Below are 121896 nucleotides of genomic sequence, written 5' to 3' on the forward strand. Positions count from 1 at the left end.
AGTTTGAAACCTAGACATTAGTGAATTTTATTATTTAATTTTAATTTGAGATTTAGAAGATTGAATTTTATTATTACAGGAGAGAGATAGACAATATGCTTAATATTTATTTATTTAATTTTTAATAAAAGAATCTGATCATTTTAAAAAAAAAGAGAAACAGACACGGTGCTGGAAAGTGAAAAAACGAATAAGGAACCAAAGTTGCAAAACTGGGACCAACGACAGATGCAAACGGTGAAGGGGGCGAGAAACGTGATCTGAGTCGTCCGGCCATGCCTGTAAGACCCGGCTTAGGGCCCACTATTTAAATAAAAATATTTAATCTTATTCCATGAATTGTTTGTGTTATATATGATATACTTTCTTTATATGAGCAATTATTTCGTAGAGGTAATATTAAGTCCCGATAATGTCTGGAAGTCGATGTATGTGACATTATGAGTGTTTTGACTGTAATATTTCTAGTGTTCTGTGACGACGACTTTTTAGGTCAAAAACATCCCGAAAGCGGCGATGAGTTGGCGAATCGCGTCGGGGAGGACGATTTTGTGGGCCACACCTTATAGGAAGGTGTTGGGAATAATTCTAAGAATATTTCATGAAGGAATATTCCTTTCTTTTATTTTTGAGGGTTTTATTGAAACAAAATGTATTTAATTATTTTTAACTTGTGGTTTATTTAAAAAATTAATTCTGAGAATATATTTGAGGTATTATGGAGGTGATGCACGAAATTTTAGAGTCAAATTTATTGATAACGTTTTTGAATTCAAAATTGGAGGTTTTATGGTGCAATAAGAGGGGAATATGGTAGTTAATGCACTTAATCACACATCATTTGACTTGGTTTTGTGTTAAGTAAAATTCTTGAAAATAAATATGACCTAGAGGTGTAGTAATCCCTAATTCCCTATCACTAGAGAAAATAGGTATCGAAGGAGATCAGCCCGGCACTTCGTCTTTACAAAAAAAAAGGAGTAATTAACTGAATTTTTTTGCAAGAGATATGGATGGTGAGGATGGAAGATTTTTTTTTTTTTCCCACTTAATTAGGTCAAATTAGGGTTAATGGTGAAGGGTGTGAATTAAGGAGATTTGTCTCCTTGACTCTATTTATTGCAAGGTCTTGGATTTAAATCTTTGAATTCTTTAAGGGCCTTTTCATAAATAAAAACTTCGGAATTAAAGTCTTGAGGACCTATATTTGGAATGATAACATTAAGGTTTTAAATTCAATTTAATTGAGGATTAAAGCATGAGTTTAAAGGGATTTTGGACAAGAAAATAAATTGCAAAGAGGCCCTTGGTTTGACCAAGCTTTGGCCGAATTTTTCAAGTGTTTGGGAGGGAAAATGGCATTCAATTCTCTCTTCAATGCTTTGTCTCCAAACTTCTAGTATAAATACAGTGCTTAGGCATGAGCATTTCATACACTTGATCTTCATTTTATTTTTGTTGCTTAGTTTTATTCTTTGATTAGAGGATACTCGGGTCATTCTCATTATCCTCTATGGTCGCAGTAAATACTAATTTTGCACATCCAGAAGAGAATGATCATTTGATCTAATAATCAAGGAAAAGTTTGTGAAAATAGTGTTTTATTTAAAGTGTTCTTCAAATGTTCTTATGATGTTCTTCCATATTCATAGCAAAATTATTAGAAAGAGCCTTTGATCTTAAAAGCATTTGCGTCTATGCAAAAATTATGTTTTTCTTCGAATGTTCTTACGATCTTCAAGCAAAAACCTTTAGAAATAAAGCTTTGATCTTGTAAAGGAAAATAGTTTTGAACTTCAAGGTTTTTTTTTGTGGGGGGGGGGGGGATTTCGTGATCAATAAGGGCATGGTTTTATGATCGATATGATTGTCTGATAAGTAACGTTACTCTATATGTTTGTTGGTAGGACATTTCCAAGTTTAGACCTAGCTTCAAGGAGCAACCGAGACTTTTAAGAAAGCGTACCTTCGAGGGAAGGGCACTTCAGCTACGGTCTAGAATTCTTGTGATTGTATGACTCAACATAAAAGGTTTATCGCAGCGACAATTTTCGCTGCGAAAATCTGTAAGTTGTTGGGAAAAGTACTTTTCGCAGCGACAAAAATGTCGTTGCATGTCGTCACGAATAGTCCCAATGCGAAAAGTTTTGCAACGATATTTGTGGTCGCTGCCATTTGTTTATGTTTTCGCAACGACTATTGTCGCTGCAATAGAAAAACTTTATTGATGCTATAAACTATTTGTTGGAACCACTTATGTCGCTGCTATATTGAACATGTCTTAGCAACTAAAGTCGCTGCAAAAAGGTTTTTTTCCTTAACAAATCAAGTTGTTGCGAAAAGTAATTTTTCTCAACAAATAAAGTCATTGCAAAAAGTATTTTTCTCAACAAATAAAGTCGTTATATAACATATTTTTCTCAACGACTAAAGTTGTTGCTATAAGAAATATTTTCCCAACAATTAAATCGTCGCATTGACTCACTTTTCTCAACCAACAAAATTGTTGTCATAAGTTATATTTATAAATAACCTGAGTTGTGGCGATATGATACTATTTGACAACTATTATTAGTGTTATTAGTAATATTAAATTTTATTTTAATGAAAATATTTTAAAAATTAATATTAATCACACCTGCTAATTTCATTAACCAAACTATTCAAATTGTTAATACAAAAAGTACTAACAAAGTATAGTTCCATAAGATAAATAACATTTACATAGCTTAATGAGTCATAAAAGACATAGATAAATAACATTTACATAGCCTATATATAATCTAAAAATAACCACAACATCAACTTCTTGTCTAAAATTGTTGAGCATGTCATCTTAAAGTTGTTGAAATACCACCAATTGACCTGCAATTAATACAATCAAATTGTATTTTAGAAAAAAAAAATGATAATACAATCAAACAAGTGGGAATAAAACAGAATCAGCTAACAACAGAACAAGCCACACAACCAGCCCCTCTTACAGGACCTAAATAGCATAATCCATTTCTAGTTTATAAAGAAAAGCTACAGTCCATTTTTAAAGCCATATGCAACTAACAGAACATAATCACAAGGCACGAAGTACAACACTATAGCATGTACAAAACGTGATAACCAAACAAATTGACATATGTAAAGCAAGAAGATAGTGCAGTCTTGAAAGCTTCACAAGCTGAGGAGCACTATATGAGAGGGCATGTCTACAGTATAGAGCAAACTAGAAAAAATATGCAGCAAGGAGTAGGAACAACAACTGAATTAAACACCAAGTCATGATATTGAGGGGTGAACTCCAGCAAAGGCAAGATTTTGTCCACCCCCTCCTTTGCTAAAAGGTCCGCCAAAGAATTAGGAAATTTGACATAATTTAATACTTTTTTTTAGAATCAAAAGGATATGTTGATAGAGAAGGGATGTTACCCCCAACAGATATCAGTACAGCAAATAGAAAAATAAAATAAAAGGGGGGTAACAATCCCCAATCCCAAAGCAAAGAAGAAAGCTACAGGTTAATTAAAGAAGCTAAAACAAAAGCAGGCAAAACAATAAGTAGGGCAACACACATATAAGGCGAGAAGCTTGATAGAGAAAACTCAAACTCTATCCTAGATAGAAGCAAAACCAAACTCATGAACCACGCCATAAAAACAAACAGAGCTTGGGCAGAACCTAGAAGACACAAAATAGAAATGCATACTTTTTTTAGACGACAAAATGCATGCTAGAACTTAGGAAAAGTAATTATAACTTACATGTGCGCAACCCTGTTCTCAGTAGTTTCAACCTCATGAAGATTGTCCAGCCTATTAAATATTCAAAACATCAACTTATAAAAAGTTCAACATTGCAAAATAGTAGAACTTAGAAAATAAATTTAGTAACTCATCATAATGTTGTATACTTAAATGATATTCTTACTTACCGAGCGGAATCTAAAACAGAAGGCTGCCATCCTTTCCTCAAGTTTCTTTTCCATTCTTTCCTCAAGTTGCTTTTCTACTTTTTCTTCAAATTGTTTTTCCCTTTCTTCAAGTTGTCTTTGACTATCTTCAATGGGCGCAGCCATTTCTTCTCTCTTGCTACGCTCTTCTTGAAGTTGAGTCTCAACTTCTACTAGTTTCATTTCCATGCCCTGACGCTTTTCTCGCTCGCTCACTAATTGTCCATGTAAAGCTGCAGTAGATTTTCCTTTAGTTGCTTGAATTCCAGCACCAAGACCATGACAATAAAATGAGCGTTCCCCTAAAACTGATTTAAAAGCACCATTGATAATTGGATCTTTCTCAGCCTCCTCATCTGCTTGTTCTAACATCTTCATGGAAGTTTCTTGAACCTTCATCTATTAAAGATAAAAAGTAAAACCATAGTATAATTAAAAGATTAAAAAATGAAATTGATGAGATTGAACTTACAATGCATCTACAACATGCACACTTGCTAAAAGAAAACATCACACATGAAACTAGTCATAATAAGAATTTATATAATAAATCATATAAATAGGGTCTTACATGAACTTCCCTAGAAGCCTCATTTACCCATTCTCCATTGTTGTTTGTATGAGTCATTCTCCATAAATCTTGATAATTGGGCTCCTTTTGAGTTTCAGGATCTCTCTGAATTTTTTTTCATAGCCATAGAGAATAATCACTATAAATTATTAATTCAATGAGCAACTTATATTCAAACAGTTTAGTGTTTTTGGTATTACTTGTTTTGACTTGAAATGACTTCCTTCCACATCTATGGTTGATAACTTGTTTTGATTTATTTGCTTTGTTCCTGGCACTCATTTCCTGAAAAAAATACAAGTATAATTATTGTAGTAACTTTTTTTTAGATGAGAGACGTAGAAGTGTTATACGTTAAAGAAAACTCTATATCGGAGTCCAAATTAGGCATAATAAAGTTTTTGAGTTAACTTATAAGGCTAAATTAAAAGCTAGCTAAAAGAATCCAAAATTATTCCAAAATAAATTTCTATTTGAGATTCCCTCGTGACAGTAGTATCGGGTGAAGAAGATATGTATGTACTTTTGCCATGCTTTTTTTTGGGAAAAAAAAGGCTTGTTAGAGTAGGAAATCAATCATGCACAATTCACAAAAGAAGCTTACATGCCAACAAGTAAAAAAAAAAACACAAATGTATTCCATAGATGAATCAGCTATTATTTTAAAGCAACTAGATGAACATCCCATGAAAATATCATGGACAAATTAACCATGTATTTTTACAGATTCTGAAAAATCAAAACACTGAACAGGAGATAGTAAAAAGATTCTGGCCAACACAGGCAACACGGTTCAAGTGTCCAAAACAAAATTAAAAAAAATGTAGGAGAGGTCTTGTTTTGTGTGTTACTCTATAATGGGAGGTGTGCATCAAATGACATTGTTGATTATGGAGTTAGTCAGCAAAACGACGCCTTTCCAGCACCATCACCATTATTGTAGTAATTAAATTTTATTCATATTTAGTTTATGTATATTTGCAATAAATATGATACCAACATACCTTATAGGTAGGACTTGAAAACTTATCTACCAAGTGCTCCCAATCTTCCTCACTAATCTCATCAGGCTTATGTTCCAAAGCCATCTCATTTATTTCATACTTTTTAAAGTGTTCATGAAGTTTACCTTTATGGCTTCCATAAAGTCTTTTTGCTGTATTAAGAATAATCTCTTTGTTATGCTCTGTTTGATCAATATCAAAAGTATCCTGCACCCAACAATTACTTGAAATATATTGTAAGTATTGTATAAACACAAAAGAAAACAGAAAAACAATATATTAAATAATGATATTTACAAAAACTTGTTATAGTATATGATCTTTTACCGTGTTAGGAACTTTTTTCCACCCTTTGACATTAAAAGGAGCCTTTTTTTTTACAAGCACATAAATTTTAGTAACAAAATCTGGAGCTCCTGGTCCAACCGCCACCATCTTGTCAAGAGGAATACAAAGGGGCAATTTTCCAGTAGCACTCTTCATTTTCTTTTTTGTAACACTTGTTCCAGTTGTTTTTCCTCTTCCAGCTTTTTTTGTTCTTGAACCCTCTATTGAATTTTCACAAATAATGGGGAAAGAAAGTTATCACTAACATAATATAAGAGTTTAAGATAAGAACATAAAAAAATATTATAATGAAAATAAAATTAAAATAAAAAAACTTTGAAGAAAAGAAAATTATAGTACCTCCTTGTTGTTGACTCATAGTAGCATTTCAAGAATTTGGATGTGTTGAATCCATTACCTGAGTTGGGGGTGCCATTTCTAAATAAAAGAAAAATATGCATATTAAATAAGTGAACTAAAAAGCAAACCTACTTGGGCATTAAAACGACTAGGGGCAAAGAGCAAGTCACATATAACCAACAAATCAAAGAAGAGAGACCACCCAATGCAAAGACTACATAAAAGTCAATGAATCATTTTTATTTTTATTTTTGACAACAGAATTTTTTTATTGATTTGGAGTAATAGATTGGAAAAACCCTCCCACATAAGTTAAACCATTTACAACTCAACAATCAACTCAAGCAGTACCCACTCAAAATCATACCATAGTCCAACCCCAATGACATGCATATATCTCACTTTTTAAGAGTGACCAGAAGGAGGCTGTGAGAGTTGTAGAATTAGCTCAATTAATTTGTTGATGTTTAGCTATAACCTCTTTTCTCTTTATGCGTAGGTTTGTTCGCGATATGGGTACAAGGAGGGTGTCCCCAAAATTATATGCTAGGCACTCCCTTCCATGACAATTCCCTTTACAAAGGTTTATTTCCACTTTCTTTTCAGATTGGGTTTACCCTCTCAGGTGTTGTGTCTCTGGTCTGTTTTGATGGAGAGGAACGAGTCGCTAGTATTTCATATGTTTGATGACTGGAAGCGCGCGTTCGGGATGACAAACTTGTATTTGAAATCCCAATTAGTTGTTTTCACTAGTGTGAACACCTAATTTTGTCCTACCTTAATAACATTAATTTAATATAGCGTATATATCCAAAATATATCAAAATTAACACCCAAAATTATGATAATAATATTTAATTAAATAATTTCAAATTTTAATATTAATTAATTAAATAAATCTGAAAAAAAAAAAAAAAATACTAAAATCAAAATTAGATGACTCTAGAGAATGATTAAAGGTCAAGCATTTATTCTTTTACAAGAATAGTTGGGACGAGTATGCTATGGATTCTCAAACAACAAACAAGCAAGGGTCAACTTCTAATAGACACATGTCATAAGTAGGGTATACTACCCTATCAATCATAAGTCCTTCATTAAGCTAAAATTCACAAATAAGGGGAACTAGATATCAAGTTCTAAGATTCACAAGTATAGGGAACTATCTTATAGTCTAAGTTTAGTTAGTCAATGTTCGTGCAGATGCATGCAGACGCTTCAGATATCCATTCAGCCGATCCCTCATGGAAATGCAGGATAAACACGACTCCACAATTGGGGTTGGCCCTCACCAACGCACCGCTGTTCCTCAGCTCCACGATTGGGGTTGGCCCTCACAAACGCATTGTCGTGTCATGTTCGTCCTTGTTCAGGTCCATCCCCTGAATGTCACCAGTGACTAGCCCAATCCAGGTCAGCTGGCCACAGATGCATGTCATGAAAGTCATTTATCATCACTAGGCCCTAAGCCTTTCATGTTCATCTCTTGAACATAATCTCGTAACAGAAATATAACTTGCATGCATGTCATAAAAATAGCTAGCACCATAATCATATAAGCATATTCATAATAACAAGCTATCATTTAATACATCAATGATCATATATCATCCCTAACATATACAATCATTGATAATCCTACCATCATGTTCATTCTAACAATCGTAGCAGGCATATTCTATGCCGAGGCCAAAGTGCCCTTACTAACATATTCATCTAGCATAAGGTCCTTAACATTTACAAGAGATGAGTTAATTCGCAGCGACTTTTTTGCAACAACATGTTAATTGTTACAAAAAGTAGGTATATGGCAACAACATTTTCATTTTGTTGGCAAAAGTAATTTTTTTCCCGACAACACTAAAGTCGTTGCGAAAAATGCACTTATCCCAGCAACTTTAGTTGTCGTTGGGAAATAACATATTATTCGCAGCGACTTTTTCGCAACAACATTTTAATTGTTACTAAAAGTAGGTATATGGCAGCAACATTTTCATTTTGTTGGCAAAAGTAAATTTTCTCCCGTCAAACTAAAGTCGTTGCGAAAAATGCACTTGTCCCAGCAACTTTTGTTGTCGTTGGGAAATAACATATTATTCGCAACGACTTTTTCGTAGCAACATTTTAATTGTTCCTAAAAATAGGTATATGGAAGCAACATTTTCATGTGGTTGGCAAAAGTATTTTTTCCCCGACAATACAAATGTCGATACGAAAAATGCACTTGTCCAAACAACTTTAGTTGTCGTTGGGAAATAATATATTATTCACAGCGACTTTTTCACAACAACTATTATAGTCGCTGCGAAAAGGTGCACATATATGCCAACAAATTCGTTAGTTGCTGGGAAAATATGTTTTTCCCAACGATAACTGTTGTCGCTGCAAAAGGATATGCGAAAATAAAAATTGAGTTTTGTTATTTATTTGCATTAAAAAATTCTATTTAATATCAAATTTGAATTCAAAATATGAATATCATAATTTATTTGGTGTGAACATCTTATTTTACCTTACCTTTTTTCTTTTATTTTATTGTTAATTTATTAATTCTAAAACTCAAAAAATCAAAATTCGAAAATAATAAAATAGAAAATGTAAAAAAAAGTAAAATTATGAAATAATTTAAAAATCAGAAAGCTAAAAAATATGATTAAAAATAATAATTACTGTGCCCGTATGATAGCTCAAGTGGTAGGAGTTGGAGGACATATGAGTTGGGTAGGGGGAGATCTCGGGATCAAATCCTGACAGGCGCAGTTTATCTTTCCGATGTAACAAAAAAAATTATTAGAAAATAATAAAATATTCTAAAAAATAATAATCGGATTAAAATTTGATAATTAACTGAATCTTGATAGATCTAGATAAATTTGATCGTGTTTCACCTAAAATTTAAAAATAAATCAAATTTTATCTGAAAATTTGAAAATAAATTAAAATCTTATCATTTCTAACCAAACCTAGGAGAATGATTATAAATAAATGAGCATTGATGGTGAAAAGACACATTCAGTGGAAGAGCAAATTGATCATCACTTATGAGAGTTGGGGTTCCATCTTTGAACCTCAATTCAAAAGAGTGTGAGAGCAACTAAGGGTAAGACAGTGAGAAATAGCTACCGAAGTTATCCGCTATTCAGAAGCTTCAAAGAAGATTGTTTGTTGTGTTTCAACCAAGTAAGCACGCATGCTCTCTTTATTTTTGTTTTGTGCTGTGAATTGATGTCATAAATTATAAATGCATATGATTTCGTGTCATTATCATTATAATTTTAAATTGATTTGTATGCTTCCAAATTTAATGCAGTCTAAATTTAAACTAGATTAATATATTTAAATTATCTCCTATTTATTTGTTTTTTTAAGTTAGGCATTAATTAGGTTATTTGATAAAAAAATAAAATAAGGGTAAATTAAAAACAAAATAAAGGGTAAATTACTAATTTTGTGGGTCCTGTAAAAGGGGGGGGGGGGGTTACAAACCAGAAAACAAAGAGAAACAAACACTATTTTTTTAGATAAGCCTTTAAAAAATATAAGACATGTATAAATTTTGAAAAAAAAGAAGTATAAATTTATTTTAAAAAGAAAAAGTCACGTGAGACTTCATTAGAAAATAAGGTTTTTATTCTGGTACAACATTAGAAAATAAGATAAGCCTTTAGATTTTATTTTGGATTTTAGATAAGCCTTTAGATGAATAAGATAGGCTAACTTTAAGATATAACAAACACTATTTTTTTTATAAAAAATAGCACTAAAAATAATACTAAAAAATAACAAAGAGAAACAAACACTATTTTTTTAGATAAGCCTTTAAAAATATAAGATAAGTATAAATTTTGAAAAAGGAGTATAAATTTATTTTAAAAAGAAAAAGTCACGTGAGACTTCATTAGAAAATAAGTTTTTTTTTTTGGTACAACATTAGAAAATAAGAAAAGCCTTTAGATTTTATTTGGGATTTTAGATAAGCCTTTAGATTATAAGATAGGCTAATTTTAAGATATAACAAACACTATTTTTTTTAATAAAAAATAGCACTAAAAATAATACTAAAAAAATCATAGACCACGTTTGCTGGTCTTTATCTTTGTCCCTTTATTTGGTATTGGTAATCCTATATTATAGTATAATTTTAGTTTTTACTTGTGTGTATTTTAGATTCTGTTACTCTTAACTCTATCTCTTGTAGTTATTTTTTATTGTTTATTTGATCTTACTTGTGAGAGTGTGTTCCCAAGACTATTTGTATCAGTATATATATTTCTTCTTTAAAAAAAATAATAAAACATTTAAGAAATAAAAAAACACAAAAAAATATATATCATACTCCTATAATAACATATTAACATATTATTTTGAAGTTAAGTTCATATACGAAACCCTAATTTCTCACTGTAACAAAAAAAAATTGTTATAATTTTCTTTATAATATGCCTAATCCATTTTATTAACAAATACAACACATATTTTCTCTTAAATTTGTAGATACTGGGATCATGGATAAGCAGAATAGGAGATGGATAAAACTTAAGGACAGAACTTTGCCAGAGTACTTGAAAGGAATTGATGATTTTTTAAATTTTGCTTTCTTTGGATCGAAACCGAAAAGGTTCATCAGGTGCCCATGCTCTAAATGCAATAATTTTAATTATAAATCAAGAGATTATGTGATGCATGATTTACTAAAATGGGGATTTGAACCAAGTTATGTGCGTTGGGAGTATCATGGCGAAAGCTTAAGTGATGCATCATCTGATAATGACGCTGGCAACGATTGCGATGTTGATCTTGAAACAAGTGATAATGCTCAAACTCAATCCATGCTTCATGACATGCATCAATCACTTAACATGGATAGAGGTAATGTGTTTGATAATCCTGGGCCTAGCAGTATGAATGAGGAGCCTAATAAGGATGCTAAAAGGTTTTATGGATTGTTGAAAGATGCTGAGCAAAAACTTTATCTGGTTGTAAAAAATTCTCCAAATTATCTTTTATTATGCGCCTTTTTCAAATGACGTGTGTTTATGGATGGAGCAATAATTCATTTGATTCACTAATAAAACTACTCGTTGAAGCTTTACCTGAAGGAAATGTTCTTCCCAACCCTATGTATGAGATCCATAAGACTATTAGAGATCTTGGACTTGATTATGTCAAGATAGATGCTTGTGTCAATGATTGCATTCTGTTTAGAGGAGAAGAATATGAAAATCTGGATAAATGTCCAAAATGTGGGGAAAGTAGGTGGCAAGAAAAGAAGAAGAAGAATGTTGTCCCCAATAAGGTAGTTCGATACTTCCTTATAAAACCAAGACTACAAAGATTATTTATGTCAAAACAAATTGCAGATGATATGAAATGGCATAAGAATAAAAGAGTTGATGATGGAGTTATGAGGCACCCGGCTGACTCATTAGCATGGAAACGTTTTGATGATAACCATGAACTTTTTGCTTCAGATCCTCGTAATGTAAGACTTGGCTTAGCATCTGATGGTTTCAACTCGTTTGGTATTATGAGCACCAACTATAGTGTGTGGCCAGTTGTTTTAATTCCTTATAACTTGCCTCCTTGGTTGTGCATGAAACAGCCAAATTTCATTTTAACTTTGCTTATTCCTGGCCCAAAAGGTCTTGGGATAGATATTGATGTTTATCTTCAACCGCTAATTGATGACTTAAAAGATTTGTGGGATGAAGGTATTGAAACTTATGATGCATCATCGAGACAAAATTTTCAATTGCATGCAGCCTTATTGTGGACAATCAATGACTTTCCGGCTTATGCCATATCGGGATGGAGTACTAAAGGAAAACTAGCTTGCCCTTGTTGTCATTCAGAAACCAGCTCTTGTCGTTTGAAATATGGTCACAAGCAATGCTACATGGGCCATCGTAGATTCTTACCTACTCAACACCCTTGGCGTATGAAAAAGAGCCCTTTTGATAACACACGAGAGTTAAGGATTGCACTTGAACCAGTAACTGGAGATCAAGTGATTGCACAACTGGAGAGTCTTGAGCTGCTGCCATTTGGAAAAGCTACAAGGAAAAGAAAAAGAATTGCAAACGTAAATCATAATTGGAAGAAGAAAAGTATCTTTTTTGAATTACCTTATTGGAGAACAAATTTATTGAGGCATAACATAGATATGATGCATGTGGAGAAAAATATTTGTGAAAGTGTTATTGGGACGTTGTTGGATCTAGAAGGCAAAACAAAAGATACAATAAAGTCTAGATTAGATTTGCAACGTATGGGACTCAAGAAGCAACTTCATCCTATAAAGGTTGGGGATAAATATATGATTCCACCAGCACGTTACACGATGTCAAAGGAAGAAAAGATTAATTTTTTCGTATCTTGAAGGATGTGAGGTTTCCTGATGCATATGCCTCAAATATAGGTCGTTGCGTAAATATAAATGAACTCAAGATTCCAGGACTTAAAAGTCATGATTATCATGTTATACTTGAGAGACTTCTTCCCCTTGCCATAAGAGGATTGCTTCCCAAGGATGCTTGTGATCCTTTGATTGAGTTGTCTTTATTCTTTGGTGATTTATGCTCTAAAGAGTTAGAATTAAATGAGCTAGATCCTTTACATAATCAAATTGTAGTGACACTTTGTAAGCTGGAGCGCATCTTCCCACCGTCATTTTTTAATGTTATGGTTCATCTATCAATTCATTTGGCAAATGAAGCAAAAACTGGAGGTCCTGTTCAATATAGATGGATGTATCCTATTGAAAGGTTAGTTTAAATATTTTTGATATATAAATCCAAATATTTTAATTCTCAAATTTTATATGTAATTTTTTTTTGTTTATGGTTAGATTTTTGCGCGTTCTAAAGAGTTATGCGCGCAACAAAGCACGACCAGAAGGTTCCATAGCAGAAGGCTATGTGTCTGAAGAGTGTATGACATTTTGTGCTCGATATTTGACCGACATGGATTCTAGATAAAATCGGCCAGATAGATATATGGACTATGCAAGTAATGAATCTGTTGGTTTGTCAGTGTTCAAAAACAATGGTCGATCTATTGGAGGAGGTTAGTGGGAATGTATAAACTCTTATGAACTTCAACAAGCTCATTTTTACATATTACAAAATTCTGAAGAAGTCAGACCTTGGATTGAGTAAGTGTCATCAGTCTAACTTTTATTCTTATTAGTAGCGACTATAATATATCTGAATTTCTAATTATTGTATATTCATAACAATTTTCAGAGAGCACATGGCAAAGATAAAAAATGAAAGTCATAGAAATATAGAAAAGAGGCACAAGGAGCAATTCCCCAAATGGTTTGAAAATGAGGTAATAAGATGGATGTTTAACTTATACCTAAAGTTGTCGATAGAATTTTATATACTGTGATAATCATTTATATTTAGTTTTATATGGTATGATGGTTTTAACAAAACTTAAATGTAGGTTTTGCGATTACAACAATTGGGTGATGAGAGGATTAGTAAACAACTAGAAATATTATCAAAAGGGCCGGACTTTCGAGTGTTCAACCATAAAGGATACATTCTAAATGGCTTCAAGTTTCGTACAAAAGATGCTGAGAAACACCTAAAAACCCAAAACAGTGGTGTGATAGTGAAAGGGGATGAGTTAACCGGACATGTTGATTTTTATGGTGTGGTTAGAAAGATCACTGAAATAAGATATTTGAATAGCAACTTTGCTATACTATTTGAATGTGATTGGTTTGAGGCTCCTTCCGAAGGCCGAAATCAGGGCATGGGATATAGGAGAGATGAATATGGATTTATTAGTATAGAAATGACAAAGTTATATTACAAAAGTGACCCATATATCTTGGCCTCTCAAGCTGGTTTGGTTTATTATGTAAAATACAATGACAAGGAAAATTGGTATACGGTTGTTAAAGTCAAGCCAAGACATGTCTTTAACTTGCCAAATGTTGAAGTTGACGATGACTTGGAAGCATATCAACTAAATGAGTTGGGTGATACACATGGACAACTGAAAACACCATTAGTAAACCAAGATGAAGTTGTTTTAAATGAGGATGATGATGCACCATTAGTAAATCAAGACGATGAGGTTTTAAATAGGCATGATGTTGCAGGTCTATGCTTGGATGAAAGTATTATTGACAAGGAAGAAGAACAAAAAGAATTGGATGATGCAAGTGACTCAGATAGTGAGGAAGAAGAATCTCATGCAAGCGAATATGATTTGTCTGAGAAAGAAGATTCTGACACGGAATAAAAGATACATTTTGGCCCTGAATTTTTTATTAGTTTTTGGTAAAGTTTAGAAGAAATATGTAAAATACATATTTTTTATATTTTGTTGAATTTTAACACAAGTATTTATCCTTATAATTTCACATTAAATAGTGTCTGAGTTAACTAATTAATTTTAATCTTGACATATTTATTTTTTACTTTTATTGACGTAAAATCCCTTTTTTCTCCGGTCAAAATCCGCGGAGACTGCGAGATCTCTATTTTGTCTCCGGGTGGGCTGGTTATGGCTTTGATATTCAGATTTGGGAGGTTGATGATGATTGGTTTTCATTGTACGCTACCACCATTTCTGATTGAGATTTCAATGTACCGCCTTTATTTTCAAAGTACACCTTTATACGTGAATTAATTTGATCTCAAAATTTATATCAGAATAACTCACCATTTTGAAATCGCAAAAAAAAAATTTGATAAACATAAAAAATTCATAAATGATTTCAAAATTTATGAAGATTAGAAAAAAAAATACAATTAGATAAATGATTTTAATCTACATCAACAATTGAAACTACTTTTCTATACCCAAGAGGGGTTGTTCAGTTGGCAACGCAGGTTGAGTGTGTGGGAAAAACTTTCAGGTTCGATCCCCACGCAATACACTATGGAGAGGGATGATGAACCTTAACAATGACTAAATCTCAAATTTAGTGACATCTAAAGTGTGATCGGGTACCGAATGTTTATAAAAAAAACTACTTTTTTATGCTATCTTTTACGTTAGTCTTTTGTATTATTTGAAACAACCATATAATTTATTTTGTATTTGAATAGTAAATGCAATTGAAAAAAAAATCAGTTTAAAGATTTTATTATATTTTATTAACAAATCTATCAATTACTTGATTAACAACTATTATACTATTTTCAATAAACTTTATAAAGCATTTAATTTTATTTTTTATTTTTAAATTTATTTTCTTTTGAAATTATATCTATCAGTAACAAATTTTTTAAATTCTATTTATCAGCAACAGATTTGAAATTCGTTCAAAAAAAAGCAACAAATTTGAAATTCAAGCTTTTATGAAATTTCTAGAAGAAAATATTTACTAATTTTTTTGGTGCTACTTTTTAGCGCTCAATTTTTTACTTTCCCATATTTGAGAAACTGTCTACAAGCACTAAACACGTATCTCATCATCTCCCTCATCGTGAATGAGTTTTTTTTTCCCTGGTTATGTTCAGAAGTTTTAAAATCACTCATATCATGAAGGAGTTTCTCTTATTTCTCATACCAGCTCTTTGTTCCTAATCTCCCCATCACTGCGTGGTTGTTTCTGAACGAAAGGGTTTTCTTTTGAAGCTGTGTTGCAAGCTATAGACTCTGTGTCTCCACAACAATAGAGGTCAGTAATTTTTAATTGTATGCTTTTGGGTGGCTATGTTCTGTTTGCGGTTTCTCTTATCCTGCGCCAACCTGCCCTATCTTGTTTGTTGTTCGCCTTTGTGTTCCTAGATTATATGCCTAATATGTTTCATCAGTCATATGGAAAAGTACATGGATTTGTCATTTCTTTTTAATTGAAGAGAGCCACGAATTTGTGAGTGGGAACTGGGATGAAAGAAGGTGAGAAAGGAGATGGAGAGACATAGATTGTAAGAGGAATTTTGATTTATGCTTCTCCCACTCTAAAAGCAGGTTTCTTTGCAGAGGTGCATTTTGTGGTGTTAAGTTTGTTGGACATTGAGCTGTGAGGTGGGTTGCGTGGGGGTTTTTTACTAGTGTTGCACAAGTGTTTTTTTCTGGTTTGGCTGGGTATGCTCTAATGTTGTTTTTTTCATGAATTTTAATGGGATTTTGGTTTTTTTTTTTATCAACAAAAGAAGCTGTATAATAATGTGGGTGTACTCCCAAACCATATACAAGTAGAAGCTACATAAAGAAAATAGACAAGAACGAAAATCTTGAGCTAGAGCCACTAATAAGAGACCTGCACTTTCTAATAGCCTCACAACTAAGTGACCAAGTGCACACAGTTCCTAACAAGGCTAATGGCCGGCAAAATATGTACAGACTAGTAACTTTAGGAAAATAAATATCCTAACATTGCTGCTGCCAGGCCAGACACAGCACGCAATTGAACCTGCACACCTGCAAAATCTAACTATCTCAAAGCAAAAATTTCAGTTGCAGCAGTACACAAATCCCTGCAGCCACAAAATCACGCTGTCTTCAATCAAGAAATCAGAAACTCTCCGGACATATTCTTGGCTAAGAGACCCATTCACAAACTGAGTAAGTGAATCTCTTATTTCTCAACCTTAACCAGTTCCAAGCTCGCAATCACTACTAAAAAAAGGAATCAGCAACGGACAAATTCCGTCACAGAGTGTTTAAAATTCTGTCACAAAGCATGTTAGTGATGGTTTTACTGACAGAATATTAACAATAACAAAAAGTCTCGTTGCTAATCAGTTGTGACGAAATTTATGGTTCGTAACAAATTAGTGACAAAAATTATCCGTAACTAATAATAAAATTCCGTTAGTAACTAAAAAGCTAAGGTGTGGTTGGAAGTTGGAACTATCCGTAACTAATTAGTGACGAAAATTATCCGTAACTAATAATAAATTTCCGTTAGTAAAAAGCTAAGGTGTGGTTGGAACTATCCGTAACTAATTAGTGACGGATAAATTTCGTATAAACAGTGACGGTCTAATCCGTCACTAATATTGACGAAATTTATCCGTCACTAATTCCGTTTTGTTATTGTTAATATTCTGTCAGTATATCCGTCACTAACATGCTTTGTGACGGAATTTGTCCGTCACTGATTCCGTTTTTTTAGTAGTGAAAGGAAACCTCCACTAATTAACACAGAAAGGGAAGCACAAAGGAAATTTCTTTATATAGCTAGTTTCCTCCCATCATTGAAGGTGATGCTAAAAAATTAAGCGTCTTTGATAACCCAGACCGCACACGATGGCGGGGAATGAATAGGCCTTGGAAACTTGTGAACAAATTAAATCTCATTGATATTCTTCGTATGGAGGTTCATTGTAGGGAAATCAATTTGTCATATTTTAGAGACAATATTTGATGTTTTAGCAAAGCTTACTTAGCTTGAAGTACAGATTTCATTATATCCCTACTCGAAAGCTGCAATAAATAATTGAATAAGTGAAGCTTGTTTTTGTGTCAAAAGAAATGAATTTTGTGATTGTTCGAAAAAAGTATTTCTTTTTCATTATTTTGTATGGTACCCTATAGAAGAAGTTTATTTATGCGATGTATTCTCATTGCTAAAGTTGGTGTTGTAAATGAATAGGCTTAATCGTGATGAAATCACTTTCCTTAAAGTATTTCAAGCACTCTCTGAATTCGTTTTAGAGTTTGGATGCAAGAATACCCAGGATAATCAGCCTTGCTTCGAGTTTGCACAAGACTAATGAAAACTCGAAATGTAAGCGAAGTGGTTTTCTGAAAAACAGAGAATATGATTGTGTATATTGAATTCTGAATATGCACTGTATTTATAGGCAAAAACAGAACAATGTATAAGGTTGCGACCCTTCATAAATTGTATCTGTTACCAACAGATGTGTCTGTTACCACCAGATATGTCTGTTATCAATAGTTGCAAAAATCCGAATTCAAAAACGAGCAAAACAAACGGACGTTACGGTAACCGCGTTGCCGTCGCCGTCGATGCGTCGTGCTAAAGTGCCTCAAGTGTCGTGCAGTCTACAAGCCGCCACTAGCGCCTCTACGCCCACGCAGGTGTCGACACCGGCGAGGGTTGGTGTGAGTGGAACATGTGACATAAAAGTTTGGGACCACCAAACTATGCACATGTGGCACTATATCCTCTCTTTGTCCCTTTGTTGAATGGTTGACATTTAATGATATATAAATGCTTTGAAAAGTTGCTCCACTTTCTATGTGGGACTTCATTCAAATCCATTCAATGCAACACATTTGTCATTTTGGAACACTATGTAATTATTACTCCTTGAGTAAATATTACAACAATCCCCCACTTGTTACATAAATGACAATGCCTATTCCAGAAATAGAAACACCTGAGTGTTAATACAGTTTAGTATCTTTCGATTTGAACTAAACCTTAGTAAATATTGTGCAGAGTATAATCGGAATGTTAGGTAGTTGTGCTTTGAACCTATATTCCTAATGATCATACCGGCATAAAAAATACACACACTCGTTTGTGATCCTTCACCTACATTTTCCTCGCCTAGCACTTTTTATGGCCATGTGCTTTCCTGTTTTTTCGTGAATTTTTATGAGAGAAACTCCAACTCTCATTTGAGACGGCACCATCTCGAAATTCATATAGGTGAAGTTCATATCATATGTGATTTTCGCAAAACCACATATTTCGATCATGAAGTTCATTATTAATACTCAACCCTCAATATCTAATAGTCAACATTGTTGCTTAATGTTGCATTGTCATCCAAATCAACGATTTGTTGTTACTCATTGAATCTTAGGTTAAGGTTTTCTTAACTTCAGATTGGGTTGCTACCATTGTTGGAACTCTTACTCAAGGAGTTTTAATCTCATACCTCTCGAGGTATTCTTTACTAAGTCTCTGGCCAGTGGCTTAGTAAAAGGATCTGCTAGATTATAGCTTGTTCGTATATAAGTCAGTGAGATAATTCCATTTTTAATCATCTTTCTCACGAGAGAATGTCTCAGACCTATGTGTCTAGATTTCCCATTATATACTTCACTGTATGCTCTGGCTAGGGTGGCTTGGCTATCACAATGTATCAACACTTTTGAAACATTTTCTTTAGCCAATGGAATTTCCAATAGGAGATCTCTTAGCCATTCAGCTTCATGTCCTGCAGAAGCTAGAGCCACGAATTCTGATTCCATGGTGGAGAGGGTAATACACGTCTGTTTCTTGCTCTTCCAAGAAATTGCCCCTCCAGCCAATGTGAATATCCATCCAGTGGTGGATTTATGATCTCCAGCACTCGATATCCAACTAGCATCGGTATATCCTTCTGTTGGAACATGTTGCCATGCATTTTGTCAAAACAACCGATTGTCGAAGCAGATGCCGTGGCATCTGATCTCGTGAGGCTAGGACATCAGTCCTCAGCTTGTGTTTCTGTTATGGGCCTTCTGAAGATTTGTTGAAGATTTGTTAAAGATATGTTTTGAGTTACTTAAGGAGCAAGTAACGGGTTCAGAAGGGTTTTAGCTGTTGGGTTGTTATTTGTTGAAACAATCTTTGTTAAAAGATTGGTTTCTATCATTACTTGTGCAATAAGAAACCGAATCTTTCAAGATTGCGTTTTCAAATTGCTGTTATTGGAATCTGTTTCTTCAGCCCGTGCTTACTTAAAAATCCCATGCTACCGCTGCTGAAGGCTATAAAAGGATGAAGACCTAAAACGTGAGGGGAACCGAAGCTGATAGAGAGAGATCGTGTGTTTTAGGATTTGTTATTGTGCTTCGTTCTTTGTTATTTGTGAATCCTCTTTGCTCACTGATTCTATAAAGCAAAGAAGGGTTCTGTGTTGTTTGATCACATTCAAACTCTGATTGTTTATTGTGTTTACCAATCACTGTGGCAGTGATTGAGAGAAAGTGAGAGGGGCTCTCATACTTAGGTTGAGATTCTAAGTAGAAATACACTGGGTAGATTAGGAAGTGAACTATGAACTGAGGTGTTCATGAGTGTCTGTAATTCCTGAATCTTGAGATAGTGGATTTCCTTTCTTTGGGTGCAAACCCTCCAGACGTAGGTGAAAGTTTTCACTGAACTGGGTTAACAATTGCTGTGTGTTATTGTTTCAGTTGTTAAGTTTGTTTTACTGTTAAGTAGTTGTCGAACCTCTTGTCTCAGCATCGTGCAGGACGATTGTATCAGAGGGAACCTGAATTTACAATTGGCATCAGAGCAGGCACCCTGTTCTGGTTGGGTGAGCTCCAGGGAGTTTTATTCAAGTTCTCATGGATAACAAGGAGGGAGGATCAGTCAATAGGCCACCCATTCTGGATGGTACTAACTATGACTACTGGAAGGTTCGCATGACAGCCTTTCTCAAGTCAATTGACAACAAGACTTGGAAAGCTATTGTCAAGGGTTGGAAGCACCCCACTAAGGCTGAGGTTGAAGGCACCTCTACTACTGTTGTGGAAAAACCTGAAGAAGAATGGACCAGTGTTGAAGATGAAGCTGCTCTTGGAAATTCAAAGGCTCTAAATGCTATCTTTAATGGAGTTGACAAGAATATGTTTAGGCTGATCAATACTTGTACTGTGGCAAAGGATGCTTGGGAAATTCTGAAAACTGCACATGAAGGAACTACTCGAGTAAGGATGTCAAGGCTTCAGATGCTTACTACTCAGTTTGAAAATTTGATGATGACTGAAGAAGAGACTATTTCAGAATTTCACATGCGTGTCCGTGACTTGTCTAATGCTTCATTTGCTTTGGGAGAGCCTATGTCAGATGAGAAGCTTGTAAGGAAGATCTTGAGATCTCTTCCTCAGAAGTTTGCTATGAAAGTCACTGCAATTGAGGAGGCTCAAGACATTGAGAACATGAAGGTTGATGAACTTATTGGCTCTTTGCAGACATTTGAGTTGAAACTGAGTGGAAAATCTGAGAAGAAGAATAAGAGTATTGCTTTTGTGTCAAACACTGATGAAGGTGATGATGAAGATTGTGAGGGTGAGAATCTGTCTGAGGCTCTGGCCATGCTAGCAAGAAAATTCAACAGAGCATTGAGAAAGATTGATAAAAGAACCAGGCCTAATGTCCAGGACATGAAGTTCGATAACAAACCCAAATTTTCTAATTCACAGAGGAAGACCAAAGAAGAAGAAAAATCTGCTCAGAATAAAGGAGTGCAGTGTCATGAATGTGAAGGATATGGTCACATCAGATCTGAATGCGCCACTTATCTAAAGAAGCAGAAGAAAGGTATGATGGTAACTTGGTCAGATGAAGACACTGAAGATGAGGAGGAGATATCTGCAAACAAAGTCAATGCTTTCTTTGGAACCGTCTATGAGTCTGATACAAGTGATGAGGACATTACAGATGAGGAACTGGCTGAGACTTACAAGCTGCTACACATCAAGTGGGAAGAAGCATGTAAACTTGTGAGAGAAAAGCAAAGTGAGATAGAACAACTTGTCTCTCAGAATGAAAGGCTGAAAGAACTCAGCACAAAGCTGGAGGAAGATCTGGAGGAATGGCAAAGTAAGTTTAATAATGCTGATGTTATGGAAAAGGCTAATCTAGTGTTGATTAATGCAGGACTTCAAGAGGAAGTGGCAACTCTGACAAGAAAGCTTGAAGCTACTCACAAATCTGTTAGAATGTTGAACAGTGGTTCTGATATGCTTGATGAAATTCTAAAGGAAACTAGCAAGCAAGGAGGGAGTTTGAAGGGAATTGGCTTTGACTATAGAACTGAAAACAAAGAAAATCAGAAAGGTTCAAAGAAATTTGTGTCTGCTGCAAAACAAACTGAATTCAAGAAGCCTAGAAATTATCAGTTGTCAGATTCATTGCCCCGACATGTACCTTTGCATGTGAAACCCCGACTTAAGCTTGATAAAACTGTACCTTGGAGGTGTCACTACTGTGGTAAGAATGGTCATATAAAGCCCTACTGTTACAGGTTATATGGTTATCCTCAGATGCACGATAAAAAGCCTGTTCAAATGAGGAAGCAATGGAAGCCCAAGGGTGAAGTCAGATGTCAGGTAGCCTACACGTCTTTCAGAGCATCATCAAAGGAAGATTGGTATTTTGATAGTGGTTGTTCAAAGCACATGACAGGAAACAAGAGCTTCTTGCAAGACATCAGAAGTCACTCCACTAACTATGTTACTTTTGGAGATGGCGCTAAAGGAAAGATCAAGGGAGTAGGAAATCTCGTTAGCACAGAATCTCCCAACTTGAACAATGTGTTACTTGTAAATGGTTTAACAGCCAACTTAATCAGCATAAGTCAACTGTGTGATCAAGGATATGATGTGAAGTTCAATAAGATAGAATGTGTTGCACTGATGAGGAGAGAGTTGTGATGAGAGGAGTCAGATCAAAAGACAACTGTTATATGTGGACATCAGAAGATAAAGCTCATGTTTCCAGATGTTTGTTAACTAAAGAAGATGAGGTGAATGTATGGCATCAAAGACTAGGACATCTCAACTACAGGAGCATGCAAAAGATTCTTGCAGATGAAGCAATAAGGGGATTGCCCAATTTGACCTTAGGAGAAGGAAAGCTATGTGGAGAATGTCAGATTGGTAAGCAAACCAAGGTGCCACACAAGATGCTCCAGCATCAAACCACGACAAAGGTTATGGAATTGCTTCACATGGATCTCATGGGTCCCATGCAGGTTGAAAGCTTGGGAGGAAAAAGGTATGTGTTTGTCTGTGTAGATGACTTTTCAAGGTATACATGGGTTGAATTTATGAGAGAAAAATCAGAGACTTTTGAAATATTCAAGAATCTATGTATGAGACTTCATAATGAGAAGGACTGTGTGATTGTGAGAATCAGAAGTGATCATGGAAGGGGATTTGAAAATTCAAAATTCTTGGAGTTCTGTGGAACAGAAGGTATTAGCCATGAATTTTCTGCCCCCATCACTCCACAGCAGAATGGAATAGTTGAAAGGAAGAATAGAACTCTCCAGGAATCAGCTAGAGTAATGTTACATGCTAAGAAGATTCCACACCAGTTCTGGGCTGAAGCTATGAGTACTGCCTGTTACATACATAATAGAGTCACCATCAGGGCAGGGACATCCTCCACACAGTATGAGCTATGGAAAGGTAGAAAACCGTCTGTAAAATACTTTCACATATTTGGAAGTAAATGTTATATTCTTGCAGATCGTGATCCTAAGAGGAAGCTTGATCCTAGAAGTGATGAAGGAATTTTCATGGGGTATTCTATGAACAGCAAAGCTTATAGAGTTTTTAACTCTCGCACAAGGACCATGATGAAATCTGTGAATGTGGCTGTGGATGATGAACCAAGCAAGAAGGAAGAAGCAGTTCTGAATGAAAATGATGATGGTGCTGATGTTCCAGCCGATGCTCCAGCAATCACCCTCGACAATGAGTCAGAAGCAAGTGCTGATGAAAGAGAAGACAAAGATATCACATCAAACAAAGCTCCATCAATCAGGGTTCAGAAGAATCATCCTCAAGAAAACATTATTGGTAATCTTCAAGAAGGGGTGACTACCAGATCCAGAAGTATAATTGCTCACAGTTGTTTCATCTCCAAGATAGAACCCAAGAATATTAATGAAGCTCTCACTGATGAATACTGGATAAATGCTATGCAAGAAGAGCTAGAGCAGTTCAGGAGAAATGAAGTGTGGGAGTTAGTGCCTAGACCTGAAGAAGTAAACATCATTGGCACTAAGTGGATCTTCAAGAACAAATCAGATGAAACTGGAACAGTCACAAGGAATAAAGCAAGGCTTGTTGCTCAAGGATATACTCAGATAGAAGGAGTTGATTTTGATGAGACCTTTGCTCCAGTAGCTAGACTGGAATCTATAAGACTCTTGTTAGGTGTTGCTTGTCTCTTGAAGTTCAGACTTTATCAGATGGATGTGAAGAGTGCTTTTCTGAATGGCTATTTGAATGAAGAAGTCTATGTTGAACAACCTAAAGGATTTACAGATCCGCATCATCCAGATCATGTGTACAAGTTGAGGAAGGCCTTGTATGGTCTGAAGCAAGCACCTAGGGCTTGGTATGAAAGGTTAACTGAATTTCTTGTAAGCAATAGTTACAGCAAGGGTGGAATTGATAAAACTCTGTTTGTGAAGAATGACAAGGGTAAGCTCATGATAGCACAGATTTATGTGGATGACATTGTCTTTGGAGGAATGTCGAACTCAATGGTGGAGCATTTCGTCCGACAAATGAAATCTGAATTTGAGATGAGCCTAGTTGGTGAATTGAATTATTTTCTAGGACTACAAGTCACACAAATGGAGGATTCTATGTTCATATCACAGAGCAAGTATGCTAAAGGGTTAGTCAAGAAGTTTGGGCTTGAAAAGGCTGGTCACAAGAGAACTCCTGCTGCTACACACATCAAACTCTCCAAGGATGAACAGGGGGAAGATGTTGATCAAAGTCTCTATAGAAGCATGATTGGAAGCTTATTGTATCTTACTGCTAGCAGACCAGATATCACCTTTGCAGTTGGCGTATGTGCAAGATATCAAGCAGCTCCTAAGGCTAGTCATCTGCTACAAGTCAAGAGAATTATCAAGTACATCAATGGGACGAGTGACTATGGTATTCTCTATACTCATGATACAAATTCTTCCTTAGTTGGTTTCTGTGATGCAGATTGGGCAGGTAGTGCAGATGATAGAAAAAGCACATCTGGTGGATGTTTCTTTCTAGGGAATAATCTGATCTCATGGTTTAGCAAGAAGCAGAATTGTGTCTCATTGTCTACAGCTGAAGCAGAGTATATTGCAGCCGGAAGTAGTTGTACTCAACTCATGTGGATGAAGCAAATGTTGAAAGAGTATGATGTTGAACAGGATGTCATGACATTGTACTGCGACAATCTCAGTGCAATCAATATTTCCAAGAATCCCATACAACATAGCAGGACCAAGCATATTGACATTAGACATCATTTCATTAGAGATCTGGTGGAGGATAAAATTGTCAACTTGGAGCATGTTACAACTGACAAGCAATTGACTGATATTTTCACAAAACCCCTTGATGCACTTACTTTTGAAAAATTAAGAGGAAATCTAGGGATTTGCCTATTTGATGCATAGCAATTAGCGTGTCCTTGTGTGTTAACAGCTAGTTTATTTTTGTTCATCATTAACTGCCGTTGTGACATCAGCAGAGAGAAGGTTACTTCATGGTTCACTTATCCTATAACTACCTTCAACGGTCAAATTGTGTTCTCTCAACCGCTTGTGCATCTATCTTTTTCAAGGCTTATCATCATTCATCTGAAATTTGTGTTCATTAGTCTGTACTTTGTTTGTATTTCCTCTCGATTCGACATGTCTCAAAGTTCAGGGAAGAAGGAATCTGTCAAGGCCAAGATTGAAAGAACTGCTAAAGGAGTCAAGTGTATGGGTTTAAAGAGTGATCCTTCTCAACCGTCTTCTGTGTCCAAGAAAGCCTCCAAGAAGATGCGATCAAGAAACCCAACTTGTAAGGTCTACAAATCACAGGTCAAGAATAGCAAAGCCCCACATGTTCCTATTCTTGAGGATGTTCCTGACGAAGAGGGAGTCAATGATGAAGTTTCTCCAGTGAAATCGCCCCCTGATGTTGTGGCTGATGTTGAGGAAACTGGGTCTAAGGAACGTTCTGCTCAAGAAACTCCTGGAAAGGATTCCACTTCTCATGAAAATTCAGGCGATGCTACCACGCCTAATATCTCTGTTTCATCCTTTTCGAAGGATGCTGATCCAGCCTTTGTTCAGAACATCTCTGATGATGCTTCTGATGATGTTCCTCTGACTGAGACTTTTGCTGATAGTGTTGCTGCGAGAATGAAGAAGAAAAGAAGGATTTCTTCTCCTTAAATCACTCCTACTCCATCAAAGAAATCCAGACAGGCCAGTGTGAAGAGTAAGGGAAAGCAAAAGGAAGCAAAGGCTCCCACTGAGAAGAAGCAGAGGAAGATTCCAGTTGAAGTTGAAGACTCTGAGTCAGATGTTGAAGTCGGTGTCCAAGACATTCGATCTTCTGAGAAAAAGAAGTTCTCTGGTAAGCGTATTCCTCAGAATGTTCCTGCTGTTCCTATTGATAGAGTGTCTTTCCACTTAGAAGAGAATGTTCAGAAGTGGAAGTTTGTTTGCAAACGGAGAATGGCCAAGGAAAGGGATGTTGGTTCTGATGTTTTTGAATGCAGAGATGTTATTGCACTTATTGAGAAAGCAGGCCTGATGAAGACTATACAGGATGTTGGAAGGTGCTATGAGAAGCTTGTGAGAGAGTTCTTGGTGAATCTCTCTGTTGATGTGGGACTACCTGATAGTGCGGAGTTCAGAAAAGTCTATGTACGGGCTGAATGTGTATTGTTTTCACCTGCTGTGATCAATCAAGCACTTGGAAGAAGTGCTATTGAATTTGTTGATGCAGAAGTGTCCATGGATGATGTTGCCAAGGAGCTTACTGCCGGTCTTGTGAAGAAGTGGCCCAGCAAGAAGTTGTTGTCTACTGGAAATCTGAGTGTGAAGTATGCTATTCTTAACCGGATTGGTGCTGTGAATTGGGTTCCTACTCAACATACTTCTAGTGTTTCTGCAACGCTTGCCAAATTGATCTATAGGATTGGCAAGTCTATTGCTTTTGACTTTGGGACTTTTGTGTTTGAACAGACTTTGAAGCATGCTGATACTTGTGCTGTGAAGCTGCCTGTTACATTTCCTTCGCTTCTGACTGAGATCATTCTGAAGCAACATCCTCAGATTCTCAGGGCTGATGATGTGGCTATGTCTCGTGGCGTTCCCATCACTTTGGATCAACGTTTGTTTATGGAGCCACATATTCTAGACATTGCCTTACCAACTAGCAGAACATCTGCTCCTCCTGTGACTGAATCTGGCACAAAGGCCATCATTGCTGAACTACTGGCGGTTTCCAAGGCTTTGCAGGAGACAATCAGGGTGAGCACTGCCAGGAAGCTCAAAGTTGATGCGTTGCTACTCAAGCTTCAAGAAGAAGAACGTCAAGATGGTGAGCAAAGTGCTGCTGCTACAGCTGCTCCGACTGTGAGTAATGAAGAGGAGGAAGGATCTGAAGAGTATGCAGAGGAAAGTGCAGAAGGATCGGGAAAGGACTTCAGTTCTGAAGGCTAGTTCGTTTTGTTTTTGATGTATTCGTGCACCCTTTGCAAATTTGTGCTAAAAAGGGGGAGTAGTATGTGTTTTCAGTAGTATGTGTTTAAGTGAAGATCTATGTTCAGATGTTCGGATAAGTGTGTGAACAGTGTTTTCAGATGTTTTCAGCTGTTTTGATGTTTCAGAAGTTGTTTATGTTCAGAAGCTTGTGTTTCAGAAGTTGTTTATGTTCAGAAGCTTGTGTTTCAGAAGTTGTTTATGTTCAGAAGTTAGTGGTTTAGAAGTTGGTTCTGTTCAGATGTTCGCAGATCAGAAGTTTGTTTTGGTTCAGATGTTTATGTTCTCAGAAGTTAGGTGAAGTTGCTTCTGTTTCTACTGTGCTATGTGTGTTCTGATAGTGTTAGCTCTGGTCTGAAGACAAGTTTCAAGACGATGGCTATGTTTGTTTTCTGAAATGTTACTTCTGATGAGCAGTATTTTCTTCTGATGAGCAGTATTTCTGATGGTGCTTCTGATGAGCAGTATTTCTGTTAGTTGTTCTTCTGGGTATGTGCTGCCAGCTTCTGATGGTAGTATTTCTGATACGATGATGTTCAAGCTGATCTATTTTGAAGACATCATGTGCTAAGGCTGATTGTACTTCTGGTTGTGTGTTTGTGCTGCTAAAGTGTTTTGTTCCAACTATGTCTTCTGAAGTATGATAGTTGGTTGTGTAGATGCGTTTGTTTGAGGGGGAGCTCTGACTAAGGGGGAGAGTTATTTCTCTAATTCTTATCCTCTCTGATTGTGAGTTGTTTTAGACAAAATTTGACAAAGGGGGAGATTGTTGGAACATGTTGCCATGCATTTTGTCAAAACAACCGATTGTCGAAGCAGATGCCGTGGCATCTGATCTCGTGAGGCTAGGACATCAGTCCTCAGCTTGTGTTTCTGTTATGGGCCTTCTGAAGATTTGTTGAAGATTTGTTAAAGATATGTTTTGAGTTACTTAAGGAGCAAGTAACGGGTTCAGAAGGGTTTTAGCTGTTGGGTTGTTATTTGTTGAAACAATCTTTGTTAAAAGATTGGTTTCTATCATTACTTGTGCAATAAGAAACCGAATCTTTCAAGATTGCGTTTTCAAATTGCTGTTATTGGAATCTGTTTCTTCAGCCCGTGCTAACTTAAAAAGCCCATGCTACCGCTGCTGAAGGCTATAAAAGGATGAAGACCTAAAACGTGAGGGGAACCGAAGCTGATAGAGAGAGATCGTGTGTTTTAGGATTTGTTATTGTGCTTCGTTCTTTGTTATTTGTGAATCCTCTTTGCTCACTGATTCTATAAAGCAAAGAAGGGTTCTGTGTTGTTTGATCACATTCAAACTCTGATTGTTTATTGTGATTACCAATCACTGTGGCAGTGATTGAGAGAAAGTGAGAGGGGCTCTCATACTTAGGTTGAGATTCTAAGTAGAAATACACTGGGTAGATTAGGAAGTGAACTATGAACTGAGGTGTTCATGAGTGTCTGTAATTCCTGAATCTTGAGATAGTGGATTTCCTTTCTTTGGGTGCAAACCCTCCAGACGTAGGTGAAAGTTTTCACTGAACTGGGTTAACAATTGTTGTGTGTTATTGTTTCAGTTGTTAAGTTTGTTTTACTGTTAAGTAGTTGTCGAACCTCTTGTCTCAGCATCGTGCAGGACGATTGTATCAGAGGGAACCTGAATTTACAATTGGCATCAGAGCAGGCACCCTGTTCTGGTTGGGTGAGCTCCAGGGAGTTTTATTCAAGTTCTCATGGATAACAAGGAGGGAGGATCAGTCAATAGGCCACCCATTCTGGATGGTACTAACTATGACTACTGGAAGGTTCGCATGACAGCCTTTCTCAAGTCAATTGACAACAAGACTTGGAAAGCTATTGTCAAGGGTTGGAAGCACCCCACTAAGGCTGAGGTTGAAGGCACCTCTACTACTGTTGTGGAAAAACCTGAAGAAGAATGGACCAGTGTTGAAAAACCTGAAATGGTATCAACTTGTCCAAGATCTTTCATCTTGAAAGAGGACTTCAGAAAATCCTTTGTTTCTAGGATTCCATCCATGGTATTGCTCATGATCAACATATCATCCACATAAAGACAAAGAAATATTGCAGTATCGTTCTGCACCTTTGTGTATAGACATTTGTCGCAAGAATTTGGAATGAATCCATTTGAAATTATGACCGAGTCAAATTTCTGATGCCATTGTTTTGGCGCCTGTTTTAGACCATATAGAGATTTTACTAGTTTGCACACTTTCTGTTCATTTCCAGGAAGTATGTAACCCTCTGGTTGTTCCATGTAAATTTCCTCATCTAGATCTCCATTTAAAAATGCAGTTTTAACATCCATCTGATGTACTGCAAGATCATTTATTGAGGCTAATGCAAACAATACTCTAATTGTGGTTGTTCTTGCAACTGGTGCATATGTGTCAAAGTAATCAATACCTTCTTTTTGTCTAAATCCTTTGGCTACTAGTCTAGCCTTATAGGTATTTAATGTTCCATCAGTATGAAACTTTTTTCTAAACACCCATTTGCATCCAATAGGTCTTGAACCTTTTGGAAGATCAACTAGTTCCTAGGTTTGATTAGACAAGATTGAATCCATTTCATCTCGGATTGCATCTTTCCAAAAAGAGGAATCCCTTGAAGCCATGGCTTCCTTATACGTTTTAGGATCATCCTCTAATTGTAGAATAATAGGAATTTTATGCACATCATTCTTACAATTACCTTCAACAAGGTAAAAGGAAATGAGTTGAGAATCGATTTCATCTGAACCTAAGTTTTTAGTCTTTCGAATTCTCTTACTTTTTCTAGGTTCAGGTTGTATTTCTACAACTTTTTGAGAATCTATATCTCGAGATTCCTCATTAGCGTGCGTTTCATAGTCTTTATTCTTTGTTATAAGATTTTCAAAGAATTCTACATCTTTGGATTCGACTATGACATTAGACTCAAGATTTAGAAGTCTATATGCCTTACTGTTTGTGGCATATCCGATGAACGCACATCTAATTCCACGGGGACCCAATTTTGTTCTCTTTGGATCCATATTTTTGTAATATGCTACGCACCCCCACACTCTAAAATAACCGATATTGGGTGATCTACCCTTCCATATTTCGTATGGAGATATTCCGGTCATTTTAAGGGGTATCCGGTTCATAATATGACATGCGGATAAAAGTGTCTCGCTCCATAAATTAAATGATAATTCAGAATGCATTAGCATGCAGTTTATCATTTCTTGATAGGTTTGATTCTTTCTTTCAGCGAGACCATTTTGTTGTGGTGTACGCGGTGCAGAACATTCATGTATAATGCCATGTTCTTCACAAAAAGAATCGAATTTTGTAGAGAAATATTCTCCACCCCTATCACTTCTTAAAACTTTGATAGTTTTATTTAATTGATTTTCTACTTCTGCTTTGTATGATTTAAAGGCACTGAAAGCATCATCTTTATGCTTCAATAGGTAAGCATGAGTGTACGTAGAACAATCGTCTATGAATGTTATGAAATATCTATTTCCCCAACGGGTTAGCATGCCATTAAATTCACATAAGTCAGAATGTACAAGATCAAGTAAATTAGATTTTCTTTCAACACTTTTGAATGGTTTCTTGATCATTTTAGATTTAACACATATTTCGCATTTTTCAAAATCATGAATGTTACATGAGATTAATTTGGATTTAATTAGTCTATTCATAGTACTAATACCAATATGTGCTAATCTAGAATGCGATAAGGAAACAGAATCAATCATATAAGCAGAATTGGAAACTTTATTAATAATGTTGTCAATAGTACATAATTTGATCATTCCCTCAGCGAAATATCCTTTTCCTACAAATACCCCATTCCGGGTTAATATAAGTTTCCCAGATTCATACACAGATTTGATTCCTGGTTTTCCCAACAAGTCCCCACTAACAAGGTTCCTACTCATCTCTGGAACATGCAGCACATTAACAAGAGTAACTTTCTTTCCGGAAGTGAAATTGAGTTCGACAGTTCCAGTTCCGACAACCTTTGATCGAACTTCATTTCCCATCTGCACTTCTTGATCATCAGTCGATTCAGAGTAAGTCTTGAACGATGCTTTGTCATATGATACATGAACAGAGGCACATGTATCATACCACCACCCTGGGACTTTACCCTTTACAGCCATAACTTGGCTTACAGTAGCGATTATTTCATCATCAACTTGGACAACATTCACTTCCTTTTTATCCTTGTTTTGTCTGCAGTTTCTAGCTAAGTGGCCAGGCTTTCCGCAAACATAGCATCCACCCTTTGGACCTTTTGTTCCATTGTTGTTTTTGAACTTATTATGTTCTTTCCTTGGTCCGAGATGTTGATGTTTGCCATCATATTTTTTCTTGCCTTTTGCAGTCACAACATTTGCCTTAGAGAAACCAGAAGACCCAGCCTTGTCTCTGACCTTCGATTCCTCCTCGATTCGAAGGTGTTTCTGAATTTTCTCCAATGAGAAGTCTTCAGAATTGTGCAGCAGTTTCTTCCTGTAACCATTCCAGGAAGGTGGCAATTTTGCAATGATTGCACCAACTTGAAAGGCTTTAGGGATGTCTATTTTTACTGCATTTATCTTATTTACGAGAACCTGTAACTCGGGCACTTGTTGCAGAATAGGTTTTGTATCCAACATTTTGAAATCGAAATATTTAGATATTAAGAACTTTTTAGTACCTTCTTCCTCAGCCTTGAATTTGAATTCCAATGCTTTCCATATTTCCACTGCAGACTGAGTATCTGTGTACAGATCATAGAGGCGGTCAGAGAGAGTGTTCAGAATATGTCCACGGCATAGCAACTCATCCTCTCTGCGCTTCTTTCTTTCGGTCTTAAGTTCATCAGAATCATCATCTTTTGGTTCAGCAATTGGTGTTAGATCAGGGTCTAACACATAATATATCTTCAGTGCAGTCATGAGAAAAATCATCTTGTCTTGCCAACGAGTGAAATTCGTTCCATCGAAGCGATCAAGTTTGACAAGATCCTGGTTCATGACTTTGATACTGGAGACAGAAGCATCAGTAGCCATTTGAATATACTTTATGATTGTTGTAAATGAATAGGCTTGATCGTGATGAAATCACTTTCCTTAAAGTATTTCAAGCACTCTCTGAATTCGTCTTAGAGTTTGGATGCAAGAATACTCAGGATAATCAGCCTTACTTCGAGTTTGCACAAGACTAATGAAAACTCGAAATGTAAGCGAAGTGGTTTTCTGAAAATAAGAGGATATGATCGTGCTAAAGTGCCTCAAGTGTCGTGCCATCTACAAGCCGCCACTAGCGCCTCTACGCCCACGCAGGTGTCGACACCGGCGAGGGTTGGTGTGAGTGGAACATGTGACATAAAAGTTTGGGACCACCAAACTATGCACATGTGGCACTATATCCTCTCTTTGTCCCTTTGTTGAATGTTGACATTTAATAATATATAAATGCTTTGAAAAGTTGCTCCACTTTTTATGTGGGACTTCATTCAAATCCATTCAATGCAACACATTTGTCATTTTAGAACACTATGTAATTATTACTCGTTAAGTAAATATTTCAACAGTTGGAACTCTCACTTTATATAATAGTTTAGAGACCAATTAAAATTTGATATGATGTAAACAAAATTCTACAGCAATGTCGTTATTCTCATTAAAGGCACGCATTGACTCAGTGGTTTATTTACGCGGTAAGTAACTTGCAAAGAAATTTCCTAGTATTGACCAAAGAAAAGTGATGCAAGTTATGTATAGTAATTGTCAAAGACATGGACAGCACTAAAATTCAACCTAAAAAAATGCTTCAATAGCAAGCAACCGCGTCCACCAAGTTTGGATTATAAATTAATTAGCATGCATGTTTTTTTGTATATTGTGAAGTGCACTAGAGAGAGTACTCATGGCTTCTAAGAGATGTTCACTTATGATTTTGGCGGTTCTGTTTATTTGTGTGTTGAGCTTTTCTACTAATGTTGCAATATCTGCAAGGATCAATAATATTGGTGCTGCTTCTGAACTTCATGCAGGTAATTAATAAAGTCAATCTCTACCCCCTCACTCCCTCGCGGTGAGGCGTATCATGTCACAAAGAGTGTGTATATACGTGTGCATATATACACATTTCTGCAGTAAAACTATGATTTAGCTAACCACCACTATAAATATTAATGGCGATTTTTACTAAATCATATGTCGATGAAATTTATTTTCTTAGGTGAAAAGGGAAGAATAATTTTTTTTTTTTTGAACTTAGGGAGGAATAAATTATTAGTTAGTTAACAATGAATATAGATTCAAAATAATGAAACATACGTGTCATTTAAGAAAAGGCACATGATTTATTGTTTTAATTTTAACTATTTTTTACTAATTTTGATTATTCATCATGATTTATCATAACCCTCACATCAAGTCTCACTTATATATATCCTCTGTTAATTTTGGTAGGTTCAGATGAAATGGGTCATGGTAGGAGACTCGTCGATCGATCTCCATGTGATAATCCGGATCGACCTCGGCCGACATCAACTGATGATCCACGCTGCCACAATTATTAATTTATGATCTATATATAAAGTTGTATTGCAATTGAAAGGATCATGAAGTTCAGAAAATAAATAAAAAGGAATTAAGACATTAATGAAATACTTTTTTCGTAATTCTTTTTAACTTGCTTTACTCCATAATGTTATCCTAGTATATTTTTTTGCTCTTGACCAAGGTATCTCACAGCTGACAGCTGTGAGACTAATCCCTCGCCCTACAGTCAGCGTACTAAGCGTTAGGGGGTTGACCAAGGAGTTTTTTCTATTCGCAGGAGTTGAGATCCTAGTATATATTTATGCGTATGAAAACGTAATTAATAAAAAAGTAAGATGTGTGACAGTACTTTTTATGTTTCACTTTTCCTTTAAAATACATCAATTACAAAATTACACACATCATTTTGTAATTATAAAACCTGCTTGTAATTACAAAATTACAATTGGGATAAAAAATTGTATATCCAGATTGAAGTAGAAGCAGAAGATGCTTGTGATAATCAACAGACTTACAGGAGAAGAACGAGAAGATAAGACTCGAAGTTCGTCATAGCCCGATGAGCGATTGACGGGAAACACCACCGGTTCTTCTTCTTGAGCTTTACATCGTTTTAACTATTTATTTCTCTATGAAGTTAATAAAGCAGAAGAAGGACAGGGCGGTGAGCCTGAATTCAAATTTTGCAAACTAATTAACAAACCCTAGCATGAATAAGGAAAACGAATTGATGAGCAAGAATAGGTAGCAAACGTTAAATTCGTGTTCTGATTTCTAGAAAAGGTTTTGAAATGGACTTGCGATCCAGATCTGGTGTTGCCAAAATTGCAAGAAATGGAATTTAAGAGAAAGAGCAAAAAATGTTAGTGTTGTGGGAAATGAATTGGTGTTTGACCTAATAATAAGAGATCCAAAATTGTTGACCATGTGAGAGGGAAGAATTTAGCGACAAAATTTTTAGGGAGAGAATTATCCCGTCGTAAATTCCTTCACAAGTTTAAAAAATCAACTTTATTGTAAAGATGTATTTGTCGCTATGGCGATAGATTTAGCATAGAGGTGGTTGAAATCCGTCGCAAATAGAGACTATAGGTCATTTTATGAAAAAGTTGTATTTTACAAATCTGTGACGCTGTTTGCGACTAAAATATTCCCTCATTAATATACCCATTGCTAATTCTCTCTTAATTCAACAGTTTCCGTCAAATATTTTGGGATGAACTTGAACTAATTTCTCTCTCCTACATGACTAAAATTACCCCATATTGGTAAATTACTTTTAAAGTACTTTTTTGGTAAATAACTTTATATTTTACATAATGTTTGTTTAAAAACTATATTTTCATCATCCAACCCATCAATTTTTTTTTAAAGATAAAAATATAATAATATAATATCAAAAGGCTTCAGAGCAAAACGCTTAAGCACGCAATACAAACCAACCAACTCCGGTGACAATACAAAGGTCGCGAACATCGCAAAAAGAAACAAGAAACCCGAAAACAAACCCAAAGACCGAGCCAAACAAAATCCTATCAAAAGAAAACCCAAGACAGAAAGAAAGGAAAAGCCAGAAAGAGCCAAAAGGAAAACAGGACAAAGCAAAACAACCCAAAAGCCCTACGCCTTGCAAAAAACCACGAAAATCACATTAAAAGACCAGCCAAACCCAACAAAAAGAACCTGCTAAGAAACTCCATAAAGCCTTGGATTTGGGATACTTTTGCGGCGCATTTTAAAGTGAAAATCACAAGAAATATTGCGGGAAATTTCCTGCAATTTCCAGAAATCGCAGCAAGCAATTATCCACGAAGGTATTAGCTGGGTATTGAAAATTCGCAAAATATTTCGCAGGAAATGGTCCAATTTCTAGTAGTGATATCCCCAAAAAATAATTTTACTTAGGCCCCAAAAAGAATAAAATTAGTTACTAACTATTGATAAATGTTAAACAACCAAAGTATAAAAAAATTAGAATTATTTATTTCCTAAATATTAGTCAACTAAGAAAATGAAGTTAGACCAATACATCATCTTTTTTTAAATTAACTAATAATATCATTTTTTTTTACATAAAAAAGTATCTAATCTTATTTAAAAAATAACAAATCTTTCATATAAAAAATTATAAAATTCATATTTCCCAAAAAGAAAATTAAGTTTCACCACTATTTGAGTCATAATATTAATCATCTTCAACAACACTGCCGTTAGAAAATTAAGAGATTCCTTCTCTCAAAAAAGAGTATTAATTTTCCCTTAATCTTCACCACTATTTGAGTCAGAATATTATAGAATTTTGTTGACAATCCCCGTAAAGGTTGCTACTTGTCAACAATATTACAAGATAGATTGAATGTATTAGGTATTTTATCTATTGAAAGTGAAATGTTAGAATTGTTTGATTATAAAACTTTGATAAATGATTTTGCAACTAAAAAGGCTCGAAAGTTAATATAAAAATTAATATTTTATGTTAAGTTTTTTAAAAAAAATCTCTAAAAAAGACTCATTTAACATTTTCGTCTAAGACCCCAAAATGTCTGTACCTGACGAGACATAAACTAGGCATCATCGTTTTGGTGTTTACGTGAAGTTGAAATTTTCAATTCCATGATTCTCCTTTTGGATGGAATACTCTAAACTTTTCAACATTAAGGATGCACCATGCAACTCTAAGCTTTTCAGACACCATGCTAATTTGGTGACAAGTCCTATTAATCTATTGAATTATATTTTTTTGGGTTGATGAAATTATAAATCCAATTCTTTAATTCAACTTCTATTCATAGTTTATCTCTTGATTTATTTATTTATGACTTACATTTTGAATTGAAAAATTTGTACTAAGCTTTTCTTTTGGTAGAGAGTACACTAACTTTATATCTACTATTGCTTACATATGAATTTTGGCGCGGGTTTTTCTACAAATCTTTCAGCCAAATTTACCTTTAGATTGGGAATTTACCTACAATTTTGTTGTGCCGACTTATCTTTAATTTAGCATGCAATTTTTTTAATAAAATATTGTAGAAAATATGCAAGAAGTAATAGAAAACTTAGTAGAAATGCATCATTTTAAAAACCATTTTTGAATTAATTATACTAAAAATTAAGTTATATACATTTTTTCAAAAAAAACCCGTGCATTGCATGAGCTACTTACTAGTTTGTAGGAGATGTGTCAAAAAAAGGTTGAGAATAGAGCAAAGCTTACAATTAATCATACTGGTGGCTCTAAAAACTTAAGAGATTGCGAGCAGAGATAATAAGTACTAATTTTAATATACAGTAAAATTTGTTATTCAAACTATGTTGTACGTATATTTGACATTTAAAAATATGATTATGATCAAAATATGAGTGAAACGGGGTAGTCGGAGAGCAGGGGAACTTTGTACATTTCAACACATACAAAATCTTATGGCACATATGCCAACGAAGAGGCTCAAGCTATTTGTGTGAGTAATCTGTACAGTGACTTTTTCTTGGAATGCCTTATATTTAATTTTGACTGTTTGTGTGAGTGATTTGTTCTCTGATTGATATCTTAACTCAAATCATATAGGAGAAAATCACTGATATAGAGAGTTAAGGAACTGCTCCTAAAGAAATCTCACGCGTTGGCTCTCTTGGGCTAGCTTTGGAAAAAAAAAAAAAACATTATGGGCGGGAATTAGTGAGAATTAGAGTTTTTTAAATATACAGTTGTGTGACGTTAGTTTAGTAGTGAGAATTAGCGGCTTTTCACTTTCTTTAGATTAATAGGTGTTGGTCATCTAAAGACTACTTACTAATACTAAGTACATAATTCAAAAGCATTTAATTTCAATAAAACTATGATATATAAAACTTGTGTTAGGCATTAGTGAGAATAGTGGCTATTATTTGTTCTAATTTCCTTGTATGTGTATATACAGGATATTCACTTTAGATCAATAGATGTTGGTTAATACTACTTACACTAGATTTCAATAAATATATTATATATAACTTTTTTTGGTGAATATAATATATAAAACTTGTGTTAGGTTTTAGACCAAAAATCAGCTTTAGAGTGAGAATTTGTGGGCCAAAAATATATATAGAACGGAAAAAAAAAGAAATGGAAGGCAACGCTAGTTTTTAATTATCAAAATCCATAAAAAAAAAAAAAAACAAACAACCGCCGCTAGTCGATGATTAGAATGCCCATTCAAAAAATAGGTTTCGCCTCGGTTTCGGTTGTAACCGACGCTAGTCCTTTATAACGAATCTAGCGGCAGTTGTTCTGGTGGTTACCTTCTGCCGCCGCTAGTTTACTTTGTGGCGCCTTGGGTAACCGCCGCTAATCCATTTAACGGCGGTTGTAACCGACGCTAAATGAGGAAATCAACCGACGTCAAACCAGCGAATATTTGTAGTGGCTTGTGTTGCAATTGAAAGGATCATGAAGATCAGAAAATAAATAAAAAGGAAATCATTAAGTAGTTCAAGCCTCAAGGCTTGATTAGAGGAGTGTAAGGCCATAAGGAGGTGTTATTAGTATTACAACATGTAACAATAACATATGAAGAGTCCGGTTATGTTCTGGTTTCAGTTTTCAATAAGTGCATGTGTTAAGGGAGAAATAAATACTTTTTTGTTTCCATTCAAAAGTAATTGTAAGACCCGGATTTGCAGAACTGGTTTAACTGTTTACTTTTCCGACTCACGCGTAGGATCAGTGTAAGCGTGACAGGAGTTCGCCGTTTGAGAAAGTTTAATGAAGAAGAAAGTTTAGGAATTGCTTGAGGATAGTATCATAGTCGTTTTAGGAGTTAGTGCGAGTCGTCTGCACACCCACCTTATGGCGAGAGTATCCAGAATCTAATTCCGCTTTTAAAGCAACGTTTAAGTGAAATTTCAAATCCTTGGAAAAATAAGAAGTTCTCCTTATTTTTCCTTCGACCAGTGTTTCATTTCGGAACTCTGGACTGCACGATAGGTTTCAATTCTCGGAAGTCTGACGACGCTAAATTCTTTTCTTTAAAAACCCTATATTCAATCACTGAATGAAGACTTTTTCTATTCGGAGCTTCTAACGAAGTTTCCATCCGCGCTGCCAGATTTCTTTCGACGTTTCCAATCTTTCTTCAGAACGAAGTTTTGTCGTCCGACCTTCACAGCAAAAAGTAGTTTTTCGGGGCAAATTAACTTACACCGCTTTTGGATCCTTTTTCCCTAATTCTAGAGACTTGTTTTGAGTTCTGGAATTCTGTCGCCAGAATTTTGCTTAGAATTCACCGTTGAACGTGCTGCAAAAATCGGAATCGCGAAATATTCTTTTTCCCGCGATTTCACCTTCCTATAAATAGTGAAAAATCAAAATATCTCACCACAACTTCCATTAGAGGCCGCGGGTTTGAGGGAGCAAGGAGGAGAGAAGAACTTCGCCGATTCTTGACCGATCTTCGAGCTGTTTGTCCCTACTTCACGGCATCGAGGTAACTTGCTTGATTCTTACCTCTGATTATTCTTTTTACCGCGTTACTTTATCTCTTTCTGAGCTCAAAGTTTTGAGCTTTTCGTAAAACTATCCGTTTTCCCGATTTTTCTTTTGGTATACCTTCTATACTTGCCCAACAACCTAGAACACTCGCCGTTGTTCGCCGATTTCGATCGAGTTGTCAAAGATCTGAAAAACTGCTTAAAACCCTTTTGTGCACATATTGAAACTTTAATGTCGAAAAGCCACAATCCGACTTAGTGTCTTTAGGATTAGTTGCTACAAATGTCGTTAGGAACATCGCCATCAAATTTGTTTTCCGAAGTTTTAACTTTGAGTTTTTGAGCTCTAATTTTGGACCAAAATGCCCCTAACTAGTCGTAATTCGATCCGATTGTCCGAAAATTTTTCCGACAAATTTTTTACCCTAGTTTTACCCTAAAACTACCTAGGAATTAAATTAGATTGAAGAAAAAGCGCTGGAACCCTTTTTCTCTTAGGGCCGAGAGCATGTTTAGTGTGGGGGGGGTTCGTTTTGCGATAACTCGTCCTCTCGTGCTCGATTGTTGTACTCTGAAGCTTCAATGCTTTGTCTATCGTTAATTAGCTGTATTGTGATCGAGCTAATCGATTTTGTTTGGATTTCTGCTTTGTTTTCTCTGAGGTTCAATTGAAGGAACTTTGGGTTTTACGGAGCAACTGTGTGAGGAGAACCTAAACCAAGAGGCTGGAACAACTCGAGGTTAGGGAAAATTACCTATTAGCTAAGACTGCATGATAGGCGTCGATAAATTCGACTTATGTACTACTTTGATATTGATTATGATGATGAATTATTGTTATGTTGTTTTCCATGACTTATGACATTGATGTGTTATTTAATTGTGCGTTTTGACGCGGATTTGGAGTGAAGAATCACTGAGCTGATTACTTTTGATCTTTCGGGTTGGAGAAACAACCCTAGGCAAGTCCAAACATGAGGTTTGAGACCTAGCCATTCGTTTGTATACTTAGACTTTCCCCGGGATTTACATTTGGTGGGTTTTTTGAAAACTTAGAATTAATAGAATTTTGAAAACTAGAGACCTTAGAGAATTTAGTATTCAAGAACTAAACTCATAACCTGACTAATTCAATTCGAAATATTTTTATTAACGAATAAACCATAGGGAATCTAAATGGGAAAATGATTACGAAAGACGGGGAAAAGTCGACTTTGTCGTGAGTTCTTGAGAATTGCTGGACACCACGGGGGTGAGCCACGGTGACGAGAGGGAGTCACCGAGTACTTTGGTACTCTTGTTATTGGAGTTTATGTCGTAGGGTCGGCATTAAACTCTTGAGTTTTGAATGTGAGAATTAAGCTAAACACCTGCGTTGTGAGGACGATTCGATGATTGGCTAACGATATTGCATCATGCATACATTCGAGGTTTGTACGATCGCAAGATTGGGCCTCGGTGAAGTTGGGACGGCTTCACGAAGGTTGGGAAGGCCTTCATCGAAGAACACATGGATGTATCTTCGGCATAGCGGGCAGAGTGGCACGACCTAGGGTGGTTGGGGTTGATCCGACTATGCATGGGTTTGTAAGTGACACCCGAGCGGAAATGATTAAACACTATGCCGGTGTTAGGACTGAATCGATGGTGCCCATCCCACTTGAACTATCCGGATCATATTGAATTGCATTTCACGCATACATTCACCCTGACTGGAATTGTATGCTGTTTGAATTATTGAAGCATTGTTAGAGCCGATAACATGCTAGGGTTATTTTTATATATATATATATATATATATATATATATATATATACATAAACATATATATATCTATACCCCAATCACATGTTGAGTGTATAATTACTTTATTCCGTGAGTTGACCCTAGCGTCTTGGCTTTGGTTTCATGTTTGTGTTTGGACGGTCGGCCTACTGCCAGATGTCGATGGCGGACTGGTTTTCAATGGTCTCTCCCTCGGGAGGGATCAGGTTTGAGTTGGTGGACCTTCATGCCCCCACCGCTTGGGTGATCGATGTTGTGGATCATCGGGCGACGTACCGGGGAAGGGTCATGGAGGACCGGACAGACGAGCGTGGACGTCTGACGAGGGGAGTTCTACGACGCATGGAGCTGAGCTTTGACTTGCCTCCTTCAGTTCGTTGTGGACCAGGTACTGGTCGAGGACCACCTGCACCACCTCCGACTTCATCCGATGACGAGGACCCATCCGAGATCGAGGCTGATGTTAATGCACCTGTCGCACCACCTCCTTCTACTGCTGTCAATCCTACCGACGTTGCGTCGTCCTCGAGGCTCGTGGAGCCGAAGAGAGAGCATGTTGTTCCATCTGCCTCTCGTCGTTTTCCGTTTACTCCACCGCGCGGCTACCGTGTGGAACCCCTGGTTCGTGTGGTGGAGGAGGATGTCCTTACTGAGGAGGTAGATGTTGAGATGGGCTCGACTAGGGTTGTACGCAGGACAGTTAGGAGGGAGGTCGTGGACTTGGACACTGAGATGATCACGGTGGATTCCGACTCTGACTCCGACACCGACGTGAACAGCTACTCGCCGAGCGACGAGGGAGAGGAGGAGGAGCTATGAGCGGTACTGGGAGGGTAGGTTTAGGCAGGCGTCATATTTTGTGTAGAGCTCTGATTCGTCTTACTTTTGGGACAGGGTAGGTTCCCAATGCATGGCTTTTTGTGTGGTTCTCTTGCTGAGAATCACAGAGAGTCTGTCGGACTATAGGGGTCTTTGTTTAGGCCATTTTGGGGCCGACTTTCTCTTGGAGGATTGTACTTAAAACTTTCTTACTTACACTACTAGTTCTGTACATATTTGCCTACGGGCACACTACTTTGGAGTCACTGCGAGTGCGCGTGACGTTGACGTGCAGTTGAGGCTGTACCTGTATATGTTTGTACATCGGTTAGTTTAGTTGCTGGGTTATGTCTTTACTTTCTATCACTTTAATTTAAAGGAATCAAACGAAAAAAATACATGTTTTTCCGTGTAAAGTTAATTTTTGAGTTACTTAAGTGACACCCGGAAATCGGGGTGTTACAGTAAGGATGAGCAAGTTAAAAAAGGTTGAATTTGTATATTCAAGATGCAAAAACTGTTGGAATTGAATTTTACATATTATAAATAACTCTTCAGTATTCTATGATTTCATATACAAATTATGTTCTACACGCGTTTGATTTCATCACATAAGTTCTTATATCCACAGTTCGTTATTAAGAAGATCAACAACTTTCCATTTCAATCATCAATTTCTTGAGTGATTAGAAGAGAAAGTTGAAATATGCTTAGAAAATTAAATAGATAATACAATATTATAGTTCTATGAACGTTCAAATATGCAACCACGTGCCTTCAATTTATTTTGTTTCGAAGCCCAAAGTCCTTAAAGAATAAGATGGTGTATGTTCTCCTAAGGGATTTCGAACTTGAGTAAGGATCCTAAAAAATAGTAATTATCTCTCCACACCTCATTTTTTAGGTATGTAGATAGAAAGAAAAAAGTGAGTAAATAAAGATGTGATAGGTGATTTAATTATTAGAGAAGAGAGAAATGTGTAGAAAATATTGGTGGAAAATGTGGAAAGATGTGTATAAATCATAACCTCTAAAAAATTGAAACGGATAAATCCTCTTCCCTGCGACCCTTAATTGGTTCTGAAATCAGGGGTGGCGTGGTTCCTAGTGCCCTTGTCTCTGGTGCAGCGGATGTTGTGGGGGGCTCCTCCCCTACTATGGCCTGCGGTGGTGGTGGCGTTGTTTTGGCAGCAGCGGAGAAGTCGATGATGATGCAGTGACGGAAGAGAGGAAGACCAAGGGAAGCCCTTGGTGCATGTATGCATTTGGTCCCAGGAGTTGCTGCTGAGGAGGTTGCTGAGATTCCGATGGTCCAGGTTTGGTCTGAAGAAGGCTCGCCACTGATTCTTCCTGAAGCTCGTGGTGTTGTTGGGGCTTTGACGAGAGTACGTAGGGATTTTTTGATTGCCAAACAGGCCGGAATTGTCATCATTGGGTCAGAGGAAGAAGCCATTCAAAGCTTCGCCTATAATCTTATTGCTACCCATCCAAGGCTTTATGGAGTTTCTTAGCAGGTTCTTTTTGTTGGGTTTGGCTGGTCTTTTAATGTGATTTTCGTGGTTTTTTGCAAGGCGTAGGGCTTTTGCAAGACAGAAAGAAAGGAAAAGCCAGAAAGAGCCAAAAGGAAAACAGGACAAAGCAAAACAACCCAAAAGCCCTACGTCTTGCAAAAAACCACGAAAATCACATTAAAAGACCAGCCAAACCCAACAAAAAGAACCTGCTAAGAAACTCCATAGGCTTTGGGCTACTTTTCAGACAAGAGACAATTTGGCAATTTGTTGTTGACGGCTTAAACTTTTCCTCGTTGGTCAGCGTGCCTTTTGCTAAAGCAAACTTGTCTTCATGTGATTCAGTTTGAATGAAACTCAAGTGGTTGTCATTTGATTTGAATGTGAGACAGCCGGTTGAAATTAAACTAAAGCTTTGGCGCTCAAAATATTTCTTGATATGTCTGACTGATGACGTGGCATTGAACGGTTAGAGTCTTCAAACTAGGGTACTTTAGAAGCAGAGTTATTTTATGAGGAAAATATCCTTTTAAGAATTGATAGAACGTTGAAGCGTGTGACATATAACCAAGTTTCTCCTGAAATAGAGAGCGTTATCAGTAGTTAAATTTTCAATGAAACTTCTACTATAAAATTGTTATGATCAAAATAAGATTTTAAAACGTTATGATGCGTTTGAACTTAACAATATAATCATCTTGCTTGGCATGGGCCTAGCCCATTATTCCAATAAACAAAAAAAAAACAAAGGAAACCTTAAACCGGTCAAAATCGCCAACCGGTCGGTCTTCACCAATTCACCCGGTTTGATGCCGGTTCACCAGATTCTCTTACGGTTCTTTTCCCAGACGATTTTGTAGGTGTTTTGGACCGGTCAGGGGTCCGGCGAACCGGCCGCTCCGGTTTGATTTTGATAATCGTAGATATCATATACACGGTTAGATTTTAGAACCACCTCTAACTAATAGTGAATATAAATTTAGAACTATGTAAAGAATAGATAGATACGATAAGTTTTTCTTAACTGTTTCAAAAAGTTTTTCTTTACGTATAGGAAAGAATTCAATGCTAATAATAACAGTGTAATTATTTGAGACAAATATTTAAAAATAACTATATCCATAAATTTAAATATGAAATTACACATTCATTTGATAACGTGAAATTCACATGTCAACAATAGTAATTTTTGTCTTTACGTATAGCAAATAATTCAATGTTAATAATATCAGTTTATTTGGGAAAAATATTTAAGAATAACTATATCTATATATTTAAAATTCATTTAATAACGTGAAATTCACATGTCAACATTGGTAATTTCTTATACAATTATACATATTAATTAAGTTTCTAATTTTTACGCTAATATACAAATTTGTTTCATAAGAAAAAGAATGATATTTGTTCTTATCTTCAACCAATTACCAACCTTACAAATTGATTAAATTAAGACAAAATTTTCCATGGAAAACTTGTTTAACATTTTAAAAAAAAAAACTTGTTTATGAGTTCTTTGAAATAAAGATAAAGACATATGACAAATATGAAAGATGCTTTTCTGCATTTTTCCCGGCGTGCGAACTTGTGTCTTCATGCGCTTGTTCTACCGTTTCACCGAAGATCGGGATCTCACAAGGGAAATCAAACTAGAAGAATCCGAAGCCATTCTCGCAATATTCTTCTCTTACAACCCTTGAACAGCAGAGGCAAACCCAAAAAGAGTGAAAAGATGAAAGATAAGGTGTTGAAAGCTGAAGAGAAACAAGATTTTATCAGCAAGCTTCTAGATGAAATCTTGAGCATCATAATTTCTTCCCTTCATGTTGATGAAGCTGTTAGATGCAATGTTCTCTCTAAGAGATAGGAAGGTATGTGGAAACTAGCTCCACACATGGAATTTGATGTAAAGCGCATGATCAAGCCATTATCCCAGCTTCTTCATTCAAGAAAACCTCACAAATTACCTTGTTTCACTCCTGATCCATCCAAGAACAAACAAGTCTCAAGGTATGGTCTTAATATACTCCTGTTGATGTCTCATCACTCTGGTGACATATCTAGTTGTCGTTTCGTGCACTTCAGAAAGAGTATTTTGTTTGGGGAAGTGGAGGCTTGGGTTAAGTTTCTGGTTAAAAACAAGGTAGGGTTTACAAATCTGAGCCTTCAATGTGAACCTGATCACTCTGGAGAAATTGCAGAAAAAAGTTTCTCCAGAGATGAAATTTGTAAACCTGATTTCTCACCTGGGTTGTTTAGTAGTTTGTGCTCACTTGAATTGGTTAATTACACAATTGATTCTTGGGCTGCATTTGAGGGCTGCATCAACCTCAAGAATCTTAAATTGGAGAGGATTTACTTGGATGACATAACCCTAAGTGGGATTTTAGAAGCATGTAAAGGATTGGAGAATTTTAGTTTGGCTGAGTCCACTGGGTTTCAGACCCTCATCATTGTGAAATCAAGCCTTAGAGTTTTACAACTCCATGCTTTATGTTTGGATGAGGTAGAAATAAATTGCCCCAATCTTGAAGTGCTAGAGCTTGATTCTGTAAAATGTCCACTGAAGGATTTAATTATTAATTCTCCAAGCCTGAGGACTTTTCATTGTTACTGCTACTCCATTTTTGCAAGACTTCTTCCTATTAATGAAGGTAGATCTGTTCTAAAAACCCATGAGATTCTTGCACACTGCAGCAGTTCTCTTTCGGTAAGTTCCCCTAACTTCTACTTTTTCATGCCAACATTTGCATATATCAATCTCGATTACAAGTTTAGGTGTTTTAAAACGTGTACAATAAATTCTAGTCTGGATTGAACATGTTTGGGTTTCTACTGGTAGGATTGATTTATGCTATTAAACTGGTTTTTATACTAATTTTCTCTTCTTCCTTGTTCCGTAGGAATCTCCAAATGGTAATTTTAATTTCCTTCAAAATTTGTCAAACATGTCAATTGATTTGAATTTGAACAACATAAGTGAAGTCATGGATCTATCTTTGGTCTTGAGATTATGTACCAATTTACAAACACTGGAAATTGCTCTGCCGGTATGTCATGTTCTCTTTGATTTAAAATTTTATCTCAATGTTTCACTGTAAATGAATATCTAACACAAAGTTCTACTTTACAGGATTTGACTCCTAAAAACTCTGATAATGGTAGCTCTGATGATTGTGCAACACCATACCCTATATCGATGCTTTTGAAGTCGTGCCATTGTATTCATAAGATGCTGAAGTCTGTGTACATAAGAGGGTTTAGAGGCAAAGAATATGAAATGGAATTTGTGAAGTATATAATAACAAGAGCAACCATGATGAAAAAGATTAACATAGAATCAAAGAACTCAAATAGAGAGGCTGAAAGTTTGCTATCACTTCCCAAAGCTTCCCGCAATCTCTGCATCAATTCGAAGATCAATGGCAATCCTATGAAATAGTTTGTTGATGAATATCAAAATAGGCTATATATGTACACAATTATCAAGTTTATCTATCATGTACATTAATGTCTAAATTGTGAGCACTGTTATGCATGTGAAATATGTTGTCAACTACTTGAAGGATCTTGCTTAGCTTAACGTATGTAAAATATGTAGTCAACTACTCGAAGGATTATTCTTGCTCAGCTTTTCTTGAAACGTTAATGTATGGCTGGGTTGAATGTATGTTAAATTCACTTCTAGATTTGGGTGATTGATCTATTGTATATTGTTGTGATTACTGTTTTATGCGACGATTTATTTTTTGTTATTTTTTTTACAACTATTTTTATTGTTATAAGGTGTATTACAGCTGATAGATAATTAGACTTTTTACGCATTACCCACTTAATGTGAGTTGCAAACTGTGAAAATACATTGAAAAAACCAAACCAATTTTTTTTATTTTATTGTTGCCACAAAAATTTAATTTGATTGTGCAGTTACACTCTTATATTTTTATAACAATTAATTTTTATAAATTTCTTCTTAATAGGCTGGTCTTCTATATCTATATACTAGATATAAAATTTGTGCGTTGCACGGGTGTTTTTACAATTTTATCAACATTATATAAAATTTATTATAGTTTAAATAAAAATATTATGTATATATTAAATATTTTTTACTTATAAATTATAATAAAATAAAAATAATTGTGTTAAAACATTTCATTATGAGTATTAGAGTTTTCTTTGTTTAAATAATGAATACTATTTAAATTTAATAATTTACATTGAAATAATTTTAACAATTTAAAGATGTATTTATTTAAACATACAATAAATTATAAAGTGCATTTCAAATATTTTAAATCAATTAATAAGTTTTAATATCATCAAATAAATTATATCAACATTTTCTTATACTTTTTATCAACAATTAATTAAATTTCACTTTGATAATTACAATAAATTTTAATTTTAATATTCTAAAATATTATTTAGTAAATTAATTATTTTTTAATTTTAGCCTTCTTAATTATTTTTCTCTGTTACACTTAAGTTGATCTTTTTTACTAATATATAATAGATCAAAATTTATAATTCAAGAAATTTCTGAAAAAAAATACCCACACGTCATACTTATTTGACATCCAAGTCATATTTAATAATTTTAATTTTATAAATATTTTTTTAAATGATTTATTAATAAATTATTGCGGCACTTTTTTATTTTAAAACTATTTGCTAATTTTTTATTAATAAAATTAATTAATTTTAATTATAAATAATTTTTCCATACAAAAATATTATTTAATAAAAGTTTATTCTAAATATAATTTTGTGTATACTTTATTCACTTTTTAATGTATATAAAAAGATTATTCTAAAAGACTTAAATAATTACAATATATTAGTTTTTTATGTATGTAAAATTAGTTTATAAAACAACACGAAACAACATTATAATCTATATTAACAACACATGTAACTATTAAAAAATTCTAAGTATATCATTATGAAAAGCATTTAATCATTGACTATTTCTGAAATTTCATATATTTATTTTATATAAAATATATTACTCTATATGAATTTAACTTTTTTCTCAACTTGAGGTCAATAATTAATATTTTAACTACATATGTTTAAATTTTTTTCCACATTCTATTTAGCTTTTACTTAAATGTATAGAAAATTTTATAATTAATATATAAATAATTATAAAAATGAAGATAAAGAAGTTTATAAATGTATTATTTAATGTTGGTAGTTGAATAGTTTTTGACATTACAATTTATTCAGTTTTAATTTTATTACTTAATATATTTATTGCAAATGAAATTCTTTATTTTTCATGTATTTTAATGTAGAGGTAGGAATGACTTGATGTATTTAATGCAAAAAACTCAAGTCTCCTTTACATATATATATATATATAGATTTTTTTTCTTTAGAACAAAAAGATTGTATTGATAATTAAAATGAAACATGAGAATAATCCTCTCATGTAGATGGAGAACAAGAACTTTCCTCCTGTAACCAAAAAAAAAAAGATTAACAACAAGTCAAGAATAATAAACACTTGTACTATTTTTTATGTCCAAAGCAACTCATGAGAGAACCTAATTAAAACCCAACCAGAAGCCAACCTCCAAAATTACATAATTGTGTACATATATAGCCTATTACATACTGGACTGGGCGGGACATAAAGAAGATTATGTCCCGCCCAAAATGAACAATAAGCCTTTGAAGATAGCCATGGCGGGAAAGGCGACACGACGAGCTTCATTGCCCTCCCTTAGATGATGGGTCCACAAGCCAGCTGGAAGATTCCTTTGGATTTGTCTTATATGTACAGGGATTTGGGCCCTGATTGTCAGGCCCAAATATAGGAAAGATCCATGTCATGACCACCCCCTCTATAAAAGGGGAGGTCATCCACTTGTACGAAACCAACTTTTCAGCATTAATGAGAATATTCCTTTTATGGTAGTTTTGCTATTTTAGTGCTCTGCTAGGGTTTACTTTTTGTCTTTCTCTTACATAAGCTTGCCCTAATACAGAACATTGGCGCCGTCTGTGGCTCTGACTTAGCTCTTCCGGTGACAGAAGGAGAAATTGCGAGCCATGGAGACTCGTTCATGCGGCGTGGGTCGACGCGATCATCGCCGGCGCGGTGGTGGTCGACACGGCGGTCGCGGCGGCGGACGAAACAACAACCGTCCCGTACTGGACGAGCAAGAGCAGGAAGCTTCCTCGGAGGGGGTCCACTCAGTGGCGCCGTCGCCAGCGTCATTGGTGAATGCAGCTCCGGGAAGACCTTCAGATCTGATCGCTAAATCAGATCCAGGTGTTCGGCGGCGTTCAACGCCGCCTGAATATGTAAACTTGGAAGATCTTAAAACCACTGCTCCACGGAGAGCGCAAGAGGCAGTGACAGGTATCACGCCTGCGGCTTTACAACAAATGTTAGATACCTTACAGAAGGTGCAGTCCCAAAACGAGCAGTTGCAAGCCCAAGTTGAGTATCTCACTCAGCGGCAGGATTTTAAGCAAGAACAACGCCTGGAGGCGGAGGATGTAGTTGAATTCCAACCTTTTGTTCCAGCCATCACTAGGGTGGACATTCCAAAGCACCTGCAAACCATGGCATTAGACGCCTTTTCGGGCGAATCTGATCCTATGGAGCATCTTAGATATTTCAATACCAAAATGGTGATCGGCGGGGCGACGGATGCGATAAAATGTCGATTATTGCCTTCCACGTTCAAGGGCATGGCGATGCAGTGGTTCATTCGACAACCGCCCTTCTCCACTGATAATTTCACTGATCTGTCCACTAAGTTTCTGACTCAATTTTCCGCCAATAAAACCACAAAAGCAACAATGTTTGATCTTATCAGCATACATCAGCAACCAGGCGAGAAATTAAAAACCTACATGGCACGCTTCAGCAAGATGGCGGTGCAGTTGGAGGATGAAAATCCAGATGTCTGTTTGGCGTCATTCAAAAATGGCCTTCGGGCGGGAGATTTGAATAGAGACTTAACAAGGCGACCGGCGAAGGATATGATGGATCTTCGCGCTCGTGTTCAAGAGTTCATATTGATCGAGCAAGATGATCAGAAGAAACAAGAAAGAGAGGAAGGACGCAAGCAGTCTCAATCTGGCGGTGTTTCACAGGACAAATCCAAGGCGGGGAAGGAAACCAGGATAGCGCAAACCCCCCGTGTACCAAGACCGGGACCATACCAAAACTCTAAACCTGGCTTTCAAAATACATGGCACAGAAATTCACAAGGTCCCACTGCTGCCACAGCTAGTCAGCCTGGTGCTTCGCCAACGCCAGTCCCACTTACTAAGTTGAATGCACCCTTAAGTACCATTTTAAGGGCAGTTGGGCAGACCAACGTTGTGCAGTACCCACCACCCCCACGGCGGCCGCCAGCTAACGTGGACACCAATAGGTGGTGCGAGTACCACAAGGCGTTGGGGCATACGACAGATAATTGTTGGAATTTAAGGCGGGAAATTGATAGTTTGATTAAAGCTGGCCATTTGGCAAACTTTGTTAAAGACACAGCAACGCCGGAGGTAGCTAAGATCACTCAGGGGGACAAAGGCAAAGGTAAAGAGATAGTTGAAGAGTTGGGCGATCCTGTTGGGGAATGCTCATCTATTGCAGGAGGATTTGGCGGGGGTGCAATTTCAAGTAAGGCTAGAAAACGCTACGTGGCGGCAGTACACTCAGTACAGGAGTCGAACGAAGGCGAGTGTTGGGTGAATCATTCCCCTATTATATTTCCCCTCAGGATTTCGCGCATGTAATTCCTCATGACAACGATCCAATTGTGGTGACAATCAGGGTTAACAATTATGTGAGAAAGAAAGTATTCTTAGACCAGGGATCTTCGGCGGATATCATCTATGGAGACGCCTTTGATCGCCTGGGACTAAAGGAATCAGATTTGAAACCATACAGGGGAACTTTGGTGGGATTCACAGGGGACCGTGTCAGTGTGCGGGGATACGTCGAAATTCCGGCTGCCTTTGGAGAAGGAGAGTTTGTCAAGAAATTTCAAGTAAAGTACTTAGTATTGGCGTGTAAAGCCAATTACAATGTACTCTTGGGGCGAGACACCCTCAACAAGGTCTGCGCGGTCATCTCAACTGCTCATTTAACTGTTAAATATCCCGCCTGCAACGGGAAGGTCGGGATATTGCGTGTAGACCAGAATGCAGCAAGGGAATGCTATTTGAAAAGCGTGGCGCTCTATGGGCGAAAGGCCGCCAAGGAGAGCCATCGAATTACAGAAATCTTCCCACAAGAAGGATTTAGCTTGGACCCAAGAGATGATGCTGATGATTTTCGCCCACAACCTCTGGAAGAAACCAAGCAGGTGCAAGTCAAGGACAAGTTTCTAAAGATTGGCAGTGGTTTGACAACAGAACAAGAGGACAGACTAATCACCCTTCTGGGTGATAATCTAGATCTCTTCGCATGGACCATCAATGATGTACCAGGGATTGATCCCAAGGTGATCACTCACAAACTAGCCATACGACCAGGGGCGACCCCAGTCATCCAACCAAGGCGAAGAATGAGTGAAGAAAAGAACAAGGCTGTACAATTAGAGACTGAAAAGTTAATCAAGGCTCGCTTCATCCGTGAGGTACAGTACCCAACGTGGCTCGCCAATGTTGTGATGGTCAAGAAGGCCAATGGGAAATGGCGGATGTGTACGGACTACACAAGCTTGAACAAAGTGTGTCCCAAAGATTCGTACCCACTTCCCAATGTTGATAAGCTTGTGGATGGAGCTTCAGGGAATGAACTTTTAAGTCTCATGGACGCTTATTCGGGCTATAATCAGATTATGATGCATCCCTCGGATGAGGAAAGTACAGCATTTATGACTAATCAGGCGAACTATTGTTACAAGACAATGCCTTTTGGTTTGAAGAATGCAGGAGCTACGTACCAACGGCTCATGGACAAAAATTTTTCAAAACAAGTAGGCAGGAATATGGAGGTGTATGTGGACGACATGATCGTAAAGTCCGCCAGGGCTAGTGATCATGAGGGCGATCTCAAAGAAGCGTTTACTCAGTTAAGAACATATCAAATGAAGTTGAATCCTGAGAAGTGTTCTTTTGGGATCCATGGAGGAAAGTTCATGGGATTTATGTTAACATCAAGAGGAATAGAAGTGAACCCTGATAAGGGAAGGGCGATCTTGGAGATGAAAAGCCCAACAAGTGTAAAGGAGGTTCAGCGTTTGACAGGGCGAATGGCCGCCTTGTCACGTTTCTTGCCAATGGCGGGTGACAAAGCGGCCCCGTTCTTCACATGTTTAAAAAAGAATTCAAAGTTTCAATGGACAGAGGAATGCGAACAAGCTTTTACCAAATTGAAAGACACATTGGCCACATTACCAGTACTCTCCAAGCCAACACCAGGCGTTCCATTAGTGCTCTATTTAGCGGTTACTGACAAGGCGGTAAGTACGGTGTTGCTCCAGGAAGAAGGAAAAAAACAGAAAGTTATATATTTTGTGAGCCATACTTTACAGGGGGCAGAATTGCGGTACCAAAAAATTGAAAAGGCGGCTTTGGCGATTCTGAAAACTGCAAGGCGCCTCAGACCTTACTTCCAAAGTTTCCAAGTCAAAGTTAAAACTGATGTTCCCTTAAGGCAAGTACTTCAGAAGCCTGATTTATCAGGGCGATTGGTTAGCTGGTCAGTTGAGCTATCAGAATATGACATACAATATGAGCCAGGGGGCCAAGTCACAGTCCAGAGTTTAATTGACTTTGTGGCGGAATTAACACCCACTGAAGGAGAGAAGACTCAAGGAGAATGGGTCCTGTCTGTGGATGGATCCTCTAATAACACTGGAAGTGGGGCGGGAATAACAATTGAAAGTCCAGATAAAATGATCATTGAACAGTCTCTCAAGTTCGAGTTCAAGGCGAGCAATAATCAATCTGAGTACGAGGCTCTGATTGCCGGCTTAAGGTTGGCCATTGAGCTGGGAGTCCAGAAGTTATTTATCAAAGGAGATTCGCAGTTAGTGGTTAAACAAGTGAAAGGCGAGTACCAGGTGAAGGATCCACAACTGTCCAAATATTTGGAAGTGGTGCGCAGATTGATGATGGAGGTCAAAGAAATCAAAATAGAACATGTCCCGAGGGGACAAAATGAGAGGGCTGATGTGTTGGCGAAGTTGGCAAGCACAGGGAGATTGGGCAACTACCAAACAGTCATTCAAGAAACCCTGCCTCGCCCGAGCATTGATTTGGTAGAAATAAAGTTGAAAGCTGTAAAGTCAGTCAGTGAGGGCGAGCTACCTTGGATGGAATCGATTAAGACCTTCTTAGAGAATCCACCAAAGGAGGATGATTTGAACACGAGAACAAAACGCAGGGAAGCCAGTTTCTACACACTGGTGGATGGTGAGTTGTATCGGCGGGGAATCATGTCTCCTATGCTTAAATGTGTCGATACCAAGGACGCCCTCGGAATAATGGCGGAAGTCCACGAAGGTGTGTGTTCTAGTCATATCGGCGGGCGATCCTTGGCAATAAAAGTGATAAGAGCAGGATTCTATTGGCCAACCATGAAGAAGGATTGTTTGGAGTATGTTAAGAAGTGTGAAAAATGTCAAGTCTTTTCTGATTTGCACAAGGCTCCACCAGAAGAATTAACAACCATGATGGCGCCTTGGCCGTTCGCCATGTGGGGGACTGATATCTTAGGACCATTCCCTGTAGCGAAGGCACAAATGAAGTACATCATCGTGGCGGTTGATTACTTCACTAAGTGGATAGAAGCCGAGGCGGTGGCGACTATCACAGCCGCCAAGGTCAGGAACTTCCTGTGGCGAAGGATTGTTTGTAGATTTGGGGTCCCCATGGCGTTAGTAATGGATAATGGAACCCAATTCACAAGTAGTGTTACCCAGGAATTTTGTGCAGAAATGGGAATCGAGATGCGATTTGCCTCTGTAGAACATCCACAAACCAACGGGCAGGCTGAGTCGGCTAACAAGGTTATCCTGAAAGGTTTAAAAAAGAAACTGGATGAAGCAAAAGGGCTTTGGGCGGAGGAACTACCAGGCGTTCTTTGGGCATACAACACCACGGAACAGTCAAGCACAAAGGAAACCCCGTATCGTCTAACTTATGGAACTGACGCCATGCTCCCAGTGGAAATTGAAAACCAAAGTTGGCGAGTGGCTCGGTTTAATGAAAATGACAACGGAGAAAACTTAATAGCAAATCTAATCATGCTGCCTGAGGAACAACGAGAGGCTCACATAAGAAATGAGGCGGGAAAAGTGAAGGTGGCAAGAAAGTTCTCAACGAAAGTAGTGCCAAGAAAAATGAGGGTAGGAGACTTAGTGCTCCGAAAAAATACAATACCCGATAAACACAACAAACTTTCACCCAACTGGGGCGGGCCTTACAGGATTATAGGCGACGTTGGAGGAGGAGCTTATAAGTTGGAACAACTAAGCGGTCAAAAGGTTCCACGAACATGGAACGCCTCTCATCTAAAGCAGTATTTTAGTTAATAGAAACAACAAATGTAAATGAAGTCGCACTCTTTTTCCCTTTCTTTGGAAAGGTTTTTAATGAGGCGACATTTGTAATGAAGGGACAATTGTTCCCATACGAAAGAAAATTAATGAAGAGATCATTTCAACAGAATCGCATATATTTTTTAATTTATATTACGAGTTCATGCAATGAAAATCGTATCAAGGTATGCAATACCGCGAGTAAACCTTTCGGAATAAGAGAGTATCGCCTTCAAAAGTTAAAAGCCTTGGCAATTCTAGTGGCCACTAGAAACCAAGCCTCGTCGAAAAATCGGCTAAGGTATGTAAACCAAAGTAACAACGAAAGTTGGAAACAATTAAAACAACGAATGAACTTAAGATGATATCCATTTAAAGTAGAGAAAAGGGGGCGACGCCCATACATGATTGGGAATGAAAATAAAAGACAGGGCAATGCCCAAAGAAAAATTTCAACTTCATAAAATAAAAACAAATTCAAGCCAGGTTCTCGTTGTTGGCGTTGTTGCCCTGGCTTGTCCCAGCTTGAGGATCTTCCTTCTCTTGATCCTCATTCCTGTGCTGCTCATTCCCATCCTCGCCATCTTCTTCAGGCTCACTCTCATCATCGAATTGGGGAAGGAGGTCGAGGCTAATGTCATCATCACCAACTACTTGACCATCCTTGATCTCCTTCAGCCACCCAATGCGGGAAAGATCAAAGCCCGGCTCAACCACACTGATCTGCTCTTTGGCCGCCAGAAAGCCTTGAGCATATTGGAGAGAAGCACGCCCTATGATGGAAGCATTCAGGCGATCATATTTCTTTTCCAACTTCTGATATTTGGCTTGAACGGCAGTGTGCTTATCATTTATGGCTTCTTTAAGAGACTTGGTCTTTTGAAGAAGCAGGTCCGAAGCAGCCAAGTCTTCAGTTAACTTAGCACACTTCTCCTCAGCAGATTTCAGCTTTTTGTTGGCAGTCTCAGCATCAGTTTTAGCCCGCTCATAGGCTGTCTTGTAATCAGCTGCCTTCTTCTCAAAACGGTTCTTGGCTGAGATCAACTCCTTCACGCACTGAGTCATTCCCGCCACAGTACTGGCGGCAGAAAGCGCGTTATGGATCGCCATGGAAGCAATGTTGGGGGGACCTTGACCGGAAATGTCCTTGTGAATCCGGTTGTCAAAAGTACGGGTCATGAATTCCAGCCCATTGAAGTGAGGATCCGACAAGTTCAGCAAGGGGGGAGGAGCCTCGCCACCAATGGCTGAACTAGGGCCAGCCTGGCCAAATGGAGTTGATGGGCGGTTGATCAGCGCGCTTGGATCTTGTTGAGGGGGCGGGACATTGTCATGTCCCTTCTTTTTCTCAGCTGGATGACTTTTTGGATCGAGAGTCGATTGGTGGAGAGGCTTACCACCAGCAGTACCTGAAGTTTTTTGACGTTTAGGGTCCCTGACGTTGTCAGAACCCGAAGTACCTTCATTCTTCTTCTTCTGCTCACTTTTTGGAAAATAAGAAGTGTCGCCGAATCCAAGTTTTGGGGAAACTAATAAGTTTCTGAGTACGTTGGTACTCTTCGCTCGATGAGCAGTTTGTGGTTTGGCTATCTAGAGGATAAGTCGGGGAACTATAAGTTTCCAAGTACATTGGTACTCATTCGCTCTTTGAGCAGTTTATTTAGCCATCCAAAGGATGAGCCGGGAAGCTTCACTGAGGCGTGAGACTTCGTGAGAGCATGGAACTTCACTAAAGCGTGAGACTTCGTGAAAGTGTGCAAATTCACTGAAACGTGAGACTTCGTGAAAGCAGAAACTTCACTGAGACGGGAGACCTCATGGAGACGGGAACCTTTGCTGAAGCCGGAGACTTTGCGGAGGCGTGAAACTTCACTGAAGCGTGAGACTTCGTGAAGGTGTTAAACTTCATTGAACCGGGAGACTTCATGAAGGCGCGAAACTTCACTGAAGCGTGAGACTTCGTGAATGCGTGAAACTTCACTGAAGCGTGAGACTTCATGAATGTGTGAGATTTCACTAAAGCGTTAGACTTCGTGAAGAGAAGTAGGAACATGCTAAATATGTTAGGTATAAGTTGTTTCTCTGTTCTGTTCTTGCATAATTAAGCACTATGTTCTGGATCTGGACTGGTAGTACACTTTGAACTAAACTAAAATGAAAGCTCTTTTGAAAACCCTCTAGGATTATTACTATTCAGACTTTTGATCATCTCCGCAGCGGAGGCGTTGAAGGCAGTAAGTCCCTGCGTGGCAGTAAGTCTATATTGGCCATACTACGGACATGATTTTAAGTTCTGAATATTTTTAATGTCCTTGTTTAGTTTCTTTTTGTGGTGGCTTAAGTCTGATCCAGATCTATACTGCTCAACTATTAAGAACAACACAGAACATAACTTATATTTCTAATTTATTTATCTGTTTCTATAGAACCAGGTGATGGCGATGATACTTACGGGTGAGGAAGATTTGTCTTTTATGATGCTTCGCTCTTTTTCCTCCAAGCTTTCTTTCAAATCTTCCCAACCCTCTTCTTCTTCTATCGATCATCTTCATCAATCCAATCAATTATCCAAATCTGTCTTCAAAGAAGAAATTCATTTTGAAGATATCAATCAAGATCTCGACAACTGGGAAATCCCTAAAATCTCTCATGCTGAGATCTACAAACCAAACGGATCCTTTTTCAAACGATCAGATTTCAATATCAAAACCGTTGAGCAAACCTACAAGCTCAGATCTGATAATGAAGAAATCCATCTGCTTTCTGAGAAAAGCGTCAAAGATCATATCAGCAAGAACTTCAACTATCTTCATATAGGTAGTGTTCAAGTTGGTCTCAAACCCCTAACTAGGAAGTCTCTAGACATTTCTGTTCTTCTTCTTTGTCTTAGGGATATTAGACATAATCAATTCCATGACTCCCTCTTAGGAACGGTTGAAACCAGCCTGAGCAATGGACCAATCTTTTTCAACTGTTTCCTTGATCTAACTGTCAGCCTGGAAGACAAAAATATCCTTGATGTTCTCTTCCTAAATATCAAGCTTCACGGCCTTGATATGAAAGAAGATTCCATTCCAATCTCTTTGATCTACAGGGTTCAATACAAGGTAATGAACTCTATCAAATCTTATTTCTTGCGAACCAATTGTGAGAAATCTGGAGAAACTACCCTCTTCCTCACAGATTATGATAAGGCCAATGTTATTGTGCCCAAAACCATCCAATGGAGTGATACCACCCTTCCAGAGAAATGGTCTTTGGAAAAGGCTACTCCAGCCCAACCTGTTGAAACTCCTGAGTTTCGTGAAATCGTCCAACACCAATCTGGCCAAGTAGATCTCATCTTTGATAGGAGAAATTCTTTCTCTATCCCTAGATCTATTAGGACATCCTCTGATTTCCAATCTGCCATGTCCAGAAGATCTTTTTCTATGACTAGAAGGAACCAACCCGAGTCTAGTGCTCGACCTTCCCTCTCTCATGACGGAACTACTATCCATTTGGCTGGATATGTCAATACCACTCCTGTCAAGACTACCTATGACAAGGGTGATGAAGATCATCAATCCACCTTATCTCCAACGTATTCTTCTCTAGAAACCCCTGGAGAGACTTCTGATTTCATTGGAGCTATCACTACTGAATTTGTCATCAACAAAGAAAGTATCAAAGCAGATTTCTATTCTGATCGATGGACTAAGCAAAGAAAATGGTTCTTTGCAAAGTATCAGGGTGAAAAGAGAAAGAAGATCCAAGAAAAATTCTACGGGTTCCTTGAAAAAACCCAGCAAAACATCTTCTTTTTTGAATGGTTTCAAGATTATGCCAACAAGAATTGGAAATCTTACCCCTTCCAAATTGACATGATTAAATGGCAGCATAAGGATGGAAAAGAAACCCTTTCTAACCTGCCACCTAAAACTCCTTTCCTTCTTAAAGGAGCTCAATCTACACCTGTCCTAGCTTCTCCCTTCGAGACTAGGAAAGAAGAAGGTGATGTCACTGGTAAAGACATCAAAGACCTCATGGAACAATCCAATTATACCAATAAGTATCTTCAAATTCTTGGAGAATCCCAAGTGCAGGATTCCTCTTCCAGGAAAGGAAAAGAAAAGGTCAAGATTGAACCTTCCTCTTCTAATCTTGATATCCCTAAAGGATGTCAACTTGAAAAACCTCTTTTCAAACCTTTTCAAATCAGTAGTCGTTCCAGACACTCGGCTCAAACTCTTCGAGCAAAAAAGGAATCTGACAATGAGCTCCTCCAAAAGGTGGTAGAGCAACTTCAGCTTCTCAAACAAGTTATTCCTGAGACTCCGGAACCTCCTGAGACTCCGGAAGCAGTTTCTAATCCCACAATTACTGCTCCTCCTCCTCCAAAAACTCGTACTTCTACTCGTAATACCTCTACTTCTTTAAATAATATTGAAGATGGTAAGGTTGAGTCTGATTCTGATATTCAATCTATGAAGTCTGACGTTCAATCTATCAAAAGTATTCCTGTCAATACTGTCATTCACAATTCTAAGAATCAGTGGAGAAAAGAAACCAAGCTCTACTATCCTAGAGCTACTGCTCCTGATCTTCTTTTAGAAGAATCTTCAAATTTCAAAAGCTTCAGTGCCAACAATGTCTATGAATGGAATATTGATGGTGAAAACGAGTATGGCATCACCAAAATCCTCCAAAATATGACTATGGTAGCCACTACCTATGTTACCGCCAACAATTGTCCTGAATCTCTTATCGTTGAAGTCTTGGTTGCTGGTTTCTGTGGCCAGCTCAAAGGTTGGTGGGATAATTATCTCACTCAAGACGAGAAGGATCAGATCTTAACTACTGTCAAGACTGATGAAGAAGGTAATCCTATCATGGAAGATGGCAAATTCATCTCTGATGCCGTCAACTCCTTAATCTTCACCATAGCCCAACATTTTGTTGGAGATCCTTCCCTCATCAAGGACAGATCTGGTGATCTTTTGTCCAATCTTAAGTGCAAATCTTTGGGTGATTTCAGGTGGTATAAAGATACCTTCCTGACCAGGGTTTACACCCGTGAAGACAGCCAACAAGCCTTCTGGAAAGAGAAATTCCTGGCCGGTCTTCCTAAATCTTTTGGCGACAAAGTTCGTGAGAAACTTAGAAGCCAAAATCCGGGGGGAGAGATCCCATATCACACCCTTAGTTATGGACAGCTCATAGCTATCATTCAAAGAGTTGCTCTCAAAATCTGTCAGGATGACAAAATCCAACAGCAACTCACTAAGGAGAAGTCTTAGAATCGCAGGGATTTGGGTACTTTCTGCGAACAATTTGGAATTCAAGGTTGTCCCAAGAAACCTAAACCCAGAAAGCAAGATCCTCCTCCCAAACAACAATGGAGAAAGAGATCTAGCAGGAATGATCATAGGAAACCCAAGCCTAGATCAAAACCCCAATCTTCGCAAATTCCAAAGAACCCTCCTGAGACTAGACCCTCTCAAGGAAAAGATATTACCTGCTACAACTGCGGCAAGCCGGGCCATATTAGCAGGTATTGGACTCAAAAGGAGAATCTCTGAGCTTCATCTTGAACCTGAGATTGAAGACAAGATCAACAATCTTCTCATTCAAACTTCTGATGAAGAAGAATCTAATCCTTCGGATTCTTAGGTCTCTGAAGACCTAAATCAAATTCAGAATGATGATTCTCAATCATCATCTTCCGTCAATACCTTGTCTATCAACACTTTGACCAATGAACAAGATCTTCTCTTCAGGGCCATTAATTCTATCCCTGATCCAGAGGAAAAGAAAATCTATTTGGAACGCCTCAGATCTACTCTTGAAGATAGGCCTCCCAAAAGTCCTATAACCACCAATAAATTCAATCTTAGAGATACTTTCAAGCGTCTTGAGAAATCTACGGTCAAGCCCGTCACTATTCAAGACCTTCAATTTGAAGTCAATTCCCTCAAGACTGAGGTCAAAAGTCTCAAGCAAATCCAAAAAAGTCAGCAACTTATTTTGGAGAAACTGACTAAAAATTATAAGGAAGATGATTCTTCTATACCTGATTCCAATCCTGCTCCTAACGACAATTGCGAGGACTTTCTGGAAAATATTAACCAGGTCATCATTCAGAAATTCTTCATTCATGTCAAAATCCTCATAGGAGATTTTATTCTCGAAATCCCTGCCCTCTTTGACACAGGGGCAGATTCCAGTTGTATCTCGGAGGGACTCATTCCCACCAGATATTTTGAGAAAACAACTGAGAAGCTCAGCGCTGCTGAAGGATCTAGACTAAAGATCAAGTATAAAATCCCCTCAGCTATCATCAAAAATGGTAGTCTTGAAATCGAAACTCCATTTCTGTTAGTCAGAAATTTGAGTCAAAAAAATCATTATAGGGACCCCTTTCATTAAGAAACTCTTCCCCTATAATACTGATGAAGACGGCATCACTGTTCAGCATCTTGGACAACCTATCTTGTTCAAATTCTCTGAACCTCCCATAGATAAGACTTTGAACGTCATATCCTACAAGGAGAAGCAGATCAACTTCCTCAAGGAAGAAATCTCTTACAGAACCATTGAGGATCAATTGCAACAACCTTCTGTTAAATCAAGGATTGAGAATATTTTGGAAAATATTCAATCCAGCATCTGTTCTGATCTACCCAACGCTTTTTGGGAAAGGAAGAGCCATATGGTGGAACTTCCTTATGAAAAAGAATTTTCAGACAAACAGATTCCAACCAAGGCTAGGCCTATTCAAATGAATGAAGAACTTCTTCATTTCTGCCAAAAAGAAATTGATGATCTTCTGAAGAAGAAACTAATCCGCAGAAGTAAGAGTCCTTGGTCCTGTGCAGCGTTCTATGTCAACAAACAAGCTGAGATAGAACGTGGAACCCCTAGGTTAATCATCAACTACAAACCTCTCAATCAAGCTCTTTGTTGGATTAGATATCCTATTCCCAACAAGAAAGATCTTCTAGCCAGACTGCATGACGCTAAGATCTTTTCAAAATTCGACATGAAATCTGGATTCTGGCAAATCCAATTGCAAGAGAAGGATAGGTATAAAACTGCTTTTACTGTTCCTTTTGGGCAGTATGAGTGGAACGTTATGCCTTTTGGGCTAAAGAATGCCCCATCTGAATTCCAAAGGATTATGAAAGAAATCTTCAATCCTTATTCCAAATTCACTATTGTCTATATTGATGATGTCCTAATCTTTTCCCAAACTTTAGATCAGCATTTCAAACATCTCAATACGTTCATCTCTGTTATCAAAAGGAATGGCTTGGCTGTATCCAAGACAAAGGTCAGTTTGTTCTAAACTAAAATCAGATTCCTTGGTCACAACATCCACCAAGGAACCATCATTCCTATCAATAGAGCCATCGAGTTCACTGATAAATTCCCTGATCAAATCATTGACAAAACCCAACTACAAAGATTCCTGGGTTGTCTCAATTATGTTGCAGACTTCTGTCCTCAACTCAGTACCATAATAAAACCCCTTCATGATAGGCTCAAGAAGGATCCTCCACCTTGGTCCGATATTCATACCAATGTGGTCAAACAAATCAAACTTCGTGTCAAGAATCTCCCTTGTCTTTATCTCCCTAATCCTCAAGCTTTCAAAATTATTGAAACTGATGCCTCTGATATTGGCTTTGGTGGTATTTTGAAACAAAAGGTTTTTAACAAGGAACAAATTATTGCTTTTACTTCAAAACATTGGAATCCTGCTCAGCAGAATTATTCTACTGTCAAAAAAGAAGTTTTAGCTATCGTTTTATCTATTTCAAAATTTCAATCTGATTTGATTAATCAAAAATTCTTGGTCCGTGTGGACTGCAAATCTGCGAAAGAAATCTTACAAAAAGATGTCAAAAACTTAGCTTCAAAACATATCTTTGCCAGATGGCAAGCTATTTTAAGTGTTTTTGACTTTGATATTTGTAAGACCCAAGTTTTTAAGTTTAGGAGGAGTAAATAAAATTCCTATTCACGATTAGATTTGATGGATCGTGAAGGGAAACCTGAACAAGAGTTTATGGAATGGAATAAATTTATGAAGGAGAAAGTTCAGGAAAAGTCTAAGTATTATATCAAAATCGATAGAAGTTATAGCACGACTAACATTCGCTTTAACCTAGGTCAAGAACGCTAGTAAATAGCTAATTTACTCTTTAAGGCACGATGGAAACTAATTCCAAAAATCTTCAGAGAAATGTTAGAACTTCTCTTATTCGTCTATAAACGAGCGTTTCGATATGGAACCCTGGAATGTACGAACGACAAATTCCAATACTCGGAAGTTTGCCGAAACCGAAACCCTGATAGTTCAGAAACCCTAGAATCAACGGACGATGAAGACTTTTTCTGTTCGGAGCTTCAAACGAAGATTCCACACGCGTAGACCCATTTCTTTCGATGATTCCAATCTTTCTTCAGAAGGAAGTTTCTTCATCCGACGTCAAACGCAAAAAGTAGTTTTGCGGCATATTTCAACCCATACTACGTTCAAGCTATTTTCTCACTTAAATGAACCAGGAACAAGTATCGACATTTTATAGAGAGATACTTAACTCTGATGCATAATATGACAACTTCATATTTATTCTGATCGTCTCACAAATATTATTTAGCTCAGTTTTTACTCATTTCTTTGTCCATGGATCATTTTAATTTGCTCAAAGTGATCCAAACTTATATTTCATTATTTCATAGAGTCTCTCATAATTTTTGGTATAGTAATATATCAACTCTATATTTTTCTCTTAACTTTGTGAGCTAAATTCTTCAGTGTCTAAATCAATTCGTACCGGTTTTATAAATATCTTCCCTAAATATCTAATAATCCATCCTCATCCTCTGTGACTCACGTTCACTCCCTCCTTTTCTTTCATTTGTCACGTTTCTTTCTTTCTCTTGCAGCAGACCATAATCTTTCTTTCTTATTCTTCTTCTTCTCTATTTCTATATATATATATCTTACCACTTGTTGCAACTCACGTTCTCTCTCTCAGAAGCATCACCACCAGACTTCAATATTTATTCATTTCCTTTCTTTTTATTTCTTTTGCTGCAGCTCCCCAATTCTTTCCACTTATTCTTCCTCTCTTTTCTTTCCCCTGGGCAGCATAAAAAAACGCACATCATGGTCCCTTTTCCTCCCTCACGTGATTCCACTCTTGTGCAGCACCATCATCTTCATCTTCCAATTTTATGGTAAAACTTCTTCTGTTTTCTTTGATCATCTTTTTAGTCAATTAAATTTACCCTTTTAGTTTCCACACTTAGTATCTTCATTAAAGTTATGACTATGGAAAGGATCTAGTGAACCATGGTTTTTATTTCCAAAAAGGTTGAGTTCTTGTCTTTGTAAAATTTTCAATTAGAGTTTTTCCAAAGTGCTTTTACAAATGTTATTCCCCATCACCGGATCTATGGATTTCACCGATTAGTTTTCTAAAAAGTTGTTTTTTTGAGTTAAGTGATTTTGAGATTTTAATGATTTTAGTTTAAGCCTTGATTATTTATTTTTTAAAATGTAAAAGAAATGGCTTTGGAAGTGATTTTAGGAAAAAGGAAAATTTATACATGGTTATGTAGATGTGGCCGAGCCTATGGCATGTGTTTTGGGTTTGGAAAATCAATTCTGAAACTTGTTTTTGTTTAGTGAAAATCATAAGTTAAGTTTATGGACTAAAAGTTTATTGTGGGAAAACTTTAGGATTAAAGCACAAGAGGCTGAGAAGTTTTGGGTTAAACTGGAGTTTTAAAAGTCTTGGGGGTTGTTTGATAAATTTATAAAAGATTGAGGGTTGAAAAAGAACTTACTTTTATGTGAGGACCTTTTCGTGATTATGTGCTTATCAAGGGACTAGGGTTGAATTATTTAAAAGTTGAGGAGTTGTTTGCGAAATGTGTTTTTTTTAAGGACCTTTCTTTAAAACTCACAAATATTTTATCTTTGGACTTTAGTCCTTGAAACATAAAGTTTGTGCATTTAGCCTAAGTGAGCTAGAAAGATTGGCTAAGGTTTAGTATGTGAACTTGTGAAGGGTACGAAGGACGAAAACGCCTTGCGACGAAGCTAAAGAATAGAAGGAAGCGAGCCGACGCGGAAAACAAAGATGTGATAGGATTGGAGTTGCAGTTTAGGAAGAAAATTGGCTAAGGTAAGGGCAACTTACCTTACTAGCTAATGCTTTAGGTGTCGACGCATTCGACTTGATTTACTGTTTATGCACTTGTTTGTGTATGATTGGGAAAATGTTTTCTGAGGCTTCGGCTGACAATGTAGATGATGCATCTACTACTATGTTTTTGAGATTGACTTACATGCTATGTGCTATGTGGGTAATCTAGGATGTGTGGGGCATGATTTATATGCTAAGTGCTACGTGTTTATTCTGAGATGCATTGATATATGACATGATTGATGACTGTGATGATTTAACTATGCTTTGCACTAGAAACTGAGATTCTGAATGGTGAGGATAGCGGGCAGGTCATGCCGATTTTATTTTGAGAGTTTTGAGAAAGTTCGATAAGACTAAAAGGATATTATTTTGAAAAGAAAACTCATAAGACATTAAACAACCTCTAAATCTTTAAGTAATGGCGTTAAACTCAAAAGGAAGCTTAGGATGAAGATCTTAGTTTTGGAAAGCGAGAAGTGTCGTCGGATCCTAAGTGTTGAGAATGTTAAGAGGTTTTGAGTAGGTTGATACTCTTTGCTCGTCGAGCAGTTTGTTAGCCATCCAAGGGATGAGCCGAGAAGCTTCACTGAGGCGTGAGACCTTGTGAATGCGGGATACTCCACTGAGGCGTGAGACCTTGTGGAAAGCATGGAACTCCACTGAGGCGTGAGACCTTGTGAGAGCATGAAACTTCACTGAAGCGTGAGACTTCGTGAGAGCATTGATGACCCGAAGAGTCATCGTGAGTGGTTGCACTCATTTTATGATTATTGTATTTTGTCGCAGAATCGACTTTTACCTTAGGGTAAGCTTTTAGAGACATTAATTTACCTAGAACACGTGGCGACGTGTCGAGTGAGGTCGGAATCGTTGTTTAGCTAACCATATTGCACCCATGCATACACGCGATGAAGTGCCAAGTGGAGTACTTCGGTATAGCAGGAAGCAACGATCAGCCGTGTAGAGTTGAATCGGTCCTGACTATACCTGGCACAACAGGAGGTAACGATCATCCATGTAGAGTTGTATCGTGCCTGTTGATGTTCGGCATAGCAAGCAGAAATGGTCAAACCATGTAGAGTTTGTACCGTCTTGACTATAGCCAAAGGTGATAAGCGACGCCCGAGCAGAAATGGTTAAACACGAGGCTAGTGTTACGACCGTCTCCAGGTGCCCAGCCTATAAGTGGCAATACCTTTGGTTTGTCCCGTCGCCAAGCAGAGTGACGTCGTTGATTTGTTCCGTCGCCAAGCAGAGTGACGTTGTTGTTTTGTTCCGTCGCCAAGCAGAGTGACGTTGTTGGTTTGTTCCGTCGCCAAGCAGAGTGACGTTATTCGGGTACAGTTTATGCCTTCGGGTACAGTTTATGCCTTCGGGTACAGTTTATGCCTTCAGGTACAGTTTATGCCTTCGGGTACAGTTTATACCTTCGGGTACAGTTTATACCTTCGGGTAATTCGGACATCGACGGGGGATATGATCGACCGTGAGGTTAGGATCGACCTGTTGATTGTCGGGCATAGCGGAGGGAAAAGTCGACCCGCAGGGTTAGGACTGATCCGGCTATGTCAAGGTTGTAAGTGACACTCGGGGGTTATGGTCGACACAATGCCAGTGTTAGGACCGACTCAAACGTGCCCAGCCTATTCTTTCTGGAACCGTCGAGAGTGACGTTGCATTGACATATCATGCACTCTAATTGTATCGTTATGTGTTTTGATGAGTTGATGTTGATAAACATCGTTATGTGTTTTGATGAGTAGATGTTGATAGATATCGTTATGTGCTTTGATGATGGAATTGTACTAGAGTGTTGATAACATGCTATGTTTAAAACTTAGGGTAGACAATGCAGAACTTATATGTATATATATAACATATATATCTATACCCCTTATACTTTACCTGTTGTCTTGTATTCTCTATACTATATTCCGTAAGTTGACCCTTGCGCGTGCTACCTGTGTTTGGGGGGCTATGTATGCCCTTTTTGTCAGATGTCGTCGATGGATTCTTTCGTGATTCTTCGTCATTCGGGGAAGACCCGGAGCGAAATGACTACTACTGAGCCTTTGACGTGGACCCGGACTTCATGCATGACCAGAGGGGAGTCGATGATGGAAGTATGGGGGATGGGTGATTAGGGTCTATTAAGGTTGGGTGTTAGTGTCCTAGCTCTGACTTATTCTTATTTTTGAGGGCTTGTGTTGCTGACACTTGACCTAACATTTTGGGATTGTACATTTTGCCTACGGGCGTTACACTTTTCTACTTTCCGTCATTGGAGGTTACTCATGACGAGGTCGCTATTTACAGCGGGGGATGCTATATATATTGTATATTAGTTCTGTTGCCTTTCGCATTTGGGTTTTATTTAATTCAGTCTTGTCTTAGTTATTATCAAAAAAAAAAAAATATTTACGTTTTTCCGCATTAAGTTTACTTTTGGTTACTAAAGTGACTCCACCGAAATCGGGGTGTTACATTGTGGTATCAGAGCTTGTCGAGTCTTTCGGGAGTTGTTGGGGAATAGGTCTTCTGTGCTAGGTTGTGTGACTCTGCAAGGAGTGAAAATTGATTGTCTGCAAGCGATTTTTCGCTTAAAAATTGATTGAAGTTATTGCTTACTCATATTGTATAGTGATGCCAGAGACTATCTTGTGATGAGTACTAATTGTTTTTTTGAGCTTTGACCTTATAGTTATTACACCTATTAAGACTTTATTTAACTGTTGCTCGTGTTTAAACTATAGAAGTACACGAGGTTTAGGATAACGCACTAAGCCTAGAAAGTAGTCTTCCCCGATGCGTTTAAAAGGAAGCTAGAAGCTGAAGAATGAATCTCATAGAGATTCCTTATGGATAGTATACGTATGATGTTGAGGGCGTGTAGTTCCGTAGCGGAATCGTTGAGGATGTGATATCAGGATATTTGTGACTACTGGATGATAGGAACTCATTGACTGTTCCAGTGGGTTTTTCTAGATTTCCACCTTCGATGTATTAGGCCTGATCAACTTAATATTGAGGGGGTGATATTCGGAATCACAACTGGCGATGGACTTTGATAGAAGGATGTGTAAGATGAATTTGAATTAGATCGAAGATTAGTCGAGTTTGGAAGTAAAAGTTCGCGTTAAGTATTAGTTTTCTTGCGAAGGAGTTATAGTTTTAAGAAATGGATATTCATTTAAGAAGTATTGAAGAATTAAAGGATATTAGAGGTCCAAACTTAGTGAAGGCTTAGATTTTAGATCAATCGCTTTGATCACGAACGTGTGAGACATGAAGTCTTGTCAAGTTTTGATCGAAAGACTAAGTATTGGAATGATTGGAGGATGATCAAATTACCGAAAGGGAAGTGTTCGTATCAAGATGAATACTTGAGGTATAGTTATGATTGGATCTTCTAGAGGATAAGCCTCGATTTATGCGAAGTGTTAGGGATTTCAATAAGTCTAAATTGGTTTGAGTGAGGAAGGTTTTGAGGACGAAGACGACAATAATGGATTGTTAGATAGTAAGAGGGTGATTAGCTTATGAGTGGTTGATGAATTTATGATTAAGGGAATCAGTCTTGTTCTGTACGAGGTAATAAGACTCAAGTCGAGTTTTAAATTTGAATGGTGACTAAGTAGAAGATTGATTTCATGGTGCGAATGAGGATAATTACGAAGTTGGAAGTGACGTTAATGGACTAGTAGATTCCAAGGCAATAGTTCGTCTAGGAGTTATCAAGCGATCGAGTTGAGTTTTGGATCATGAGTGCTTTAGTGAAAGTTATTGGAACAAAGACACGGACGATGCTATATGGGAGTTAGAGGAAAAGATCAAGGAATAATATCCGGAGCTTTTTACTGAACCCTAAGTTTCGAGGACGAAACTTTCTTTTTGGAGGGTAGTAATGTAAGACCCAAGTTTTTAAGTTTAGGAGGAGTAAATAAAATTCCTATTCACGATTAGATTTGATGGATCGTGAAGGGAAACCTGAACAAGAGTTTATGGAATGGAATAAATTTATGAAGGAGAAAGTTCAGGAAAAGTCTAAGTATTATATCAAAATCGATAGAAGTTATAGCACGACTAACATTCGCTTTAACCTAGGTCAAGAACGCTAGTAAATAGCTAATTTACTCTTTAAGGCACGATGGAAACTAATTCCAAAAATCTTCAGAGAAATGTTAGAACTTCTCTTATTCGTCTATAAACGAGCGTTTCGATATGGAACCCTGGAATGTACGAACGACAAATTCCAATACTCGGAAGTTTGCCGAAACCGAAACCCTGATAGTTCAGAAACCCTAGAATCAACGGACGATGAAGACTTTTTCTGTTCGGAGCTTCAAACGAAGATTCCACACGCGTAGACCCATTTCTTTCGATGATTCCAATCTTTCTTCAGAAGGAAGTTTCTTCATCCGACGTCAAACGCAAAAAGTAGTTTTGCGGCATATTTCAACCCATACTACGTTCAAGCTATTTTCTCACTTAAATGAACCAGGAACAAGTATCGACATTTTATAGAGAGATACTTAACTCTGATGCATAATATGACAACTTCATATTTATTCTGATCGTCTCACAAATATTATTTAGCTCAGTTTTTACTCATTTCTTTGTCCATGGATCATTTTAATTTGCTCAAAGTGATCCAAACTTATATTTCATTATTTCATAGAGTCTCTCATAATTTTTGGTATAGTAATATATCAACTCTATATTTTTCTCTTAACTTTGTGAGCTAAATTCTTCAGTGTCTAAATCAATTCGTACCGGTTTTATAAATATCTTCCCTAAATATCTAATAATCCATCCTCATCCTCTGTGACTCACGTTCACTCCCTCCTTTTCTTTCATTTGTCACGTTTCTTTCTTTCTCTTGCAGCAGACCATAATCTTTCTTTCTTATTCTTCTTCTTCTCTATTTCTATATATATATATCTTACCACTTGTTGCAACTCACGTTCTCTCTCTCAGAAGCATCACCACCAGACTTCAATATTTATTCATTTCCTTTCTTTTTATTTCTTTTGCTGCAGCTCCCCAATTCTTTCCACTTATTCTTCCTCTCTTTTCTTTCCCCTGGGCAGCATAAAAAAACGCACATCATGGTCCCTTTTCCTCCCTCACGTGATTCCACTCTTGTGCAGCACCATCATCTTCATCTTCCAATTTTATGGTAAAACTTCTTCTGTTTTCTTTGATCATCTTTTTAGTCAATTAAATTTACCCTTTTAGTTTCCACACTTAGTATCTTCATTAAAGTTATGACTATGGAAAGGATCTAGTGAACCATGGTTTTTATTTCCAAAAAGGTTGAGTTCTTGTCTTTGTAAAATTTTCAATTAGAGTTTTTCCAAAGTGCTTTTACAAATGTTATTCCCCATCACCGGATCTATGGATTTCACCGATTAGTTTTCTAAAAAGTTGTTTTTTTGAGTTAAGTGATTTTGAGATTTTAATGATTTTAGTTTAAGCCTTGATTATTTATTTTTTAAAATGTAAAAGAAATGGCTTTGGAAGTGATTTTAGGAAAAAGGAAAATTTATACATGGTTATGTAGATGTGGCCGAGCCTATGGCATGTGTTTTGGGTTTGGAAAATCAATTCTGAAACTTGTTTTTGTTTAGTGAAAATCATAAGTTAAGTTTATGGACTAAAAGTTTATTGTGGGAAAACTTTAGGATTAAAGCACAAGAGGCTGAGAAGTTTTGGGTTAAACTGGAGTTTTAAAAGTCTTGGGGGTTGTTTGATAAATTTATAAAAGATTGAGGGTTGAAAAAGAACTTACTTTTATGTGAGGACCTTTTCGTGATTATGTGCTTATCAAGGGACTAGGGTTGAATTATTTAAAAGTTGAGGAGTTGTTTGCGAAATGTGTTTTTTTTAAGGACCTTTCTTTAAAACTCACAAATATTTTATCTTTGGACTTTAGTCCTTGAAACATAAAGTTTGTGCATTTAGCCTAAGTGAGCTAGAAAGATTGGCTAAGGTTTAGTATGTGAACTTGTGAAGGGTACGAAGGACGAAAACGCCTTGCGACGAAGCTAAAGAATAGAAGGAAGCGAGCCGACGCGGAAAACAAAGATGTGATAGGATTGGAGTTGCAGTTTAGGAAGAAAATTGGCTAAGGTAAGGGCAACTTACCTTACTAGCTAATGCTTTAGGTGTCGACGCATTCGACTTGATTTACTGTTTATGCACTTGTTTGTGTATGATTGGGAAAATGTTTTCTGAGGCTTCGGCTGACAATGTAGATGATGCATCTACTACTATGTTTTTGAGATTGACTTACATGCTATGTGCTATGTGGGTAATCTAGGATGTGTGGGGCATGATTTATATGCTAAGTGCTACGTGTTTATTCTGAGATGCATTGATATATGACATGATTGATGACTGTGATGATTTAACTATGCTTTGCACTAGAAACTGAGATTCTGAATGGTGAGGATAGCGGGCAGGTCATGCCGATTTTATTTTGAGAGTTTTGAGAAAGTTCGATAAGACTAAAAGGATATTATTTTGAAAAGAAAACTCATAAGACATTAAACAACCTCTAAATCTTTAAGTAATGGCGTTAAACTCAAAAGGAAGCTTAGGATGAAGATCTTAGTTTTGGAAAGCGAGAAGTGTCGTCGGATCCTAAGTGTTGAGAATGTTAAGAGGTTTTGAGTAGGTTGATACTCTTTGCTCGTCGAGCAGTTTGTTAGCCATCCAAGGGATGAGCCGAGAAGCTTCACTGAGGCGTGAGACCTTGTGAATGCGGGATACTCCACTGAGGCGTGAGACCTTGTGGAAAGCATGGAACTCCACTGAGGCGTGAGACCTTGTGAGAGCATGAAACTTCACTGAAGCGTGAGACTTCGTGAGAGCATTGATGACCCGAAGAGTCATCGTGAGTGGTTGCACTCATTTTATGATTATTGTATTTTGTCGCAGAATCGACTTTTACCTTAGGGTAAGCTTTTAGAGACATTAATTTACCTAGAACACGTGGCGACGTGTCGAGTGAGGTCGGAATCGTTGTTTAGCTAACCATATTGCACCCATGCATACACGCGATGAAGTGCCAAGTGGAGTACTTCGGTATAGCAGGAAGCAACGATCAGCCGTGTAGAGTTGAATCGGTCCTGACTATACCTGGCACAACAGGAGGTAACGATCATCCATGTAGAGTTGTATCGTGCCTGTTGATGTTCGGCATAGCAAGCAGAAATGGTCAAACCATGTAGAGTTTGTACCGTCTTGACTATAGCCAAAGGTGATAAGCGACGCCCGAGCAGAAATGGTTAAACACGAGGCTAGTGTTACGACCGTCTCCAGGTGCCCAGCCTATAAGTGGCAATACCTTTGGTTTGTCCCGTCGCCAAGCAGAGTGACGTCGTTGATTTGTTCCGTCGCCAAGCAGAGTGACGTTGTTGTTTTGTTCCGTCGCCAAGCAGAGTGACGTTGTTGGTTTGTTCCGTCGCCAAGCAGAGTGACGTTATTCGGGTACAGTTTATGCCTTCGGGTACAGTTTATGCCTTCGGGTACAGTTTATGCCTTCAGGTACAGTTTATGCCTTCGGGTACAGTTTATACCTTCGGGTACAGTTTATACCTTCGGGTAATTCGGACATCGACGGGGGATATGATCGACCGTGAGGTTAGGATCGACCTGTTGATTGTCGGGCATAGCGGAGGGAAAAGTCGACCCGCAGGGTTAGGACTGATCCGGCTATGTCAAGGTTGTAAGTGACACTCGGGGGTTATGGTCGACACAATGCCAGTGTTAGGACCGACTCAAACGTGCCCAGCCTATTCTTTCTGGAACCGTCGAGAGTGACGTTGCATTGACATATCATGCACTCTAATTGTATCGTTATGTGTTTTGATGAGTTGATGTTGATAAACATCGTTATGTGTTTTGATGAGTAGATGTTGATAGATATCGTTATGTGCTTTGATGATGGAATTGTACTAGAGTGTTGATAACATGCTATGTTTAAAACTTAGGGTAGACAATGCAGAACTTATATGTATATATATAACATATATATCTATACCCCTTATACTTTACCTGTTGTCTTGTATTCTCTATACTATATTCCGTAAGTTGACCCTTGCGCGTGCTACCTGTGTTTGGGGGGCTATGTATGCCCTTTTTGTCAGATGTCGTCGATGGATTCTTTCGTGATTCTTCGTCATTCGGGGAAGACCCGGAGCGAAATGACTACTACTGAGCCTTTGACGTGGACCCGGACTTCATGCATGACCAGAGGGGAGTCGATGATGGAAGTATGGGGGATGGGTGATTAGGGTCTATTAAGGTTGGGTGTTAGTGTCCTAGCTCTGACTTATTCTTATTTTTGAGGGCTTGTGTTGCTGACACTTGACCTAACATTTTGGGATTGTACATTTTGCCTACGGGCGTTACACTTTTCTACTTTCCGTCATTGGAGGTTACTCATGACGAGGTCGCTATTTACAGCGGGGGATGCTATATATATTGTATATTAGTTCTGTTGCCTTTCGCATTTGGGTTTTATTTAATTCAGTCTTGTCTTAGTTATTATCAAAAAAAAAAAAATATTTACGTTTTTCCGCATTAAGTTTACTTTTGGTTACTAAAGTGACTCCACCGAAATCGGGGTGTTACAATATTGAATATATAAAAGGATCTAACAATTCTCTCCCTGATTTCCTCACTCGTGAATATTTGCAGGGAAGATCATAAGATGTCCTCCAGAGGAGGATCCTCCTCCTCCCGAGGAAGAGGAAGAAACAAAGAAAAGAGAAAAGGTATTATAATCTCTGACTCTTTAATCTTATCTGGGCCCACTGCCCATCAATCTGGACCCACTGTCCAAAAATCTGAGCCCACTGCTCAAAACCAATCTCCCCAACCAAAACAAACCAAAGCAGATTATGCTTTATCAATTCCAACTCTCCTTGCCTTCAAACAAGCAGGCCTGGATAATGTTCCTCAGGGACTCATCAATTTACCAAATAAATCTTGGGCCAACATCGCTGATAAAGATGATGACCTAGATCTCCAATCCCTCCAATCTTTTATTGAAAGAACAAAAAGCTTAGCAACTCATGATGGGAAAAAACCCGTGGTTGTTACCCAATCTAGCCCAGTTGCCCAATCTAACCCAAATTCGGAATATTTGACCAAAACTGTTTCCAAATTCCAAACCTTAATTGAACCAGAATGGTGGGACCATTCGGGAGGGAACCTCGCCAATAAAATTGGTACTAAACTTTTCCCTGGTCATCTTGATCCAATCCACCCAAACAAAACCCAGAGATTCTATGAGTTTATCTTGGTTGATACAAACAGTGTGGATATCAAGCATTTTAGGGATAAAAATGACAACTCCCTAATTACCCACTCCACACTCCAAATTCTCCGTGTCCTTCGTCCCACTGACTTTGGACCCAATCCAAACACCTACAGAAAATTTTCCCAGAATTTTGACCCTATAGATTTTAATTATTGGGATTACATCAAAGCTTGGGAATTTACAATCCTTGGCTTGCAAAACAAAAATTTCAAGCATTCTTGGCTCATTTACTTCAAATGGACCAACAAATATTCTTTTCCAATTTGGTTCCATTCCTGGTGGAGCTTCTTTGGTCCAACTACTGAAATCTTTCCCCCTGAAGTTCTGGAGGGATACAATCTTTTCCTTAAACATTGGAACAAAGAGTTTAACAATTATCCTGATTGTTTAAACTTTTATACAATCTTTTCCCTTTCTTGGGTATTCTCTTGGAGGTATGGTCTTAAAACCAAACCCCAACCAATTCTCAACAAACATGCCCTTATCAAGTGGTGGAAGGCTTTTGACGCTTCCAAAGCTCACAAGGATAAAGTAATTCAATGGTTCAAAAGCAACCAGAAATATCTCAAACATGCAAGTCCGCAAACCAGCCTCTTGCTAAATCAAAAGGCCCACATCACAGCGGCCCTTGCAGGAGCGTCTACAGAAGAAGACCTGCTGAGAAATCTTCAATCTGCTCTTCAATTGTTGAAAGAGCCAATCGAGCAGGCCTCATCCTCAAAGGCCCCTCAGCACAAAATCTCAGAGCAATCCTCCTTTGGGTCTGATTATGCCCAGACTACAGAATCAGATGATGATGACTTCTGCTAAAGTTTGTCGTTTTGTAATCATTTGATTTTTGTAATAATTTACTTCAATTATTGTAAATCCACTGTAGCAACAGTAGAACTTTTTACTGTAGCAAATAGTACCCGTCAAATAGTACCGTTTACCGGAACTATTCAACCGGAACTATTCAAACAGTGTCCAATCTTTTCTTTAAATAGGCTTGCTCGGAACCTTGTTAGGCAGAGTTTGGTAAGAGCTTAGATAGAGAGTTTAGAGAGATAAACACTAGAGAGAGAACCTCTTGTAAGTTCTCCTTCAGTTTTTCTTTCTTCAATCTTTCAATTCTGTAAAAGTTTTCCCTCAGTTTTTAATCTATCTATGTAATATATTTCCGTTCATGGAAGGCTGAGCCTCCTGTTTTAATTCCTGTCTTTTAATTTCTGCAATTTAATTTCCTGCAAGAAGCCCCTCTGTGGTGGCGTCCTACTTCTCTTTTTAATCCTCTTCTTCTCATCCCCCTCCTTCTACTTCCGACCCCCTCATTCTTCACATGTTGCTTGTATTATTTATCATATTCTGTGAGTTGACCCTCGCGCCTTGGCTTTGTGTTTATGTTTGTGTCTGGGCGGTCGGCCTGCTACCAAACGTTCAACAGTTGATTCGTGATGATTCGTCGTTCGAGGAGGACCCGGAGCGAAATGACTACGACTGAGTCTTCGACGTGGACCCGGACTTCATACAAGATCAGATGAGGGTCGATGTTAGGGGTGTAGTATATCGGGTGTCGCTGTCATAGAAGCGCCGCAAAAGTCAAAGGACATTTCCTGTGATATTTTCTGCAATTCTCACTTCTAAATGTGCGGCAAAAGTCGCACGAAATGGCAGAAAAAAATTCACAAGTAAGAACATTTACAGTAGTAAATTCGCAGGAAATTTCTAGAGCTAGATTTTGCGTTGAGATGACCTTTTTATTAATGATTTTCTATATTCACAAGGAATTAATAGAGACAATTTCTTAAATGCATGCAAATCTATTCAATAGACAATTTTTTAAAATTGAAACATAAGCAAACAAGTGTGGAAAAATAGGGTACATATAAATGGGGTAGTATTTAAGACTTAAAAGCAAAGCAAAATATTAAATGTTATAAAAATTAAATGTCCAAATATCTAATACTTAAAAGCAAAGAAAATGAGTAACATATTAAAATGAGGTATAATGATCATCTTCATCTTCATCTTCATCTTCATCTTCATCTTCATCTTCATCTTCATCTTCATCTTCATCTTCATGGGTATGTTGAGGTGATTAACAAGTGAAAGCTCCACTAGACTTATCATCAATCACATGGATTCCTTGTTAATATGCAGCAGAGCAACACAATTAGGATAGAACAAAATCATCTAACTTCAAACTTCAAAGGGATATGTAGGGACACCATATCACTAAAAACACCACATCCAAAACTCCTTATCTTACAAGGGGGACTCAAATTATAAGTAAAAGAAAAGAAAATATTTGATTTAGACGTGACAAAGCTATAACAAAACATGCAACAAACTAATTAGAATACACTGACCCATGAAGATAAAGGCACAAAAGATAAGAAAAAACATACAAGGGAATAGTAAGCAATCTCACTTCTGTCAACTCCTTTTATAGTTCAACCATTGCAGTTTCTTTTGCTTGAATCAAAGCTTTCAAAGCTCTGGATTCAGCTGTTTCAACAACTAGCTGCTAAGATACTCAGGACTGAGCTTTGTAGCACAGCTAAAGTTCCACTTCCAGACTCTACTTTCTCTTTCCATTAAGAACCTTTCAAGCACAAAATACAACATTAAACTCAGAAAGCCCAGGGTAAGGTGGAAATGTGTAAGAATCCCTAAAGTGAAAATGATCATAGAAAAATTACAAGTCTTCTTCTACATACTCACCTAAGTTGAAAAAGCTACAAGCTAGAGCTAATTCAAAACTGGACCTATTCACTTTAAGTTGAAGCAGATAGGAGTGGACAAAATACCATAACTGATAAAAAAGACAACAACAAAACAGAGCTAATTCTCTCACCAGTCAGCGGTATTCCAAGTGCAGTTAACATGAAACTAATCAAAAGAGCTAGAGTAACATAAAAAACCACTCACTTCTTATCAACGAAGAGCTTGAGATGTTCCAAGTATTCACTAAAAGATAATTGAAGTTATATGTGACTCTTTTGGCCCAAAGATATCCCACGGGTTCTATTAGGAAACAAATAAAAAGAAAAAAAAAACTGTTATCACAGTCTAAGAATTCGGAGAGGAAAATGATTAGTGTGTTTCTCTTAGATCTGTAATACAAGGTGCAGCTATTATATACAGTCTGCATGCTTACATTTAGTTAGTAACTATATCAAACATAACTAAGTGACTTATCTAAGTAACAATTATGCTAACTCACTATTGAAACATCTTTGCATGCATACATTGAGTTCTTTTAAATGTGAGTGTCATTGATCTCCCAAAATGAAGAAATTAATAGCAAATCAGAAGCTTGAATCCTGGAATCATAAAATAATACAGTAATTACCTTGGTGATTTCCCTAAATGAAGAACCCACCTTTATAGTGCCCCTCAAAACTGAGACTACCATTCAAAACACTCTCTCTAAGTAGACCACCAATTAAGCAACAAAATTCTCAGAACATACAACCCCACCAATGTTCCTGAAGAATAAAAGTATAGTACATGTAAGCTTACTCAATGTAACTACTGACACAAGCAAAATATTGACATAAAAATGTATGGGTTCCTACATGTAAAAGAACTATCACAAGCACCATAATTTCATATGAAAAAAGTAGCAGTTTGTTTTTAAATCACATAGTTTCTATCAAATTGATATCAGAGAACCTACTGCCAGGAGCTGAATGGTATCAACAAGGATAAAAGGATAAGATAGGCATTGTGCTGAAAGGATGATGCAATTAATATAAAAAGAAGAAGAAGAGAGAATAAAAAGAAGAACATACTCTTGAATTTCAAGCAAACAAAATCTTTCCCAAAGCGGTGCAATTAAGCTCCTTCCCAGGGTAAAATCTGAAAATCCCACAAGCAAAAATAAGAAGAATGAGAGAATGAACTAAGTTAACCAAAAACTTAAGAAAATGGCACTCTTAATTACAGTCTTGAACATGTTTAGTAATATTCTGGACTCAAAGTGGTTTGTATCAAATGGTGAAGGCACAAATCAGGTCAATATGGTATATATAGTGCAAGTAGAAAAATGGCGATGATGAAAGTGGCACAATGAATATAACATTTCCATTCTACTAATAATGTAGAAGGCATCAAGTCCAACATACAATATCACATGTAACAGAAATATCACATACAATTCATCCTAACAACATCTGTTTGAAACACAGATAGACAAGTAGCACATGAGAGCTTGGAAACTTATTAAAAATCTGTATCATATTTACAAATCATAACAAAAATTAAGACATACATTTCAGGTATACAGCTACCGTATGTACATATACATATGACTTTGTAATTTACTTACTAATCAGACGAGTGATATACATAAGAAGATGAACTCAACTTAAATAGAAAATAATAAAGAAAGGTTCTCTAACCAATCCCCAATTTTCTGCATTAATTAGAATGAACACACTAACTAGGAACCAAACTTAAATTAATATTTTGATGGTCATCCCCTCCCTCTAACTTTTGGCTCGACACAATCAACATTGATGAGATAGCAAAAAAGAGCATCCAAAGAATGGAGGAAATTTATTGCAGCGTTTTACCGAATCACAGGGACACAATCAAAATCCAGATTCAATTTTCTTAAAATGCATAGAGATAACTACAAAAGATGCATACTAGAGCAAGAACAAAGATATTTGAATGAGAGAGAAGTTACCTTGGTGATTTTGAATTTTTTGAAGACATCTTGAAGGACCTTGTAGTTCTGAATCATCTCGTACTCGTTCTTGGCATCAAGGTTCAGCGAGTGGAAGAAATGGTTTCAGAGGGATATGAGGGGAAAAAGCGAGGTCGCGGTGGGTCTTTGGTGGATATATTCTCTAATTGCCGTTGCAGATGAATTATTACCGACTAGTTTCTAACTAAAACAAATCTTTTAATTTTGTGATTAAATTAGCGACGATAACATTATTGCTGCTACTAAAATGTTGCTAAAGGAAATTTTTCCTGTAGTGATTGCTTTGAACAAGAACCATATCAGCTTTGGAACCCTGATAGCATTCAATTACAACAGAAGTATCTACACAGTGTCTAGCTCATGCTTTCGTTTTCTGTCATATATAAACTATCATCAAGAAGATAATTGAAAAAAAAAAACAAAACAAAAAGACAGTCAATGACAAGAGTAGTTTTCATTTTCAATGGTCAACAACTATATGATATCAATTAATCAACAATGATAGTTGCAAAATAAACTACAAGCATCCAAAAAGTTATACCACTAGTCCACTACCACACACAAAGGCCAACAAAATGATCCTAGTCTGCTCCTCAATCAAGTTAAAATTTAAACCAGACTATTTTGCATACTGCTAAAAGTTAAACAGCTCGACTATCCAATAGCTACAAAATAAATTACAGAGGATATAAGAAGCTATTGCTATACCACACACAATCCTAATTGTTTGATGATTTGTTCGCCTCCAAAATCAACCTAGTCTGCTCCTCAATCAGTTGAGCACGCTTAGCAAACAGCTCCAGCTCCGCAACCTCTATCTTCTTCCACCTTCCCGCCAACTCAGCCCTCTTAGATGCTCCAATCAACTCCAATCCCTTCTTCACCACATCTTCATTCAGTTTCACACCCATATTCTCATAACCAATCATTAAACTCCTCAAAAGTACATCACTGTCCACCCCTTGCTCGGAGTTTGGCTTTTCTTCTGCTGCTGCAGTGTTAGTGGATTTGGATTTGGATGTGGATTTAGCTTTGACTTTGGGTTTGGCTTCAGGACTCCCCCATATAATCTTGCATAAATCAAAGTGGTCTTTGTGGAAATAGGTTCCATCAACATGATTCAGAAACTTGTACTTGAGCCTCCGAACCTTCTGCATGAGATGCTTGGTGTTAGAATTCACTTGAAGCGAATCCTTCATGAAATCGTAAAATGCATCACCGTACTTCAACGGGTCATTCCCTGTTTTCGAAATGAACTCAGCAAGGCCCTTCAGAATGGCCGTCTCATCCTCAACACTCCACACTCTCAGAAACCGCTTCTTGGCGTCAGCGTCGACGGTGTCGACAACGACAGCCTTGTTCTTCTTGTTCGTGGCCCGTTCGGCGTCAGCATTGTTCTCGGCAGCGCGCTTGGCTTCCGATCTACGAGCGGTTGGGGGCAGGTCGGAGTCGGAGTCGGAGTCGGCATCGGGTTGGGGTTGTTGTTCTTCCTCCACATCCTCCTCCTCAGACGAAACCTGAACTTGAACTTGTTCTTGTTCTTCTTCCTCGGCTGCTGCTGCTGCTGCTGCTGCATGTTGTTCCTCTGAATCGGAGGAGGAAGACGGATCTGGGACAGGGAGAGGAGAATGGCGTTTCTGCTCCTTCTTTGCCATGGAGGACGGTGATTTGGTATTTTGGGTTTGGGAGCAGAGTAGAAGAAAAAGAAACGACTGTGAGTAGAATAGTGTGTCACACAAATGTGTTGTTTTATAGGATTAAGGGGTTTTCTTTTTTTTTTGGCTTAATTGCACTTTTGGTCCCCCAACTATGGTCTTCCTGCGAAAATCGTCCCTAAACTTCAAAATTAGCAAAACTCGTCCCTCAACTATACACACAGTTGCACTTTTGGTCTTCCGTTAGCATTCCGTCAGAAAACTAACAGAATATTCCGTTAAAAATGAATTAAAAAATAAAGAAAAAATAAAATTGAGAAAAAATAGTATTTTAATTGAAAAAATAAAGAAGCTCACTTAAATCCGTTTCCTCTTCCTCCTCCTCTTCTGTAGATCATGGTTCTCGTTCAAAGCTTCAAAGTTTCTGGGTTTTTGGTCGGGTTTCTGGGTTACAAGCTTCGAGCTCCCCCTCTCCAGACACCATATGATAGGTTGAAGCTGTATCTGTAACAATGGTTTGAGATTTGAAAAAAAAAAAAGTCTTGGATTTTCTTCTCTGGTTTTCCTTTCTCAGTTATGGTAGATCTATTGTGAGAGGGAAGAAGGGGTTTGTGGGCTCAGTTTCTGGGTGGGGTTTGGGGTGGGTTCCGGTTGGGTTTCTGGGGAGGGGTGGGGTTGGTGGAGGGAGAGGTGGTTCTGGGTTGTGGTTTGCTGGTGTGGGTTCGGTGGAGGGAGAGGTGCGAGTGAGAAAGATGAGATGAAGATATGGAGGGAGAGGTCTGCAACTCCTTCTTTTGGGTTGTGAAATGGATTTCTAATTTCATGAGGAGATGAGAAAATGGGATCTGCAAAGAGTGTTGAAGAAAAACCCAAAACCCCTTTCTCTCCAGCAATCCGCTCCAATTCAATTTCAGTATGGAGAGTTTGTGTTGATGGTTGAGGGAGGTAGTGGTGAAGAGGAATGAAAGGAGAAGGGAGGGGAGGATGAGGGATTGAGGTTGATGAAGATGGAGAAAGTGAGGAATGAGGAGGGGGAGGATGAGTGGTGGTTATATTGAGGAAGATGAAGAAATTTGGTGACTGGATTGTGAATTGTGACGGATTATCTCCGTCACTAGTCCCAATCTGTTAGATTTCTGACGGAATGCTAACGGAAGACCAAAAGTGCAACTGTGTGTATAGTTGAGGGACGAGTTTTGCTAATTTTGAAGTTTATGGACGATTTTCGCAGGAAGGCCATAGTTGGGGGACCAAAAGTGCAATTAAGCCTTTTTTTTTTTGGTACATAAAAGGGGTTTTCTAATTTAGTACTTATAATGAATAATGATAAAAATATAATTAATTGGATTTCAAAAGTTTTTTATTGTAACGGCAATTAATTTTTAACGTTGTCATCAATAAGTCAAATATAACTTTGGGAGAATCAGGCAGAGGATCGAGGTAGAATGATGAGCATTCACAGAGTGTGTGGCGTGCATCTGGTGAAACGCTTCAGAGAACCATTCTTTCATTCTAACTCAGACTTTTTCATTTCTCTATATTGCTTTCAATGTTTTTACTGAAGTTGTGATGCTTGCGAACTGTTCGATGAAATGACTAACTGGATATTCCTCAATAATTCTGAAAGTTTTCAGGCAAGCTAAGTGTTTGATGAACTGCTCAACTGAAATTCGCTTTACTTTTAATACTTTGCTTGAGTGTTCAACTTCTGGTTATGAATCTCTTAATTTTAAAGTGTGTTGTTCTCTGATGATTGCTTAAAGTCGGAATTTACATACAGTAAGGATTCAAATGAGAAAGAACATGTTGATGTTAGATGACAATATAATGTGCTGGTAATTAAAATAGAAGAATAGTTCCTATAAGAAAATGGGATTGACACCATATGTTGCAGGGACCTCCTATCTAAAGGGGGATACAGTAGGTTTCGGTTACAAAGAAAATGTTGCAATAAAAGTTGTTGTTATGTAGCTGAGTTTAGTTCCATTATCTTGTTTCCTGTTTAATTGGTTGTTTTATTCGCTAATTGGCATCACGCATCAACTTGCGGGAGTTTTCCTAATTCTTTGTTTCTTCTAGAGCATTAATAAACACTTTTTTGGTGACTGTTTACTGATTGGACCCAGGATTGCTGATTACCTCTTTATTTCGGATACTCATGAGGTGCATGGGATTATATAAAGGGGAGTAAATTAAATGAAAGGGCCAGCATTGCAACTTAATGATAGTTGCAGCAGTCAAAACATATTACCGGATATTGAGGAAGATAAGGATACCTCTAAGGAGAACAATGCTTGTGGGGGATTTACTGCATAAGGAGAAGGAACTGAGATATCGCGTCTGGTTTGCCTAATTCCCCTTTTAATTCTCGTTTGCTTTCCTCACATAATTATTCAAGTGATTGATGTTAAAGATGAATAATTGACTTCACATTTAGTTGAGCAAGAATTTTGGTTAATTTGGAAGCTTCTTTATCTTGTTTCCTCAATTGTCTGATATGAGAGTTTTCCATGATTTGGTATATTGAAAATGGCTAATATCTGCACTTGAAATTGGGTCAATGTTATCTTAAAACTGCTGCTTAACTGTTAGATTCTGGGCTTTTTCGCAGTTCAATTTTTCATACTTTGGTCGATGGCTGTGTATTTTTTTGGATCATTTCCTGTTAAGTTATGATTCATTGAGAGATTGAAATTAATGATGGCTGTGCTGAGTTGTGACTGTTTATCTATCTGAATTCCTGTCTATATGGTTTATCGCTGTGTGTGTTTAGTACCATTGCTAGAGGTTGTCAGTCCAAACAAAAGTTATTTTCTCTGATAAAGCTACGAACTGACTGTTAAGAGAATCTGAATAAAGGGAAAATGAAGAAACTGAAATCATTTCATTGATAATTGCTACTGATTACAGAGAGTGAAGACTCCTTATATAGGAGATTAACCAACTTGCATTGGAAGCTATCTAGGCAGTTACATCCTAACTGAATTCTAACTGAATTCTAACAACCTAACAACTGTATCTAACAACCTAACAACTGTATCCAGCTGGCATTCCAGCTGGCACAGATCATAACAGAAACTACATAAGCTATGCGATATGTTTATATCTATTGTTACTTATACACTCTTATACACCCCCGCAAACTGAAGGAGTAGACAACAACCTATGTTTGTCTACTACATTCAGTTTGTCTCTTAATGCAAGAAACCTTGTAGGAGAAAGTGCCTTAGTAAAAATATCAGCTCTTTGATGTTCAGAAGAAACTTGTTGAACCAGTAGACTCTTATCTTGGACTTTCTCACGAACAAAGAAGATATCCATCTCCATGTGCTTGGTTCTAGTGTGCAGGATTGGATTATGAGTAAGAAGAACTGTACTCATGTTATCACATAGAACTGTGGGAGCTGTGAAAGGGATTTGAAGCTCAGTTAGAAGAGATTGGACCCACATGAGTTCAGCTGTGGTGTTAGCTAAGCTCCGATACTCAGCCTCTGTGCTGGACCTGGCCACTAATGTTTGTTTCTTGGCAGTCCAAGAAATCAAGTTAGGCCCTAGAAAAACACATGATCCAGAGGTAGATCTTCTATCATCTGGATCAGATCCCCAGTCTGCATCACCGAATGCAGTCAAGGGTAGAGGTTGCCTGAGAGAACACGGCTGAAGAAGAACACCATGAGTGATAGACCCTTTGAGATATCTTAATATCCTCTTGACAGCCTTCCAATGCTCTTCATGAGGCTCAGCCAAAAACTGACACACCTTATTTACAGCAAAGGAGATCTCAGGCCGTGTAATTGTGGCATATTGCAAGGCTCCTACAACACTTCGGTAGAGTGTTGGATCTGTGAGAACAGTACCACCATGCTTTGTAAGCCTTTCACCACATGCCATAGGTGTAGATATGCCTACTGCTTCATGCATATTTGCCTTGGTAAGAAGATCTGAAATGTACTTGGACTGATTTAGTAATAATGTTCCATTGGGCAGATGAGTGACCTGGACTCCCAAGAAGTAGTCTAGTTGGCCTAGCTGTTTGAGCTTAAATGTAGAGTGAAGCTTGTCTACCAGTTGTTGAATGAGAGTCATAGAAGCTCCTGTGATGATTATATCATCCACATAGACTAGCATGTAGATACAACCCTGAGGTGTGTAGTAAGTAAACAAGGATGGATCACATTTGCTGGCTTGAAAACCAAACTGAAGTAGAGCCTCTTTTAATCTATGAAACCAGGCCCTAGGAGCCTGCTTGAGACCATAGAGGGCCTTGTGCAATTTGCACACCAAGTGCTTGTCCCCTTGCTCAAAACCAGGTGGTTGTGTCATGTAGACCTCCTCTTCCAACACACCATTGAGGAAGGCATTGTTGACATCTAATTGCTGAATTTTCCAGCCTCTTGAAATTGCCAAAGAGAGAATTAGCCTAACTGTGATAGGCTTAACTACAGGAGAAAAGGTCTCCGAATAGTCAAAACCATGAACTTGACTATAGCCCTTAGCAACAAGGCGAGCTTTGTACTTGTTAATAGAGCCATCTGGATTTTCTTTAACTCTAAAGATCCACTTGCAACCTACTGCATTTCTGTGAGCTGGCAGTGGAACTAGTGACCAAGTTCCATTGCTCATAAGAGCGTCATATTCCTCTTTCATGGCCTGTAGCCATTTCTCATCTTTCATAGCTTGCTTTACTGTTGTTGGCTCCATATGTGTGAGCAACAATGTTGGATGAAGCCTTGGCTTCACTATCCCTGACTTTGCCCTTGTTTGCATAGGGTGACTGTTATGAACCACTGGAATTGTGGTTGCAGCTGACTCTCCACGAGAAGCTACACCAGAATCTGATGAGGATGCAAGCTGTGAAGGTAAGCTGAGTACTGGTGCAGGATCTGAGACAGCAGCTGTAGGTGAAGAATCTGGAACAGCAGCAGCAGGTGACACTGCTTGAGTAGTAGGTTGTGCAATGGCAGATGCAGTGGAGCCATGATCAAGACTTCCAGAAGAGACAGAATGTTGTGGAGGTGACTGAGATAGTGTTGAAGAGACTAAAGGGATATGAGATGTTGGACATAGAAGATCTGAGGAGAAAATAGGTGATGCAGATTGTGTGGAAAACAACTCAGAGTATGGAATCGATGTTCATGAAATAGAACATCTTTAGAAACAAAGATCCTACCTGACTGATCTAGACACTTGTAGCCCTTGTGATTGGAAGAATAGCCAAGGAAAACACATTCTTTAGAGTGCAAGGACAGCTTTGTAGAATTATAAGGCCTAAGAAAAGGGAAGCAAGCTGAACCAAAAATTTTAAGACTCTTGAAATCAGGAATTTTTCTATACAATCTAAAATAAGGACTTTCACCATCTAGAGTAGTAGTGGTCATCCTGTTTATGAGATATGTAGCAGTTAGAAAAGCATGATCCCAAAAATGAAGTGGCATATTGGCATGAGCTAACAATGTAAGACCAGTTTCCACTATGTGACGATGCTTTCTCTCCACACTCCCATTTTGATGATGTGTGTGAGGACAAGTGACTCTATGCACAACTCCAAGAGACTGAAAATGTGAGATCAAAGGTTTGAATTCCCCACCCCCATCAGTTTGCACACTCTTGACTTTATGATGAAATTGCAACTCCACCATAGACTGAAAATTTACAAAGGTAGCATAGGTTTCTGATTTTTTCTTTAAGGGGAAAATCCAGGTGAATTTGGAATAAGCATCTACACATGTTAGAAAGTAGGAAAAACCACATGAGGATTCTATGGAGGCTGGTCCCCACAAATCAGCAAAAATTAACTCGAGAGGTTGAGTATATATGGTAGTAGAAGAAAAAGATGGTAATCTATGAGACTTTCCCAAACAACAAGCTTTGCAAAAAGAGAAGACACTTTTATTTCTTGGAATTGGAATATTACACAATGATAGAGTGTTCTTAAGAACATCATGATGGGGATGACCCATCCTATAATGCCACAAATCATAAATGGATGTACTACTACTATTACATGATTCCTGTCCATTACTACTAGATTGTACAGAAACTGAAGACAAAGAACTACTACTACTGCAAGTTTCAGGTGCAGATCCTGAGGTCAAAGTAGTGGCTAAAACTGCCTTATTTATGCTAGACTGAGAAGATAAACCAGGTGAAGAAGAAGCCTGGAACTGAGAGACTTGAACTGCTGGATGTGAAGACAAAGAGACCTGGGAGAGTGGACCATCAAAGTAGTACAAGCCATCAGCTCCTACACTTCCTGTGAGAAGAAGCTCAGAGGTGTCCTGATGGCGAACACAACAGTAGTTTGCATGAAAAGAGAAGAAAACATTATTATCTTTTGCAAACCTACTAACACTAACAAGATTTTTGGTTATGGAGGGAACGTGAAGAAGTTTCTTAAGAAGTAAAACAGCTTGAGGATTAAAGATAGAAGAGAGAGTGGCTGTACCTATGGACTGAATTGGAAGACCTTGACCATTCCCCATGTGTATCTGCTCTTGTGTGGCCATTGGTGAGTTATCCACGAACACTGTTGGATTATTTGTGACATGATGAGTAGCTCCTGAATCTGGATACCAGGTCACTGGAGAGGTAGAATGAAACGGAGCCTGTGCTGGAACAGCAGCTAGCAATGCCTGTGGTCGTGCAGCTTGTTGAGATTGTTGTTGTAGAGGCCTTTGAATTGCAGGTGTAAGCTGCATAGGGTTCTGATTGTAAGCTGGAACAGGTGAATTCCAAAATCCTTGTGGTGGTTGCATGAGATTAGAAGAGGAACCATATGATGATGGTGATGGTGTTAGGAAGCTATTTCCTAACAATGAAACTGTGAGTAAAATGCTGAAGGAAAATACTGAAACGTGATTGTTTATTGATAGTGAATTGGCAGATTACAGAGAAGGAAATGGATCCTAGATCTGACAAGAGCAGAGCTCCTAATAGGAGAGCTTCACAGCTTCCTATCCATCTAACAAATATCTATGATCCAAGAATGCCTCTCAACCTCTCTCATTGCCTTCATATACACTTGCGGTTACAATCACTCATTCTCTCACTATTCTGTTAGTGCCTTGCTTCGCTGTCAGCTGCTAGGTGGCTTGGTGAATCCCTTCTTTCTTCTAGAATATACCTGCCAGGTCCTAGGCCCACCTTTGTCTTGTACCAATGGCCCTATTGCAACCCGGGGCCTAACAATACTCCCTTCATCAGAACCAACCTTGTCCTCAAGGTGGAAGGAAGGAAACTGGCTTTGAATGGTGACCGTGTCTTCCCAAGTGGCTTCTTCGATGGTTTTCCCCTGCCAATGAACTAAAACCTGAGGAACATCACTCCCGTGACAATGCACCACGCGTGAGGCTAGGATGTTAGCTGGTTGCACAACCGGTAACTCATCCCCATCTAACTGGTCAGGTAATTCAGGAGCCACCTCATATTGACCCACAGCTTTCTTTAATAATGCAACATGGAACACGGGATGAACCCGCGAACCTTCTGGTAAACGCAATCTATAAGCGACGGCACCAATCCGCTCCATAATGGGATAAGGGCCATAATAGCGAGGGGCAAGCTTCGCATGGACCCGATTAGCAACTGAGAGTTGGCGATGAGCTCGCAATTTGACAAAAACCCATTCCCCGACCGCGAAAGATTGATCCCGGCGCTTGGAATTAGCTTGAGTCTGCATACGAGCTTGAGCTTGAAGCAGATGCTGCTTTAATTGGCGAAGGGCTTCATCACGATCCAACAGTTCACGTTGTACTGCGTCCACCCTGGTTTCGCCAAAAGCCCATCGCGTGAGCACTGGCGGTTTCCGTCCGTACACAGCTTCAAACGGAGTCAACTGTGTCGCAGAATGGTACGAAGTATTGTACCAATACTCTGCCCAGGGAAGCCATGTCACCCAGGTCTTTGGTTGGTCAGCAGCAAAACAACGCAGATACGTTTCCAGGCAGCGATTCACGATTTCGGTTTGCCCATCAGTTTCTGGGTGATATGCAGAACTGAGCTTCAATTGAGTACCTTGCAAACGAAACATTTCCTTCCAAAAGTGGCTCACAAACAGAGGGTCACGATCACTGATAATTGAAGAAGGAAGCCCATGTAAACGCACAATCTCCTTGGTGAACAATTCCGCCATGCTTTTAGCGGTATATGGATGCTTGATTGCAATAAAGTGAGAGTACTTTGAAAGGCGATCCACAACCACAAAAATTGCTTCGTATCCCCTCGAACGAGGTAAGCCCGTGATGAAATCAAGGGAAACATCTTCCCAGATTTGATTGGGAATTGGCAGAGGTTGGAGGAGACCTGCAGGTGATGCGGCAAGGTACTTGTGCCGCTGGCAGGTATCACAACTGCGAACGAACTCTTGGATGGTATTTTTCATTCCCTGCCAATATAGATTCGCAGCCAAACGTCTATAGGTGCGCAGAAAACCCGAGTGTCCACCTTGAGGAGTGGTATGATATTCCATGATCATCTTAGGAATGAGTTTTGAAGAAGACGAAAGCACCAAGCGATCGTGGTAAAACAGAGTCCCTTTGTGGACCTTATAGCCAGGGTGAGCTTGCGGGTCAGCGTCTAACTCCTTGATGATTTTCTGCAAACGTGTATCATTATCAATTTCAGATTGAATTTCCGAATGCTCATTCCAGATTGGGAAAGAAATCAGAGCACTCATTTCCCCCGTGTCCTCTATCCGTGACAAGGCATCAGCCCCCTTGTTGGTTTTCCCTGGTTTATACTCGATGTCAAAATTGTACCCCAACAATTTAGCAGCCCAGTTTTGTTGGTCCCCTGTAATCAGCTTCTGATGCAACAGCTCCTTCAAGCTCTTTTGGTCTGTGGTAACCACAAATTTCCTACCCAACAAATACGGTCTCCAATGTTGGATGGCGAGAGCCACTGCCATGAGTTCCTTCTCGTATGCTGATTTAGCCAAGTTTCGTGGACCCAAAGCTTTACTGAAGTAAGCTATTGGATGCTGCCCCTGTAACAGAATGGCTCCGAGTCCTATACCAGAGGCATCACACTCCAAACGAAACTCCTTGGAGAAGTCAGGTAAAACCAACACCGGAGCAGAAATGAGCCTAGTTTTCAATTCATCAAATGCACGTTGAGCTGCTTCATCCCAATGAAACGCATCCTTCTTCGTCAAATCGGTGAGAGGCTTAGCTATCTTCCCATAATCCTTGATGAATTTGCGATAATAGCCCGTTAACCCCAAGAACCCGCGAACTCCTTTGACATTTTTGGGAATGGGCCACGCTTCCACACTTGCCACCTTGTTGGGGTCAACTGAAACTCCCTTTTCAGAGATTAAATGGCCCAAATATTCCACCGTTTGTGTCGCAAACTGACATTTCTTCCGGTTTGCAGTCAGGCAGTGAAGTCGTAAGAGTTGCAGAACCTGCTCCAATTTGCTCAAATGGTCTTCCCATGTCTGACTATAGACGAGGATATCATCGAAGAAGACTAGTACTCCCCGGCGCAGCATTGATCTGAAAACTTCATTCATGAGGCTTTGAAAAGTGGAGGGAGCGTTCATGAGGCCAAACGGCATCACTAAATATTCGTAATGTCCCTCGTGTGTGCGAAAAGCGGTTTTGTGCACATCTGAAGCTTGAACCCGAACCTGGTGGTACCCTGACTTCAAGTCGAGTTTTGAAAAGAAACGCGATCCATGGAGTTCATCGAGCAGTTCCTCGATGACAGGAATGGGGAACTTATCGGGAATGGTGACTCGATTCAACGCTCGGTAATCCACGCACATTCTCCAAGTCTGATCCTTCTTCTTGACAAGGATTACAGGACTGGAGTAAGCACTCGTGCTCTGCCGTATGATCCCAGATTCCAGCATTTCGCGAACCTGCTTCTCAATTTCGTTCTTCTGGTGGTGTGGGTATCGATACGGCCTGACATTGATTGGTCCAACACCTTCTTGGATGTTTATACGGTGTTCTCTCCCCCTTCCCGGCGGTAAACCATACTTCTCCTGGAATACTTCATCAAATCGTAGCAATAGCGATTCCAATTGTTCCTGTTGGATCGAAGTGAGCTCTGACCCTGAAGATGAAACTGGGTCCTGATGCGGGTGTACAATTCCCTGCTCTTTTCCCTGCCCTGTGGTAAGGAGGCTCCGCAAAGAACCCAGACTCTCTTTTCCGGGTTGAACACCCTGCAACTTCACCCACTGATGCCCACTCCAAAAACTCATGGCTTGCGATTCCCAGTTCACGATGGTGTCGCCTAAGGTGCGGAGCCACTCAATACCCAACACAATGTCAGGACCACCGAGATCAAACAATTGGGGAGAACATTCAAGCTGATACCCAACCATCTCAATTTTCAACCCGGAACAGCGACCTTGTGCCTGAGACCGAAAACCATCCCCCATCTTTACCGTCATAAGAGGAGTTTTCGTAATTGCCCAGCCCATCTTGCGAACCAGCTGACTATCCACGAAATTGTGGGTAGCACCGCTATCAATCAGGATCAACACCGGGACGCCATTGATGGTTCCCACAAGCTTCATGGTTTGAGGGACTTCCTCTGGTGACATGCTCCCCAAGCTCATTATACTCAATTCCCCTTCGGTCTCCTTGTCTTCCTCATTGATCTCCATTGCTAGAATGTTGCCTTCACCGGGATCGTCGTCGCCCTCCTCCAAAATCAGCACTCGGAGGTGTTTGTCGGGGCACTGGTGATTTGGGTGGTATGCGCCACCACATTTGAAGCAGAGACCTTTTTGTCTCCTTTCCATTAACTGAGGGTAGGTTAAATGGTTGAACCCGCGGTCCCTAGGCCCAATCCGCTTCACCTCTCCTCCAGTTTTTGTTTGGTCTGTTCGAGTTGTGTTGGAGTTGTTTGAGTTATTGGGCCTACCGTTTTGGCCCATGTCCCTTCCTCCTTTGACCCATACCCACTCTGTCCCTCCTGGTTTACCCGACCCAGCGCTACCAGATCGAAAACCCGCATTGCCAAACCGATTGACCCGAGATTGGCCCAACCCAGCTTCACCCTTCACTTCCTTCTCCACCGCCCTGGACACAACGAGCAATCGAGCTCGACTAACACCTCCCATGGCTGCCAAACTGCGAACCTTTCCCCTGATCTCATCTTTCAACCCGTGCAAGAAGTAGCTCTGATACTGCTTGTCAAGAAGTTTTGGAATCTGCGCGGTCAAATACTCGAACTCCGTGATATATTCCTCCACCGTCCCACGCTGTCGGAGCTCGGTGAGCTGCTCATACACATCACCGTCTCCATGGCCGCCGTAGCGCTCCAGCAGTGCAGCTCGCAATTTCTCCCAAGTGAGGTCCTCTTCTGCTTCGAGGAGCGAGTTGTAGAAATGGATCGTGCCTCCTTCCATGCTCAACTGTGCCAACCCCACCTTCACTTCCGGCGATGTTTCCTGGACGCGGAAATACACCTCGGCGCGTGAGATCCACCCGGCGGGATCCTTCCCGTCGAAGAGGGGCAACTCCACTTTTTTGACCGATTGACGGAATTCCTCCAACGCGTTGCCGTGCAGCAACGTCTGACGAGATCCACTCCCTTTACCCTCAGCGGACTCGGGAGATTCGCCTCCAGTACCACCCAAGTTCCTTCCATTCCCGCTATCTTCCTCCACAGGAGCCGATTTCCCTACTGCCTTCTCTACCATCGCTACCAGGGTAGCTGGCAGATCTTGCACCGCCGTTGTCACCGCGGTCAGTGTCGTGCGCATCGCGGCGAGCTCTGACTCCAGAGCATCAATTTTAGCCTCCATCTGTGTAACTGCTACCTTGGTGGTTCTCTTGGTTGGCATTCACTGGGTTCCGGCAAAGAAAATCCGGCAAGATGATCCGGCAGGTCGGACCAAATTGTTAGGAAGCTATTTCCTAACAATGAAACTGTGAGTAAAATGCTGAAGGAAAATACTGAAACGTGATTGTTTATTGATAGTGAATTGGCAGATTACAGAGAAGGAAATGGATCCTAGATCTGACAAGAGCAGAGCTCCTAATAGGAGAGCTTCACAGCTTCCTATCCATCTAACAAATATCTATGATCCAAGAATGCCTCTCAACCTCTCTCATTGCCTTCATATACACTTGCGGTTACAATCACTCATTCTCTCACTATTCTGTTAGTGCCTTGCTTCGCTGTCAGCTGCTAGGTGGCTTGGTGAATCCCTTCTTTCTTCTAGAATATACCTGCCAGGTCCTAGGCCCACCTTTGTCTTGTACCAATGGCCCTATTGCAACCCGGGGCCTAACAGATGGTGATGGAACACACCAAGGAGGCCACTGTGGAAACCCAGCAGGTGCAGAGACACCATGTCCATAAGGTGGGAACATCTGTCCATAGGGAGAAAACCCTAGATTTGCAAAAGAGGGAAAACCCCCAAATTGATTTGGGGAAAACCCTAAATTTGTTCCAGAAGCTTGAAATTGAGCACCAAAACCATTGTTAGATGCAGAATTACCAGAATTGGGCACAGAATTGACTCCTGTAGGACGAGACCAGCATGAGGCAGCATCATGTCCCCACTTGCTACAGTAGGAACACTGAACATTCCTTCCTCTGCCACGACCACGTCCTCTCCCATAGCCGCTGGAGTTGCGATCTCCAGAGTGATGGTCGCGATCTCCACCTTGATCTCCAGAAGCAGATTCCGTTAAAGAACCTGATGGAGAAGCCCACACTGCTGCTGGTGATGGCGGAGCAACAGCAACTGCAGCAACCGGAGCAGTGACTGGAATCGCCGGCGAGATGGGAGTTGGATTGACAGATTGAGGAGTCGCATGAGCTAAGAATGCCGATGCAGTGGTTTCTGCAAGATTTTTCTTCTTCATGCGCTCAAATCGAGCTTCATGTGCGATAACCATTGCCTCCACCTCTGAGATAGTGAAGAAGGAATCGCGACTGTAAATCACAGTCATGAGAGCACTGTATTCATCTGTGAGACCATCAAAGATTGCTTCTAGATGATCACGAAAGAGAACTGGTTCTCCAATCGAAGCAAGTGTGTTGACAATAGTCTTGATCCTTTGAAGATATTCTGATGCAGTTTTCGAACCCTTGGTGATGTTCTTCAACTCACTCCTCAATTGTGCAGACTGAGCACGAGATTGAGCATTGAAGAAGCTGTGAATTTCTTCCCAAACTTGCCAAGAATGAACACATTGAATGACATTAGGAAGAATTGAAGCAGATAGAGTAGAAAGAAGCCACGTAAACAAACTCGAATCCTGTTGTTCCCATGCTGTATATGCAGGATTCACATTCTCTGCTACTCGATCTTCATCAGTGAGAAATTTGTCTGGAATTTGTGGATCTTGTACGAATCTTTGAAGCTTGTGTGATCTGATGACACCTTCAACTTGCTGTTTCCATGAATAGAAATTGGAAGCATCAAGTTTGATGCTCAATTTGTGAGAGAAGGTTTGAACAGAATTCACAGAAGAAGAAGAAGACAGGGGAGAAGAAGAAGAATCCATAGCCATGGATCTTAGGCTCTTGATACCATGTTAAGAGAATCTGAATAAAGGGAAAATGAAGAAACTGAAATCATTTCATTGATAATTGCTACTGATTACAGAGAGTGAAGACTCCTTATATAGGAGATTAACCAACTTGCATTGGAAGCTATCTAGGCAGTTACATCCTAACTGAATTCTAACTGAATTCTAACAACCTAACAACTGTATCTAACAACCTAACAACTGTATCCAGCTGGCATTCCAGCTGGCACAGATCATAACAGAAACTACACATAAGCTATGCGATATGTTTATATCTATTGTTACTTATACACTCTTATACTGACATGAGAAAATATTTAGAAACCTTGAAATTTTGGAGGACAGCTTTGTTTAAAGGCTACGAATATCTGGTTTATTTGATATCTCTTTTTATTTGCTGCATAACTCACACAGTTCAGGGTAAGGTGCATTATTCGCGAATTTGATGTGTGCTTGTTCTTTGTTTCTGATTTTTGTTCAAGCTTTTGTTGTGCTGTGCTTTTATGGCCTAAGGCTCGAGATTATGAAGTTTGATATCCTAATAAGGACTAAGCTACGAATGGAATACGCTAGTACACACATGGTTGGGAAGTCCATTTCACTCTTTGATAACTGCAGGGCATTGCATTGTCTATTGCCTGTTATGACATTGTTTTGTCACTTCAATTGACCATCTTTTCCTTTGTGAATCTTCAAAGCATTTTAAACTTAATCACTTTGATATGTGAATATGATGATTTAAACTAAGGTAAAGTCGATTTGCTTTGCCTTTCATATCCAATAGCTTATTATGGTGACCAGCAATACACTTGATAAATGGCAGGAGTTTACCTGGTTCTTAGATTCTTTAAGTACCTTTGTGAATGATGTTTTTTACTGATTGCCTGCTTGGGTTTAGGTTGGGTACACTTGACTTTTTACATGTAATTATTTGAAATTATAATTGAACCACTTTTATAGAAAATGAGCATTTGGGGTGTTAATTTGCAAATCTCCACCTCCAATTGAGAAATGTATTCTCCTTGCGTGTTAGCTAACTTGATAAGTGCTTGAAGATATGTATGAACTAATATGCAGGAATTGTTGGATCTGGTAGAAAGTGAATTTCCTTGGCTTTCACCAAATAGTTATGGAATAGTCATTGTGCTGCACGAATATCTGGCTAGGGATTGGTTTTCTAAAATGTGTTTTAGCTTCAGCACCTTGAGTGTTCAGTCTTTTTTACTCTGAACTATTACAATTTTGTTATGAAATAACTTGTGAGGAGTGGCAAATTTTTCTTTAATACAAAATTTGATCTTTTCTTGCGTATTTGGTGCAGCAAAAGATCCCCGAACTGTTTGTGTAAATCTGAATGATTGAACAACGCACTTTTTGCTTGAAAACAGACATGTTACAACGCACTTTTTGTAACAATGCTACCTATTTCATCTCTGAAATGAGCTTGTTTAGGCAATACCTTTTCTTAAGAAAGAAAAAAGAATAGTGAATACTCACATCGCCTACTTAACTGATTTCTTGTCTTTTTATCCCACTTTGATATCTGAATTGTTCCTTTGAAGTATTACTTTGTGTTGTTAAATATGTTAGGACTTAAAACATGCTTGATCCTTCCTTATGTCAATCCTAATATAAGCATGATTTTTCAATAAGTTTTGTATGATGTATGGCACAAGGGTTTATTCTAGTCGTTTTAATCATTTTAGTTGTGAATGCATAACTAAATGGACTTCAGAAATAATGCTTGTGAATTGATAGTAGCCTCTTGGCCACACTTATGAGGTCACAATTTCTAAATAACGTGAAGATGCTTATGGATGCGTGACAAGATGCTGATGACATGAGCTTGACTCATTTACAATTATTTATAATTAGGGAAGTAAATTGAAAAGTTGATGGATAAATTTTCCCTTGATCATCTCCATTTTATTTTGCGTACCCTTTGCATACCAGTCTACTTGACTCTTGATACTTATGATTGCTATGTGCCTATCTAAAATATGTCAATCAGCATAAATATTGGTGGAAAAAAATGTCATCGCCTCCCAAATTTGCGCATCCTTTTCTGACGTGTGTGTACAGGTTCAGCAGTTGATTCTTAACCAGCTTAAGAGTCGATAATATCTTCAAAAAAAAAAAAAGAGATATCGGGGGCAAGGTGCACTTAACAGCAGATACTCTTGGAGAAGTGGAAACGCATAGAACCTGGAACTGAGACATCGCGTCGGGTTTGTGCAAACTCTTAATTTATTCTCCTATTGTTCTCTTGATGTGATTATCAGAGTTTACTAATGATGAACTGTTAGCTTCACATCCATGGGAATAAAGGATTTTAGAAATTAGAAAATTGAAACTTGTTATTTTATTTAGATATGAACATGACATGAACTAACTGCAAATTGTTATATTATTTACGTGGTATGGAAGCTTGAGTTAATGCTTGAGTAAAAGTCATTTTGCTGTCATATTTGGGATTCAATAAACTGCATAGCTTGTCCCTTATTTGATAGTTTAAGTTGTGGAATAGACAAGTATTTCTCAAGTATCTATACAGTTTCTCTAGTACACGTTTTCATGATTTCATCTCTTGAAGTGTGCTTGACATTAATATGATGGAAAGAAAGGTTGATGGCAATCTACTGTTTCCACCGCTGCTGGATGTAGAATTTGCTACTCTGTGTGCAGGCTCAACTATAAACCACTCTCCTTTACCAGCTATTAAATGAAATAGCTGAATGACTTATGCCCTTACCTTTCATCTTAATCTTTGATATGAATCAATATCGTAGTAATTTGCTAGTTTATTCATATTTCTGTTGAATTCTAGAAGAGTCTATCCTGATGAGCTGTTAAAAAATGCATGAACTGATATGTGATCAAATTTTATATGTGCTAGAGCTCTTTGATCACATCCCACAAAAAACTTTTCTTCTTAAAGCTGATGATTGATATATCAATTAAGCACAGATAGCACATCTTTAAGCTTGGTGATTATTGGCTTCCTTAAATTAAACATGTGCTTTTGCTGGTTAACTTATTTGTCTGACCTATTTTGCTTATTACATTAGCAAAGTGGATGAACTTGTGGGCTGGTGTCCTTGTGTTGTTATCTCTTGTGCTTTCTTACAATAGTAGCTGATCCTCACAAGGAGAAAGAGAGTAGAATATCTCAGTGCTCTCAACAGTTTGCTTAGCCAAGATCAATGTTTTCATTTTAAAGCTTATTTACATCTGGAAATCTATTTGATGATTATCAACGTTGATTACAAACTCAGTTCAAAATGTGATGTGTAGACTCAATTGCAATGTTAGGTAACGTTTGGCCCGGCTTTTTTCAAACTTAAAAGCTACTTTTAAGCTAAAGATAAAAATAAGAGCTTTAAAAAGAAGGTAGAAGTTGTTTGTGGATTTTCTATTTTTTACAGCTTAAAAGATGCTTTTAAGTTAAAAATGTGTTTGGTAAAATATTTTAAATCAAAAAATTAATTTTATTTCTTCATGTGTTCCTTAAAGCCCCTCAACGGTGACAACCCATGTTGTGACATGTCTCGTTCCAAAGTTGTTGAAAATTAAAATTTGCATACTAAAAAATCCAAGAGCAATTATCGTAGATGCGATCAGTGTCGATCATTAGATTTGGCACCCCAACCATTAGAAATGTCACCCCACTTACGGAAACTCAGTTTCCGAAATATTTCGGAAATAAGGTTTCCGAAGCACTTTTTTACTCAAAAGTGTGGTTTTTTACTCAAAAGTGTGGTGTTAGATGTATTTTGAACTAAAAATCACGAATTAATTTCGGAATCTAAGATTCCGAAATAATTCGGAACTTGAAAATCCGAAAATTAGGGGTGTGAAATCTAATGGTTGGGGTGGCAAATCTAGCTCTCATCAGTGTCTTGTTCCTGATACTCTTTTACTCTGTTCCTCGTAGCGATACACTGCTTCAGTTGCAGTACATTATTCCAAAACCTCACAACCAGAGAAGTCTAGTATTTTTTCAAAATTAGAAACATGAACAAGTCTCACACCATAAAATAGAACACCGATTTTCCCATACTGCTTAGTTTGTTTCTAGTTGGAACACTGATTTTGCTTTACACGCTTGCACTGTCACTGATTTCTTTACCGTTTTTCTCTCTACAAACCCACCCAAAACCCTAAACTCCATGGTACCCAACCTCCACCAAAACCTAATACAGCAAGATTCAAACCTTGTGACTGCGCCACGAAGTGATTCGCCAGAAAAGAATAATTTCAATCGCAGCCGCCGAAGTGTAGGAAGTGATTCGCCAGCAAGATTCGAACCTTTCTACCTTAAGAAAATGCACAGAAAAAAAATTCCATGGCGGAAAGAAGACGCCGCCGCCATCCACGGCAGCGAGTGGCCCAAGACCTCATCGTAGTTGGTCGGAGAAGGTGATGTCTTGAACGAAGAAAGTGAAGGCAGCTTGATGAGGTTCTGGCATCTCGAATAGATGTGGAAGAGATTATCTCAAAGGGCTGTGCTTGGGATTTGGGTTTAACACCCCACCCATTAGGCCCCACGCCCCACCTGAAGGGGCGAAATTACTAAAAAACCAGGATTAATAACGGTAAATGATTACCCGACACTATAACGGGTAATCATTTACCGATCGTGACATATAAACTCGACAGTTTGGGTTTTGAAACCCATTATTTTCAAAACCCAAATTTCCCTCCCCAAATCACACCCTCTTCAATCTCTCTCAAAGCTCGGTTCCACCACTTCAATCATCTCAAAGGTCGGTTCTAATCATCATCAAAGCTCCCACAAAGACCCATTCCATTACATTCAAAAGGTAAGTTTTGATTTCAATGATTTTCACATTTCAAGTTTGAATTAGGTCAATGGTTGAACACTAGGGTAGTTGATTGATGATTAGAGGTAGGTTTTGTTGTGTTTTGTTGCCTGAAATTCCATGAAATGAGTACGGGCACGAGTGGGGTGCATTTGGGTCTGTTTCTGGGTTCACTGTAATATCGGAAAATCAATTTCCGATATGATAATGGAAAATGATTTTCCGATATGGTAATGGAAAATGAATTTCCGATATGACAGTATGACAGTGCAGACTTCCAAAATTTATTTCCAATATTTAACCATGGCATGTATTTAACTTGCAGGATTACTTTGCTGATTTGTTGAGAATTGGAAAAGATCAAGATAGATTTGATGTGTTGTGATTAGGAAAGTTGTTTATTGTTTATTGTTTATTGGAAAAGATTAAGCGCTCAAATCATATGCTTCATGTGTTGTAATTAGGAAAGTTGTTTACTGTTTTTGTTTGCTTGTGATGATGGTTGCTTGATGTAACACCCCATTTTCTGTTATTAGGTTATTTATTATTTTATTTTAATTAGTATTATGGTATATGGTAATTAAGTGATTTTATTAGATAATTAAGTGATTATGTGATATAGATATATAAGGTTTTAGGGTTTAGTGTGAGTAATTGAGAGTGGAGCCCATTGTATGGCTATTTAAGGGTTAGGAGTGAAATAGAAAGAAAGAAAAGAAAAAAAAATAAGGATTAGAAGAGAAGCAGAACAAGAAACACGTGAAAGCAGAGAAGGAGAGGAGAAAACTTAGAACTGATCTACAAGAGGTAAGGGTTTGAATTCATGTTTTATGGATTGGTATGATAGTGGATAATGATAGAAAGCATGATTTAGGAACCCTAGGTTGCAAAAATTCCCAAATTGAAATAGTTAGGGTTTGGCTTTTAGATGATTTTGGGGGTAGATGATAGGCTTGCATGATGCGCAGAAATTTACGTTCTCTTGTACCCTTTTTCGTGCTATGTTAATGGCCGAATTTGAAGAAGTTTTTTTAGCCTAAAAGTTGTAGGTTTTTCTGTTACGAAAATTTTGCCACTGGTTTCACGTCATTCCGACGTCTGTAGCTCGAGTTATGTGTATTTTAGTGAGTATAGGTTAAGCTGTCCAGTTTCTTACGAACTGCGGTTAGTGTACGATTTTTCCTGATTTTTGTACTTCGAATTGTGACTTGAAAATTTATAGAGGTTTACAAAACGTGTATACGGAACTATGATAAAAATATTAGATTTTTCTGAGTATATTTGATAATTTACATCTGTTTAATAGTTCATTAGATGTGTGGTGCGCGCACATGGCGAGTTGCGCAGGAAGATGTCGCGGCATGGCGAGTTGCGTAGGGAGATGTCGTGAGATGTCGCGACATGGCGAGTTATTCAGCGACATGGCGAGTTGCGTAGGGAGATGTCGTGAGATGTCGCGACATGGCGAGTTGTGCAGTGAGATGTCGCGAGATGGCGAGCATGAGCATGTCGCGAGTTTTTTGGAAAATTTAGAGAGAAATCCAGTCTTTAGGAAATAGTTGTAGAACCTGTTATATATGAATTATATTTAATTTACATCTATTTTTAATAATCATTATATGATGTTGTTTCTGAATTGATGTTATGTTTGAGATGCTAAGTTGTTGTGATTGCAAGTTGTATAATTGATAACATGTAATATGTGTTTTGTGCAACTGGTGATGAATATGCTAAAATAATTAGGACTTGGAGATGGTCTGAATATGCATATGTTAGTTGAGTTTTGCACAATACACTGCATAGTTGTCAAGAGGCAATGTTTGCTAGTTCTCGTGGAGGCTAGTGACTTGTCCCAAAACTAGAGTGGTTTTGAAGCCTAGAGCGAGGGCTTTATTGGTGGTTATCTGTCTGGAGTGGACGCGGTGATACCGCTAAGGATAACAACTTTGGTACCAAAGGCATTTGCACGGGTCTCACTTGAGTCATATGTGTTATGGTGATATTTTTGGAGAGATTTGATGTGGTGGTAATTAGAGACTATTATATATGTTCTAATTGAGCTATAATTTATGGAGTATTTGCCATAACTGTGAACTTGATTAATTATGTTAAAATTACATAATTTATTATTTGTTAGTGAATGTGAGTAATTTATGTGGAGCATAGATAAGCTTTTACATTATTTATTATTATGCTTATCCATATGATATGAGTTCTCACCCTTCTGTTGGAATGATGTTCTATGCGACATCGCTCAGGTACCGAAGATAGTGGAGCTTCTCGCGAGGGTTAGTTGGAGGAGCTAGTCTTTCATTTACGGTTTAGTTAGTGGAGTCATGCTCTGTTATGTAACACCGGGAAACGTTTAGTTTTGTACCTTGATGTTAAGAGTTACCTATGAACTCTCTTTATGTTAAATTTTGGAGTTGAAATAAATCCGTTGTGCTATACATATGATGTTGCGACATTAAAGTTGGAAAATTTATATATTTATTATGAGCATGACAGGTGTTTTGATTTATGTTTCTGGAGAATAAGTGTGACACCCTCTGTGTTATGCATTTTACTCTGATTTATGATATATTATTATGCGGGGTTTAGAGGGTGTTACACTTGACCTTAACACAGCTAGAAATTTAATTTAATCACATTCACATGCAAACTAACAACTAATTCTCTATATTTTCCTTTTCATATGGTTAGTTGCTAAACGATTGATTGGAAATTTCCTGATTAAGTAAAAAAATGACTCAAATGATATGCTCATATGTGAAAATGCTTTACTTATTATGACAAGTATTGTTAAATTTGTTTGTTTTGCACAGATAGCGAGAATGAAGGGCGGGAGGAAGAGGTCACGACATGCTTCTACTAGTGAGGATCCAGCGGATCGACACGAGCGCTTGCATGCTTCTACCAGGCGCGGCGACCATATTGCAGCCACTCAGGCGGTAGAGGCTTCAGCTCCGTCTCCATCCCCATCTGCTACTCTGGTCGAGGCTCCGTTAGCTACTCCGGCTCCATCTGCTACTCCGGTCGGGGCTCCGTCAGCTACCCCCGCTCCGTCTGCTACTAGGGATGCAGCTGAGCTGGATCCTACTCCGTTTTCTCCGATGGCTGAGTTACCTCGTCAGGAGACATCTTCTTCTGAGCCTAGTGGCGAGGAGTCTTCTTCTTCTTCTGAGCTTAGTGGTGAGGAGGAGGAGCCTCTTATTCTGCAGGAGGAGATTGATGCTGCTGATGTTGTGCCAGATGTGGTGCTAGAGGGCGGTGCAGATGACGACCTCATCCAGAGGGTGGCACCGTTTCCCGGGGGGCCTGAGGATCTGTCACTTCTTGCGCATTATCCTGACCACAAGGCTCCTTGGACGTGGCAGGCACTTCTTCGCACAGACCCGCGGTACGTGGACCGTCGGACATTGAGGGTGGCCACTGTTGGGGGGAAGGTATGGAACCTCCCCTGTGATGGCGATTCAGAGGCCCACACACATGTGCGACAGCTGCTGCAGCAGACGGGTTTGTATCACCTGCCTTGGTGCGGGTTACCGGAGACAGACCCAACTGTCATACTGGCCCTTGTTGAGAGATGGCATGAGGAGACGAGTAGCTTCCACATGCCGTTCGGGGAGATGACTATCACCCTGGACGATGTGTCGGCTATTCTCCATCTTCCCACAGGGTCGAGGTTCTACACTCCGGGCAGAGGGGAGCGAGATGAGGTTGCAGCGCTCTGCGCCCAGCTCCTGGGAGGATCTGTTGCTGATTATCTGGCTGAGTTTGAGGCGGCGGGTGGCCAGAACATTCGGTTCATTACTCTGAAGACCATGTACACGTCTGCTATGGATGGTATGTCTTAATCATTACTTTATTAAGTTGTATTTATTTTTACCGTATTATTAATAACTGTTAACTTAATTCATTTCATTGTAGAGGCTATGAGGATGCTGCTAGGATCTGGCTGGTGAACCAGCTTGGTGCCACCCTCTTTGCCAGCAAGAGTGGTGGTTACCACACTACTGTCTACTGGATCGGGATGCCTGAGGACCTCGGTCGCGTGTCGGAGTACGCGTGGGGTGCGATTGCGCTGACATCGTTGTACGAACAGCTGAGTCGTGCTTCTCGCAGGAAGACAGCGCAGATCGGTGGGTTCACCTCCCTCGTGCTGTCATGGGCATATGAGTACATATCCAGCAGCGTCATTATCAGGACGGAGGTCCCCGGCTACACACAGGACCAGCCTAGGGCGCAGCGGTGGTCCACGTCTCGGATCGCGCATTCCGGACTCGATGAGAGACGAGTCATGCTCGATGAGCTTACAGTGGATGATATCACATGGACCCCTTTTGAGGACCATCGAGATGTTCGACCGCGGGATCCCAGGGCCCTCTATTCCGGCTACATCAGGACACCTTACGGCCGGTCTGTGAGCCGACATCTACCAGAGCGGGTTATGCGCCAGTTTGGCTTCATACAGGACATCCCTTGACACCCCTCTGAGATCCAGACGACGGGGTCCCTTGCTGAGACCACAGATGCTGCCTATGCTGAGTTTGAGCCGCACCTCCGCCCTCAGGGGATACCTGCTACATATCCGGGAGAGGCGGTGGAGGGTTACATGAGGTGGTATAGCAGAGTGTCCCATGTGTTCATCATCCCTGAGGATAGGAGGGAGGAGCTTAGTGCCGTGGTAAGTTTGGATTCTAAACTTGTATATTATTTTTATTCATTCAATTGTGATTTTTGTTAATGAAATTATTTTTGTATATTATTTTTATGCAGTCTGCCATACGTAGGGGTGTGGAGTTGTTGGAGCAGTCCCTGGAGGTGCCAGGTGCTCTTGCTCCAGGGACACAGCCCCGAATCCTCACGGAGAGGGCGCTCGATCTCTTTCGACGGAGTTCCTTCGTTGGTACCCAGGGAGTTGCCTTTTCTGCTATTCGAGGAGTTTGAAATCAATGAGTTTCAGGCATTTGATTGACACAAATCCCCTAATATTTGTGTAGAAAGGGGTCTTGAAAAGGTGATCAATTTTATTCATACTGCGCTCAAACGATGCTACTATCTCAGTGTGACGATTGGTGGTCAAACTATGCGACGCAACCCATGATGTGGCCAGGTCACCCTTACTGTTCCGCAACATCAACTTCAAGCTGTCATGTGCACCTTCAGCCCTGCAAACCAACAACGCACATGTAAGAATTAATACTGTAATAATCTATGAAATGAAATACATATAACAAGTCATAACATAATTTTTGTACCTGTTACTTGTTGTTGTTCCAAAATGCATCACATGATTTGTCCATGCCTTGGCAAATTTCTGCTTGTGGACCAACCATGTAGTAGAACAATAAGTGGCAAATTTCAACTTGTGTTTATGCTTGCACATGTTAAACAATTCAATCCAATGAGCTTCAAATTCTGGAACTGTTGGAGCATCTACCAATTCGGCCCACTTGTCCATAACCTCTTCAGCAAAATCATCCGTGCCAACATACTCTTTGCACTTTGCCAAAACACACTTGTTGATGTGCCACAAGCATAGTAAATGGGTGGTGGTGGGAAGGCTTTGTGAAGCACTACTCAATAAGGCAAGATCTCTGTCCGTCACAATCACTCTAGGCAACCTGGATTGGTCGGAAATCAGAGACTTCATACACTCCAATGCCCAAATGTAGTCATCTGTGGTCTCACTGCCAATGTAACAGAATGCTATTGAGTATGTTTTATCCGTGGAGGTCAGGCCAACAATCTCGAGCAAGGGTAGTTTGTATTTGCTGGTCTTGTATGTGCAATCCATGGTCACTACATATGGGAATGTGTTGAAAAGTTTGACGGCATTCGGATGAGCCCAAAATATATCTCTAATCACTTCCGATCCGGGTTCATTTCGTTCGAAGTGAACATACTTCTCACCGTCCAACTTCTTCAGCAAGTATTGTATCTCTGTCAGTGACCCACGAACGGATTGTCTGAACCGCTTGCAAACACCATAAATTTGTTGGATGGTAGTCAAGTTTGAAGGATCTTTTTCCTTCAAGGACGCCAACATCTTTCTAGGTGGAACCCAAGTCTTAGCCTGATTTATCACGTCCTCCTTCGCCTCACTATTCAGTCTACCAGCGTAATTGTGGCCAAGTAGTGACTCAGCTGCGAGATGGATGTATCTACCGTCCATCACCTTCAACCACCAACCTTTATCATCTTTTGTACGTCGTCCTTTTAGCCTAAAAGGACAACCTGTCTTTTGTGTTGACGTTCCTTCAACAAGATCCGGTTCTCTGTAGGGAATATACGCACCATGCTTCTCACACGCCAGAATGACATATTCTTTTCTTCCCTTCGCACCACTATCAGACTTTGTTGTCACCAAAACAAAATTATTTGCCATAGAAATATCGCGAACCCATTTCATAAGATCATCTTTCAAAGGGAAACGCTGTTTCAGGATAAACAAGGCATAAGGCATAAAACAAGGCATAAACAAAGCAAACAAAGCATGCCAAAATTTGTGCAATGAGTACCTGATCAGTATGATACAAATGAGAGACATCTATAGATATAATCGGAGGTTCAGCTAGTGATGGTTGCTCCTCTGGATTATCATTTTCCAATCCAGCAGCATGTATCAATTGTGATTCACCAAAAAAAAAGGACTCTGTCATCCTTGGAACAAAAACGGTAAATCAATAACCGACCCTATAACGGTAAATAAAATTTCGGTCCTATAACGGAATATCATAATCCGATACATTAACGGAAAATCATTTACCGATTCAGTTCACGATACAACAGCCTAAGTTACCAACTTAACTAACTAAACTAACTACTTAAACTAACAACTAACTACTTAAACTAACTATAAATAAAGTATCAAAGCTAACACCACTTACCAGAAGTTAAAAGTTTTCCCTTGGTGGTGGTGGTGGAAATGTGGAGATGGTGGTGGTGGTGGGAAGGTGAAATGTGAGGGAGGAGTGGAGTAATGGTAGAATAAGGTAGTTTGGGCGAGTTATGGGGGGCTGGTGGGGGGTTGTTGGAGGGAGGAGTAATGGTGGAGGGAGGAGTAATGGTGAAAAGGTGATCAAACTGCCAGATTACCAATCGGTAAATGATATACCGATATCAATATACGAATCGGTTAATGATTAACCGATATTGTTCTTCGTGTTCTGGGTAATGGGATAAAGGTGTTCATACTGAGGAACAATAACGGGAAATGATTTACCGATTGGTATTTTGACATCAGCAAATCATTTACCGATGGGTAATTTTGGAATAAAAAAAAAAGGCTGGGGCGCGTAGCCTAAAGGGTGGGGTGCCAAACCCAAATCCCGCTGTGCTTGGGGGATGATCAGCAGTTATGAATAATAAGTTACTTAAAAGTTAAAAGCTCCTCCCAATACCTTTTTCAAAAAAGTTACTTTTTTCTTGTAAAAAATAAGTTACTTATAATTTTAGAGCTTTTTAAAAATTGTGTTTGGCCTAGCTTTAACTTAAAAGTTACTTAAAAGTAAAAAATAAGCTGGGCCAAACACTACCTTATTAATCTTTTTTAAAAAGTACCTTATTAATCTTTTTTAAAAAGGTAGAAGCAACACCATATCTTGCTTATGTAAAGCCTTATGATTATACCTTCAATTTACTCTCAAATATGAGTGTATGGATTCAGCTAATTTTGAGAAGTTCATTTAATTGTGTTATCACTTTGATGACCTATTCTGACTTTCCCTTACACCAAAAATTGAATGAGATCAAAGTATATAAGATCAAGTGGAGTTGTTGAGCTCGCTTGTTGCATGTTGTGGACGAGCAAATATGAGATGGGCAGGCTAAATGACATGTTAATTAGCAGGTAGGTTGAGGAAGAGGAAAGGAAGATGCAGTTGAGGCATCCCTTCCCGTTACAACAAGTTGTAACATGATATATCAATAAAAAAAAATTGAAGAAATAGAAAAAGAAAATTGAAGAAAAAGAAAAAAAAAGATAAAAAGAAAAAGAAAATTGCAGTTATCACGGGTCGCCCAGGGCGTTATCTTTTCACAAACGTCTTTTTGGGCGGGAGTCAATTTTGTTTGTTGCCAAACTATAGTGCGCTATAACAAAATGTCAAAGGTACAAGCTAACGCGTAAGCCTTTCGAAATAAGAAAGCGACACACTGAGCATACAAAGTCTTGACAATCCTAGTGGCCACTAAGAACCAAGCCCCCGGTCTTCATAAGACAAAGGTCAGCTAATGAGCGTCTAAGCTTTGAACGTAAGTTCAAGCCCCAAATAAGCCTCGTCATGGCGAGTCAAGTCTCAGTAAATTTAGCACTCAAAATCAGTTGGCAAAAGGTTTGAATTTCTTGTTGCAAGTAATACTCAAATGAAATAAAATTGTTGTGGACAAACGTGGGCAAAAGACACACCCAATTTCCAAAGAAGGGATGTATTCATTCAAAAAGAGGCGACCTATAATCAAGGTGTAACCGATGCAAGGTGTAACCTATGCAAGGTACATTGGGTTCCACCTCAACACCACCGATGGCAAGCACCTCCTCCACAATTGGGACATCCATAAGAAGCTCATGTTTGACGAGATAGATACTTCACACATAAACTTCTCAGCATACAAAGCAAGCTCCATGACTTATGTAACGCCTCAATTTCTCAACTGAGGAATCACATTAAGTAACTTAACAAAGTCTAAGGACTATTCTGCAATCCCTAAAATCCAAGGGTATTTTTTTTTTTTAAAATGACTAAATACCATAGGGTTGGAAACACATCATAACTTTATTTAAATAACATGTTTCCCGATATACATTAATAATAGTTTACAATACCATAAGTAAGGTTCAGAATAAACATGCGCACTTTAACAGTGGCGGAAGCAAGGCTTTAATAACAGAGTTCTCATATAGAAAAGGAGACTCAAACATAGTCCACAATAAGAGAAGCAAAGCTGCTTCTTACACCTCTACTCCACCGCCTACAACCCGATCTCCAACTCGAGCAGCTAAGCTTCGGCGGAAGGATCTCCATCGCCTAATAGCGTTAAGCGCCCAAACAACAAGTAGCAAATAGAAAGGGTTAACTCCATGCCATTACCACATATGAAAGAGAAAACATGTTATTCGAACTTAATCATATAACGTGATAGTTAAACTAACAACATATATCAAGTTAAATGACGATTCATTGAACAATATAGCATCAAATCAAACATCAGTACCATCGAATGTTAGTGTCCTATAATGCGACTATATGCTTCTACCAAAATGGATCGATCAATATCGTCTCACAAGACGGGACAATCACGCGGGACCACACCCACCTCATCGCCACTTAGCGCCACTACGGACGGGACAATCGCATGGGACCACACCCATCTCATCGCCACTTTAGAACATCTCGAAAGATGGGACAATCCCGCGGGACCACACCCACCTCATTGCCACTTTATAACGCCTCGAAAGACGGGACAATCACGCGGGACCACACCCACCTCATTGCCACTTAAGGACCAAAGCCTATATGCCAAGTCAGTCAACAACAATGCCCAGCAAATGATCAATTCAGAGTAACCACATGTTATTCCTATTATCAACGAACATAAATCAACTCAATTGCATACCAACTCAGTTCAATGACAGAAACCAGTAAACGGCCGAAGCCTCTCAGAAAACGGAGACACACGTCTCAATAAGTTCACTCGGCCGAAGCCTCCAGAAAACATTTTCCCAGTTCAGCATAATAATTATAATCCAATGCCAATCAATATAAATATCTTCATCTCAAACGCAGGCAGTGCGATAAAAGCAGGCAAGACTCAAAGACGCACTAAAACTGAGTTACCCTTACCTTCGTGAGTAGAAGTTGTGCATGGAAGTTGCGAACCTAGAACAAGGAAACACAATCATCAACACAAGACCTACTAGAAGCAACACTATCTAATAACACTAATCGAAACCGGAAAGAAAGCTTTCAAAGCTTCAGAGTTCCTATTTAGGCACAAATTGACAACAGAATTTCGTTTGCTAAGACACGCATAACTTGAGCTACAGAACTCGGAATGACACGAAACCAAAGCCAAAATTTCGACAATCGAAAGAGCTACGCTATAGCTTAGGCCATACAGACCCAAAAATTATTTTTGGACAAGGTACCATAACACTAAGTTTCGGCCACTTCTCAAAATAGGGTTTCCCGAACTTTTTCTTCGATCTAAATTAATTCCTAGGTATTCTTAGGCGATATCTAGGCCAGGGATTCTCTCAGAAAAATTATCGGATCGAAAACTAGAACAGGGGTATTTTGGTCAAGATTTTTAGCTCGGAAACTCAAAATCGGAATTTCAAAAAATAAATTGGATGAGGTCGATACCCACGACGTTTATGACAACTAATCCTACTGACGCTAAGCTCAGTCGAGAGTTTTTGATTCAAAAAGCGGAACCTCAGCATAAAAATGGGTATTTGAGCATAATTGAAGTTCGGCGGCATTCGGCGAGATTCGGCGAAATGTAATCCGCTAAACATGCTCTTGGGCATGCAGGGAATAAGTTTAGACAGAGAAATCAAGTTATTTGGACACTTTTACAAAAAGCTCAAAACTTTGAGCACAGAAAGACATAGAGAAAAGCGATAGAATTTACGATCAGAGGTAAGGAAAAGCATCAGTACCTCGAGGCCTACGCGTAGCAACGAATAGAGCGACGATCAGACAAGAATCGGCGAAAATCAATTCTCCCCTCCTTCCTCCTCAAGCTCTCGGCCGTGTGTGTGTGTTTTGGTGATGTTATTTTTTTTTTTCAAGCTATTTATAGAAAATGGAAAACGCGGGAAAATGAATATTTCGTGATTCCGATTTTTCCTGCACATTCCTCTGTGAATTATAAGATAGAATCCGGCGACAGAATTTCAGAACTCGAAACAGGTTTCTTGGAATTTAAGCAAACGATTCACTAACGGTGTTAATCGATTTAACCCGAAAAGTTACTTTTTGCAGTTGATGTCGGATGACAAAACTTCCTTTTGAAGAAAGATTGGAAACATCGAAAGAAATGGGTGTACGCGTGTGGAATCTTCATTTGAAGCTCCGAATAGAAAAAGTCTTCATCGACAGTTTACTTTAAGGTTCTTGAGCTATCAGGGATTTAGTTTCGGCAAACCTCCGAGAATCGAAATAGATCATTCGTACATTCCAGGGTTTCGTGTCGAAACACTTGTCGTGGAAAGGAATAAGAGAAATTATTATATTCCTCTGAATATTTTTGAATATCGTTTCTACAGTGCTTTAAGAGCAAATTAGCCATTTACTAACGTTTTCACCCTAAGGCGGAAGTGAATGAAACTCGTGCTATAACCTATAGCGAAATTAGTAATATTCTATGTCGTTTCCTAAATTTTCTTCTTCATAATACTAATCCAAACATCACACACAAGTCAAGTTCCTCTCATGATTACACATAATCCTATGCGTGAGTTGGAAATTATTTATTTATTTAATTCTAAAATCTTGGGTCTTACAACTTGACCATCACCTTCAATCCTTTTCATTTCAATAAGGAAATCATCCTCATTTTTTTCCACCACATTTCAAACCTCCCAACATATTCGAGCCCCTTCATAATATCAATCATTTCCTAGTAAGACCAAGCATCGTTGTCCAAGCTAGGAAATTCATGAACCTCACCCCCTACATATTCAACCCGAGGGGTAAGCACAAATTCCCCCTATCATGAACAACCAGAGTGAAAGTCATGTTTTTCCTACAACAAGAAATTAAAAAACCATGAGAAAAGAGTACATTTCGCATCAATTTGGTCCCTACCCAGAAAAACGTAAACCCTAAATTTGGCCCCCACCAACAGAATCCAAAAAATCAACCCATAAATCGCGATTAAGCAAAGTGTTTTGGTCCCCACCCACAAAAACTTACATGCAACCTGAAATTTGGTCCCCACCCACAAATGTATCATCTCAGTCGCGATTAATCAAAGGGTTTTGGTCCCCACCCATGAAATCCCCAAAATACAACCAAGGTTTCCCGATTAAGAAAAGGGTTTTCATTCCCACCCACAAAATCGAATCAGAAAACCATGAGAGAAGAAGCGGTACTTACCTCTTGTCTTAGTGCTTCGTGATTTTGGTTATCAACGAAAAGGAGCGTGCGACGTCACACCAGAGACTGCAAGTATGAACGACGAAGGGCACCGGCGAAGTAACTCAGGCGATGGCGTAGTAAGACAGTAGTCGACGATTCAAAGCAAGAGAGTACTTGTTACTAATTTAGGGTTCAAATGTGTTAAGATAGATTGAGGATGTAAACCATATCAAAAATGGAAAAGAGGGGAAAAAAACAAAAAATATTACTACTAATGTTACGTGGAAAAAAAATTGAAAAATGAAAAACTGACATGTCACCACTTACCTGCAAGTTAGCATGTCAAGAAAGCATGGGAACCGATAAATGGTTGAAAGCCAAACAATTTTATAAGTTAAATGATGAAAAACAACGAAAATTTAGTTGAGGGACAAATACCGATTTCTCACCTTAGTTCAGAACCCGAAGATTTTTTTTTTTTTTTGAAATTAGGACCCGAAGATATTTAACACATTTTAGAAATGTTTTTCGTGTGGGTTGCACTTGCACGAATAAAATTGATTTTTTTTTTTTGAAATTAAAATTGATTTCTTAATAGTTGTGTATCCCTCTCTCTTGACTGCACTCTCGCAAAAGAGGAAGCAGAAGACCCACATCACTCCCTCCCTCCCTTGCATCTTTGCACGATCGAAAGTTGATTTCTTAAGGTAGGAAGGTAGAGTTGGTATCAGCAAATTACAACTCTTTCTCTGGGTTGGGTGTGCTACATTTCAGATTCCCTATGTGTTGATTTATTACTTGGGGTTTTGGGTGCTCTTTTCTTTTTCATGTAATGCCCTGTAACTGTTTGATTTAATTCCTCACTGACTCTCACTATCGCTCACAAACGTTTTTCTCCTCCTTCTTCCTCCTCCGCCAGCGCCGCCGTTTTCTCCGCCCTGCGCGTCTGTCCGCCGCCGTCATTTTGTCCTTCCTCTAGGTCGTCTCTGTCTCTTGTCTCACATCTTCACGTCTTTCTCCTCCTTGTTCTCGCGTGACCACCGTCGTTTCTTCTTCCTCCAACTGCGTCCACCATCATTTTCTCCTTCCTCCTGGCACTAACCTTTGAGTAACCTACTAACCTTTCTTTTACTTTGGTCCTTGTTTATGTTCTCATATGACAATTGAGTTAATTTAGAGGTTTGTGAGTGTTATCACTTTTTCTTTGGCTTGGGATAGAGACCATAATCTGATTATGATATGAGTTAGAATGTATGAATTTGTGTTTGTAAGTTTAGCCCCTTTTCTTGTCTCATGTTCTCTTAATTTTATGAATATATTTTCTTGTTGCTTTTTGAAAGAAAAAAAATCTAATTTGGATTTTAGCTGTGTCGTGTCCGTGTCGGGGTTTGTGCTTCATGAGGGTTGTATCCCTAGGCCAGGACTTTGAGTATTAATGATAATTATGTCTTAAACTTTGAGAATTTTTTATTAATGATGATAACACCTTGAGCTTTGAGAAATTAGTCTTGATCATCCCTTATTGTTTATTAGCAACAATTTTCCTTGTACATGCTACCATCTGATGTAGTGGATTGGGGAGGTTTCGGGCAACAATTTTATTAGCAACAATTATTGTTTATTCCCTTGCAGAGAAGAAAGGTCACAATCATGGTGCAATGGCAGAGACATATTTTCCCAATTCTTCGTCACATTCATAAGGGAGTGGACCATGTCTATCATTCAGCTCCAAAGCTTTCAATTTCTCACTTAAGCTCTTCTTTTCCACAAGGTTAAGAGTTTTCAGATGCGTATTTTGTTTTTCTGGTCACAAGTCACTGAAAGTTGTGAAGGTTCATTAGGAAAAACTTTTCTTTGGTATTGTAGGTCAGTTTCAGGGAGCATGGACAACAACTTCGCCCAGTATCTCGAGGCCTATGTATCACTGTTTCCAGCATCAGGTAATTGTGTTTTTTATTTTGCATCTTCATCAGTAATGTATTGAGTTAGAGGTTTTAGTTTAGTCGGGAGGGAGCACATCTCATGTATACCAGAAAGGACGGTATGTTATGTGCATTTCCAGCCATGATGTAAGTTGTGATTTTAACCAAATTAGAATTAGCCAGTATTCACAAGGTAAACACGGTGGTCTCCTGTAGATTGAGTGAGATTCTCATTGTTTAAGATTATAAGAAAGTGATTTTGCGATTGTTTGAGAAAAGGTTGTTTTTAGAGCTTTTATGTGAAGTAGATACTATTTTGTGCTTGGTTATAATTATAAAAAACACTTTACTTTCTCTCTCATCTATCATAGGAAGGTTTTTTTGAGAAGCCACTCATACCAGCTTCTAAAAGAAAGCTGATTTTTTTTTGTTGCACATTTTGATTCTTTTTAAAATCAAAATCATTTCTAAATAAATAAAATAAATGAGAACTATTTTTTTTAAATGCTTTTCTGTAAAATAATCAGAAACAAGCATTCTCTTTGAATGTTGCTCTTGTGAGTAAAATGAGCTTCATCAATGTTCTCTATCTTCTTTAGATTCTTTGAGGTTATAGCCGGGCCATGGAAAATAGAATAGAGGATGTACGATCTGTAGCATCTCCAGGATCAAAATTCTTTCCTTCGTCAACTCATTGTAGTTGTCTTGTTAAACACAATCCTAGCATGTCCGGTGATTCCCTTATTTCTTATTCCTACATTCGCTACATGCGATGGTGACGACGGAAAGACACATTTAGGCATCACCTCTTGGGATCCTGTGATGTCAAAGGTAGAAATAAGAGTTTGAGCACGTAAGAAAATGAAGGAAAATGAGATAAATGGTGGTAAAATATCAGTAACCACTCTAACTGATCTAACTAACGCTGACAATCAGTAGAATATCAAAAGAAAAGATTTTCTAGATCAAGGTTGTCCTTGAGGACTTAATAGCGTGGCCCCTGTCCGCTTCAGGTTGTTATGTAGCATCACAATTTAGTGTAGGTGCCACTGCAGCTGCTAAAGCAGTGAAAATAGGACCTGAACCGGCGCTATCTGGTGAAAACTCAAGAATGCCCTTGGGTCATTTTTGTTAGGGAATTTTAAGGCTTTTGTTTCAGAAACATATTATAAAGGGTATGATTTGAGAAAGACTTCAGTCCTTTTCACCTTTCTTCCATTCTCTGTCCAAGCTGACCCATCAAGTGTGTTATGAATATGATAGTAGTGAAAGTGATGAAGATGAAGACTTGGATCTAGAAGAGGTTACTGATTCCTGTTTAGGAAACTTTTATTTGAATTTTAATGTTAGACACAGTTTTGTTTAAGCCTTAGAGGCCCAAACTTCTTCATTACCATAACTTTTGTTGGTATTTACTTGTATGTTCTGTTTTTGATACCTATTACATAATGTAGTTATTTATGAATGTCATACATTTAGAGATTTTTTTAATCATTTTGAGCATTTATGCATGTATGTAATATGTATGTTTTATAAATAAGTTATATAAACTGAAAAAAAAAATACATTATAGCGGCCATCCTGCTATGCATTATACCACTAGCATTTTTATGGTCGATCATTACGCACCGCTATTTGAGCTTGACAACTTTGCTCTAGATCTCTAACAATCCAATGTGTTTCAGTGAAACTGGACACCCTAAGTTTGGCTCTTAAATCAGAGACAACAACATCAACAGCAATAACAAAAGCCTTATCCTACTAAGTGAGGTTGACAATATTAATCACGCAACGTCATTGCCCTCTATCAAAACTCTTAAATCAGAGAAACAAAGCATATTCAGATTTAATGAGTGCACGAGCAATCTACTTAGCCAGTGTTAATTATTTTAAATTTCTATCAATTTATTTCACTTGATGTTTTGTATTTTATGACTTGAATAATTCTATTTCAGGGAATTTCAAGTTCTACTTGGTTGCTTGCAAATTCACCTGAGGAAACACCTGTTTCGTCACCACTAGCCCCACTTTCATTATTGGGTAGTTCAAAAGGTGAAGACCAGAATCAGAAAGCTGTTTCTAAGCCAGAAAATGTTCAAGCTGTATTAAAGGGGATAAAGCAGGTTTGAGATGCCTTATCTCATCATTGTTTGTGATGGATTGCTTTTGGTTTTCTTATATTCATGATTTGGATGTTAGTGCCTAACGTTCAATCTAACATTAAGGGCATGTTTGATAAAACTGAAAAATGTGAAATTTTAGTCCTGAAAATCTAAAAATTAAATATATTTTGTGAAAAGATTTTAACTGCTGAAGAGTGCATTAAAGAAAACTACTCCCTCCCATTTAGTATACTAAACTCAGCAACCGTAAAGGAAACTATTGCCATTTGACAATTTAGTCAGGTAAATAATTGCTGTTTATTCATTCAGTAAAGCCCATGTGCTGAATGTATTCTGCATATCTCACTGAAAATAAATTATTTCATTTTTTGGTTTAAGTATCTTGGGTGAAAGAGTGAATGCGCTAGAGTCTAGGTTGGTGAATTCGGAGGTTGTAATCGTAGGGGTGTGCATGGTGCAGTTTTTTTCAAAAACCAAACCAAATCTTAAAAAAACCGATTGTGTAGTTTAGTTTTTTAATCCAAACTGTTTAATTATTAACAAAATGGTTCAGTTTCTGGTGAACTGTTTTAGAACCAGTTCGGAACCAGTTCAAAACCGGTTTTATAACCATACTGGTTTTGAACCTGTTTTAGCACCAAATGAATGTGCCTTTTTGTAAAGGAGTGCCAGCTAAGTGCAGCGGAAAATCAAAATCTTCAGAAAAAACGAGTTTTGTGAAACAAAACAGGAAGTCAAATAAAATACTAAAATTATTGCATCGAAACAGCTAAGTGAAGGAGAAAACCCCAAATTCTGAAGATTTTGGGAACAGCAAAACGATGACCACCAAAACCTCGCACCAATCAAAACGATGACCCTCCCCTGTACTGTCGAACAATTTTTTCGCAACAGCCCTATCATACCCGCCTAACCTGGAGGTCAGAGCAAAATAACAAACGATTTTGTTCGATTTAGTCAAGTTGGCTCTCTTGAGTATGGAAGGCCAATCCATCCACTGTTCAATTTGTTGAGTTTGAGTGTGATGGACGACAATCTTACATAGAAGAAATTGATACTAGTATTGATCAAACAATATGGTGAATGAAAATTTGGCAAACCCTTTGAGAAGTTGTCCAACTTAAGGCAAACAGGGATGATGGACAAGTATACCAAGGCTTTTGAGTTAATCTGGTCACAAGGGAGCAGGATGGGGGGAACAACATTTTGGTTACTTAATAGGAAGCTTATGCCTTTAGATTCAACGGTATTAATCCAAGATCAAGATGTCAGTCTGGTTACCAAACATGCTCAAGAGAGATTTGGTGTAAAATGATATATCATTAGATTTTTTTTTTTTTTTTATAAACATATATCATTAGATGTGAGTCATGATAGGGTATTATGACACCAATTGACCCATGTTTCCGATGCGACCTAGCAGGAGAGGTTTTGGTAGTTGTTTCGGGATTGAATATCTTGACAGAAACTGGAAATCAGGGAATAGAAATATGAACTGTATATTGATTTATGAGCAACTTCCTTCTGTCACTGCTAGAAGATGTAACATGTAAATGAAAAATAGACTAATAAGCAGAACGTTGAGGATCTGCATCTCTCTTCCTCATATCTCAATTCTTGCCTCACCTCATTTCTTTCATATAGTAACATATTCGTAGATCTCCCTGCATTCCCTCCTGCAAAGTGCAGGTTGGATATGCACAAACATACAGCTATTCTCGCACTTTCCATCCTCAACAGTTTGTACAATTCCCCCAGTACTTTTTCACCTCTTTCTACTATATACCTTTAATAGGAGGGTAGCTTACACATTCTTAATTCAAATTAAGTTTTGAATATTTTCAGTTCATCTTGAAATAATCTAGTATGCTGTAAGCCTTAATCTTTGAAATGCTTTACTTCATGTGCTCCACATGATTGTTTGAAATTTAAATATAACTGCTTACAATTCAATTTTGCACTAAAAAGATGTCTTAATTCATGTGCTTTTCACATAGATTATTTTATGGTCAATGCAGATGCCGACTGCTTTAACCCAGTGTTGTTTATGGTTGATTGTTAAGGTTTCTTATATGCATGATTCAGAAGTGAGTGTGTAAAATTTGAAATGTTGCGTTTAGGTATTTATTTAATTTAAATTTAATTGATAATCACATTTCTAGCATGCATGTTAAAATGGACAGTATCAACAAGTAGTATTCAGCATGAAAATTGAAAAAATATAATGTTTTGTTTCATTTATGGGGGCCCTCGGCCTACTTGTTAAAAGTCTTTGTTCTTTGTGTCAGAATATAACAACTTTGCAGACAATTCACATCAACTTTTTAACCATTTAAGTGCTTTTGTTGTCACATCTTGTTTTCAATCATATCTTAGAGTCCTAAGAAGGTCAATTTGGTTGCTGCTTTGGTTCGTGGTATGCTCGTTAAAGACGCATTGTTGCAGTTGCAATTGACAGTAAAGCGAGCTGCAAAAACTGTATATCAGGTAGTAATTCTTTAGTATTTTTCATTACCACCTAAGTGGACTGGACTTCAAAAGCAATATAGTTTTTTGCATTCTAAGTTCTTTTGGGGTAGATGTCAGACTTTGTTAATTTTTCTTTTTCTTTTCATCTTTAGAACTGCACATCCATTTCCATTTTGAGTTTCATTGTCTAATTTCATGACTTTCCCCCTTATATCACTAATAACAAATTCCTTGGAGTCCTTCCTCTTCGATTTTCCATGCTGGTATCCAATATACGCACAAGAACCTGTGATACTTTTCATTTGAGGTCTACTCAATTTCGATGGAGGAAGGTTCTTCTGTTGCCGTTTATAGGCAAAGCAAAATCTAAAGCATTCTTTAAAATTGTGCATGATACAGGTTATTCATTCAGCCAGAGCAAATGCCTCTCATAATCATGGGTTGGATTCAGACCGTCTCATTATTGGTAAAATGTTTAAGTTTGTAATTTTTAGGAGCTGAATGAAGTTTCTGTCACATTGTTTTATTCACACTGATGCGGCATTCCTGTTTCTTCCAGCTGAAGCATATGTCGGAAAGGGATTTTATAAAAAGAGAATATCCATTCACGGGAAATGTAGACATGGGATCATGCACAGACCAGAGTGCAGGCTAACTGTTGTAGTAAGAGAGATAACCCCTGAAGAAGAGGCAAAGATTGCAAGGCTGAAGGTCCACAACTTTAAGAAGCTCTCTAAGAGGGAGAGACGACTTGTGCCGCATAAGCTTATTGAGACCACTCCTGTTTGGGGCCGCAAAAACAAGCCTACCAGTCAAAACTCGGGTGCTGCAGTTGCATGATTTGGTTCATGGAACAAATTTTCAGCATTATGCCCCTTTTACAAGAACTGGTAATAAGTGACGAAATTTTTTTTCTATTTAAAAATATGAATAACTAATATACAGTGGCATCTGTTATCATTTTAAGTGATTGAGTACGAACTTTTTTGAGGACCTTGGATTTTTCACCAATTCTGGTGATGATGTTTTTCTTTTGTGCAATAGATACTTTGCATCACATCCAATGATAAAAACAGTTGAGAAACATGCAAACAAAAGTAACGTTTGGTAGACAGGTGAGAAAGGAACATAAAGGAACATATGAGTTTAGTTCTGTGTTGTTCATGTTTTTAAAAGGGAACGGAACATACCATAAGACTCCTAGAACATAACACTTTGGTTCCGTAGAAAATGATGGAACGAAAGAGAACGGAACATGATACTCTAATAAAATACAAAATTACCCCTAAGTTTTTTCTTTCATCTTTCCTTTTTTCTACACTTCCCTCTTCTATTTCACATCAAGCCATCTCTCCCAAATTTCTTTTATTCAATTGCATTCAAATTTTTTTGTGCAAAGCATTTGCTTCCAACCGTAGTATTAATTCCAATCTTCTGTTGACATATATTAGCCTGCAATGTAATGGCTTAATTTTTCTTTGAGTAAAATACACTCACCCGCCCTCAAGGTTTGCAAGAATGACACTCCACCCCATTGTTTTTTAAAATCTACACTCCACCCCATTTTTTATAAAGGCAAAATTTAGTGACGAAAACAAATTCGTCACTAATAAAAATTAATTACTAATTAGTTAAAATTTAAATAAATTAAATGCATATACACTATCATACATCAATTTATGAAAATAATTTTACTGAATTAAATTTAAAAAAACCATCCACTCTGTCTGTTAAGTCCACGTCTCATCTATCTCCAAATCATATTTCTCACCACAAACGGTCACCACCAAACCTTTGCTCCCTTTAACACGACGACAATCATCCCAGAATGTGAAACCCCATGGCATCACCATGCCTCAAAGTTTTGTTGCGACCTGAACCCCAGAACGTGAATCGCACATCCCCAAAGCCACTTGTTCAACTACTTGTTGTGAACTTCACCCCTTTAAGTTGTGAGCGAACGCTTTGTTGGTTTAAGATGTTGTTGGATTTTGTTAAAAACGGTGCTCCACCGCATCGTTGGGTTCTAATAACCTCTGATCCACTTCATATTTCTTAATTTTGTTTCTCTATTTTCTTCACCCATTTGTGTTGCTTTTTGGGTCTACAATCCAATTTTAAAAATTGGAGGTATAAATAGATTATTTTGATTAAAATTGAATTATTACCAAATATGAAAACACAAGCATGTTTCACTATGTTCGAGATATGGTTTGTCAACCAGTCATGTGTGCTATTGCAGAATTTGCATTGTGAATTTACGGAGGAAGAACGCGATTGAGAGAATGAGGAGGACTGTGATGTTTTCATTTTTATATTTATTGGATTATATTGAAAATATTTTTTGAAATTATTGATTAACAATTTAAATAATAACTAATTATTAATGAAGAATATTTTTCGTCACTAAATTTGCCTCTATATAAAATGGGGTGGGGTGTAGATTTTAGATAAGAATGGGGTGGAGTATTATTCTAACAAAACTTGAGGGGGGTGAGTGTACTTTACTCTTTTTCTTTCGTTTTATATGGATTTCTTCATATATTATTTTGCCAACTTTACAAAAGTCAATGTGAATAACACAGTGGTTTGACCTATCTTAGATACACAATTACACTAATTTTAGGTAAAAATAATTTAACGATAATTTGCGTGATAAAAGGTAGGAGGTGAGATTAAAATAGTATATACATAAGAAGTTATTCTATTTAATCTATTTTTTTATGTTTAATCCAACATTAAACATGATAAGGGTATAGATGTAATTAACCTTAGATTTTTCACCAAATATTGTCATATTTGTTTTTTCTTCTTTTGTGCAATAGATACTGTTTGCATCACATCCAATGAAAAAATAGTTGAGAAACATGCAAACAAAAGTAGCGTTTGGTAGACAAGTGAGAATGGAACAGGACGAACATATGAGTTCAGTTATGTGTTAGTTATGTTTATAAAAGGGAACCAAATATAACATAAGATAACGAGAATGAAACACTTTGGTTCCGTAAAAAATGATGGAATGAAAGAGAACAAAACATAATACTAAAAAAATACAAAATTACCCCTAGATTTTTTCTTTCATCTTTCCTTTTTTCTACACTTCCCTCTTCTATTTCACATCATGTCATCTCTCCCAAATTTCTTTTCTACGACTGCATTCAAATTTTTCTGTGCAAAGCATTTGCTTCCAACAGTAGTATCAATTACAATCTTCTGGTGACATATATTAACCTGCAATGTGATGGCTTTCTTTGGTTTTATATGGATTTCTTCTTTTTGCATATATTAATTTGCCAACATTACAAAAGTCAATGTGAATAACACAGTGCTGTGAACCATCTTAGATACAATATTAAACTAATTTTAGGTAAAATTAAGGCTTAAATAAGTTTTTGGTCCCTGACCTTTATCAAATGCTTGGTTTTCGTCCCTCGCCGGAGTAAAGGTGGGTATTAGTCCCTAACCTTTGTCCAAATGTTTGGTTTTGGTCCCTCCAAAGCTCTGGGTCAACGCCGGAGCTCCGGTGGCTCATGTGGCATGGCCACGTGGGATTAATGAGGTCAGGTGGATTTTTTTATTTATTTTTCATTTAAATTTTTAAAAAAAGGAAATTAACCTTTGTAATTAAAACATAATTTACTAATTTAATCCCTCACCTAATTATTAATTATAAATCTCTTCATCTCCACATCTTTAATCAAAAACCCAGATTTTGTTCTTCATCCATCTCTTCCTTCTTTTCTTCATCTTCCCTTTCACATACCTACACAAACTCACTCACCTAATTGAACACAGATTGAAACAAGAAACACTGAACTGAACAAGCAACAAGAAGCTTGTTTGAATTTACCCAGAATTTTTCCAAATTTTTGTTGTGTATGCTTTGTTTTTATAATCAATTGATTATCCATCAACAAAGGTGCACAACCTTTGAATCCTCCAATTTGAATCCTACCACCTGCTCTCACAACAAGCATCACAACCATCAGTACAAGCCACGTACAAGCCAAGAGAACTGATGAGAAAACCTACATCTGAAAATCCAGCCTACCAACCTTCTCCATAGAC

At 38.2% G+C, this 121896-nt stretch overlaps 5 protein-coding genes and 3 long non-coding RNA genes across 11 annotated transcripts; 5 read left to right on the forward strand and 3 right to left on the reverse strand.

Annotated features, from left to right (window-relative positions):
• Positions 1-3788: 3788 nt before the first annotated feature.
• LOC130736194 (uncharacterized) lies at positions 3789-6224 on the reverse strand. Its single transcript, XM_057588039.1, has 7 exons — positions 6206-6224; positions 5846-6066; positions 5519-5725; positions 4725-4799; positions 4515-4619; positions 3926-4342; positions 3789-3806 (listed from the first exon to the last, which is right to left on the reverse strand). The coding sequence occupies exons 1-7, from the start codon at positions 6222-6224 to the stop codon at positions 3789-3791; spliced, it is 1062 nt and encodes a 353-aa protein (XP_057444022.1).
• A 5004-nt stretch (positions 6225-11228) lies between these two features.
• LOC130736195 (uncharacterized) lies at positions 11229-14464 on the forward strand. The gene is made up of 4 exons (XM_057588040.1): positions 11229-12506; positions 12587-12969; positions 13450-13537; positions 13655-14464. Exons 1-4 carry the CDS (start codon positions 11229-11231, stop codon positions 14462-14464), a joined length of 2559 nt encoding a protein of 852 aa, XP_057444023.1.
• Positions 14465-33255: 18791 nt separating this feature from the next.
• LOC130735290 (uncharacterized) lies at positions 33256-34029 on the forward strand. Its single transcript, XR_009018372.1, has 2 exons — positions 33256-33396; positions 33818-34029. It is a non-coding gene; the product is annotated as an uncharacterized LOC130735290 (long non-coding RNA).
• Positions 34030-63197: 29168 nt separating this feature from the next.
• Positions 63198-67577, forward strand: LOC130737750 (uncharacterized). The gene is made up of 3 exons (XR_009018899.1): positions 63198-64238; positions 65075-65191; positions 67213-67577. It is a non-coding gene; the product is annotated as an uncharacterized LOC130737750 (long non-coding RNA).
• Positions 67578-67877: 300 nt separating this feature from the next.
• LOC130737747 (uncharacterized) lies at positions 67878-104294 on the forward strand. Of its 2 annotated transcripts, XM_057589596.1 has the most exons (7): positions 67928-70394; positions 71231-71347; positions 83024-83240; positions 96482-96627; positions 102048-103068; positions 103153-103909; positions 104002-104294. In XM_057589596.1, the coding sequence occupies exons 5-6, from the start codon at positions 102057-102059 to the stop codon at positions 103185-103187; spliced, it is 1047 nt and encodes a 348-aa protein (XP_057445579.1). In that variant the 5' UTR covers positions 67928-70394; positions 71231-71347; positions 83024-83240; positions 96482-96627; positions 102048-102056; the 3' UTR covers positions 103188-103909; positions 104002-104294. The 2 variants fall into 2 exon arrangements, with proteins under 2 accessions (XP_057445578.1, XP_057445579.1); XM_057589595.1 differs by lacking the exons at positions 83024-83240; positions 96482-96627; positions 102048-103068; positions 103153-103909; positions 104002-104294 and adding an exon at positions 73922-75737 and having other exon boundaries at positions 67878-70394.
• Positions 76347-79208, reverse strand: LOC130737751 (uncharacterized). The gene is made up of 2 exons (XR_009018900.1): positions 78323-79208; positions 76347-78016 (listed from the first exon to the last, which is right to left on the reverse strand). It is a non-coding gene; the product is annotated as an uncharacterized LOC130737751 (long non-coding RNA).
• Positions 79682-82097, reverse strand: LOC130737749 (STOREKEEPER protein-like). Its single transcript, XM_057589597.1, has 2 exons — positions 81255-82097; positions 79682-81159 (listed from the first exon to the last, which is right to left on the reverse strand). Exon 2 carries the CDS (start codon positions 80895-80897, stop codon positions 79962-79964), a length of 936 nt encoding a protein of 311 aa, XP_057445580.1. The 5' UTR covers positions 80898-81159; positions 81255-82097; the 3' UTR covers positions 79682-79961.
• A 7578-nt stretch (positions 104295-111872) lies between the features above and the next one.
• LOC130737752 (uncharacterized) lies at positions 111873-118821 on the forward strand. 3 transcript variants are annotated; one of them, XM_057589600.1, is made up of 8 exons: positions 111928-112021; positions 112234-112422; positions 112947-113085; positions 113181-113254; positions 115192-115359; positions 117736-117846; positions 118228-118294; positions 118388-118821. In XM_057589600.1, the coding sequence occupies exons 3-8, from the start codon at positions 112965-112967 to the stop codon at positions 118666-118668; spliced, it is 822 nt and encodes a 273-aa protein (XP_057445583.1). In that variant the 5' UTR covers positions 111928-112021; positions 112234-112422; positions 112947-112964; the 3' UTR covers positions 118669-118821. The 3 variants fall into 3 exon arrangements, with proteins under 3 accessions (XP_057445581.1, XP_057445584.1, XP_057445583.1); XM_057589598.1 differs by lacking the exon at positions 112234-112422 and having other exon boundaries at positions 111873-112021; XM_057589601.1 differs by lacking the exon at positions 112234-112422 and having other exon boundaries at positions 111902-112029.
• Positions 118822-121896: the final 3075 nt, after the last annotated feature.

This window comes from Lotus japonicus, chromosome 2 (assembly GCF_012489685.1).
Source record: "Lotus japonicus ecotype B-129 chromosome 2, LjGifu_v1.2".
NCBI classification, from domain to species: domain Eukaryota; kingdom Viridiplantae; phylum Streptophyta; class Magnoliopsida; order Fabales; family Fabaceae; genus Lotus; species Lotus japonicus.

Excerpts from the sequence above, each read along its gene's own strand:
- LOC130737752 (XM_057589598.1), top strand. The coding sequence starts at position 112,965 with ATGGTGCAATGGCAGAGACATATTTTCCCAATTCTTCGTCACATTCAT. Across the intron at positions 115,360-117,735 it reads TATTAAAGGGGATAAAGCAG|AGTCCTAAGAAGGTCAATTT; the intron begins GTTTGAGATGCC and ends ATCATATCTTAG. Across the intron at positions 118,295-118,387 it reads TTCAGACCGTCTCATTATTG|CTGAAGCATATGTCGGAAAG; the intron begins GTAAAATGTTTA and ends TGTTTCTTCCAG.
- LOC130737747 (XM_057589595.1), top strand. The coding sequence starts at position 73,935 with ATGTCCTCCAGAGGAGGATCCTCCTCCTCCCGAGGAAGAGGAAGAAAC.
- LOC130737749 (XM_057589597.1), bottom strand. The coding sequence starts at position 80,897 with ATGGCAAAGAAGGAGCAGAAACGCCATTCTCCTCTCCCTGTCCCAGAT.
- LOC130736194 (XM_057588039.1), bottom strand. Across the intron at positions 4,800-5,518 it reads TTTCAAGTCCTACCTATAAG|GAAATGAGTGCCAGGAACAA; the intron begins GTATGTTGGTAT and ends TATTTTTTTCAG. Across the intron at positions 4,620-4,724 it reads GTGGAAGGAAGTCATTTCAA|AGAGATCCTGAAACTCAAAA; the intron begins GTCAAAACAAGT and ends AAAAAAATTCAG.
- LOC130736195 (XM_057588040.1), top strand. The coding sequence starts at position 11,229 with ATGACGTGTGTTTATGGATGGAGCAATAATTCATTTGATTCACTAATA. Across the intron at positions 12,970-13,449 it reads TGGATGTATCCTATTGAAAG|AGAGCACATGGCAAAGATAA; the intron begins GTTAGTTTAAAT and ends AACAATTTTCAG. Across the intron at positions 13,538-13,654 it reads CCAAATGGTTTGAAAATGAG|GTTTTGCGATTACAACAATT; the intron begins GTAATAAGATGG and ends ACTTAAATGTAG.